This window comes from Colias eurytheme, chromosome 4, assembly GCF_061535395.1.
Source record: "Colias eurytheme isolate Ceu_HAF_F1 chromosome 4, ilColEury1 Martin Lab GWU primary, whole genome shotgun sequence".
NCBI classification, from domain to species: domain Eukaryota; kingdom Metazoa; phylum Arthropoda; class Insecta; order Lepidoptera; family Pieridae; genus Colias; species Colias eurytheme.
The window spans coordinates 3,110,390-3,254,568 of NC_142983.1; the positions used below are offsets into that span (position 1 = coordinate 3,110,390).

The 144,179-nt window shown below is 32.5% G+C and overlaps 5 protein-coding genes across 5 annotated transcripts in view; 3 read left to right on the plus strand and 2 right to left on the minus strand.

The window, feature by feature from the left end:
* Positions 1 to 661: 661 nt before the first annotated feature.
* LOC149908818 (uncharacterized) lies at positions 662 to 53,543 on the minus strand. Its single transcript, XM_090101576.1, has 7 exons — positions 53,477 to 53,543; positions 25,639 to 25,751; positions 22,389 to 22,484; positions 8,386 to 8,521; positions 5,109 to 5,242; positions 1,655 to 1,871; positions 662 to 1,095 (listed from the first exon to the last, which is right to left on the minus strand). The coding sequence occupies exons 1-7, from the start codon at positions 53,541 to 53,543 to the stop codon at positions 947 to 949; spliced, it is 912 nt and encodes a 303-aa protein (XP_089957702.1). The 3' UTR covers positions 662 to 946.
* On the plus strand, positions 28,457 to 32,226 carry LOC149908819 (uncharacterized). Its single transcript, XM_090101482.1, has 3 exons — positions 28,457 to 28,513; positions 31,089 to 31,274; positions 31,362 to 32,226. Exons 1-3 carry the CDS (start codon positions 28,457 to 28,459, stop codon positions 31,446 to 31,448), a joined length of 330 nt encoding a protein of 109 aa, XP_089957608.1. The 3' UTR covers positions 31,449 to 32,226.
* Positions 53,544 to 79,438: 25,895 nt separating the features above from the next.
* On the plus strand, positions 79,439 to 84,810 carry LOC149908820 (uncharacterized). The gene is made up of 8 exons (XM_090120397.1): positions 79,439 to 79,676; positions 79,825 to 79,953; positions 80,918 to 81,143; positions 81,268 to 81,318; positions 82,307 to 82,439; positions 82,786 to 83,010; positions 83,376 to 83,484; positions 84,311 to 84,810. The coding sequence occupies exons 1-8, from the start codon at positions 79,557 to 79,559 to the stop codon at positions 84,788 to 84,790; spliced, it is 1,473 nt and encodes a 490-aa protein (XP_089976523.1). The 5' UTR covers positions 79,439 to 79,556; the 3' UTR covers positions 84,791 to 84,810.
* Positions 84,811 to 100,540: 15,730 nt separating this feature from the next.
* Positions 100,541 to 144,179, plus strand: part of LOC149908821 (uncharacterized) — a 52,732-nt gene continuing 9,093 nt past the window's right edge. The window contains exons 1-2 of the mRNA XM_090120424.1: positions 100,541 to 100,658; positions 125,602 to 125,751. Coding sequence (XP_089976550.1) covers positions 125,697 to 125,751 — 55 coding nt within the window. The 5' untranslated portion in view covers positions 100,541 to 100,658; positions 125,602 to 125,696. The remainder of the gene's footprint in view (positions 100,659 to 125,601; positions 125,752 to 144,179) is intronic.
* On the minus strand, positions 138,777 to 141,831 carry LOC149908822 (uncharacterized). Its single transcript, XM_090120389.1, has one exon. The coding sequence runs from the start codon at positions 140,844 to 140,846 to the stop codon at positions 139,080 to 139,082; it is 1,767 nt and encodes a 588-aa protein (XP_089976515.1). The 5' UTR covers positions 140,847 to 141,831; the 3' UTR covers positions 138,777 to 139,079.

Sequence of the window (144,179 nt, forward strand, 5' to 3'; positions counted from 1 at the left end):
ATTATTATCGATCATATTTTCGTGTAGTTCGGCAGCTATGTTATTGTGAAGCCTTGGACAAAGTAATTCTAGTTTTACAAAACACTATTTACTAGACAAAATATAACAAAGTAAGCTTTCATTAAAAACAAAAGTTAATAAAATCGATGTCACGAAGAGAAAGCAGTCGAACACGACGAGAATTACGACGTGAAATTATATTATAATTAAGGGTTTATTTACATAATGGACAGGGAAAGTTTCTTGCTTTAAAAATAGCGGCAAAACTAGAGCAATATTAGGACAAGCATAATTCTAATTTTTTTACTCAGTCTCATATTTGCGCATACGTAAGTTTGTAAATGTTACAAAAGACTATAAAGAAGCGCTGCACTATTTTTAGTTATTATATATGAAAAATTCAATTTCCCTCTAAGACTTTTATGTTCGCGAATGAAAATATAAATCATGAATTTCGCTGCTTGCTACTTGCATTTTTAAATTGCTATATAATGTTATGCGAGTCATTTTTTGAAATGATTCAACTTGAAAATGTATTCAAAAAGACACTAAAGTAATTGATATATTCTATAGATTAGAAGCATACTTTCACTGTTAATAAGAGTTTGGAAACAATTAAAATACATCACACATTTACCGCTTGTCAAAGTTGAAAGATTTACGACATAATTTACAAACGTTTTAAAACTATTTAAGAAACTCGATAACAATATTATTATCTTACAAAGTTGCTTAAATAAATTATGCTTTACCACGAACTCAAGTATGTATAAACATTGTTAAAAGTCAATTTATCGAGAAGTCTGACTAAAATCATTACGGCACGAATGACTTATGAAATTTATAATCAACAAAAGTTTGTTGAAAATGAACGTTTCGAATTCGGAGTTGTTTTTTCAGTATACAATTTTTATTTATAATACAACAATTTTAGATAGTAGTTACATTAAAATATTGTTAAAAACACATCGTATCCAACAATAATTAGGACAATTAGGGAGTAATGTATTTTGGAGCGTTCGCATTTATTTAGCGTCGAACTCATTATTTTGACCGGGAGTTGAGGCGGCGTCGGCTCCAGGCGAACGACATTTACTGGAACAAAAATAATGTTATTAGTGAATATAAATGGCTTTCGGAACAACTTCGTAACGGATTTATCATTTAACTTTATTATTTAATCCGACGTTTAGAATAGACTACGTCAATCACTTACACTAGTCTAGCAGTAACACGGCTTCAGGCTTGCATGTAATTGCAATGTAATTCAAATCAAATAAAATCTGTGATGGTCAGCGCTCGATAAACTGAAATAGATATTTGTCAGTCCTATTTACATTTTATTTATATTACTTTTGCTCCAATCGTTATCAGTATCGATAGTATACCAAAAATTTACAGTTTCTAGAGTCCTATACCAATCTATCGTGTAAAGGTATGCAAGCACAGTACCGAAGGGCTGGTTTCTTAGTTTGCTTAAAAATGCCTCATAGCCTATTTTTATGATACTTTTTGACGTAGATTTTCATACAATATTTGTGATTTTAACCATTGAATTTAACTGGCAATTACGAACTATGCAGATTATATTATTTAGCTATGTAACCGGCCGTAAATCTCCTAATAACGTCAACTATCACTATAAAAACCTTACCAGTAATCGTTTGATTCTGGACGTCAGCGTAACCTTCTCCAATAGTCGGATAGCTTGGGATGGTACTCAGGCAGGTGATGTCAACCGTCTGGTTCGGGAACAGCTGCAGGCTCGAGAGGGGAAAGCGGAGAGAGGAGTTGGTGAGAGATAGCGGCATCCCGTGGTGGTGACGGTGCACGTTCACCGTGCCGTGCGGGATCGTCAACCTTTCGTCCACCTATAACAAAATCAATATATGAAGACAAAATTTATATAATTACAAATTAGATGCGCTTATAAAGATACAGATTAACATACATAAATGTCGGCGTTTGTCGAATATAGTCTTTACTCTAGGTATAAGTCTAAATATATTGCTATGTAAGATTCGGTGTTGGAAAGCTTCGCGAAAGATGCGTTTTTAAGAAGTAGATCCACCTATTATATTCCTTTAAAAATGATTCAAAAGTTATAGAATAAGTAGGCAGTAGTTAATATCTGTATTATTAAATCATTTTGCATCAGTTATACAGAGTACGTTGCAAGCACCGTCCCTAACCATTACTTATTTGCCCCGATCATTCCTTCAGGACCATCGATCTCGATTAAACCGGGATACTGTAATTCCTTTGAATTAGTTATGACGCATTTGCAATAACTTTCCGATGAATACTAAATATAGCAGCATACTGGTATTAAGATGAATGTACTATTGTTAACGTATTATGGGACCCATGAGTGAACATGTTGATTACAGCTTATTACATCTATTTCTTGGGAAAGCGATAAGTGATAGTATATTATTATTATAAATATTATTTTACTGTACTATTAGGTCGACTTAATAGTATATGACAAGTAGGATATTTATAATATAACAAATATAATTATTTTACTCCACACTGAATTAATTATTCTAGTCGATTGATTTGATAGTCGACGCCTACTCTTTACTAAAATAGAATACGATACCTGACTTCTCAAGATTTGAATAAATCAATATGCATAATTAATTAACAGTAGGTACGTCGTACAATTTGTAGGTCAAAACAAGGAGTAAACTCCCGCTAAATAATTAAAAAAAGGTGTAACCACAAACAATATAATGTTTATAGCATGCTGATATAGCGTGGTTTTGAATCCCCAAGTCTGCGTAAAACGACTGGATATAAAAATTTAATAACTTCCTGCTTTGTTTATGAAAAGGTTCGCCGCAACTGGCGTGTATTAAAGGATTTTATTTAATAAACAGTACAGATTATAATTGGCCAAAGAACGACCTTGATAATGGAATATTGTATAATGAAATTACGAGAAAACATCAGGATTATTTAGTTATTTAAATTAAGCTAGCTCGCTATTCGGTGATTATATTTTAAGATTAGGTATTATTTGTCATAGTTTGAAAGATTTGCGAAATGGGTCTTTCGTTCAGAATGCGAATTTCAGAACCTACTGAATAATAATGAGTTCTTTTCATTAGACAGACAAGCAATTTAAAGTATCTAATAGGGAAAATTAATGTTAGGTATTATTATTATATACTACACGATCATATAACTTTCAATCAAAGTAAGTATGTATATTTTCCCCAGCCACGAATTTATCTAATGGTCTGGTCGTATTCATCTAATCGTGAACAAAATGTATTGTACCCGTCAAAAGACTTTTTCTCGAGAGGATCTTATTTAGCATAACAACATTATTACAACAAGAATACTTATAAAAGCTACGCACAGATTTAAATAAAGATACTACAAAGTATCTAGATTTTGATTAAGTTTCTTTCGATCGCAAGTCAATAATGTCATTAATTCACTTTTACAAGTATATTAAGGTTATATTGAAAGGCATGTTAATGTAAATAAAGACTTAAATATACCTATAAATAACCATCCAGAAGTGGCATAGAAAATACTAAAAAGTATATACCTACCTACATCAAAATATATTATCAGTTTTAAATTTTACTCCTGTGTGTACTCAGTACTTCTAAGTACTAGCCTATCAGTGGTGTCAAAAAGCTGAATACGAAAGGCCAAGTTATATTTTCAACAAATAAATATAAAAAGCATCTTGACTATCAAGATGTTCTAAAACTGGAAGCAAATCAGACCATCTTTGAAAGTAACGATGTCACATATATAAACACGTTACACTTAGAAAAACTTATTTTTAGGTTTTCAAAAAGAGCTGAAGGAGAAGATGACAATCCACGGTTAATTGTATATTTCTTAAAAGATACAGAAAGAGTAGGTACTGTATTATACCACCACCACGACTGCATACCAAAATATATTATCAATATGAAGGATATATCATTGAAAACTTGGGCGTTTTTGACACGATTGGCATACGCTAAACAAGTGCGTTAATTGTAATGTCAGTCACCAGCTCCTTCGATCCCGGACTATTCAATTATGAAGCAAATTCAAATTCCACGTCAAAACAGACGAGCATTATTCAAACATGTATTATGGCACACATCGGTGACGAACTGTAAACGTATCCGAATCAAATGAAAACACGAGCTGTCGTGCGAACTGATTAAACGGCCTAAATCCTAACATAGCTAAAATAGCCGTAACTGAATTTCAAATTCGCATAGTTTATTTATGAACAGTTGACGTAATTGATGGATTGCTTTAATACACCCGGATTATACTGGGATCATATGGTTTTGTTATTCTGATCATTATACAATATGACACATTATAGATGAGGGAGATGACTAATGTGTGGAGTTAAATAGGTTAAGAGCAATTATGGTTGTCAATCAAAGTTCTATTATTCACTCGGCGGGTCCCAACAGAACGCGTAGCCTCGCGAAGCAATTGGCGCGCATAGCAGCTCGGTCTACGTGAACGCGGTAAGAGAATATGGCAAAAGCACACGTTATTTAAGTCGAAATCACTGGTCAGAAAAAAGACTTTTCAACAAAATCGAACCAGATTTGGAAACATTAACTTTTTTATATTTATGAAAGATAAAATTAACTTTTAAACAGCAATAATATCCAAAAGCCAATATTAGTATTTTTTTTAAACCGAGTAGAAAATAATAATGTTTTATGGAAGCCCCAGTTCTATATTACGGAATCGAAATTCATTCCTCGCACAAAATATATAAAATCTATCGAGGTCCAAGGGCCGATTGAAGAGGACTGGCCGACAATCTTGCCCTTACGCTTTAAGAATATCACCTTTCATCCTTCACAGTGGTAACACACTTGTTTTCATAAAAATATGCTTAGAAATTTCGTATTCTGATAAGAATACGTTACACGTTTTCTTAGTATAAAATATAATATTATTATATAAGACTCGTGATAAACGTGAATGTTCATTTATATAAATTTAAAAAACATGAAATATAAATACAAAACAAGACGCTAAACACAAATGGTACTTTTAAACCGAATTATTTTACTTAGAGAATGATGATAATTTATTAGGAATTAATAATAATTTATTACCTTTTCGTTATTGATGAGCCAAGTGAGGTAGGGTGCGGGGTACGCGGGCGCACTGTGGCACGTGGCTTCTAAATCTCCATTTGGTGACAACTTCTGATGTTTTATTTTTATTTTTGGACGGTGTTTCTGGCGAACTAGATTAAAAGAGAAATAATTTATTTAGTTTATAGAAATAGAATTAATATTAAACTTGAAATAACACTGTCTGGCTCACGCAACAACATAAAGACATAGTATTATATTAATTGTGGTGAAACTTTATTTATTATATTAAAAAAAATATTATTAGCACCTACAATAATGAGCATGTTTATTTGTGTAAACAGTACCTTGCGGGTTAAATATTAATGAAAAAATCGCATGTATACAAGGTGTAAAAATATTCCACACGAAAACCCCTCACGGATAGAAATAAGGGAAAGTAACACAAAAATTCTTAACAATCAAAATATCATGTATCCATACCCTTTATATGATAATGGTGTTGGCATATTGATATCTAATATACAGGTATCGAATAACTTGGAATCAAAACTAATACAAAAGGTTCGACGTGAAGTTTTATTAATATTATTATCATGTGTACGTAATGGCGTGTATTTTGTTTCAGTGTGACGTTATTATGTTTCAAGGCAGATAATGTGACTCGTTATACGATATACGCGTTGATATAACCTGGTTGTTGGAAGGTGGAATGGGTAGAAAAGTTCTTTGATTATTCCTTTATTTGTACCTAACCTTTGGAATTAAGATTTTAGTTAATACTAGCTTTCCGCCTGCGGCTTCGCCCGCGTTTAAAAAAAAAACCCGCATGGTTCCCGTTCCCGTGGGATTTCCGGGATAAAACCTAGCCTATGTCACTCAGAAATGATGTAGCTTTCCAACAGTGAAAGAATTTTTCAAATCTGCCAAGTAGTTTCGGAGCCTATTCAATTCATACAAACAAACAAACAAACAAAAAATCAAACCTTTCCTCTTTATAATATTTGTATAGATGTATAGATGTATAGATGTATAGATATTCTCGTATATTAGCATGATAATATGTATATCAAAATAAGGTTCTATCTATTATATTATTTTAAATTTAAGATTATAATATAATATCTCAAGTATGTGTTATTAAAACAAAACATTTTAGGGAACAATAAACACTAAATAGTATTCAGTATACTTTTACTATATTATGCTTATATCGTATTGCACAAATAAAGACATTTCTCTTATATAATTAAAGCCGTATTGATAAAAACAGATTTACCATTAAACCCTAATCTCAAATTTGCATTCAGCCAAGTGTAAGATTCAATACGATTCCTGTCCACAGATAATTGGATTATCGACTGAGAATAACAATGATTGGGCTCTCCTGAATTTGGGGTCGCTTTCATACTATTCTGCCTTATTGATTTATGTACACAATTGTGCCTGATAGAATTATATACGGGACATTATTGGGGCATTATTTACATTGGAACTTTATAAAGAAAATAATTAGATAGTGTAAAAATTCTGAGGGAAAGGATTCTTGTTAGGTGTTAATTAGATTGATGTTTAGAAATTAAAGACTTTTTAACGGATTTTAAACGCGATTTATTCATAATATTATTTTCCCGACGTTTCAAACACTTTACAGGGAGCGTGGTCACGGAGAGACTGTCTCCCCGCGTATAATAAATCGCGTTTAAAATCCGTTAAAAAGTCTTTAATTTCTTAATGTATAATACTTGCGTAAAATCAAACACTAGAAAATACTAGATTGATGTTGTAAATTTCAACTTTACATTCTATACTATTATTTTTTGTTTCAATTAAGTATATAAATAATTAACCAAAGTAACGTTGTCCGTCAAATTTTGACCCTGCTGGAAAATTTAATAAAAAAAAATCATACGATGAAGAACGTCAATTTTTTTTACATTTTCATTTAAACTAAACAAAATTACATACTTCCACGAACACAAAGTTACAAATCCTAGATCGATAAAAGTAAGATATTTAGATTGACGTCATTGCTTGACCTTAATGAGAAACAGAGAATTAAAAGAATAAAACAAGAAGAAAGTTAATCGATAACCGTAAAATGTTAACCTTACAAACTTCAAACCTTTTCATCGACATAGTGTGAGTTCAAATAAATAATGAGGTCGTAACGAATCCTTTTCCCAAATGTTTCAAGTTTATGTTTAAATTATTATATTATAAAGGTAATTCAATATAATTATAGGCTCACCATTATAATAGCTGAGCTTAGGTAATTATAAGATTATTACGAAATTACTGTCTATTAAATTAAATATTAAGTAACAGAAAGTACGATGGATTAGTAAGTTATTACGTTTTATATTTATAGTACTTGGTAATTTCAAGATGTTTCGAACAAACTAATTAACGTAAACAGCTACTTAACTTATTATCTTATTCTATAAAATTAGAATAAATTGCATTATATTTTGTCGCCAAGTATTGAAACTTCGCAGTATGAAAAGTGTTAAAATTGAGTTAGGTTTTATTTTATCATACATCAAGAACAGCAAAAAAACTAAGATTAATACACTAGTGTCTTACTAAATTATAAAAAATCGAAATACTATTTTATTATCTATATTATATCACATATTGTATTACATCAGTAAAGGCTGAAGAAATTATTAATTCTTCGAATGATCTTCCTTTCATCTCTAAGTGATAAAAATCCTGCATTTCTATGTAATATTGATGATAATTTTATACAAAATAATGCAAAAGTCTACTCACAAAGAGAAATTATAAAAGTTAATGTTAAAAGGAATTTTAAATTATATTTTATTCTTGTAGAACGAATAAAAATGGCCGCTAAGATGCAAGGAGCTCTTAGCCGTAAGCGTTGAGTTTTGTTGGCGGATAGAAGGCTTTTTTACTAAAACTTAATCATATTATTTGAAGCAACTAGAGCTCGAAAACCCGTATTTTTTATAGCCCGTATTATATTTTACAACTATGATGGAAATGTTCCCGTTTCATGTAAAACAGATGGGAATTAAAACAACCCTTCAATGTGACTAATAGGGTCCTAATATTTTGTGTTTTTATCAATGATACCTCTTGTTTGTATATATAATATTATTATTGGTTTTTACCCTTTAAATCTTGATGTCATTGTGCTGGTACTCAATTATATAATGAACTTTCATTCAAAGTTTATTTCAACAATAATTTTATTATATACAAGAGCATATTTTATAAGAGGTAGTGTCATTTTAATATGCAATAATCAAGGATGAGAAATAAATCTTACCTATAACGTTCAGCTCGTGTATTTTCGAAGGCTTCGAATACAACGGTATTTCCATAGCAATTTCACACGCGTACGTTCCAGCTGCGCTGAAATCCATTCTGTCCATAGTTATGGAGGTGGGCGTCACTTTTATCAACTGCAATACAAAAAATAACAAGAGCCTATAGGATACAATAACAAAAACTTACAAAAACCATTGTAGGATATTCCTTGTGCCATGGGCACGTATATTAAACGCAAGTATTTTTGGTAGGTGAAACATAAAAATGTGTTGTACATACACACATCGAGTAGAAAAAGTATATAGTATATATTTTTGTGTAGTATATTGAGGCATTCAATGGTATTAATAATTTGTACTACCCATTTTATTACTTGTTGTTTGTAACTTTTATTCCAATATCCTTAAGCCGAGACCAATAACCTACCAAATATATGTAACAAAAAGGCTTTCCTAATGCTCTAAGAAGTAATGGCTCCTTTGATACAAAAACCATAATCCACAAAGCTACCAATATTTATCTTGACCGGGATTTGAGGCTGTTAGAAGTATTAGTCTTATGATTTTTGTAACATGAATTTATCTGGCTTTAAGGTGAGAGGCTAGACGGTGCCTGGAGGGATACCTGCGGGCTAGACGAGGCTTTGAAGACTGAGCTCAACTTATGACCTTGCTAAGTAATTCTAACTTTCTTAGACTTCTTTAAGATATATTGTTACATTATTACAGTATTGGAAATTATTATTATAGTGATTTTATTTATTGTTATATTCATCAATTTTTGAATTTTTACAACAATGCTATATTTTGTAATCTTTCGAAATGACATCATCGGCGCAGGCTTTAACTCTCATGCTTATGAAGTGCTACGCCGTAGCAAATCAAGTTCCCAGTAGATGTACCTTGTATTCTTTATTATATAATTTGTTAGAAAAATAAAATCATATTATGATAAACATTATTTTTTACATCTTAAGGTACTGTTGCCTTTTTTCAATCTTTTTACAAATAATACTAGCTTGTAAACTAAAAATAGTTGTTGCTATAGTGCTACGCCGTAAGATCAATGTATAAAACTGGACTTTAAAGTTCCATTAAAATTTAAATTAAGTATTTAATGATCTTTGTGTTTAATATTTAATCTTTTTCGGTATATCAGCCATTTACCCGCTCGAAAAATAATAACAAAACCCTGTTAGATTATAAAATTAAGGTTTAAAGATTACGGTTACGTTTTTTAAAAAATATTTAATTTAGAACATGCTTTTAAACCTTAAATGGATTGTTATCGTGGTATTTAAAATAGAATGAAACGCTTCACATAAACCAACGGAGTTACGTGATGCACGCGCGAGTAAAAAAAAACGTACGTACGTATTTAGTTTTACTTTAGTACCAACATATAAATAACTGGTCTATAAATATACAGGGTGTAATCGTTAAGTGTGCACAGGCGATTTTTCCGTAAGTATTACAGATAACAAAAAACTTTAAACTGATATCGAAAGTACTTAACCTAATGAGTAAAATGGCCGTAATAAATTTTTAAAAATAAATCGAGAAATATAAAAAAAATTATCTTTAAACCCTCCCATACATTAAGTATGAAATTAATATGAATATCCCATATACATTTAATATTAAACATTTTAGCTTTCTTTTTCTTTTTTGGTTTTCTGCTTTAATTACTTCGCAAATTTGAAGTGGCATTTTCCGGAGATTTTCCAGGCATTTTCCACACATTTCCCAGACATTTTCCGGACATTTCTCAGGCATTTTCCGGGGATCTTCCAGGCATTTTCCGGATATATTCCGGACATTTTCACATTTTCCGGATATTTGGACATTTTCCGGATATTTTCCAGGGATTTTCCACGGTTTTTCCGGAAGTTTCCACGCATTTTCCGGATATTTTCCAGACATTTTCCGAGCGTTTTTCAGGCAGTTTCCGGATATTTTCCGGGAATTTCCCAGGCATTGTCCGGGGATTTTCCGAGCATTTCCCGGGGATTTTCCGGATGTATTCAAGACATTTCCGGATATTTTCCGGACATTTTCACGCATTTTCCGGATATTTTCCAGGGATTTACTAGGGATTTTCCAGGCATTTTCCACGGTTTTTCCGGAAATTTCCACGCATTTTCCGGATATCTTCCAGACTTTTCCGAGCATTTCCCAGGCATTTTCCGGTTATTTTCCGGGAATTTCCCAGGCATTGTCCGGGGATTTTCCGGATGTTTTCCAGACATTTTCCGGACATTTTCCACGCTCCTCCCGGACATTTTCACGCATTTTCCGGATATTTTCCGGACATTTTCACGCATTTTCCGGATATTTTCCAGACATTTTCCGGAAATTTTCACGCATTTTCCGGATATTTTCCGGACATTTTCACGCATTTTCGGGATATTTTCCAGGGATTTTCCAGGGATTTTCCAGGCACTTTCCACGGTTTTTCCGGTCCACGCATTTTTCGGATATTTTCCAGACTTTTCCGAGCATTTCCCAGGCATTTTCCGGGAATTTCCCAGGCATTGTCCGGGGATTTTCCGAGCATTTCCCGGGAATTTTCCGGATGTTTTCCAGACATTTTCCGGACATTTTCCAGGCATTTTCCACGCTTCTCCCGGACATTTTCACGCATTTTCCGGACATTTTCACGCATTTTCCGGATATTTTCCAGGGGTTTTCCGGAAATTTCCACGCATTTTCCAGATATTTTCCAGACATTTCCCAGGCATTTTCCGGGAATTTCCCAGGCATTTTCCGGGGATTTTCCTAGCTTTTCCCGGGGATTTCATTTTTTTACAGGCTATGTCAGAGAAATGTCCGGAAAATGCCTGGAAAATATCTGGAAAATACCCGGAAAATGCGTGAAAATTCCTGGAAAATCCCTGGAAAATGTCCGGAAAATTCTCGGAAAATATCCGGAAAATGCGTGAAAATGTCCGGAAAAACGTGGAAAATGTCACTTCAAATTTGCGAAGTAATTAAAGCAGAAAACCAAAAAAAGAAAAAGAAAGCTAAAATCTTTCATATTAAATGTAAATGGGATATTCATATTTCATACTTAATGTATGGGACGGTTTAAAGATAATTTTTTTGATATTTCTCGATTTATTTTTAAAAATTTATTACGGCCATTTTACTCATTAGGATAAGTACTTTCGATATCAGTTTAAAGTTTTTTGTTATCTGTAATACTTTCGGAAAAATCGCCTGTGCACACTTAACGATTACACCCTGTATATAATTTCTTAATAATTTATTACCGTTTCGCATGTTACATATGTGAATATATTGTTATACTGTTAATAGCGAACTTTCACGTGAATAATTTGTGATTGTACTATATAATAATGAATTAGATAATATTTTTATTGTGCTTCTAAAAAGATAGTAATTTTGAGCTTGTAGTTATTTATATTTTCATATTATAACTAGCGGTCCGCCCCGGCTTCGCCCATGGTACATAATATTTACGTTTTCTCTACATAAAAACCATCCTCGTACTTCAAGGAACATAATAAAAAAAGAATTATCGAAATCGGTTCAGCCATTCTCGAGTTATGCGCTTACCAACACATTTTGCGATTCATTTTTATATATCAGAAGATAAAATATTATGCTACGTGTATGCCATGATAGCATAACACATACAACAAACCTTATCCTGATTTGATCCACCACTGTATTCAAATTCAAAACGATTGCAATTAAAATGTAAAGAACAGAACAAATCTTGCATTCAAAATAACAAATATGAACAAAATAAAACATAAATTCTACAAAGTAACATAAATAAAATCCGCATACCAGATGTATGAGTTTGCATTTTCATAAGTCATATCTACAAGAAATATTATACGACTATATTGCGAGTTACTATCTAATCTTTGATATACCTACAGAGAAATGCACTTCCTATCTTGTTAGTGTTATTCCGTCCAATACAATTCTTCGAACAATGCGTTTCAAGCTTCAAAGGATATGAGGGAACTGTTTATTAATGAAAATCCCGTTATTACTCAGTACAATGGAGTATGTGTTTGTTTTAATAAACCACGTATTCGTCTTGATTTCCAAGATTATTATTTTATTTACCACACAACCTTATAAATAAAAATAAATTTTTAGGTAGGTATTCTAAGTACCTAAATATTATTCCAATCTTAATATATATAAATCTCGTGTCACAATGTTTGTCCTCAATGGACTCTTAAACCACTTAACCTATTATAATAAAATTCGCACACCGTGTGCAGTTCGATCCAACTTGAGAGATAGGATAGTTTAAACATGTAGGTACCACGGGCGAAGCCGGGGTGGACCGCTAGTATTACAGAATAGGTCTTGATAGATAAATGAAAAATATTTCAAGTACCAGTATTGTAAATAAACTTTTGAACATCTTTCGCTCTTTAGTGACTTTTTATAAACTAATCTTGTTTTTTTTCAGGCCACAGAAGATTTCCCGACCATGATGCTTCATACGACATCACGGCGTCTTTCAATGTATTAATAATAAATAATAATAATAATAAATAAATAAAATTCATTTATTTCAGGCCACATAGCCCATATAGTATTAGTAACATCATAACCTAGTGTTAGTATTACAAATTACAATTATCTATTAATTACATACATTTATTCCTACAGCCTAATTTACAAAGCCAATGTTTGCTAATAACATTATCCAAATAGTTTAATACCTTTAAAACAATATTTGTACTTTTACTTATCCGATCTCTAATAGAAAAAATCTTTTTTCTCATTATCGCATAAAAGTCATTTACCCTATATAATGTAAACATCAAGGAGGCACTACAGTAACGCGGCAGACCCATAAACATCCTAAATGCGTTGTTATATTGAACTCTTAGAATGTTTATGGTCCTACGCGTATAATTAACCCAGAGGTTGCTCGAATAAAAAGACTGACAATACGAGGTAAAAAGAAGCTTTTTAACATTTTTACTGCACTGCTTAAATCTTCTTATAATCATGTTAGATCGTACAGCTAAACCTCGCCTTTCTCTCTCTATGTCAGCTTCGTCGCTTAGAGTACTGGTGACAAAGTGACCTAGATATTTAAAATTTTCTACAATTGCTAGTTTCGTTCCGTTCAAATAAATAGGTGGGATGTTATCGGGACCCTTTCCTGAGCGAAATACCAAGACATTACTTTTCTTCTCATTGTACAATAACCCGTGTTCGCTAGCAAAATTTTGACATATATCTACCAGTACTCTAAGACCCTTGATCGAGGGGCTAAGGAGCACCATGTCGTCCGCGTAACTTATGTTATTGACATTAAACCCGCCGATATGACAGCCGACATGGGCTGAACTCAGCTCCTCGATCAGTGCGTTGACATAAAGATTGAATAGGATCGGAGAAGTCAGTCCGCCCTGTCTTACACCACAGTTCAATATGTATGTATCTGAATATGAACGCTGCCACTTTACAACATTCTTTTGGTGCTGATACCAATATTTCAAGATACGAATAATACTATGAGGTACACCCGCGTTAAACATTTTGTCCCATAACTTATTGTACACCACTCTATCATATGCCTTGCTTAAATCTAGAAAACACGCATACACAGAAGTTTTTCTAGATTTATAATAGTTAACACAACTCTTTAATGCAAATATCGCAAGATCCGTAGATAAATTTTGTCTGAAGCCAAATTGACGATCATTAATTTTAACACTCTTCTCTAGGTAGCCCAATAAAATAAATTCAAAAACCTTTGACAACACAGTGGCCACTGATACCGGTCTATAATTACCCATGTCAGAAAGGTCACACAACTTACTTTTTACAATTGGGACAACCGTGGTCATCATTAAAGATTCCGGCAATACGCTATGCTTAATAAAATGGCTAAACAGATAACTTAACAGCTTCACAAAAGTCGGTCCAGCATATAACAGGTGCTCAATGTTCAGACTATCATGACCTGATGATTTTCCTCTTTTGAGATGTTTAAATGATCTTATTACATCTTTTTCTGTGATTTCTATATCAATCAGGTCACCACACTCTGTTTCACATTCTTTGGCGTTCAATAGCGGCTGTACCAGAAAATGGTCTTTAAAACTATTTGCAATTTTTGTGCAATCACTCTCACATCCTATTGTACTAGAAACAACCCTATTCTGATGGCACGTATTTGTAATTTGCCAAAATTTAACAAAATTTTGATTACTGTGATGTTTAGCTAATAAATCAAACTTGACCTGTTCTTCATTTTTTTGACACTTTTTTAAAGCTGCTCTAAATCTATTTCGCGAAGATCGCATTTGTTCGTACACTGAACCACAACGAGGCTTACTACATGAAATCCACATCTTAAAATATATTCTAGCCTTTTTGTGTAACTCTTTGACGTGATCATTCCACCCTAGGATACGTTTTTTATTAATAACCTTATTGTTTATATAACTATAAGCCGCGCCTTCCTTCAAAATGTTGATAATATTATTATACATAGATACTAAATAGTCAGAATGATCTTTTATGAAACAATGTGAGTTGTGGCTTTGACATTTTAAATGCAGGTTTATGGTTTTAAATTTACTTTCACAATATTTACTATATACTTCAATTTGTTTTAACGTTCTATTACCCCAAACTATCTTATTACATTCTATATCCTTACTTGACCCTATAACCTTTGGTGGAATACTCACGTCAAATTTACAAAATATTAACAAGGGATAATGATCTGACCATGTTACGTCGTAAAGAATACTACACTTTTCAATGGTATTTGAGGCGAGCCTAGTACACACGCAATGGTCTAGCCACCTCAAAGTTCCGTGCGCCTCACTTACGAACGTGTAGGATGATTGACTATCTAACATTTCTATATCCGAGCATCGCCAGTCAATCTCCTCACAAAAAGCCAAAAGTTCATGCCCAAACAATGCATCGGGGTGCGCATTATAATCCCCTAACATATACACTAATTGTACACAACTATTCTCGACGATAGCATTCATCGCACTTAATGTACTCGTAAACTCCGGCAAGTTATCGCTACAGTCACAAGGCATGTACACACTCATCACGATAAATGATATGTTTTGCAGATGAAATTCTATTGCCACTATGCGAGAGTTGTCATCTACCACATCAATTATTTTAGTCTGCTGAAATAGATTCTTTCGCCACAGCAAAGCCACACCACCATAAGGTCTGCCACGCAAAATACCCGCGGACATATCAACGGCTGAAATTCCATGGAATGAGAAGTCCTCATGGATCTGACTTAACAATCCAATATCACTTGGCAAAAGCCAAGTTTCCTGAAGTGCAATTATATCGGAACTATAACACAATTCACGAATGTGCTCAGCAGATCTTTTTGCCGATTTACAATTAAAAGATGATAGTTTTAAAGTTACAGCCATATTAATTATTTATATCACGATTATCATTTTCACTAGCATTATTGGGCAATTTATTATATCTTTTATATATATATTTTCTGTACACAATGCCAGGAGGCCAAAAATCCTCATTTAGAAATACATTTAATTTCTGCGCTTCTATAGTAACAACAAACGTATTAAAACTTGTTTGATTCTTATACGACTTCAGGTGCTCAATTTTTATAATATTTTCGCCTTTCTTTTTTATGTATTCTTGTAGTTTATCGGCTGAAATATCCGAGCGTACCCGCGATATATACAGTGCAGATGTACTCGGTACTGCCGGCAATAAGTCGTCAGCGTCCCCCTTCCCTCTCATATTTCGATTTTTTAAATATTTTTTTCTTTTTGTGACAAATTGAAAGCCATCGGCATCTACTAGATTTTTAGATTTTTGCTTATTTATATTTTCTTCCGGAATGGTCACCGCATCACGATACGAGTAACTGTGTGCACTGGCCTTTATGTTAGCATCCACTAAGCCACGCCTCCTTCGTGCCGGTTCATTCATACGTACATCAGACTGAGTCGATTTTATTATTTCCGATGCAGGTAACGGTGAAATTACTTCCTTCGAACTACCTTCAGTATTCTGTACATTTTTTAACGAATCATATGATTGTTGTACAGTACTGCACAAAGGTTTGCGTTGATTAAAGATTTCAGTTTTTATTGTGACCATATCGTTTTGAATTTTAGATATTTCATTTTTTACAACCATGTTCATTTTCATAAACGTAACTTCCGATCTTAGGGAAGTTAGCTCTTTTAAAATTTTGGTGACATCTAAGTGATCGAACGTTACTGGCGGAATTTTGTGTAAATCTTTTGCTACAAAAATCGGTAAGTTATCGGGTTCGGTGTCTTTTAAAATTTTAATAATGTCCTGGACATTTTTGACTGACCTTGTTTCGCCCTTTCTTGTAGTGATTCTTGTTCCCAAATTCTCACAAATAACCGCCTTCGCACTTTCTATTTCTTTTTCCGAAAAACTCGACGTACATATTTGAGTTATTGCTTGTTCATCAATAACATCTATTCGATTACAAATATAACATAGTACTTCATTAATTATAATTTCTTTATCACTCATTTTTAAATAAATATTTCAACTTGATTGGCTAGGTGTACAACATTTTAGACGTCTGTTCAAACCAACTGCCAAACATAATGATCGTAAAGACAAACGTAACAAGTCTGTTTCTTATTCTACGTACATCAGAGGCTTGTATTATGCAAATTGTCTCAGTGTGAAGTCAGAAACGCAATTGTAACCACGTAATGCTGCATACAATTAGATAATTAGAACGTAATTAGTAGTTGAAACGATAATGCCACGAAAATTTAATTTAGCGAGTTACATTTGGTTTGAATGGTGGTTGAAAATAATTAGATATTTGCCATATTACTCGAATTGCAGGCATCAGTGTTAGATTATTATACATTGAAATTATACCTATAATAGCTTGATATAAAATGAAGGTAATAAAAAGTATGTGTGCTGTGTTTTTATGCTTTAGGCAATGGATGGATAACATAACCACACATAACAGTACCACTAGCTACTAGATTATAATATACTAGATTTCCGCCCGCGGCTTCGCCCGCGTTTTCAAAGAAAAACTCGCATAGTTCCCGTTCCCGTGGGTTTTTCGGGATAAAACATATCCTATGTGTTAATCCAAGTTACCCTCTATATGTGTGCTTAATTTCATTGTAATCAATTCAGTAGTTTTTACGTGAAAGAGTAACAAACATCCATACAAACTTTCGCCTTTATAATAGTATTAAGATTCTGTGCTACAGGTGTAGTATATTATCTGTGGCACCACATTATTGTTCAAAGTTGGTATAATATTATATTGTCTGTATTCTGATAGATTCCAATCCATTCTTTATATTAAAAAAAAAGTTATCGATGTAACTAAGAACTAGTTATTTATGTGGTCATAAAATATTTAATTCCTTTTATTAGAACGCATAATTTCTTCATCGAAGCAATTTATTTTTTATTACGACCAAATACCAATACTATGATTACTACAGCACACCGCAAGTATTTTCCTAGGTGTTAAACCACATAAGAATATTCATAGTGCACTTAAATGGTAATATGAGCTGTAGTATATGCAAGAAAAATATTCCTATTTACATTTTTATAAGCTTCAAACTTACAACATCGTTATATTGCCTATTAAAGGCGGCTATTTAAGGCGCGGGTCAAACACAAGCGGCGCGGGCGCGGGCGTGCCATAAGCGCACCTCTTGAATCTGTTTTGCACCACGTCCTTCTTATACATTTTGTATGAAAGAATTTTGGACAGGCGTCGAGACGGCACGCCACCGTTGTGCCAAGGTTGCGCCAAGGTTGCGCCTTTCCAAAATTATTTCATACAAAATGCTAATAGCGCACCCGATGCACGCCGGCAGCGCGCCCGCGGCGCGCCCGCGGCGCGCCGCGCCGCTTGTATATGTCCCGCGCCTAATGTTTCTGGTGCCTTATGTGTATAATTTTCTTCTTTACCCTTTCAATCGAGTAAGTAATAAAATAAATCGTAAACATAAAAATTAAATGAGCTTAAAATCTTTAAAGAAGACGCTTTAAAGGATCAAAGCTGGTTTTTAATTATTATTCTAAATGAATGGACGTGTTATCAGATCGTTGTATCGAGTGTTTACATAATCCTTGAGCGTTGTTCTTTGAAAAGTATTCAACATTCACGTCGCTAATAAATAATTCAACTTGATCAGTACATTTTCGTTTGTCGACTTGGAGCGTGGGTGCTATCTACGTGACGTACTTTCTTTCTCTATTAATCAAAGTGTCAACTAGCAGTGTGAATGTAAACGTTTGTGTCATATACTTGTTGGCATGTTACGTGACATCAGAATATATTTATTTATTTTTGAAACACTTATCGATTTTCGTGGATTGTTGAAAGCTAAAGGTCAAAGGCCACAATGACGGGAAGCCACGTTATTTAAGACTGTTAAAATCCCGTTTCAATATCATAACTTCGGATATTACTGAAAATTTTGATTCATTATAAACTCTAATAAAGTATGAAGGATATTTTTGAGTAGGTACATTCTTAAAGGTCATAAGTTCATTCCGTTCCAATCCACGTGTATCCTCAGCCATACATTTATTCTGCGTATTTAATTATTTATAATATTTCAGCGTGACTAAAAATGGAGACTACATAGACACATAGTCTAGCTATGGAGCGCCGCCTAATGTGACAGCGCGTTAAATTTTGACGTAGTATGATGGAAAGTTTTCGAGTGATAAATTAATCTAGTTTTCATCCCGAAAAATATAAAAAAATCATTCATTTATTTGAAACAAAAAAGAAAAGATTTAGATAATATTTTATTATGTTGAACTCGTAAGCTCTTTTTAATTTTGTTTGCACAAATCGGTTGTGAACATCACAAAAATACTATTAGTATTACCACAGTTGATGTGGTATAACGTATGTTGTTTTTTCTCTTTTTTGCTTTAAAAACTCGTAATATCTTCATAGTGGAGTTATAATTGCGTGTTCGTAATAGCCGCATAACTGCGTGCTACCGAATGTTTAATCATCAACGTCCAAGCGCTATCGATTGTGATACTATCCACAAATAGTTCTTTAAAATTGTAGTAATTATAACTCAAGGTATTCTGTAAACTACCACATAATTTAAAGTTGACACTAATAAAAAGTAAGTTAAAATTCCGTGGAAACTAACTACATTATATTTCTGGAAAGAATTGATAGAGGAAAGTAACCAAATATGGAATACCATTTTGTTTTTGGGATATAAAAGTAAAACTTTGCATAAATTAAATCAGTTTATTGTTTTTACTGGTCAGTCATACATCTTTATGTAATAATTAATAGCATTTAACGAAATATATCAGTAATCAAATTAAAATTTTACACAAAAAACAAAATCCCAAATGAGTAACCAAATATGGAATAGGTACCCATATATGGAATATAAGCATAAATCAACATAACAATAACCAAAATGTAATGAATATCTTTGAGATCAATTAAATGAATGTAACATATTGTGATAAATGGAAGAAGTTACGTAATTACTTGCAAAAGTCACAAATCCAGATCCATCTGGACCAGCACATCATAATGTGTTCAGAGCCCATACATCAAGCATTTAATTCAACTTTCTCCACTTTCATCCATGGAAAAAAGTCTTGAACAGAACCTCCTGATCCTCTGCTGATGCATGTATGTTACATTCTGCATCTGCAGAGTCAGAAGGCACTTGGTCCATCAACTCATCATGTTCCACTACCTTCATCAAACTGGATAGCGTCTAGTTCCTCAGAGTCTTTCTTCTTCACTATCATCCTTATTTTTCTTCGATTGTTTGTTTCTCTTAATAAAGTTGAAGAAGAAATAGAAATATAATGATGAAATAAAGTTGTCCTAGGGACTTGGAGATCCTGTGCCGCTTTCAAATACCCCATTTTCTTTTCTCGGACGAATTTTATAGATTGTGCCGTTTTTTCTTCATCCCAGATTTTTCGTTAGGTTGATTGTGAACCGGACATTCTAAAAACAAACATTACATACAGTTTTAAAAAAAATAATAGCAAGTTTATAGCATTCCATAATTAGACACCGACGACTGTCCATATTTGGATTTTTATACTCGTTCAAACTCTTCTAAATATTTTTTCAATTCACAATATTTTAAAGACAAAAGATCACAAAATGGTGAAATAAACATAATACCGATATACTAAATAGTATAACACTTATGTAAACAAACATAATAGCCGGTAAATACTCATTTATTACTTACCTTAAAAAATTTCTGCATGGCAACAAAACAAAACACCCCTGCTACACGGAAACCGTTCACGCAACTAACTCGATGGTGTTAGTGCGATAATTAGTACACCAAATGAAACAGAAGATGGTCGAATGTTGCGATTCATACTTATAGTATTAGAGAAAAGAAGGAATTCCATATTAGGATACTATTCCATATTTGGTGACTTTCCTCTATTTATTGCTCGACTTGCCTTTTCTAACATCACACATTTTTTTACAAAACATCTCCATTATTTAATTTGATAAATTATTATAGATTCTAAAACGTTCAAAGACACAACAAATACTTGTTAAATTTGTAGTGCTACAATGCAAAAAAAAAACAAGAATCATTTCAAAATTATTTTTGTAATAATTTATTAGAATTATTATTTTAGATTTAAAAAAGTTGCTAGACGTCCATACACCAATTTTCGCGTAACTTAACAAGATGGATACTCTAGAATTTTCTAAGTATTTACCTGGGACAATGCTCTTTATCTTTCCACAAATGCACTAAAGTTTACAACTGTGGTGTGTCTTTCAGGAGAGTACTAAGTTTTCAATTTATGTAACTTTCTTTAGAGATTTCTTAAATTATGTTAGACTACAACGATGTTTATTTTACTATTATGTTTAAACTCAAACATTTATTTTATTCAATTAGACTTCTTTTAGAAGCACTTTCGAATCGTGATTACCATAATGTTAATGGTATTGTCAAGTAAGACCACGTAAGACAATAATTAGTTTTTATTAGTAAATCTGATTAATCTGAGTATGATTCTGTTATTAAGTAATGAATGGTTCACAAGTTTGCATCCATCGTCTCTTTATAAGGAAGCATTTATGAAAACTGTCGTAAACGAACACAGATGATCGAAAAAAAGGACAAATAAAAAAAAAATTGATATATCTATAACACTTTTTGGCATTTTTATACGTTCGTTTTCCGCTACATTTCACCAGACGATGATCACTTAAAAAAAACGCTTCAGCCAAAGAGATGCAGTAATTACAATTTTGATAATACAGTTATTATTTCACTAAAAACATTTCATTAGAACATTCATACTCAAAATCCAAAATTCTATTTAAATAACACATCCTCTACATGAAAATGAAAAATGCTCTTCATGCTTAAGATATAATAAGATTGTCCCGTCTGTAGGTAGCGTGTGCACAATGGGTTACCTTAGATCGGATATTGGGTCGCGGATTACGGCACAGGTTATACATTTCATGACCGAAAATATCCGATACGCTTATCGAAACTTCTAATAGAAACCGTTACTATCTTTTTAAATGGCATTTTATGGTATAGACGCTTTAAAGCATGGCAATCGCTAATATAATATTATGAAAATGAATCATTTTAGGGGAATAAGTACGATAAATTGAAATAGGTAAAGAAAAATAGAATCGCTGATTCAGTCAAAAAGGTAAATAAGATAATGAGCAACCGTGTTAAACGTGTAATTTAAACAATGTAAATATTTCAACCAATTAGCAAGTAGAAGATATAAAATATAAAACAAACTACAACTTACACAAAATGAACAAACACAAGAACTAAATGAAATCCACGAGCGAAAACACCAACATTTACGTACCGTAGCAACAAAGTTGAAACTCGCAGAAAAATTTAATTAAAGTAACCTAAAACTAGATATTTCGCACAGAAGTTCTGCGAATCTTTTCAAGTATTTCCTAGACTTAACTCACGTTAATGTCGGCTCCGGTGAAATTATAAAACTCGTACGGCGGGTCCCTCCCGCGGACGTACTGCATAATTCGCTGGCTATTCTTGAAGAAGACCACCTGTATGGAAAATAAAAATTATTATACGATATGGAGGCGTGAATTTGACACGTGATAGATGTGAAAAATTTTCATGGATAAAGCAGCACTTTTTTGAAGTGAAACTTTTTTAGGCGCGTTGAGAGTAAAATTTCAAGGTCTCGTCATAGCAATACACCGTCCCGTCACTTTGAATCTTGCCAAAGAAATTTCACTTCCGACACATGCTCGGCTCACACGCTCTTTTTAGTATAGAATATTATATATTTTTATCTTATTATTTACCCTCCATATTCAAAGGCAAAGTAATATAATTAACAATATTGAATTTGACATGTTTTTCACATTTTGTAAAAAACCTACGCAAATGAAAAATTAATTTTTAACGTTGCTTTTGAATATAATTATCAGTTAAACATGTTCGATAGTGTAACAGAGTATCCCGCCTTGTAAACAAGAATAAAAGTCATAATGAAAAATAAACATTTGAACAACAACTCTTTTATATTTTGTAAAATTTGTTCAAATCTTATATGAAATATTGAGTGTTTTTAAAGCAAATTAGAACTTTTTTTTAATATGAGTAGTATTACTTCTTATATAATAAATAATAATACTTAGTTTAAAAAAAAACTAAAAAACACGCTTTTTATAGAAAACCGAACTAAAAAATAGAAAATTTTATCAAGTGTATTGTCATCGGTCCTCAATAAATCTACAAAGTTTGAACGAAATCTGGCCGTTTAAAGTGTGTCAAAATCGCGCCCAAAGAAGTCGGTTACAAACAAACATACAGGTGAAGCTAATATAAAGCGTGTAAAAAAGGATAGTAAATTTTGGATATTGAATATTTTAATACTTTAAACAGTTGCATATTAATAATACATATTATTAACTTGATAATCTTAAACAATATACACACTCTTTTCTATGAAGGAAATAATAACATGCAATGGTATTAAAGCAAAAAAAAACCTATTTATTTGAGCCATGGTACTCGTAATTTTCCATAAAATGACTATTTATTATCTGTGGCTGTGCCAGCTTAACTAGGATAGATGCATGGGGATTTTAGTAAGTGTATGAAAAAGATAAACTAAGAAATATAGCTACATATAACATTCAGTTCCTTGTATTTTATTATTCAATCGCTTCTATATTTTCACGGCTTGAAAATAATATCATATTTGTAATAGAATTTCTTACACAATGTGATTGCTATTTTGGACTAAAATTATTTTTAACCCTATTATAGACCATTGTCATCTTCATGTGACCACAAAATTATAATCAGTACTGTGATAACGAAGACTATGCCTCTTACGATGAAACGAAGGAATAGAGGCTGATAAATTATATGAATCTTAATGTAGTTATCTTTTATAACTATTCGCAATTTTTAATAATTTATTTTTAAAACCTATCGTAACATATTGTGCTTCCTATGTGCATCCTAACCTAATACATCGATTCAAAAAGCATTTCTAGAAGCTAAGTTGAAAATAGATTTGAGATTGACTCTCTATATTCTACCTATTCGATTTTATAGAAACGTGAATAACCTAGTACTTAGCCTTTCATGACATTCAATTCAATACAACAAAGTTCTGAACGTATATATGCCATCTAGTAGGTATATTTTTTACTCCATTTAAATAGTGTCTTTTGCACCCCCTAAAAATAATCTAGACGTCCTTGTAAGTCTGCATAATAAAATATTATAGACTAGCTTTCCGCCTGCGGCTTCGCCCGCGTTTTCAAAGAAAAACCCGCATAGTTCCCGTTCCCGTGGGATTTCCGGGATAAAACCTAGCCTATGTTACTCGTGGATAATGTAGCTTTCGAATGGTGAAAGAATTTTTAAAATCGGTCCAGTAGTTTATGAGCCTATTCATTACAATCAAACAAACAAACAAAGTTTTCCTCTTTATAATATTAGTGTAGATGTAGATGTAGATGTAGACAAAGGAATTATTTTTACTGAAAATTTGTAACTTTCATATAACATTTTAGATATTTTTCACAGAAACATAAACTATAGTCAGCTTAATGTCTGTATATAAAACGCCAGCATTTATCTTAATAAATTAAAGCAGTGCATTTCAGAAATAGCAGTACATTTGTAATAATTTATCTCTAAAGCTTAAACAAAACCAGTTAAAACCTTTTATAATGGATTCTTAGCTTTCTTTGATTATGAAAATGCAGTTAAATTGTGTACTTATTAATTCACGGTACAATATAACAGTGTAACTATTGTTTCAATTGCTCTTGCATTGTATACCTTCATTTAAATATAATATTAAGGTATCATAAAATTATATCAATATCTACATAAAAGACAATTTAGTTTTTCTCTTTGAATTATACAAAAGTTCACGAATAAATAATTTGACTGAATCGTAATATTTAAATAAACAAATAAAGCATGATTGTTCTAAATTATACTCACAGTATAATGAATATTATTTTAATGTAAATGAATTTACCGAATAAACATAGTGATGTAGTAGTGAATTAAGTAGATTGCAGGAGGAATGCAAACAATATAGTATGAAACATTCGTAACATTAAGCAAATGTTAAAACGCAAACTAAAATGGAAGCTACATATTCATTGTACGTAACATCGAACACTGAGTAATTTTAGGCGTTTCAAAGTGAAAATCAAATTGGCTTATTGTAGACGAATAGATAGTACAATAGTTCATTAATATCAAAGCTGAATGCATGTAATAGTGTGATTATGAATATGAGATAATAGTTGATATTAATAGATTTACATGTTTATGCATTGAAATTTAAAATTGTACTTATCGATTTTGTTCGGTGTGTGTCAAATAAAAACTGATTGAACTATTACTACCTACAATTATTAGACTATCACAGACAGACTACAATAATTATTGTTAGTTATAACAACCACACAATTTATGTATTTTACTCGTACGTTGTTTAGTAAATCAATAACACAGCGACTGTTCTAACGGTGAAACGAAAGCTGAGAAAACCACATAATTATATTGTAACTAAAAATAACAAAGAAAAATCCTTCAGCAAGAACATATTCCAGTCTAATTATTATCACGCGTTGAATTACGTAAACATAATACCTACTGCAACGCTAAGGAGCTACACATCTTTAAATTACCCAGTTAATTATAGCACAACTTTACCTTGTAAATAGTTCCTGGATCTACATTATGCTCGCAGCGCAGTACTGCACTGTGGCCGTGTACCACGAACCGTGGAGCTCGGAGGTCCACCCACACGTCCGACATGCTTGATACTGCGAAAATAAAAAGAGTTATCGAAATTGATTCATAGACGAAGATATCTGCGAACACACAATAAATAGGATGAAGTTTTAAAATAGTAAAGTAATAAATAAAGTGATGTGTATGGGGATCTGATCAATATTTTTACGGACAATTACATAGGTATGTGAAGTACCTTAACCTTAGGCTTATCCTGCCCCTTGTCAGGTAGGTGATCCCTTACAAAGAATTATTACAAAAAGTATAGTTTAAAGATCTTCCTTTAAAAACAGAATAATATGATGTATCTACTCTATGCACTCTATAAAGTAAGACATTTAGATTTATTATCCAAAAGCAATAAAACCCTTTCCACGCTTTGAATCCATTATTTAATCTTATGAAGAGTAATAAATCGTCTAGCTATATGTTATAGTATCGGGAATTTAGCAAAATATAGTTCAGGTGATTGAATACATAGGTTAAAAGCACATAAGAGCAACTCATACTAACTTATGGCAAAGCAATCTGTGGTTAAACGAATAGTTTGAACATTACCCTACTTCAGTTCCACAGTTTGTGTATCGGCTCACCATAAATTAGAAGTGGTTCGAATTTATGGATTAATTCCGTTAAAACCCGGTTTACTTGCCGTGTACTGAAAGTGTGATTTATGTGATACAGGAAGGATACAGGTGTTATGAATGCTGGTATATTTATTTATTAAACGATTTTACGATTTTTCCCATTTTTATTTTTATGAGCTAAATCATCATAATCGTGGTCATGTTATATCAATATTGTATCAGTATTGAAAATAACGTCAGCATGAAGAATTTAATTGTTTATGTTTATAACAATTGGTTACTTCAGTATTTAATGCTTTTTAACTGATATATTTATCTTAGATGTTATGTTGATACCAGAACCTTTTCAAATTTACAAAAACCACTCAATATATTTAAATATTTAAAGCCCACTCAGAATGAGTTTATACGATTTACTTTGCGTCTTTTTTCCTCATCTCCGTAAGTGTGTTAAAGTGTTTATATATGAAGCTGATAAATAAGACAAAATGTATAACATTTTTACCTCAAATAGTGTAATAAACAACCCATAATATTTCACATCGCGTCGATATAACATATTGAACAAAAACTCTATTTTCAGAACATCCTCTCTATGATTGATTTTGTTTTTTGACTACGCTAGAACTACCTTTATTAGTGCATTTAAAACGATACAATTTGTTATATGTATTATATTCAAATATATTTTGCTATAATAATTAATAGATAGAGAAAAATAATGAACGTTTTACAAACCCCTAAATTCAAGCTTATTTTTTACTAGGAGATTTTCTTTAAGCCTCCTGCTAATAGTATATCAAAATAACTTATTGTGTAGGTAATTCTATTTGATAGGTAACAACAATAAGCCTAGGGTTAAAATCGAATTATAATACACTAGCTGTGCCCCGCGGTTTCACCCGCATTGCTCCGCTCTTGTTGGTCTTAGCGTGATGATATACATTGCATATATCCTTCCTCAATTAATGGGCTATCTAACACCGAAATAATTTTTCAAATCTGGCAAGTAGTTCCTGTGATTAGCGCGTTCAAACAAACAAACTCTTCAGCTTTATAATATTATTATATAGAATATAATAATAATCTTTTCAAAGTGATGAGTTTATACTGAAACAAGATGCGCATTTACAGTAACCGCTTCAATAAGAACTAAGGGTTGTAATAAGTAAGGGAGCATCTAAAAGCTCACGTACACGTTAGCTCGTTACGTATTTACGGCGATTGCTCTTCGGAAGAATTAGAGGAAATTCCATGGGGAATAGGTGCTCTAAATCCGTTGTTAATAATTCATATTTTCTAATGGGAGGTGAATAGGAGTGAAATGTACTTTTGTAGTGTATTTTTGAGGCATTGTAACTGAGCGATATTTTTAAGGCAAATAGGTCATCATGACAATATAATGGACTTACTTTCTATATTGCACGCCTCATAAGCGAAGCGTTGAGGTGGGTACTACTGTCACTTCGCGCAAAACATCTGACTTTTCAAACTTAAAATGTCTTTATGTATCATACATTGCACTTGTAAGATAATACATACACACACATATTAAGAAAAAACACTATTTTTAACGTTCATGATATTTTTGATGTCATTTTTGTTATTTAAACTAGTTAAAAAACAGTTTAAAAAAGTTCTGTCTTGGACGTCCGTGTGTCTGTATGTGCGGATCCTTTTTCTTGTTAACACGATAGCGACCGAAATACTTTACTAATCGAGTCTTTTTTTTTCTCTTACGCTTGAGTATGCTCAGGAATAGAACCCTTTCATTTTTCAGGGTCTGATTCGATGTGGTTTAATTGTTATTAAATAAACAAAAATAATAATTAATAAATATTTATTAAAAAAAAATTATGAGGCGTGCACTTTTGGATTTTCCAAATTATTTTTTCTTACGATCAGTGGATATTCATGTTATAAATTAATTACTACATACTTTAAAATGTTGGTCGACTGAGTGAGTTAATAAAAATTAAACAGTACCTAGGTACTTCAAATGTCTCAAGTTTCTGAAGTAAATTAAAAAGTAAAAAAATATCTCATCATTGGTAACCTTAACTTGTGTACTTGTAAATTGTTTTATTAAAATTGTATACTTAAGCTTTACAATTTTAATAAAACAATTTATCTTTCTTACAAGCATTGTTATGTTCCCAACAACAAAAGCAATAACGCAAAGTAATATCAAAGCAGATACATCCCAGGTTTGCTCCTTACAATTAAATGCTAACAGTCGACAATTGCAACAGCGCAAACAATTTGCCGCTTATTCAACGCACTATTATTTATTCATTGCGCCGTCAAAGTCTACTTTTCTTTAACGAGCCTTTGTTCAGCTCAGATCTAGAACATTCCAGGCGTCTCCCCCTTTCTTGTTATTACAATGAGCTAAGATTTTCAACAGTATTTGCGGGAAATTATTAGGAGCAATTCTGATACTTTAATTATACCATCTTTTGGTTTGAGCGAAAATTTGTACGACTGAAATGAATTTTCGGTGCTTTGTTACCGCGCAATTATCAAATTTATGAAAGACAGTGAAAATGTCTAAAAAAATATCAACAGGTACTTGACTGTTTCACTAAAAGCTACATTGTAACCTAAAAAAACATAGAGCACTTTACTTCGAATTCTGTAATATAAACAAACGACATTATGTCTGTCGATTTTCTGTTTGTCATGGTAACAACTTCCAAATTGCCGCAAAAACTTTTACCCACAATCCACTCCCCACGCTTTCTCTGAATTGTATCTTAAATCTTGGGTCAAGGTTTATATTCTCAATGAAGAAACTATCCTGAGCAACTATTCCAAGAACTAAATCTTTAAAGATTTATGTATTCCACTAAGAAATTCACCTTGACCATCAGTATAATTAAGGAACACCACACATTAAACCGAGGAAAACAATTTAAGTAAAGACATAAACGATAAATGGTGTACACTTAGCAGAATAAGAAGGGATGAGACAAGGCCCTAATGGTTTAGGGTTGCCATAAATTGAGAGATAAGACACATATTACAGTCCCTAAACAAGCAAAGGATAATAAAGTCCCGATTTCAAATAACCCAATACGCATGGATTAATTAAATTATCCGGAAAACGAAATCTTTTGTATGAAATTTATTATGACACATTTATGTGAATTCAATATTACATTTAATTTCTTTGATGTTTTAACAACATAGATATAATACCAAAAAGGACTCTACGCATATAAATATTTATGAAAGGTACTTTCTCTCTCAATCATGTATTGATTACTGATAAAATATTATGAGTATTTAATATTTGAATACGCCGTATAATAGGTACAAAGTTTTTATTATTTTTCATCATGAATATTTTTTTAATAACTTAACAAGGATTTACTTATTTAAAGAATTGGTGTACAGCATTCTTCAGTAGAATAAATAATATTGTTGTTTATTTATTTTCCGTAGGACGTAAGTAGGTGTGTTGTATTTATCGTAAAGTCCTTGTTTATCGAAAATATTTGCCATTTTATTGGTCTGTTGTTCTTTCGCCTATTATTTGTTTAGGTTTTAACGTACATAGGTATTACCAGAATATCTAATGAGGGACTATAAAAACGATTGTTATAGTAATTATTGAATGATAATATGTACTGATAATGATATATACGAAAGAATGAAGTAATTTTTCAAGACGTTAGCCTAATCCATTTTTTATGTATTCTATAATATTATTATTCGTCAGTTAAAAGAGAGTTTTATCGTAGATATTTAAAGTTTTTAAGTATTTGTATATGATTTTTAGGGCTACAACATCAACTATAAACTTCCCTTGTCATTCAGTTTGAAAGGTAAGGATCTGATTTCCGATAGCGATGGGTTCCTTTAACCTTTAGGCCCTTCGCTCATGGAGCTACTCAAAAATGACTGAACTAATCAGTAATTACGATTACAAACCTGTTACAAATTGTATCTCGCATACAACGCTACTCAAGTTATAAGGTTTCAGTCACTTCTGTTATTTGCTCGTTCATTTTTATCATAAAAAACAAAGAAACTCGGGAAACCAGTAGCGTGGAGACCGACACGACGCGTCGCGCGTGATTTGTTGCTAACGCATTACTCACCAGTTAGTAACTAGTCGCGTCGTGTGCGAATCTCCATAGAACATGTATGGGCTGTGACGCTCAGGCAACTCGTTACACTGAGAAAATTTTGCTTTAGCAAAGTACCAATTTAGCTCGGTTAAAAATTATTCTGCTGCATTCAATCAAGACATATTTAAAATGTGCATTAAAGCTTTGCTAGTATTATACAAGCAAGTATTGCTAAATATTCTTAGCTATTATTAAAAAAGTACTTATTTATTTCAAAATTAACGACTCGGTCAATATTACCTTTACCGAATTAGGTTCAAAATAGACAAGCTTACGTTATTATTTAATGATAAGTAAGTTATTTATTTTTAGACATAATATTATTTGGCTAAAATTAAATCACTTGCTATGAAGCATATAACCGTGTTTCTTACTTAAAAACAAACAAGTAACTTATCTATTGGTACATAAGCACAGCTCGGCAATTAACAATGGAGCGAATACTATTTTTGACCGAGTAACTTGATAAAAATTAAACAAGGAATTGGCTGCGTAGCCTGCAAAGTCGGCCATTTCTATCAAATCATAGTCGAGTGACGAACGTGTCTGTTGAAGCGCCGCCTCAGCACCTACAAGGCAGATTCAAATTTACATTAAAAACAATAATTTTTCATCATCATTTTGAATTTTAATCAAACTATTATAGAAGCTGCAAGATGCAGAAGACAAACTATTATGGCTCAAAAACTCCTCTGAGCCATGGACAGCCGTAGAACTAAAGTGGCAAGAAACTACAGAGACGAGGCTAATTGCTGCAAAAGAGTTAACCATAGCTCCAATACCTCAATACAATGAATATGCTGCTCTTAAAAAACCCAAAGGATATCTTCTGGTGAGTTAAGTTTTTTAGAATTTTTTGTCTGCTTTAGTTTAATTACTTTTGTATACTTACTTACGTTTTTTTTTTATTTGTTTACAGCTAGAAAAAGATATGAAAAGCAAAGGACAATATACCGAAATCACTGAAAGCTTCCCCACAGTCAAACCAAAAATAAATTTGAATTAGTAAGTTACTTCTGATCAAGCATCATATTGTCATATACCTATTACTTTAATATGTAAATTACATAAGGTAGGTACGATATAGTTCCGATATGATATCTGCATATCTACACATCAAATTTGTAACGAGGTTCAACCAGAATATTTTATAATAGAAAACGAACAATATGTAAAGAGCTTATTGTACTTAAATTTTTTTTGGTGCAAAAAATGTTTAAGTTTTAGCATTTATGAAGACGAATGTGAATAATGTTTCAATGAGAATAAATTCAAATGTTTAAAAAAATGACGGATTTACTTGTTGGGTTGTAATAAAATTACATATTAGATCAAAAAGATTACTTATTCTCCTAGCTTATTCTATGGTTTTTGTCTAAACTTTTAACTTATCAAATACATTTATAAGTACAATAATTAAGGTGTATTAACTTGATTACATTACCATAATGGTTGTTTGTTTTTATGTAAACAAACCTAAACCACTTTCATTAGAGAACAAACACCAACATCGCGAAATAAAATCAGCTGTTCCGTAGATTTTGGCAGAGTAGATAATTCCACTTTTGTATATTATGAAACAGCTGATATTTCTTTTACGATGTTGGATTTGGTCCTATACCTAATTAAAGTTGTTCAGGTTAATCTGAGTCATTCCTTAAAAGTTTGCTCATGATTTATATTTCACCCTGTTATTGTGAAAATTAAAACACAGAACTCCAGTATCGTTTCTTGACATTGTGAATTGTGTACTATTTTTAAAAGTAGTAGTATTTAAGTGTAAGTAGTAGATATTATGTTACTTGAAATGATTGTATCATGTACTGAATAAAGCTAATTTCATTAATTTGCATAATTTTCTTTCAGTTTCTTCGAAGTTTTTGGTGTGTCGGCAAAATTAGTGTTGTTTTCCTACATGAAAGTTTCATTGGCTTTTTTTCCGACATGCCAAAATTTTTCCCACTGCATTAATAATGGTACAAATGACAACATATCGAACTAGATAAATATTTTCAGTATGAGCTGACCTCACATTGTATACAGGGTGTAACAGAAAGGGGGTACACATCTAAGAAGGGCGTGATGTACTGATGAAACTGAACAGTACATCACGCCCTGTTCGTTTCCTTTCAGTTTCTTCGAAGTTTTTGGTGTGTCGGCAAAATTAGTGTTGTTTTCCTACATGAAAGTTTCATTGGCTTTTTTTCCGACATGCCAAAATTTTTCCCACTGCATTAATAATGGTACAAATGACAACATATCGAACTAGATAAATATTTTCAGTATGAGCTGACCTCACATTGTATACAGGGTGTAACAGAAAGGGGGTACACATCTAAGAAGGGCGTGATGTACTGATGAAACTGAACAGTACATCACGCCCTGTTCGGATGTGTATATCCCCTTACACCTTGTATAGGTTTTACGAACATTCACAGGTCAGCTTATACTGAAAATATATTATAGCTTAATATGTGTCGTTTGAATTATTACTTGCAACAAAGTATTTTAGCTATGGTTACCTAATAAACCCGCCTAAGAATTCAAAGTAACTTGGCTAAATATACCAATCTTAATTGACTAGAAAGAACAGAGTATATTTAGTTATAGTTACCCAATGAACACGATTGACAGTACCCAGTAACTTGGCTACGTATACAAATTTTTAATTGAGTAGAAGTAACAAAGTAGATTGGCTGTCCCTACCCAATAAATATGATTAACATTACTGTGTTACTTAGCTAGTTTTACAAAACAACATATTTGAAATCACTGAATTACTTTGCTAAAAACAACAGAGCACGTTGGGTATTGTTAACAGAGTAACACGATTGACTATAGTAAATAGGTTTGTTAAGTTTACTGAGTGAATAGGTTAAAAGCAACAAACCCTTAATACGTATTTTTTGACCACCTTAGTGGGCTTATATTACCAACATACGTTAACAAAGTTGACTTGTATAATTTTAGCAACAAACTTTGCAGGCTCCCTCCGAAGCAAGTTACTCGGTTGTAAATAGCTGCAACTTGATTATTTATAGCCGTTACGTTTTCTCAGTGTAGTAATTTGAGTTTGTGACTAGTTCTTTTTGAGTAGCTCCATGAGCGAAGGGCCTTACAGTTTCCTAGAAACCTCTAGAAAACAAACAATTCGCAACATATTCAGAACTCCAGTAGTACTTACTTTGACTTTTATCTTAAGTCTGAACATGACGTTCACGTGTTTCCAACTTACCTTATAATTAAAACTTCACTTCCTTACGGCTTACATCAACTTACATTTCAGGATTGAGTCTTACAAAATTTAGTCAACTTTCAACTTTCATCAAACTTGTATTAATCAAGAGTTTTTGGTATTACTTACCATATTAATGTTATATACTGTTTAGCTCATTAGAAAAACTTTTATTCATCGTTTTTAACTCTAAGAACATTGTTTATCTGTATATTTTTGTCTTGTGAAAGAGAAGTGATCTTCTTGAATGTTCATAAATGAATAGGTGTGAGTTGAATTCACCATTTAAAATAATTTTAGTATATGCAAAGCCAAATTTACAAGGAAAATTTAATAAGCTTAATACGTTTTACCGCTAAAGGTAAAGGAAGCAAGCACGTATTTAATTTATGACCAAATTAATTAAGGCAAATCCGAAACAGACACGTTGAGCCGCGACAAACCTCAATGCAGGAGTTAATCGCAGCAAATGTAATTTCACGTATACGTTGTTATTATATTTTACTATACTTGGAAGCTTTCTTTAGAAAGTCTTTAGATAATAATATGACAATTTGACTTGAAGTGAAAGTAGAATTCCCATGTAGGTATGTGTTGTATAAGCATGTGTCCTTTTTAGGGTTCCGTACCTCAAAAGGAAAAAACGGAACCCTTATAGGATCACTTTGTTGTCCGTCTGTCCGTCCGTCCGTCCGTCCGTCTGTCAAGACCCTTTTTCTCAGGAACGCGTGGAGGTATGAAGCTGAAATTTATATCAATTACTCAGGTCTACTGTCCCCCGAAGCTGTGAAAAAATCAAACTTCTAAGCCAACGCAATCAAAAGATACAGCCGTTTATGCCGCAAATTTTCGACACTTGCAAGGGAATCAAAACCTACAGGGTGCTTCCCTTGAACTCAGTATCTTGAAATTTGGTACGAAGCAACGTCTTATAGCATAGATAAAGGAAAAATTACGAAAACTATAAATTTTTAGTTACATCACATAATATATTTTTTTTAATAATTTTAAACTTACTACCACGGAACCCACGGTGCGTGAGTCCGACTCGCACTTGGCCGGTTTTTTTTTAGAACATTATGTACAACATAACACAAATACACCTTTGTTCAAATTGCAGATTTTGACGAGACAACGTCTTATAATTCGATAGAGCCGGCTGCACGCACGAAAAAACATGACTCATGCGGCGTTACCTCGCTCTGAGGCGTTCCATGTAAGGCTTGAAGTGCAAGCGAGAGCGCGGAACGAGCGACAAAGAAGCACAATCGGACGATGTCACGTTCAACTATAGTCAGTAAACCGACTTTACAGACAACCAATTTTTTTTATTTCATGTCAGTCATTGTTGTGTTTGGTAGATAATGGACAAGGGATACTCTACATAATTGCTATGCAATTACAACAAATCTTATGGAGTTGAATCTATTTGAAGGTACCTATTACTCAGGATAATATAACTCCGTAAATTCTCGAAGTTAAAAACAACGTTATACAAGTAAAATGAAAAAGAATAAGGAAAAGTTTCTGCAAAATATATGAGCAAGGGAAGTGAAGAATAGCGTTGACATGGCAAGAATTAAGACAAGCTTCAGCTGGTCTAGACCGTCTCATATCACCTCAAAGTTATTACAACCGCGAAGATTACTTCATAAAGCAACTACTGCCGTCTCGAGTGACTCAGGATAAATATTAACATTGTCCCGGCTAATAGCTTTGACAAGTTTATGTGAGAAACTTACATATGGAACATGGAATAAAATTTTAGTCAGATTCGAGAATATCTTTTTCTGGAGAGATATTAGTAGAGTCTGTAGTAACCGGTAAATATAATCTGTATTTTAGTAATCTATCTATACTAATATTATAAAGCAGAAGAGTTTGTTTGTTTGTTTGAACGCGTTAATCTGAGGAACTACTGGTCCGATTTGAAACATTTTTTCGGTGTTAGATAACCCATTTATAGAGGAAGGCTATAGGCTATAATATCATCACGCTAAGACCAACAGGAGCGAAGCAATGCGAGTGAAACCGCGGAGCACAGCTAGTCTTTAATAAAAAAGGATTGTCTTTGCCCTCTTAATGTCTCTTAGTTTTGGTGCAATATCGTGCATAATTTAGCTGACTCTAAAATATCAAATAAAGAGTTTCTATTCATATCCACAAGTTATATTTTAATAAACACCAACTATTTCACCAGTCTTTTGATGATCCATTATGATTTGTCAAACATTAATTATTGAATAAGCAAGGATAAAACGATTCAAATAAACGTCGCTCAAGAAATTACCAAAAGCTGATTCCAAGCGGATAATTGAACAAATGTAAAACGTCTTTTACATACAGTTTTAATTAAGTCTCTGAGTTGATCTCAAATTGAATATATTAATTCCTGTCAAGAGCCCTTCAAGGCGATATTCCGGAACGGAATTTGTATCATTTTATTTACAAGAATCAAGTAAAAATATATTGTACTGTGATATTGTATATTCAATAATGCAGGATTTTTTCTGTTTTTAATTTAGCTTATTTTGTATACGATATTTGTGTTTGTAGTAGATAAGTGGGGCTTTAAATCTTAATCTTATCTTAATCTTAATCTTAATACTATTATAAAGGCGAAAGTTTGTATGGATGTATGGATGTGTGGATGTATGGATGTATGGATGTATGGATGTTTGTTACTCTTTCACGTAAAAACTACTGAACCGATTACAATGAAATTTAGCACACATATAGAGGGTAACGTGGATTAACACATAGGATAGGTTTTATCCCGGAAATCCCACGGGAACGGGAACTATGCGGGTTTTCCTTTGAAAACGCGGGCGAAGCCGCGGGCGGAAATCTAGTAATTCATAAAATTTACTTGGCTTCAAGTTACAGTATACTTTTTTTCATTCGCTTCCATTCACATAATTTTTATGTACAGAAATGTTATTTAAAACTGATAATAAAAATGAATCGCAAAATGTTTTGGTAAGCGCATAACTCGAGAACGGCTGAACCGATGTCGATAATTCTTTTTTTATTATATTCCTTGAAGTACGAGGATGGTTCTTATGTAGAGAAAACGTAAACATGTACCACGGGCGAAGCCGGGGCGGACCGCTAGTTAATAATAATACTTATCTGAGGTTTTAATTTAGTGATGTTGGTGTTTCAATTATTATACTACCTACTTTATTTTTCACAATATACATATTACAATATTCAATTCATTAATCAATCCACTTTCAAATCTAGACCATTCTAGAAATTAATACTTATTTAATGTCGTTATTTTAAATTGAAAACAAAACGTTTACTGGACTTTTCCAAGACGTGACTTCATTCGTTCAATTTTATGTTATCTTATAAACAAGACAAGTATTACGTAGACCACGTTACTAGAATTTATTTTAAAATGAGTCCATTTTAAATTCCCAACGTTAAAAATAAACTACGGTTGTCCTGAAGCAATTTCCGTTTCCGTGAGTCGGATCTGATTCTTATCTGTTTATCAGATTTGTACTTGTGCTATTGGGGCCCCATTCAATAACAAATAATATTTTATAATATTACATTGTATGGAAGGTTGTATTTTGAATGTCTCATATGGTCTAAGCATATATTTGTACTATTCAGATTTGAAAAGTTGAAATAAATTTAAAATACTCGCGTGGATACATTTTCTTATTTGCGATATCTGTAGGTATTATTTTAATTTATCATATCTTATTGTCATTGATATAATTATTACTAACAATATGACATTACAACTTGGTGCAAGTAAATTTCATACACATTAACAATAAAGAAACTTCTTAAGAAAATATACTATTGGCAACATTTTCCTTAACATTTTTAAAACGGGGCCCTAATAACAAATACAGCCCTGTATTCAAAGTAAGGACGAAGCGGAGCATGGTCGGTTCGAATTTACATCTCTATCGGTTTACTTCTTCTTTCTCCTTAAACAAACACTATATGCACTAATAGCGTACTCCAACGTAACCAAATCAATAGAAGAAAGGAAGGAAATATTAAAAAAATAAAAAATCTTTCCTTAAAATCAATAGAACCCAGTCTTTAATATAGAATTTCAAACCTCCTGAGACATCGCTTCAGTAAGCTTCGCTGGTTCAATGTTCGTGAAAACTTTTTACATGAGGGTACTTAAACCTTTTTCAAGAACTCTGAGTTCACACATCGCTCTTATACTCGTAACATTTTACCTCAATTTTATAGGTAATGCTTTCGTTTTTATAATTTAAGTTTTTGAACACGATTCAATCAATTCTCAGATTGAGTATAGCCTGAAGCTAATTTGTGAGTGATGTAAAGTTTAATAAAATGCAATTATATGGTGGATTAGAAAATGAGTCAGATTATATCATTTTATGTCTATAGAACTTGTAAAATATATTTTAAAGGCTAGAGCGTCTTGTGCGGCTTACACACAATCATAATATGATTTTGAGAAAAATTTTAGGATAAAGTTATTTTTATACAGATCATTAAAAAAAATCTTTATTAAATGCTATCTTACCTCTCTTTATTAATATGTGTTATGTTCCTAGATATTTTGTAATACAATCTAATATAATATATTATAAAGGCGAAAGTTTGTATGGATGTTTGTTACTCTTTCACGTAAAAACTACTGAATGGATTTGAATGAAACTTTACCACAATATAGCTTATACTTCAGAATAACACATAGGATAGGTTTTATCCCGGAAATCCTACAAGCCGCGGGCGGAAATCTAGTCTCATATAATTTGACAATACACCCCAAATTATTACTAGAAGAAAAAAATCCAATCAAGGTAATCGCGGCAATAAAATATTTCTCCGGCTAACAGAATATCATTGTACTTTTATGAAAGCCATAATAAAAAGAGCAAATAGATGGAAAAAGAAAATGAGATTGAGGAAATGAGGTTGGCTGGAACGACAGGTAATATCGAGTGTCGGTGCCAATTGCAGCGTTTTTTTTAAATCTTAGAATGCAATCTTCATAAAATATACGTGAAATATGTATTTACTGCTAAAAATAAAGGCGCCGGATTAAATTCTCGTATGAGACGAAATGATTCGAGTGTTACAAATGAAATAATTTTTGTAAAAGGATTGTCAATCTTCTATTCATGCCGATGAAGGAAGGCGAAGATTATACGTATTGGTAATTCGTCTAATTTTGGTATTATGTATTCTCTTGTAAAAATAAGATGATCGTATGGTTTTCAAAATCTGTAGGTATCAAATTTAGTAAACATAAATATCAAACGGTATCAATTATATTCAAGCTAGGGGTTAAAACAAATAAAAATGTAATTAAGATTGTGTCAATTCAGATTTAATAACTTTTAAATATTGATCTTCTAATGGGATTTGTTGAAAAGTATGTCTCATAAAGGCAGGTTTAATGAATATATCAATCAATCATCGTCGCTTCTGAGTCTAAACCTAACTGACTAACTTTGCAGACAAAATAAAGTTTGAAATGTATACGTTCTAAACATTATTACGTATAAAATTAAATGAATTGTTACAAAACACACGCGCTCAGTAATAAGATGTTATGTATCTTACTAATAAATTCGCAGGTACGAATAAAATGCGCTGTTTGTAAACATTTCTAAGAACAACAACAATAAAACTAACTGGAGTTGTCTGTTCAGTGTGTTACTTTGAATTAGGTAACAGCAAGCGATTATAGCGCTTATCGAAAATTCGTTATGGTCTATTTTTGTTCACCGATATTTGTACGAGTAAGTACGTATAGCTATTTATTGCGTGTGCGGTGTACATTACGCTGCCGTAACATGCTGTTGAATGGGTGATATGAAATCTTATCAGTATTTAAGGCCTTCGACTTGGGCTTTATGTAAATTTAATATGCGTTATACTTCATGTTTAAGCGCTTATGGAGCTGGGAGCGTTTTCGAGGAAATAAAAAGCTGATATAAGGTTGATGCTTCTTTATGTACGACAAATATCTCGGAATGTGAATTCATATATTTATTTGGAATGAAGTCAAAATAATTAAAAACGAATAATCAAGAGTTGTTTCTCATTGTAAAATAAATGATGATATTTCATTAATTCAAGCATGTAATGAGAATCAAAGATGAATATAAAAGTAAATTTACGTTTAATTTATAATTCAATGTAAAATAATTTTCCTCGAGTTCAGCGTATTTTAATGATTTTAAATTTTCAGTGTAATCGAATAATTTTCGATCCTATTAATTTAATGGGAACTCATTCGATATCTTCACACTGATTTTGCACACACGACATTATCATAAAATAATTTTCAGCCCGTACATTTTCAGTGACGTCAACCGCTTTAAAAATATTCTCCACTAATTTACTCCGGCAAGTTTTGTCAGTGTCCTTTCGGTTTAATTTATAAAAAAACTTCAAAGGCAGTAAAAGTAAGCCTGAAATGTAATTACAAGCGGTAATCTCCACAAAGGAAGGGCTCCAAGTATGAGCGTCAATTAAAAGGCCAAGGGCTGTTCTAACTACTTATAGGATATTTAAGATTTTTTCGTCTAATTTAGCTTGAACAACTCTGAAAATAGCCTTTTGTTTTAGACTTATGTTACTTATATTAATTGTATTCGTATTTGATTACAAATTTACCTTGTTGATTTCAAATGTAAGAATTATTTTGAAAACTATATATAGGTATAGTTATATACTATTCTTTGATGCATTTGTTTTCTTTGTGTATTATTATATACTTCATTAATTAAGCTATTGCATAGCTTCTATCGCGGGCCTTGAGCGCGGGGACCGAATCCAGAAATTCCGTAACGAAAAAACCTCACGCTCCCCACTCCGACGGACACGTAGGCGTGGCTTGAAGGCATGCTATGCAATAGCTTTACCGCGGCAGTCTTCGAGTGCCACACGTCTTTTTTTCTATTAATTATTCTATCTCAATAAAGATAGAATTCGACAAACATCAAGCTTGCACATTGACACAGTTTTTCAGTTCTTCACAAGGACAAAGAAAAACTAGAGTTCTATCTCCTAACCAACATCTGTCTTACTTTATACCTAACAATAAACAAATCCTATCGGGAATACAATAACAACACTAAATCACGTCCCAGATAACTCGGAATAATGCTCTGTCATTTTGAAACGATACAGAGAGTAAATAAATAATTCCGTAGTAAAATGCAAAGTGACTTCAGGTAAAATGTCTTAAAGCAGTATTATTTCCAGTGTGGGAAAGTGATGGCGCTAGACGACGTGTATAGCGCTGTCTCTTTTTAAGACGTGGTACGAGCAGGGATTGTTCTAGAAATGCGCTTGACGTTTACGTGAGCAGTGAATAAAGTGTTTCCACAATTGACATTTCATTTGATCTTATAGGTACTACAAGCGAGATAATAGTTCGTGATGTAAGTAGTACGGCACTCTTATACTATGTGGTTGTTATTGGATTACCTATGTAATGTGTTTAATATGTTGAAACTCAAACATTTATTGAATTAGACTTCTTTTAGAAGCACTTTTGAATCGTCGTAGCGAAGCTGTACCATTCACGTTGCTCTTTTTATAGTATGCCAATCTAACATAATCTGTTTATCATGATGTTCAGAATTAAACCTTGAAAACAGTTCATTTCCATACGATATAATATAATATATAAATATAAAAAAAATCCAGGACAAAAACAGTTGCGCAATATTTTCAAATAACCTTACTACACATTGTTTTTCATCATGTATATTAAAAGAAAAGAAACATAAATACATCCTTTTAAGCCATAAATATGATTAACAACAACAAACCATAACTAACCATTATCAGTAAACTAAACGTGTTTATTAATTTCGCGAGTCTGCACGCAAATTTTAGAGAGCTGTAATTAAAATTTACAACATAAAAAGCCCAGAGTTAATGACTGACATGAAATATATATTCATAACCGTCCGTTGAAACTGCAAACTAGTAGCAAGGCTTAGCTTCGCATGGGTATGTATGCTAATTCATGGTGTAAACTATTTATGTACATACAAAATTTTGTCGAAATCCATCTAGACCGTATGTATACCTTTTTTTAACGTTGGGAAATGCATTTACGCATCCCCCTCTGCAGTTTTTCTGCGTGAGGGGGTATGTGGGACTCGTGAGAAGCCATACCCGCTAAAACCCAACGGTGGCCACTGTTCACAACAGAATCTATATCCACTGTTCACCTTCGGCGGCAGGGGTTAACGGCCAGGATTTTTAATCTACACCGTATACCTATACTATAAAGTAGTAATAATGATAGGCAGATAGGCATCTAACTTCTGCATTTATAATTTTATAACATTCTTAATACGATATCTATTTCCTAGAAAAAAATATTACCTAAGTGGTACCCTATCTATAGGTACATATAATAAATCTGTAGAAGGGTCAATTCTGTACATTGAAAATATTGAAAAAATAAATAGCAGGGGGTGTTAATGGATCGATGTCTGTCTGTCTGTATGTGAAGACATCACGTGAAAACTAACGGTTCGATTTCGATGAATCTTGGTATAATTATACCTTATTATCCTGGGCGTAAAATAGGATACTTTTTATCCTAGAAAAATACGTAGAAAAAAAAATAATCTTAATTTTTCAGTTTTATCCATAGACGTTGTTCTGTAGAACCGCGAACACACGTTGTGTATTATATTATTAGCCTAGCCGTATTTGGGTCCAATAGATATTTATAAGATGTTATTGTCAGAGTAACTCAAAATGGAGAAATATACCATCCACGCGAAGACCGACATCCGCGCGGACGGAGTCGCGGGCGGAAGCTAGTATTGAATATTTAATTTGAAACAGTCTGCTATTTTTTTTCTTCTGTTTGATGAATATAATTTTTCCGTCATTTCACATTTCATTGAAAGTAATCTGTATGTCTTTGTAAAATTATATATTTCAGCGGGAGAATATTTTTTTTATCAGGGACAGGAAAATTCCTTGAGTTGCAAGTTCTGTGAAGTTTTCTCTTGATTGTGGTAATTCTATTTATATTTGGGTTGAAACCCTCTTTTATACGGGGCACATTTACGGATCCAGAACATTCTACAGTTAACTTACTGAACAACATATCAACTGGTATATTATTAATTATTATTATACATACTTTCTAGTTCAATATAATTAATATTTAAAATGCGAAAATGAGTTTGTTTGATATTCAATGAGAATCTCTCCATACTAAAATTATTTAGGTACCTAATATTGATATTTAACCCGTTTAAATGTCTAAGAATATATTATTATACGTATATAGCTTAGATTTACAGTAGACATTTTTCATATACCTATATGGTACAAACTACAAAGCAAGCAATAGATATTATGTATATTATTTATTTAAATATTATTGACTTAAATTATTATAAAAATAATATGTACAAATATAATTCACATGAACCGAATATAAAGCGGACCAATTAAATGTAGTCTCTCGTAGCTTTCAATAACACTTTTTAGAGAGCCGTATAATTGAAGAGTTCAAAAGCGTTTCGGTGAATAACTATTTCAACTTAAATTGCATATAAATTGTCATCATAATTGTAATAATATCAATAGTATTTTTACCCAAAAGTTGTTTCTTTTGTACGTAGCTACTTAATATACATTTACCAAAAGAATTGTGTTTATTAATATATGAAATAACTAGATTTCCGCCCGCGGCTTCGCCCGCGTTTGCAAAGGAAAACCCGCATAGTTCCCGTTCCCGTGGGATTTCCGGGATAAAAACTATCCTATGTGTTAATCCAAGTTACCCTCTATATGTGTGCGAAATTTCATTGTAATCGGTTCAGTAGTTTTTACGTGAAAGAGTAACAAACATCCATACATCCATACATCCATACATCCTTACAAACTTTCGCCTTTATAATATATATTAGATTAAATGAATACATAATAAGGGAAAAATGCTATGAACCCTATTCATTTACATTATGTTCAAAGTTAGATAAAAAAGAAAGAATAAAAGAACCTAAGACCAAAAATTAGTTTATTATTAATTTAAATTTCAACTTGCATTTTATTAGCATTAAGCTTTCAAATTATCTTTTCAGTAAATAGCTTAGGTTAATAGATAAGTTTAACAGATATACAAATGAACCTACTGATTTACATTTAAATGATATATGTATTCAATTATGTTTAGTATCGGCGGCATTGTTGTAGAACTACGCGATTGAATTGTATATAATATGGCTATGTTATGTGTATATATATACTATCTGAACATATATAAATAAATAAAAAAAATAACTGACAGAAATATAATATCTGATGTAGAGATAATGATATTGTTCTTGATTCTCTATTTATAAAATACAGAATATTTTAAAATATTCATCCATTTAATTATTATATCTATGGTCCAATCAATTTTACTGTAAGCATAGAAATCTAAAAATGTAGAATATCAACTCGCCAAACTTTTATCAGATATTTAGTAACACTATTGAAAACAAATTCTCTAAATATTCCTTTCAGATAAAAGCTCAACGCGTAGGTATACAAAAATCCTTAAATAATCGCCATAGCCATAAAGTGTAATATAATTTTAATGATAAATAAAATAAGAAAAGAGTATATCTAGCAAGAGTCTACATAAAATATAAAAGAGATATGGGAAATTTGTCGATGTTATTAGAAAAAACATACCAAAGTCGTTCAGCGGTAAATCGAACAGATAACAGGAAAGTTGAGAAAATGTAGTAATAAAAATATTTACGTTCTTGAAAGCATCTCGTATGCTTTCTGAATTCCGGATAATCCAGTTTATAATGTTAAAACTTAACATTATGTACGATAATTTACGCATATTATTCCTTATTAATAAAATATTCGAAATCTTTTGAGATAAAAGTTGTATTCAATTAACTAAACTACTGATTATTTGCTTACCGACGATGGTAAAAATAGTTACAATGAATATTCGCGGTCGCTTTTAAAAGAAGATTAGTTGAGTAAATAATGTTTTTGATGTGATTCTGATTACCTATGAACCTGTGAATTTCTAATCCAAATACTAAGTCACAATAAAGTACCCAACAGTTGAATATAACGACATTATTTCAGTGATAATCGTTCATGTAACTGTACTATCTAGGTCAATATGAATATTTACATAAACTAGATCGCTTCGTTCTGGAAATTTGACCTTTCCGCTCTAACGATTCTAACTTGCGTTCACAGAAAGTTGTAACATACATTCGGTGATAAATCTGATATGTGGTAGGAATACTACAACTTACGTATGTGATGTAAATGATAATTTTCAATAATCGGTCCGAATGAATAAATGATTGTTTCTTGCACTTCTTTCTGAATGTATCATTCAACTTATTCTTTCTTTCGAATATTATGTAAAACAGTTGAATGAAATAATCAACCATTCACACGCGAATTTAATTACCAATAAGTGTAGCGATATCAGATTCACACAAGTATAACATTGGCATATTGTTCAATAAAACCTCAACACCGATATTTTACCACGATGTAAACAACATTGCTATTATTCGCAGATTACGACGGCCGGCTTAACCAAAGGAGCATGTAAATAGGCTGATATCCAACGTTAACTATCGCTCACACAACATGCTATAATCAAGGTTCATTTATCATTCCCAACCTGAAAGGATACGTCGACCCTTTGCGGACAAAGCGATGAGAAAGTTCGCAAAACATCGCGTTAGTACGTGCCTCCTGTAATGCTATTCATCTAAATTTCCGTATCATTGTTGTTACAAATAATATGTCTTCCGTCTAATCGAAATGTAATAGATCGTAATAATGGGTAATTTCTGGTTGTATTTGTATATAGATGTGATTGAAATTCGAAATGTAACGTGGTATAATTACATATTAAAGTAATTTTAGATTAAAGCTATTTGTTCTAAGAATTATAACATGTGTTAACACATGAGTTTTATGGCAAGGTATAACTTACGAAGTTTTATGTTGTATTCAAACGATTAGGTATTTTATGACGATTCACAACCCTTTTAAAGGAAATAAGATTAAAAAAAGTCACTTTAAATTGTAGTAGTTTTTGTGTTCAAGTTTATATCAGGCAATTAAGCATGCAACTAGACATCAACATAATGAAGCATTTGAAAAGCACCTCGATCATAAAGTATTACTTGATTACCTTTTTACGTGTATGTGTGTTGACTATGTTGACTATTGGTAAAATATTTATACCTACACCATGTTTGTGTTCAAGACAATGTCGCATAAGGGCGCGTTCCCACCGTGTCGTGACGACAGATAATCGTGTAGTTTTAAGTGTCGTGGCTTATATGTTTAAATGGAGGTGTTCACATTTAGAACGACACAATTTACTGTCGTCTACGACAGTTTTTGCAGTGACGACACTTTGTCGTGACAGTGGGAACGGCAAGCACGACAGTCGTAAAACGATAAAAAATCGTGGACGGCAACTCTATAACGTCCATTGAACTCAGGAGAGTAAACGCACTCGTAATCACCAAGCGAACGCAGAGGCGACTAGATTTGTAACTTGCTGATGATGTGTAAACGACAAAGCGACTCCCAGGAAACGATAAAATGTGGTCGCGATCCAATGGGAACAGCTAGATACGACAGTCGCTAAACGATAAAAAATGTTGACGACAAACAATCGTTATAATGGGAACAGGTAGAGACGACAGTCGTCGAACGATAAATTAGTCGTTACGACATAGTGGGAACGCGCCCTAAATTGTACTAAATTATAAATATTATTAACAAATCCTTAATGCCTAAATATATAGCAGATTTGGTAAATGTAAAATATTGCCTTAAGTAGCGTCTAATGTATTCAATCAGTTCTATTTAAGGTAAAGAATGATTCAAGTACAATCTTGAAAGGTGGCCGGTGTAGCAAACGGCCAACCAGGGAAATAAATTGAGAGTAATTTTATCACCGAACCTTTCCGTGAAAAACTTTGAGTGGGCGGGTGTGGGGAGATGTTTGCATGCTGAGGAACGCTAGGTTTATTGTTTCTTGTAATAAAACGGGTGAAGCCGAGTTGTTTTCGAGTGAAATTCCCTTTTTATGTGTGCTCAGGTGTAAAGTGCTCGTGTGACGAATAGATAGCGATATACAGGAACGACAGATACTTTGTTGGATTATTTTTATAGGGCCGTCTACTTATTCGATATACTTAGATATGAGAGAAATTGTTGAAAGTTCGTCAGTCTTAACTGTATAAAATATGGACAGAAATTTATAACTATCGATGAAACTTCCAGTATAAAAGCAACAGTGTGTAGTTCGTAGTACCTATCTATTACATAATATTATAGTATTCAAATACTGTATTAACAGTTCGGTTAATATTAAAATTGTTTACATTAATTCCCTTACCTTTATAAATGAATCTGTCTATATACTTCGGTAATCCAACCCGTTGTCAGTTTTCATCAAGTTGCCCAAAAGCTTTTGGATTGATGCTACAACTGCTGTCTAAACATTTTCAGAGCTGACATTAGATTTGGTTTTCATAGCAGGGAAAAGAAAATAAACCTAAGCGATCACCGATCAATATACTGACCGCTCTTGGGATCTTTTACTCGTATTAAAATTTTGTAGCAACCAGTGGGTTCAATTTATGGAAAACGTTTCTAATAATTTACATGGTATTCTTCTTCAATCTAAGTTTTGTTTTTTCATAAAATTAAAATTTTTAAATTACCTATTAAAATTATACCTATTAGATAGATTTTTAGGTAGGTAGATAAGATAGATTTTTATATAGGTTTATAATGTAATGATAATATATTACCATAAAAAAGTTTTAAAGACAGGCCAAGTAAAACTTAGTTAAGAAAATTATTCAAATCAAAATATTAATGACATAAATAATTTTTTTGTTAACGTTGGTAGAAACATGGCGGAAAATATCTTAAAGGATGTAAACGTAAAAGTAGATGACCCACAGTGTACTAATAACTCACAAACGCCCCGCTGTTCTATGGGTCTAAGGGAGACCGACATATATGAATTAAGTGATATATTAAATAGCTTAAAAACAGAATGTGCTACAGGCTATGATAACATACCGTCTAAAATCTTCAAACTTTGCAAAGAATCTCTTATGCCAGTCCTTGTTCATATATGTAATCTCTCCTTGCGTTCTGGAGTTTTTCCAGAATTATTCAAAATCGCCCTTATTCATCCGATTCATAAAGCTGGAGACTTAGATCGAATTGACAATTACCGCCCAATATCTATCTTACCAACAATGTCAAAAATCTTAGAAAAAATTATTTTTACTCGGCTTTCCAGTTTTCTTCACAAAACTAAATTCTTCTCAAACCAACAATATGGTTTTCTTAGGGGTAAGTCAACAAATGATGCTGTAAATGACTTAACTAGCCACATTATCGGTAATCTTGATAACAAAAAATACTGTATTGGTATATTTTTGGACTTGGCTAAGGCCTTTGACACCGTGTCCATACCGATACTCCTGAAGAAACTGGAAAGTGCTGGTATCAGAGGATTGGCACTACAACTATTAAAAAGTTACCTTACGAACAGAAAGCAGGTTGTCAAAATTGGAAATATAACTAGTTCTGAATGTGCGATTACATATGGTGTTCCCCAGGGTAGCGTACTAGGCCCTACTTTATTTTTAGTGTATATTAATGATCTCTGCAATATATCTCTGTCTAATGGTCGTGTGGTGACTTTCGCTGACGATACGGCCCTCGTTTTTAGTGGCAGTGACTGGACGAAAGCTAAACAATCAGCTGAAACTGGCCTTTCAAAAGTAATGGCATGGCTGAATAAAAATGTTCTAACATTAAACTTAGAAAAAACCAAATTTATAACGTTTTCCTTATACAAGTCTTCTCAGCCAAAGGATCTCACCATCACAGCACATACGTGTAACACCTACGAAAACATAGCATGTACATGCAGACAATTAACACGCACTGTCACTATTAAATATCTAGGTGTACATTTGGACAATCAGCTCAACTGGAAGCACCATATTCAACTAATGTCGTCTCGTATTCGTAAACTTATGATCATATTTAAAAAGCTGCGCTCAATTGCTGATCAAGATGTTTTAAAAAAAGTTTACTATGCGATATGCCAATCGGTACTTTCTTATTGCATTCAATCGTGGGGTGGGGCAACTAAAACACAAATGCTGAAAGTTGAAAGAGCACAGAGAGCTGTATTGAAGGTAATGATGTCAAAACCTATATATTATCCCACCTCAACTCTTTATAACGAGTGCAAAGTTCTCTCCATCAGGAAGCTTTATATTTTGAACTGTCTTGTTGCCACTCACTCGCAGACGAACTGGATGGAATTGAAAATTGTAAAGAGGCGCAAGGACAGAGTTCTTAACTTGCCGTTTGTACACACCGCAGCTGCTAAACGTTTCCACGGTTACTTAGGTCCACTTCTTTACAACAAATTCAATAAAATCTTAAACATTCGCAATTTGACAATATATGATCTGAAAAACAAACTAACAAACTTATTACTTACCTTCTCTTACGGGGAGACTGAAGAAATTCTGAAAGCGCAACTATAACACTTTAAAATAACCATATAATTATCTAAATTTTATAATTAATTAATTGTTAGTTTTATAATTAAACGCCAATTTAATCACACACATATGCATACACACACACATACACACACATACACACGCGAAGACACACACATTCACATACTCGCACTCACACTCGACTACTGATACACACACTTTGCATGCCTATTTTGTTTTCCTTTTTTAATTTTTTTTTTGTGTTTTTGTACATTTTCTCAATAATTAATAATGTAATAATTTAATTTTGTATAAGTACAATACTATATGGCTAAGACTAATGTGGAAGGCGTCGGTCGTCTCTAGCACAGGTTTATACCTAGTTGAGGCGATCGTCGAGTTTGTATAATTTATGTCAATGTATTGTTACTCAATAAATGATTTTTATTTATTTTATTTTGTTTATTTATTTTAAAAAATCACTGTCCATAATCGTTCATTAATTCAAAGAATTTAAGACAAGACCAACTAGAAATTGTCTTGATCAACTTTGGATACAAAAATAACATTCTTCGCATATTTAGTAGGCATTTCTTAGAAGCAATTTTTCCTTGAAGCCCATTTGAAGCCTGACAAATTTTCACATCGATTAGTCTCAATATATTTTCTCTCTTTAAACAAACAGGATACTTAAGTGATGCACTTGAGCGAGCAGTTTTTCTTAGTACTTATCTATGAGGAGGGAAAATGTTCCTTATTTACTATTCTCGCAAAAGAATTTCGAAGTTTACTGATCATTTAAAAATATTATCAATTCGAAGGATAAAAGTTTATTCAAGACGAATTGAAATAAAAAAAAAATGCACTACATTAAACGTTTAGTGTATGTAATTTTTTGTATGGCTGCTAATGTAATAAGAAGTTAAAGCAATATCATACTTGAAGAAGATACACGGAATCTTCACATTATAATGCGCATCACACACGGTGAAGATACTATAATATTTTATGTTAAGATTCTCTAATATAAAATATTACAGTATCTTAAGGTATCCGGTATCAGCGTTCTGACCATCATTTTTCTTTTTGTCATTGCGTACTAAGACCCCTGTAGAACCGCCATCCTGTTACAAATGACCCGAAATTTTGTTGGAAATTTCGGGTATTTTCGGGTAAGTAATTAAAAAAAAAATATTATAGTATCTTCACCGTGTGTGATGCGCTTAAGACTATTGCAAATCTCGTAGATAAATATAACAAGTATGGGTTTGCCTTAACCAATTCGATATGAACGCAGGTAAATCTGTAATTGCCAGTAACCGTCAGTACTAAACCAATTCTGAGCTAGATACCGCTTACGTAATCAAGCAATTTTCCCAAAACACGGTCGGCAACATATTACATGCGTTCGCGATATTTGAAGCAGAAACTTATTCACATTCGTTTGTAAACTGCTGAATAGTAAACAAACGCTTTTCAATCGACCTAAATGCAAATAGAACGCGAGTTTTTGTACTGTTATTTTTTTACAAACTAACACGTCATATTGGCAGAGTGCTATACACATTATCTTTAAAATAGTATTTTAATTTACTATTTTCAATAAATCAACTTTAAAAATATCAAAAATGTAAGCATATTTTCCAATTCCAAGCGAAATCCTTATTACATAAAAATAAACGATAAATTATAAATATGACGAATATAAAAATACCATCTCAAAACCTAGATCATAATATCATACAGCAATAACAAAAATACTTACTCCAGGCTTCCAAGGAACAATCAATTTGCAAAATGTATACAATAATCCGGGCTTTAAAAAAGCATTCAAAGAGATTATCCTTCGCAGAATACACCGGTTAAACGCGTTCTTTCAACGTTCACATAATGAATTAAAAACAACAACGATATAACTATTGAGCAGCTTACTGAATAACTGATTTATTTTCCGTCTATTTTTATGGAAAATATTTTACGAGTTATCTTTTATCGATATTTTAAAGAGGAACTTTAACTTTATCTGCAACCTTTATTCACCAATCACCTTCCTATACTGTATATCTACCTACGTACAGAAAATCAATCCAAAAAGATACATAAATACTTGAAAAGAGGCTTTAGGGCTTACAAATAGGATTTCATTATTTCCTAAATATATTACAAGACTAAAGGGAATTTGGAAAAACATGTACAAATTGCATTTGGAGACTCCTAACTCTCCACTCACGTATACAAAGTTTTCTTTGGGACTAACGAAATTTGTTAGTACCTACGTTCCAACCATTATTATCCTCTGAACTCAACAAGTTACTTCTCCCTTAATCTACCTAATTGCTACTCTTATACAATACAACATAATTTTATAATACCGTGGTAATGGAATGAAGCAACTCAAAAGCCAAGTCAATAAAGATTGGTACTTCAAAACAAATTGAATATATTTTTCTTCTACCAGATGAAAGCATTTAATCACTGGGAACATTGATTTTAGTAAAAGTGATAAAGTGGGAATTAGAGCAGTTTCACGATAAATACGATAAATTAATTGATATAGATGAGCTTTATGTAGTTCTATTTCAGGCGTCACGTTTTATTCGAAATAATTACAGACTGGACTAAAAGGTTTAGGACAAATCTCTCCGAATACTTTTTTTATATCTGGATCTATAGGTATTAAAGGATTGTATAATTTTTGATTCGATTTACATAACTAGTAAAAGAAAAGAACTGAACTAAAAGAACTGTACAAAATTGACAACACAAGAAGACTCTTCCACCTCCGTCACACCTTTCGTTTTAGCAAGAATCGCAAGATGCCGATATATCATGTCATTTATAAACAGGTAATATTCACATTTTTCGCAAATTAATTTTTCAATAATAATTGAATACTCAACCTTAATTACAATAGATTTAATGCGCCACATCATCCACTTGATAGAATCCATTACGCTAATGAGCGGCATAATAGGCTTCTAACAGATTTGTTGACAGTGACGTAGATTGTGACGTATATCGGAATAATGACTATAGGCAATTATAATGTATTTAGGACCTAATATAGTCACCTGAGGACCGCTTAGAAAACTATTTTTTTTTACATAAAAGAAATGACTTTTATTCTGCTAAAATTTGTATATACAGTTTGAAATAAATACAGATTATGCTGATCATTGTTAAAGTACGAAGCAAATAATAATATATGAAAAAAAAATGATGAGGTTTTATATTTGACTATTTATCAACCAGGAAACTATGTTTATGAATTATATTACGTTAAACCTAAACTTAAATTATATGCTTATGGGATTACCTCTGAATCTTAAAATGCTCAAGGGTGCTACAATTCGTCGTGAAAAGCGGTTCATATAAAAATGTATATGTCAACTTGAGTTCAGGGGTTACGGTTGCGTTAAAATTAGAATGCCAGAGTTCGATCCATGTCATCCGCAGCCGAAATCATTATTGAAATGCATCCACCCCTTACCTACATCCAGTTTCACAAAGGGACCCGGGACAATTACTTTACCTGAAAATTCATCAACAATTTCTAGACAGTATGAGACGTAACTCCATTTCAAAATTTATATCATACCTATTTTTCACAAAGAAAATCCGAAACAAAATAATAACAAAATTGTAAGTAAGTTACGACTTTCAGTTTTCTCTTTATTAAGTTATCATATTATTGGGTTGAAGATTTAAATTTTCGTCGAATGATTCACCAAGGTTAATTTCAACGTTAAATTAAATCAACTGATTTTTCACTAAAATAACCAAAGACTGGGAAATATTAAATCAAGTTCTCTCTGTTTTATACTCTGTAAGTATTCCGTTGTGTAAACGCAAATTCGAGAACGTTCTTTGTGAAGCTCACAGAAAAATATTTCCTCTTTTACCGCAAGTTTCTTGGTTCCCTTGCCTTATTGTTTAGTGATAAATAAAGTATATAGGAGTAAACGGATGCTTGTCAATTTTTACATTGTATTTTATTATGGTGTTCATATTGGATTCATGCATGTAAAAGTTATAATTTTATATAGTTAAAGGTAGATCTTTAATATTAAAGTTAAAATTAAATCTCACAAAAAAATGCAGCTTACCTATCTACAGTCTACACACTAACATTAAGTATTTTAGTAACTTAATAAATTAGATCAAATTTTCTTGTATAAGTACATAAGTGTTTGTCTATTTAGTTTCAATAATATTTATCGTATTAAACTATTATGAAATAAATAAAGTACATACCTGATATAATACCACATAAGAGCAGCAACCATTTCACAACACTTGAGCACATTTTGGACGTTTTCATTCACAGGCGGTGGCAGTCAAATATTATCACTATTATACTGAAGAAGCACATCGCGATCTGAAACAATAATAATAATATAAATTTGTTTAAATTCTTGATTTATACGAGGCTTGAGTTAAAGTTTTAAAGTGTTTTTCAATTAAAAAATCACACTGGGTCACTCCTGAATATCCATAAATATTTAAGAGGTATAAAAACAAATGTGAAATCCAAATCCTAATCAAAAGGCTATTTATCTGTTATGCAATTAAAATGGAAAAAGTTAAACCTTATAAAAATTTAATAAGTACAATACAATCAAAATGCAAAAAAGCAAGAATTAAAAATTCTAATTACTACGAAGAATATCGAACGATAAAAAATTACGTCTCGAAAGATCGTGACTTTTTTTCATTATCGGAAAATCATTACTGAAAAGGGTATCAATGAGTCATTAACCGCCTTAAAAATTGTTAAGTGGCGTTCTTCCCTTCTTCATAATGGCAACATTATTATATTTTAATTGTTATTTTATCAGATCGTCGGCTTTATCAATTTGCATATTATTAGAGGTCTGTATTCCGTGAAATCATATTTCCATTATGTTTCAGTCACGTTTTATGATGCTGGATTATTAACATTTTTCCCTACGTGTTTCCAATATTTAATTACGTAAAGGTGAACATGTTAAATATAATGTTATGACATGTGTTATGTGTATGATTAAATTGTAGGATTGTTAATTATTATAATATGATGATTATTTCCGTAATTAGTGTACATATTGATTTTAGAATTATTCAGGAGATGACGTAAGTATTTAATTCAGTGTTTTCATATAAATGCCTATCGAGCGCTTGTAATTTATTTTATTTTAAATGGATAAAAGTAAATTTCCTTATCTCTTTGGCTTAGTTACAGATATATTTCTCAATCTGTTTCATTAATAGATTTTGGGTTATTTAATAAATTCAAATACTGACAGCCTTGTTATAGAGATGATAATCAAGTTGAGTGAATTTATGTTTATAATATGGTTCTATAAAATTTTGGCAATTTTAGAACGAAAAATTGCACACTTTGAAACTTCGTTAAAACATTCAACGTGTCGAGCATGGAAAAGTTTCGTCAGTGCAAAATGGAAACTAATTCGAGAATTACTAAATTTCCGATTCCTTAAATCGTATAAAAGTCGGTAAGAACGAAGTGGCTAGTGGATTTTAATTAATTGAACGTCGATTCTATCTATTAGATGCACTCACTAGAATGAGGCTTGAGCTCTTAGGCGCTGTTATGTAAGTGCTTTGATATAATATGTCTTAGAACCGATTTATTTAATTAGCTGCTGTACTTGAAGATGTCGCGTTAGTTAATTGATAAGCACACAGGTATAGATATTATGTTACTACAATGTTGATTAGAGATACTTTCATCCTGATGAAAGTAAATTATATAGTTGGAACGATGTATGTTTATCCAAATGAGCTGTTGAATTGACTACTTACATCTTAAATAATTTTATTCATTACCAGAATTAGTACCTAAACAAGCGTTTCAAAACAAAAAGTAATTGATTTGCATTTTAACGTGCGGTCCATTCAAATCGTGTCATCATAAAATACTATAATATTAGAAAACTTATATTCTAAAAATCAGGGATGTTAATGCAATAACGACTACATTGATATAAATCTTAATTAACTACTAGGTGTATCCCAATCTACATCAATACCATATCAATAAATTTCTATTAGAGGGCGCCCGCCGCCCGCCGCCCGGTCCCACTTATCTATTAGGGATGCAGTTGCAGGATTGCGGTCACAGGCTGCTAGCGAGCATTGTTATGCTAATGGACTGAGCTTTATCATCCCACTCAGAAAGACCTCAAGCCACTATCACGTGTTTTGCTTTTAATCTCTAATAAAATTTTCAAGCGAGCAAAGGTTAAAGGAGCTCCAGAAAATTCGCCATCATAATTTCTGCGCACGAAATTTCAGAAATATTTTCCGCGGGTTTAAAGTTAAGCTTGACAATTTTCGATTTCAAATTGTTTTTTGGCGGCGCATTGAAATATCTGCATTGTTTGGACACCGAATTTTTCAAATGTGCTCTTTTTGCAGCGGTGTAGGTACAATGTGAAAAATTATTGTATTGTTTTACTTTTTATTCGTCAGTCGAACAAAATTTTGTTTCATTCGATTCGATTTATGTGATGTTAAAATGTAAATTTTACAACCGACAACTTATAAGTCGATTAGTACAATAAAAAGATTAACGTTGGAACGGAAAATAAAAATTATTTTTTGATTATGCAGGTCTATCTGTACTGCATGAAAAAAGATGCAATCCGTTTCATATAACTTTTGTTAATTATTCTCATTTTAAAAGTTATTGTTTTAAAATAGAAGCTTGGAACAATACGCATACGTATTTTTAGTCATGCATATTTTCATAACAATTCTTCACCGTTATAATACACTGGTTTTATAGTTCTTGTAAAAAATGGGACACTTTTTGTGTCTTATCAACAACAGATTAATATTTTCGGAGATTTTTCACATAATATTATGATAATTGATGATGTTTTATTACACTTTACTCGTTTAACCAACGGTCTTAGCGTGATAATATTATAGCCTATAAGCCAGAACATGAAGACATAAAAGTAAGTAGGTGTTATGCTTAATTACTACGCGATCTTTTACTGACAATAGCAGACACCCTATACCTATCTCACTGTCGTATGAAATGAAATAATACTACATAGTTATAACGAGAAACAATTTTCGCAATGCCTATAGGCTAGGGCTATGAAAATGTATGTTATGAGAATCGTGATGAGGCAGTAATCCCACGTAATCATGGATGCAGTTGCATTGGAATTTAATATTTGCATTCCTGGATATTGCTCGTGTTAATACATATATTTGAGCTTAATATTGTTATATAGAACGGCTTACTCGTGGCCTAGGTATAAGGAACAAATTTCAGGTTTCATCGTATATCTAAAAAGTATATAATATTACTATCACAAAATTATAATTTACAAGCAACGTCTAATAAGCAGGAACATGATTATCACCAAGAGACTACAAGAAATACGAAGCCAATGATGAAATAAATTCATTACCTATGGATTGCTCGAAAAAAAAACGACATATTATAACATAATATAACAACTCATCAATTTTGATGTTAACGAAAAAAATACACCAGAGGATTAATAAGATGCCAAAAATTGCTCCTCCAGGCATCGCATTCAAATTTAAAATATGTACAATACGTATATGTACGTGGAATTCTGAACATGTTTATCTACTGATCGTAAAAAAAATAATTATGAAAGAGAGCATCAACAATAACTAATTAGTTATAATTTTGCTCTTACCTTAAATTAGGTAAGTATATTAAATAACCAAAGAAGAGCAAAAGGTACCAAGGTAACAACATCAAATATTTCATAGTCATTCATTTGAGCATTTAAATTTTTGAAAGCAACAATTCAATTCACAGAAAATGAATGAATATTTCACAAGAAATATCTGCGAAGTTTTATATACCAGTGATATTAAAATTGCCTTAGCGCAAAGTTGACTTTATTAAGGGTAAATCTTGGAAGGGATTTTCGAAATCCTCAATCAAAGATAAGCCTATTGCCGCCGCCAATTTCTTTATAACTATGAATAAAAACAGGATTATATTAACAAGTTATAAAATCTTATTAGTATTTAAATTCTAACTTGGTATTGTTACTTCTTGATTGAAGTAAATTTTAGGTTACTGTCTACCTGAATTATTAAAGAAAACTTAAATAAGGACCGGTTTCAACGTAAAAATTAGGTATCTGGATTAAAGTCGTAAAATAATAAATTTTTATTTTGTCACTAATGTGAAAAAGCATTCTAATTCGAATCACTTCTTGTATGTGATTTTGATTACCTAACAAAATTGCCACACCTTTTATTTTTAGAAGTAATTAGGTACATTCGAATAGAACTTACCAACTCTACTTAATCACGATTCAAAAGCTCACAGTAAAATTAATAGTACGAGTATGTAACTTAAGAGGAAATAACAATTTATTAACGTCATAACTGAATACAAGAACTGTAATATAATCCCCTTAATTGCACCCACAAGCTGTATCTAACTGCGGAATATGATTTATACGAACCAATATATCCAAACTAATTTAATAACAATAGAATTTTTGAGCTAAATTCTTGAAAATTAATTTGAAGAAAGTCGCATAGTTTTAATTAAAGCTTGCAGCGCCGTCGCGAGGGCAATTTGTCACCGTGCTTTAGTAAATCTTCATAAATGTGCCCCAGATATTGTGTTAAGCCGTTGAAAGCTATAATAGATTGTTTAACTTGAGGTTAGCTGTGCATAACAATATTATTAACGTAATACTTGAGACTGCACACCGTACGAAGTATCTTCGAAGAAGACGTAATCAATAATAGCACAGTATTACAATGTGATAATAATGTGTTGGTACCGCGTAGTTAAGTATGTTTTATATTTTATGAAATGATAGAGAGAAAATAGACTTTAGACAAATAAAAGCAAAGATGAATGAGGAATTGAAAACATCTTATGTTTTATTTCGTCGGTTATCCGAGAATTCAAATAACATAGCTTTTAAAACTTTACATTTAAGTTTACTAAATGCTATCAATAAAAGGCATTAACGACGAAATTGCACTAAGTTTCCATATTCTGATATAAAGAGATCAGAGCCTCCTATTTCTATACCTATAATAGTAATATTTTTATAAACATACAAATGATAATATTGGTTAAGATAGATAATAATTACTTTCAAAAGATGTATGTTATTATAATATTATTAGAAATATGTGGTTAGAGTCGAAAGAAATGTTTTTCTTCGGTCATGATGAAATATCTTTATATAAGTAAGTAATTTGGATTTTACTGAAACCTAACCTAACCGAAATTGAATTTTCCTGCGGCTTCTCGAGCCTGATTACATTTGTTTATTAGCTATACAATATACATAATAAACAGTTCTTTTTACCGCCTTAAGTAACACAGTATTTTTCGTACCTATTCTATATTATTATCCCAAAAATATTTGTTATGTTAGCAGTTCACTTCTATAGAAAATTGGATTGCTACTTCGTGTTTAAATATAAGGATTTTTAAGTAGTATAGTAAAATTAAAACCTCATTGAAGAAATAAATACCCTTATAAAACTTTGATGATCCGGTATCGGTTGTATCTTTGATTATAGCAAGGGTCAAAGGCTATATTTGATATTTCCGACTACATTAAGGTAAGCCTGGAGACTGACAGCTGCTTGTCATTCATATAAATAGTAATGTTTAAACCAAAGGAACAGTAATATGGATCTAATTTATTGTTCTTGAAATAATAATTGTTTATACGGCGTTTGTCCTCAGGGGACAATTTGATATGAACATTTAGGTCTATTTATTGTCAGAATATAATTTGTCATTCTGAATTGCTTTAGCGAAATATTATTATAATGTCTGATTCAAGAGCAATCCAAAAACATAGATGTTTTTCGCGGCTTCTGTACCAGACTGAATCATATTTTTAAGAGGAAATATCTATAGTTCTAAGTTATATCTATTTCAACATGCGAGAGCTAACCTACAAAGAGAATCCCTTAAAAATTCCAGCTCAATTAAATTTAAACGTAACAAAAACCTTTCAATATTATGACAAAATATTGCCACTTTTATACTCGAATAGAATCGTTCGAAACTTTAAAAAGCCTTCTAAGAGGGTGAGCTTTAAACCAGTTGCAAAGTAATCAAAGTTTAAAACAGTGTGAAATAAAAACAAGGCGCGCGGGCAGTGTGCTCCCGTCAGTACTAACACTACTAACCAATATTGATGCACCCAGCGTTCAACGTTCAACTTAAGAGTTCGTGACAAATTATTTCATCTAGAACATTCTACACGTTTCGTTCCAATAACTCTTTGAATTGGTCATTTGTTAACCGAGGTTCCACGCGCAGCACGTTAACGGTGGAGAATGACATTTTATACGAATTTATCATTTTTAATAGAAGTTTGCAGTGCGAGAACAATTTTATTAAGTGCGCATTTAATAAAGATTTTATGAAACTGTTAGTATGATAAAATTAAATAAATAAATAAAATAAAAAACACTTTATTTGCACACACAAAACATAACAAAATCAAACAATAATAATATACACTGGAGCGGTAAAAATAGGCGGCCTTATCGCTAAAAAGCGATATCTTCCAGGCAACCTTGGGATATAGGAAAAGTTAGAAGAAAATGAACAATTGGATAGTAGAAGGAGCATAGCGAAGCGAAAATTACCTTTACAATTTGTGTATAAATAATTATATAAAATATGATGTTCTTTCAACCATTGGGTTCCGACTCTAATCGAACTCAGCTTCCAAACTTTCTTATGTAAAACAGCTACTGAATAAAAATAATGCAAGAACATTTAAGCGGGGCTCATAACAATATACTTGTTTATATAATAACAATAAAAAAAATTCTTTACAATATTTCTTAATTACTGTCACTGAAATTACCTTCTCAATTTACAACGTCGATAGCCTATGATGGGCAATGGAGAGTTTTGTAAACAATATCAACGTAATGAAGCTAATGTTGCCTGTTGGGCCAATATTCCGTGTCAACGTTTCAGGGTGTGGGCCGATGTAGGTCGAGCAACAAGTTGATGACATACTACTTTTGTTTCTCGGAGGAAATAATGGGGTTGAATAAAATGTTGATCCTTAATACGCTACAAAAGAAATTCAACAAAGAGCTCTTGTACAAGGGAAATGAGAATGTACAATTGGTTGTTGTTTAATCAAATCTTAATGCGAAACAACATTGTATAACCGTGGTGATGGTAATTTTTGTGACTTAAGGAAATGACTAGAGATGCACGTTTCAAGAAAACGGAAAACAACTTCATAACTAAATTGTAGGATAATGGTAAAATAATAACCAGTATTCAAAATTCTGAAAAAGTTGACGTAGCGACAAGAATTTTTAAAAGTATACTAACTTTGACGTTAAAAATTAACCGTAATTAGTATTACTTGCAAACTTTTACTTCAGAAACGGGTAAGAAAATATTTAATAAGTAGCGATCCTTGCATAGTAACATCCTACTAATAATATAAATGCGAAAGTTTGTGAGGATGTGTGTGTGTGTGTTTGTTACTCTTTCACGCAAATACTACTGAACCGATTACAATGAAATTTAGCACACATATAGAGGGTAACTTGGATTAACACTTAGGATAGGTTTTATTCTGGAAATCCCACGGGAACGGGAACTATGACGGTTTTCCTTTGAAAACGCGGGCGAAGCAGCGGGCGGAAATCTAGTTATACATATTTAGCTAGTATAAACTACTTAGGGATATTCGAATTATTTATTTTTAGTGTAATATAATATCTAAATAAGATTGTAATATTAACATAGTAGACATTAAAATCTGTAAAAAATGTATTAAAATTCATTTCGCGTTCTAAAAGTTAGATTGCAAGCAACTTTGTTTCATATATCTACTACTAGCTTTCCACCCGCAGCTTCGCCCGCGCAGTCAAAGAAAAACCCGCATAGTTCCCGTTCCCGTGGGATTTCCGGGATAAAACCTATCCTATTTCCCGAGGTAAAAAGTAGCCTATGTCCTTTCTCGGGTATCAAAATATCTCTATACCAAATTTTATGCAAATTGGTTCAGTAGTTAAGGCGTGATTGAGTAACAGACAGACAGACAGAGTTACTTTCGCATTTATATAATATTAGTATAGATTTGGAAGACTAGTTTTTTAACATTATTTCGTATGAATAATAGATTTAGAGTTGGTTTTCGAATGCGGCGTATAACAAAAGGGAACCACGAGAACAAAAAGTAGTCCATAAGCTACAAGTGTGAAATCTGTGACCTCGTTTCTTTTAATCAAAAGGTCTGATTAGTCCGCCTTTGTCGCGTTTAGTATTGAAGCATCTAGACTGTTATTCCTATCACTATATTAAGGGATATAGTGTTCAATAATGCATCATATAATGACAAAGAAAATGCAAAAAATGATAAACAATAAAAATAAATTCGATTCCAAGGAAATTATAAAAACCAGACCAAAATAATCAGCTAAACTCATACCAGTTCCAATCGAGATACGAAGGTTGTCGGTCGTAATAACCATAATAATTAGGAAGTTGTATTAGATTAGCATCTTTATGTATTAATGGTATTGCCACAGTTATGAATAGTTATTTACTATCCAAACAAAATATTCATAAATTCACACCGTTATCACGGCCAAAAACCAATGCACAGTAGTCAGTAAACAATCTGGCAAAAAATGAAGAGAAATTTAGAAGCGGTAGTCTCGTTGTAAACACTGGTTAAGCACACAATTTAAACTTTTTTGTAACCTGAATTTTTGGTTATATTGATAACATTAAATATTAATTAATAGAGAAATATAAGAAAGCTAGAAGAAGCTCAATTTGTCACCATACACTCTCGAGTAAATAATTGCTAAGTCACGTCTTCCCGAACTAACTGTGACCTTACATGCTCAAAGTTGCATCATATAAAACAGATTTCTTGAACTCACATCGTGGCTTTAACACGGAGCAACTTGTACTCTTAAGTTACATACAAACTTGAACTGTTTTCAGTGGAGGCAACTAAGAAATTAGTGGATACAAAAGTTTTAATAACACGAGCGTTATACGAGCTTTGTAATTGCATGTTATTAATAGCTCGTTGGTTACCGAATAATGTTGATTGCTGAAATATTTTTGTTTATATTGAATTCACTTTCGTTATTACGTACATATTTTAATAAACTACAGCCAGTTTTGAATAACATACATAGTTCACATGTTTTAACAAAACTAAATTTTCGCCCACTTTATTTTTGTATTTAAACTTCGAGTTTTGTTAAATAGTCGGTACAAAATATATAGTTATAACTATATATTAGTACGTTAAGTTGTTAGGAATCAAAGCTCCTTGTATTAATTGCGTGGTTGCATCTAATAACTTGAGTTGCTAATTTAATAACATTGTATTTCCTTGGAAATTAATAATTGGACAAAGCTGTATGCTCAAATGATGCTCAACGTACATTCGACTTTATTTGCTGTATTTATTTACATTATTTTCTTCGTGAAAACAGTACATAATATAAAAATGTTTTAAAGATATGCCTACTTATTATCATTATTTATTTTAGAAGCTTTGATTATTAATAACTACCTACTTAAGAGAGTTAATCGATAAGACATTTGTCGCGTTAAAAATATTGAAAAATACGATTCTAGTAAAAAAAAAATACTAAACTATTACAGCTACTTTTCATAACTTTAATTTCCAATAAAACATTTTACACATAAAAACATATATCACTCAAAAATGGTTTTCAAATTCCGCGTTACACGCCACAGTCTCGAGAGGCAGACACCCGTGCCCAAGTGGCCATTGAGGCCTCTTCCGTGCGTTTGTTGAACCTAAGTCTAGCTCATAGTTGAATAGATTTTCAGTTAGGTATTTGTTCGTACATCCCTTGAATGCGTTTTTATCGCGAAAAAGACTGGTGTTTAAATATTTTGTGCCCAGATATGATTTTAAATTTTATCATTACGTATTATAAAACTAAAACCTGTGCCACGTCTGTCTGTCTGCACGTTCTTGAGAAATGAAAAATGCTACACCGATTTTGTTCTGTTTTCACCAATGGATAGTGGTTCTAATCTAAGTAAGTAATTTTTTAATTTTTTGATAATGCAGGCGAAGCCGCCGACTGAAAGCTAGTTGGAGATATTTATCTCATTGTTTTGGAATTTAATTTGGCTTTTGTTTAACTTTGTGAAGGTTTAATGGTCTTAACTAGTTATTCAGAGTAGTTAATAACTATACACTCTCGGAAAGAAAAAGAGCATTAAGTTATCGGATTTTTATTTATTTTAAAAGCTTCATTGTGATGCAAGAAAAGTTATTATAAAAGCAATCAACGCTGAAACGATTTCACTGTGTTCGTACGACTAATAATATTTATAGGATAAAACTATCAAACTCATCTCGCTTATAAGATAATGCTAAACTTAAGAAGGTGAAGTCCCATGTCCCCAAGTGGGGTAAGGGGCAGATGAATTATACATCTGTTTCACTGATCGATTTTCTTTAGGGGCAAGTAGGTGATCAGCCTTCTGTGTCCTACCAGACCAAGACATTTTTTTTCTTCGTCTCCACCGGGAATCGAACCCAGGACCCCTCGGTGCTACGCTTACGCATCAACCCCTGTACCAAGGAGGCGGTCAAAGTAGGTAATGATAAAGTTAAATTATACAATTACCTCTATTTTTGTGTCTAATACAAGTCCTTTATTTTGATTTTAGTATTAAATGCATCAGCCACTGAATCAACTATCTTCAGGATTGCAGTTTATAATTTTATTGGAAGCATACATAACTTGCACACTTATTAGCTATAAAGTATAAACATTATGTCAAATTAATTACTATTCAATTATTAAAAAATTAGGTTCATTTTATAATTCTTAATACAAATTTTCATCACGGACAAAACATCACAAATATGTTTAAATGAGCGCAAAATTCCTTGGAATCATGGAGAATTTTCATACATTATTAAGTCAGCGCATGTCTATTTATGCAGGAAAGTTATTAACTCTAAAAACAGTAAATCATTACAAACTTCGACTCATACGCTTATTATTCATAACAGTCTCAACTTTCATAGCCAAAGTTTGTAATCATCCAAGTTTTCATAGTATGTGACACACATTCGACTTTTACGCAGATGCTACGAACTCAAGTCACAATAAAACAATAAGACAATCTACATTTATTATGGAATCAATGATTCTCCGTAGATTTTTGTTACTATGGGGATTAAAGCTTTTAGTAAAACACTGAAAGTGAATATAATTAACAGCGGAAAAATTCATAGTTTTCCGGAAAATTTGATTGTTTCTGATTGTTCTAATTCTGTAAAGAACAGTAATGTTATTTCTAAGGAATTGTCAATTACTTAAACGACATATTATTTCTTGAAGATTGTATTGATTTGAATGTAATCAATCTCTGATCTTGATCATAATCTCCATAAAAAATATTAACGAGAAAAGTGCCTACTTCGTTTGAACTTGTTATAGGTTATTATTATACATCAATAAATAATTTATTTATTTAAACTGGTGAATATAATATGAATTTGATATAAAATATTCTTAATAAAGTTTCAACAAATGCTATTTTATTTAAATTTTATATCATAAATGTAATTTAAAAGGCAGCTACACCCGCTGCTCCAGCAATAAGGAAGCCTCAAAATGACAGGTCGCAGATGGTGACCTATTTGCCCTGAACATCGATCTGAAACAGTGGTGAATGCATCTGTCCTACAATTTGTGTTAAACAAATACACTGTGATAACGTTTCATTCAAATCCAATTACAAGAACCACTTATTCCTGAGTAAATCATTGACAAGATTGACGTTGGTTAGCTGGTTTATTGCTCTATTGTGAACGATTAACTACTAATGGAAAAGTATTTTGCGGTGAAAATGTGTCTTCTAGTGCTTAGGCCTTTATGTTATGGGCACAAAAATATTGAAGTAGGTAATAGGAACATAGTTTTATCAAAAAATGGGAAAGTTTTCTTTCTTGTAAACAGTATTGAAAATCTGTCTCAAACATAAACAATCAAGTCTTCGAAGCGAATGTATATATTTAAACAGGTATAAAGGCAAACCTAGCTATGTATCTTTTTTTTCTATAAAACAGCTTTTATTTGTTCCTAGATACGAGTGAAAGTAAACATATTATCTTCAAGAATTCATCCTACAGCCCAATGAATAGTTAATACAGCGTAGTGAGTAGTGACGAAGTTGTCAACGGAATTAGTGTTGATAATAATTCTTGTTCGTCATAATAAATGACATATTCGTTTTCACGAACACGAATATGATATATCACGACGTGTTAATGAAAAAACATAGTAGGCTCATATTATTCTGAAGGTACAGAACTATTATTCGAAGAAATTTTTTACGACATAAGTAAGTATATAGGTAATAATATACCTACTGAACGTAGAAGGTGCGCTAGAGAACTTATTATACGACGAAAATAATTGATAAGATATAAATACAATACTGAACAGAATAATTGATGACAAAATATTGAATAGAGCAGTTTAAAAAAAAACCACTGAAATCTTATCGAAAATGGTCAACGGTTAATGTTTAATAACAAAAATAGAACTTAATTTTTCGCTGAAACTCTACACAATATAAATTATTTATCTTTAGAAAGCAAAAAAAGTATTGTTCGGGTTTAGTTAGAAAATTAAAAAATGTTGAAATTAAAAACAAATAATATTCATTGGGCTGCTAATTATTAATGTAGAGAATCATTATTTATTATTATTACCTATACTAATAACTAGATACCTGTTGACAAATATTGATATAAATTATAACAATAATTACGATAATAATATCCGAATAATATCCTTAAAAATCCTTAACGTTCGGCATCTTTCATAATAATAATTTAGAGGTATTGTTTCTTCAGTGGAAGATTGCGTGACTCTGGGAAACGAATCGCGACAGGAGACTGATTATTTCTGACAACTCAATTACCTGGTCCTCGATATAATTTTTAATTAAAGTGTCATTCCGATGTAATTAATTGCTTTGGCTAATTTAATTTACTTAACACTATTAAAGCTCCTCCTTTAGCACATTTTGTTTAGAAAACGATATAAAGGTCATCTGTTTTGTTATTCTGTTTTGGGTACCTACTTTAAATGTTGAATATTTCAGCTAATTTAATATTAATTTATTCATTTTCCATATTATTGCTTGAAATCTCTACTGCCTCGTATACGTTACACGCTTAAATAATAATACAAATATAGCTGTTTACGAAACAATTAATGATAACATTATTCATAACAAGGTATGAAAACAAAAATGATAAGAAAATTTGAACTCACTTGTTTTAACTGTTACATCACTAGCGTAAAGTTTCGCTCACACATCAGTGATACATCGTCTCTGAAAAGTTATAACCTCGTTGTAAAGTGAAAATAATAAAACTCACAGCGAGCGATAAAATAAAGTAAAACTGAAGTGTGAATTATTTCACGGTATCACCATTTAGTGGAAATAACAATAACGACCTGTTGAAAGCTCGCTAGTGCTGTCTCGCTTTATCGCATGGGTGAGTATATAACTATCTCGCTTTTCCCTCGTGGAGGGTAGTACAGGCGTCCGCCCGAGCCGGCACGTCGGTTCGAACTGATCGCGCGCCCTGCGATCTATAAGGGTGTTCGCGACTCCCGCCCAGTGTACGAGTCCTGAATAAGTAGGACGGTAAATAGTCGCGGTCACCTGCCACGGTGACGTATGTATAAACATTACATTGTTTGTTCTCGATGCAATTTGTGCAATGTTTTGACGGAACCACGCCTTACGTACACTTTCCGATAAGTATAAAATAATTTATGTAGCGAGCGCTTGAATTTTATGCTTACGCAACGCTTTCTCGACAACTTTTTATAGTAACCCCTGAAATATACCCTCATAAAGATTTTATGTTTGGTTATAGTGAGAGCTTTTGGTAGATTTTATGAAAAAGAGTAAAATAGATACTATTGTTGGACCTAAATTTTAATTACGTCGTATTTTTAGGGCGATAAACTAGCTTTGCAAAAAAAGAAACCTGTTTAACCGTACCTACTAACTACATATTAACTACATAATATTTTCATTCCCTTCATCATCATCATCATCATTAACAGCCTATGTTTGTCCACTGCTGGACATAGGCCTCAGTCATGGCACGCCATTGAGCCCGGTCATTCGCTCGTTGACGCCAGTTATGCCCAGCAACCCTGCGGATGTCGTCACTCCACCTTGTAGCAGGGCGTCCTACACTACGTTTGCCGAGCCGCGGTCTCCACTCTAGTACATGTGTGCCCCAGCGGTTGTCCGTTCTGCGGCACATATGACCGGCCCACTGCCACTTCAGCATGCTAATCCGTTGAGCTATGTCGGTAACTTTCGTTCTCTGGCGAATTACTTCGTTCCGGACTTGGTCCCTCAGAGAAATACCGAGCATAGCTCTCTCCATAGCACGCTGAGCGACTTTAAGTTGGTGGACCAGTCGTACTGTCAGTGTCCACGTCTCGGCTCCGTAGGTCATGACTGGTAGGACGCACTGATTAAATACTTTTGTCTTGAGGCATTGTGGTAGTGACGACGCGAAGACTCGACGGAGTTTTCCAAAAGCCGCCCAACCCAGCCGAATCCGCCTGTTGATCTCACCGTCGAAATTGTTCTTACCTAGTTGGAGCATTTGCCCTAGGTATACATACTCTTGAACAATTTCTAGGGAGACTCCATTTATTATGATCGGCTCCGGTAAAACATGATTGTTGACCATGATCTTCGTTTTGTCTGAGTTCATGCGGAGACCAATGCGTAAGGAGGATTCGGCTAGTTCGTTCAGCATCTGCTTGAGTTCCTGCAGCGATTTAGCCATAATGACTATGTCGTCAGCAAATCGCAAGTGTGAGATGTACTGGCCGTTGATATTGATGCCTCGTCCTTTCCAATTCAGCGCCCGAAACATATCCTCTAACGCGTTGGTGAACAATTTCGGTGAGATAACGTCACCTTGTCTCACCCCTCGCCGTAGTTGGATACGCTTGGTACGCTGGTTTTGGATGTGGACGGACATGGTTGCGGCATCGTACAGAGATCTCAACACTTCGATATATCTCCAGTCAACCTGGCAGCGCTGCAAGGAATCCAGAACAGACCAAGTCTCGATGCAGTCGAAGGCTTTCTCGTAGTCCACAAAAGCAATGCACAGGGGCTGATTGTACTCTTCTGTTTTCTGCACAATCTGCCGCACAGTGTGGATGTGGTCTACGGTACTGTAACCGCTGCGAAACCCAGCCTGTTCCGGAGGTTGAAACTCATCGAGTCTTCGTGCAAGACGGTTAGTGATGACCCTTGAGAACAGCTTGTAGGTGTGGCTCAAAAGCGATATGGGCCTATAGTTCTTTAAGAGGGTTTTGTCCCCCTTTTTAAAGAACAGCACCACGACACTTTCGCTCCACGCCTTTGGAGTTCTCCCAGTGAAGAGGACAGAATTAAACAGGTCTCTTAGTTGTTTTAGGACAGGAGCTCCACCTGCCTTGATGAGCTCCGTAGTTACTCCGTCATCTCCAGGGGCTTTTCCGTTTTTAAGTTGCCTCAGGGCCAACTCCAATTCGTCTAGGCTGATTTCGGGAAGCTCATCGGTGTAATGGCGAGTTAAGGTAGCTCTGGGGTCTTTACTGGATGGTACTGGCTTAGGTTTGTGTGAAGTGTACAAGCGGCTGTAAAAGTCTTCAACCTCCGCAAGAATCTCCGGCCTCGATGTCAAGACGCTCCCCGTAAATGTTGTCAGCTTTGTCAGTGAAGATCTATCTAGGTTTTGCGCGAACACTTTCGTTCCGCGATTTTGCTCAATTGCTTTTTGAACTGCAAGAGTATTATAGGATCTAAGGTCGCGCCGAACCATCGTGGATATCCTTTTGTTTAATAGCCTTTGGGCTGGCAAAGCTGATTGTGGGTTTTCGCGTCGGTCGTCCATCAAAGCCAGGGTCTCCCGCGAAAGTTTAGACCTTTTACCGGTAGATTTTATTTTGAACAACCCTTTACCTTCATCCCTGAGAATATCAATGACTTGTTGGAGTTTTTGATCAACGTCATTTGTGGGTTCTAAGGAGGCGAATCTATTGTGTAATTTTAACTGAAAAGTTTCAGATTCAAGAGCGGTTTGAAGTAAACTGGGCCGGAGTATTGACCTTATCAATCGGTTTCGTTCTAACTTGCAATTGATATTCAGAGTGCCTCTAAGATAACGGTGATCACTGCCCGTATTAAACCTTGTGATCACTGAGACATCTCTGAATATGCGTTTTTTGTCCGTAATGATAAAGTCAATCTCGTTACGGGTCCTACCATCGGGGCTTTGCCAGGTCCACTTCCTTTGGGGCTGTTTCTTGAAGAAAGAGTTCATCAAATACAGTCCCTCTTTTTCGAGGAAGTTGACCAGCATATGACCCCTCTGGTTTCTGACTCCAAAACCGTGCGGTCCTATCGCCGATTCGCTGCAACTTTGCATTCCCACTTTAGCGTTGAAGTCCCCCATCACAACATTGTAGTGTGCCTTTTTGGTGTAATGTAAGGCTTTAGATATATCTTCGTATAGTTTTTCTACATCTTCGTCAGAGTGTGCCGAAGTTGGTGCGTAAACCTGGATCACCTTAAGGCTATACCTCTTAGAGATCTTAAGTATGAGGTACGCAACCCTGGGCGACACACTTGCGACTTCTACAATGTTGGAACAGAGGACTTTGTTGACCAGAAACCCAACACCACCTTCAGAAAGGCGGTCTCCTTCTCTAAAGTACATGATATGTCCCGATTCAAGAGTTATGGTGTCCTCTCCCTCTCTTCGGACTTCGCATTCCCTTGCAGTCCACAATTTCTTCTGGAGTCGACAACATAATAATAGTATGCATGAATTTGCCTTCCTTCTACGAGTAACGAGACACTTCATATATGTATGATATTGTAACGTTATATTTTTATCGTTACGTGAATATTTCGACAAATTATAGTTAGGCAATTATTTCAAGTTATGTTACAAAAGCTCGATATTTATTCTTTTTTTATTATATTACAATATTGTGCATTTGAAATTTCATAAATTAGCAATTTATATCAATATATTACATTTATCACGTTCCAAGTCAAGTGTGTGAACGAAAATATTCAACTTCCATAAGCAAGGTTAATCTTCATAAGTCAAGAGGTTGATCTTTCTTAAGTTAAGAGGAAAAAGTAAGGAAAAACAGAAGATATAACAGTATTTTTTTTTTGATGCTGATGTTTGATAATATTATTATATTATTTATTTCGTCTGTCTATAGAAGTCTTTTAAAAAGTCGAATAAATCGATAGATAATATTGTATCTCTAAAGTGGTGGGCTATCCAAAGAAAGAGATTAATTTTCAAGAGTCAGAGCCTCTTGTTCTTTTTCTTTTTAGTCCATGTATATAAATTTACGTCAAAATGTGTCAAATAAACTATCAGCAATATAACGAGCGAGCACTGAAATCGATACTTTTTGTTAAATAAGTTTACAATAATAATCGTCAGTTTTCTGTACCCACCTGTGAAGTCATTGACGCTAGAGACTAGACATATTACTCTAACAGGTGTAATGACTTTAGAAGTCAATGTTCTTTTATGTGCTCTTGAAGTTAAACACATTTATTCACATTACCCCACCTCCTTGATGGTGGGATAAAATATGTATTAGAGATACATATTTTACTTTCCAATGTACAAACTTTATAGGTAGGTAACACTGAGGATTTTCGGGCGAAAACTACGATTGACCTACGACGAAATAGTCTAATTGAATAAATAAATGTTTGAGTTTGAGTTTTGAGTTTGAAATTACATTAAAAATATAGTAAAGCTTACTCTATAGTTTTGACTTCAGTTATGACGAGATGTGCTACACAGATACCTACCAGAGTCTTGTTGATCCAGCCGATCCCGCTATGAGCCGAGCTGAAAATTGGACCATAATATAATTTTTCATTACTACACAATATTATAATTTTTATTACAAATTGAAAATATAGTTTAACTAATTTGCATTTTAATCATTAATTTATTTGTATCCAAGACAACTAAGGCGTTATGAAAGTTAACCTACGTAGATATTACTATATAGATAGATATTATTATTGATGCAATATGAGATAAAGCAAAGTTACTTAATTAATTATAAAACTTTTCCACAAATAGGTAGACTGTTCGGACCAAACTTCTGACGGAAACAAAAGTAGAGCAAAATGACATCGTAATAAACTAATGAAAATCATTTTTAACTGATATACATAACGATTTATATTACTTTTTATATTTATTTAGGACCTTCAACATTTTGTGATGTCTCTGGTAACTGATTTGACACTTTTTTATAATCTAAACATAACAAGAATACCCATAAGTCTAAAGAATTTGGGTATGATAATGTTATCGCCCCGGCGTGGTACATAATTATGAAAAATAGATGTTGGCCGATTCTCAGACTTACCCAATATGCACAGAAAATTTCATGAGAATCGGTCCACCCGTTTCGGAGGAGTATGCAGACTAACATTGTGACACGAGAATTTTATATATAAGATTTGTCTATGAAACAAACTTCGAACAATATCTAGGTATTATCTAATAAACTTTCTTGGTCACATTAGAATGTTATTAGTGGAATTACTTTTTGTACGCCAGAATTTTATCGATAACTAATTAATTAAGGCATAATTGCATAAATAATAACCAAATAAATATTTATTTGATTATTTGAAAAAAAAAAAAACATATGAAATGAAAAATTATACATTTTCCAGAATTGCTAATGAGGTTAACGAACTTACACACAAACTAGAATGTACTAGAATGTTCGGGAAAAGGTTCAAGCAACAAGTAAGCTCGGACAGCTTCTAGAGCGAGCCCATTGGGAATTGACGTTCAGTAATGGCACTGCCCATCCGGCAATTACCCTCTCGAAATTACAGCTGAATGGCCGCTTTAAATCACGCGTTTTAGTGTTTTATAATCTTTGTAATGTATGTTTATAATATATGAATTATGTATATTGATGTGGTTTTAGGAAGTGCGGGGTGCTTTTTCGAGGTGATGAAGCGTGAGCATTAGTTGATTGGTGCTCTATCAAGTTATTATATTGTTATCTGCTGGATCATTTATAATTTATGTACTTATTTAAATATAAAAAAGTCTTTAAAATGAAAGTGATCCATAATTGTTTTGCCTACGCGTTTTATGGATCGCAGAGAAAATCCATTTGAGCACAAATTGCATCTATTTTTAGACGTTTTAAGCGTTAATATTTAATTAGTACTATAGCATCCTCCGCTAATGGGCTTTTAATAAATGCCTTCGTTATTGGTATAAATTTAGTATTTTTATCTATTAAATTATATTAGCGTAGTAGTTAGTCGTTGGTAAATTAAATCCATACGCTTTAATACTGCCATTTTTTTACTTTGTTGTACCTACATAGATACTCTAAAAAGGTCTCCCCTCAGTAAAGGTATAATGCAGACTGACGATATTTGCAAGACACGTATTGTTGTAAACATCAGCTGCTCTCAAACATTCGGAGGGTAGAAATATAATAACAATTCGTGACATTAGTTTCTCACTTACATATTCTAAAATGATAATTTTTGATATTATCAAGAAATAATAATTTTTAAGATATATAAAATTGTTAATCGTATAAAATTAATGTAGTATTCCTAATACCTTCGCTATTCTGCTATACTACCTTCCAGGTAATACTTGTGCTGTTTCAACCTTGTGTAAAATTAATAGAGATTGAGTATTGCACGCCTCATAAGCGAAGCGTTGAGGTGGGTACTACTGTCACTTCGCGCAAAACATCTGATTTTTCAAACTTAAAATGTCTTTATGTATCATACATTGCACTTGTAAGATAATACATACACACACATATTAAGAAAAAACACTATTTTTAACGTTCATGATATTTTTGATGTCATTTTTGTTATTTAAACTAGTTAAAAAACAGTTTAAAAAAGTTCTGTCTTGGACGTCCGTGTGTCTGTATGTGCGGATCCTTTTTCTTGTTAACACGATAGCGACCGAAATACTTTACTAATCGAGTCGTTTTTTTTCTCTTACGCTTGAGTATGCTCAGGAATAGAACCCTTTCATTTTTCAGGGTCTGATTCGATGTGGTTTAATTGTTATTAAATAAACAAAAATAATAATTAATAAATATTTATTAAAAAAAAATTATGAGGCGTGCACTTTTGGATTTTCCAAATTATTTTTTATTATTTACATGCTTTTATTAGCTTCACCTGCCACGCTTTTTTCACAAATATACTATGTATTGGTTATAATTGCTTTATTCCTAGATTAAGAATTATTTTCCACTTTTTAGTTGTAATATCTATCTTGATAGCGTGTTTTTTAGTTTTTCAAACTATATTTATTTGGCGTATTACCCGTGGTCCCCCCGCTATGTCCCACTGTGGGTCTACGGGTAATAATTTTTCCCCGTGGACCCACTGCTATAGTTTAAACTAGAATATCTTTGAATTGTCATTTTCAGTGGGACCACGGGTAATTAACCTCATAATTTCTTTCCCCGTAGTCCCAATGTAGAAGTATACACCAGTTAAGTATTTAAAAGCATTTTTATCCCCATTTTGCCATTTATTACACATATTTGGAGCTACGAGGAGCTATTGTTTTACCTGATATAAAATTGAATATAAATCTATAAATTACTCATTAATTTTTAATTTTTAAACTATTTTTTAAACCCTGAATGCATTTTCTAAAGGACTGGCCTTTTTTGTTTGAAAATTGGATAAATATATTAATATTGTAACTAATCAATGTGACTATAAATAATAATTAATTAGAAATAAAACCAAATTTTTATATAAGTATTTTATTTTAATTTATTTTTATACCGACGCGGACGGTATCCGAACAAACGGATATTCCAAAATAAAAAATCACATATTCGTAACCATTATTGAACTCGATATAATTTTGTTGATTTTATTAGAGCAATGAAAAAACATATTTTAGCCCTTCAATTGTATACATTCAAACTCAAAACATTTTCAAACTCAAACTCAAACATTTATTTATTCAATTAGACTTCTTCGAGAAGCACTTATGAAACGTCATATTTTTACATATTTTTAACATTTACCACCGATTCGGAAAGCAGTATCTATGGAGAAGAACCGACCCGCCCCGGCTTCGCACGGGTGCAATGGCGGCCGGCCGGTACCGCCACAAACGCTACGTCCCGCAATTTTTAAATCTGTAATATTATCTTCGAAAATATTTACTTAAATCATACGGTGTAAAGGGCCATATATATCTATATTAAATGAACAATGTATTCAAGGTATTTAATTGGTTAAGGATTAATGCTGTATTGGTTAAAATCGCTTCGAAAATTAGCCATTATTTGTCGTAAAAAGTAAATGACAAAAAAAAGTTATTGTGGGTTATCCATAAGAGATAGACATATACCATCACGGACTTTTCTGTAGACCTTTTCAATGTGTACAATACTTAGTACATTATTTTGATAAAACTCGTAGGGTTCTGCCTGCGTTTGCAATGTAAGCGGAAAAAATGTAATTTTTTACATCACATTAGAAACCTCAAAAATAACAGTACTTCTCCACTATTTAATGAATGTTATGTTATTATACATATAAACCTTTCTCTTGAATCACTCTATCTATTAAAAAAAACCGCATCAAAATCCGTTGCGTAGTTTCAAAGATTTAAGCATACAAAGGGACATAGGGGCATAGGGACAGAGAAAGCGACTTTGTTTTATACTATGTATATAGTGATATGCATTAAATTATTCGAAACCACTTTCACATCCAGGGCAACAAAATCATTGTTGACCAGCGTTATCAGATAATTATTTAGACAGTGAAGGTTGACGTTAAAACACAGGACGATCAACCGGCCAATATAAAAAAAATAATCATCGTGCAAAGAGATTCTTATAATAATCCAACCTCTATAATGTTCAAAGCATGACAGCGGGGGACCACGGGTAAAAAATTCTTTTATTTCATTTACCCGTCGTCCCATTCTATAGCAGTGGGTCCACGGGGAAAAATTATTACCCGTAGACCCACAGTGGGACATAGCGGGGGGACCACGGGTAATACGCCATTTATTTATTATATCCCGCGATTACTTATAAAATTATTCTACATTCCACAAATTCACAGGTCAAAATTCGATCTTATTTGTTCGAATAAATCGAGTGAGCAACTGGAAAAATTTTAGAAATGTATCAAATGTCTCAAATTCGAGAATCGGGATAATGTTTTATTCAATGAATAAAGTTGAATTTATCACAGAATTGAAACGATTATAAACTTTCAGTTGTATGAATATTTGATTTGATTTCATGCGTTCTCCGATAGAAGCAAGCAATGAAAACGATATTTTTCATCAAATAGTCAGACTTTTACGCGTGGTTTAAATAAAATTCGTGAGTATTTTGCAGACGACGGTATTGATAAATGTTAAAGCTTTAAATTCAACATTTTTAAAGTAATAAATCACATATTTTAATAGCTTCCCCAATAGCTGCACTTTTACGTATGTATTGGTAAGAAAAATCGTAGTAAATCAACATTTTTAAAGTGATTAATCACATATTTTAATAGCTTTACCAAGTCTGCAATTTTTCGAATGTGTAGGTATGAAAATCGTAATGTAGGTATTTATTCATTACGATTTTTCTATAGGTAATTTAATTTACCTAAGTTTTTCCTCCTTTGTTTTACGTAATTCTCAATTCTATAGTAAAATGTGGCTTCTAAAAAAATATATGTATAAAAAAGCCGTAATTTTTGATAAAATATAAAATATCGTATAATTAACTCCAATATCGTATCATAAACAAAATATTATTTTATGTAGGTAAAAGACGAACTCTACTGCAATTTCAAGAGAGGTGTGGTTATTTTTTAACAAGTCATTCAGGAGTGTAGAGTTTGTGAGATAGTGTAACGATCCTGAACTATCCTGAACTATGTTGCTATAAACACCTATACCTAAATTTAGCAACGTAGGAGTCTAGAACACATACCGTAACTTTCAACCGTGAATATAATTTAATATTTGTGTAGTGTACTGCACTTCAAGCAGTATCTACGGTTCGAAGAAAATTTTATAGGTAAACGCTTATTTCAAGGATAGAAATGATAATGTAGGTGTTGGGGGTTATAAAAATGCCCACTTATACCATACGCACATGGTAACATAATCAATGTTTAAAATAATACGCATGGTAGGCACGTAGGTACCTAATAATTTACCTATGTTCAAAAAGATAATACTTACCTACATAATATTACTACGCTACGCTTGGCTATAATATAAATATCTCTACACGAGTGAAGTAATTAGTAGGAAACCTAATTGGCGTATTAGAAAATCTTATGGAGGATTAATAATTATTATAATTATTATCTGTTTATCGTAACTTACCTACAGATAGATATAATTATTATTTTTATGGGGTATTTATTTTGTTTTTTTATACCTAACGAGAAAGGTAGCTTCTTCTGACATTTTGAAATTGCAAAAAGTTAGCTCCATGTTAATAGGTGAGGTTTATAGGTGACGACAGTTAATCAACGGCCATAGGTACTTTGTCCTTTGATCGTCCACCGTGAGTTAAAATTAACTTCTCGCTTGATCAACGCCACAAGGGTATCGTTTATTTGGTTTGATAGTCATTAACCGAACATAATAGCCGCTATATTGTGATAAGAAATGAACCAATCTCAAGTTGTATTTTGGTCTTAAGAAATCCTGATCTGAAACGGTTTTGAAGAAAGAAATTCATCTGAAAACAAAATTAACCGAACCGCAAGGGACTGGAACATGCTTTGTGAATCTGTGGTATTTTGAATTAAAGGTTATCTATTGCTTAAATGGGGTGGTTTAAAAATCAGTTTATTTAAAATAATCGATCAACCAAACAGTCTTCTCCAAAAAACACGCAAATCACGTATTTTTATAGCAGGAAATCCTTAGAATGAATTTGAATATCCGACGATTTGGCTTTAAAAGGAATAAACGTTTAGAAGATAATGCTCTTAATTTTATTGAAATGTGTGATGCGCCACATACACACAAACACAAAGCTCCCGCGAACGCCTCAGGCAGGCAGATTATGAATTCTTTATGACTTTTACGAGCGATGAAGCAGACATCATTGTTTAGAACTTCCCGTACTTTGCCGCAAGTTGTTCTAATAAAAATGTTAACAAAATATACGTATAACGTCACATAAATAATTGTACAAATGTGAAGTGCAGTAGAAATTAAATATTAAAGTCACGCAACTTTAAATTCTGGGTTTTGGGCAATATTTTCGCGTGGTCCTCCTCATCCTCGCTATTCATAACATAAGACCTGATTTTAATAATTAATTATAAATTCCATCTTTTATAAATTCCTTTTCATTCTATTTAATAACATAAAATAACAACAGTGGTGGGTTTTGTGAAACTTAATATCGACGAAATATCAAGTTTTAGGTTCAACAAAAAACTTCGGACTCATTTTATCAACGAAAAGCTTATGTGAAAATATTGATTTTTGCTATAAAAAAATATATTTTACTCCGAACCACTTGGATATTTGACCTACCCATAACCCACATAAGTACATCTACTGATACTTGGTTGGTTAATAGGATTGCACCTAGTTCAAATGTACTTTGTGTGATTTGAGATCTATAAGGAAATATAATAAATATTTTCTTCCTCTAGTTAGTTTCTCGATTCAATGACTCAGTGTATTTTAACACCCTGAAGTTAGTTTTATGGTTTGGTCTAGAAGTTTCGCACTGTGTGGGTTATACTTTAAGTTGACTGCAGGAAGTGTGGAACTGAACTTTTTAGATATTATTTTATATTAAGGAACTTTTAATAGATCAGATACATGATACATCAACCAGTGTCAGCTCTATACCTACAGCGCCTTTCCAAATAATTTAATGCAGTTCACTACATAATATTATCTCTATGATGCATATATGATAATATGAAAAGTGTTATTTTTTACTGTTATAACATTACATTATCAGTATACATCATAGTGTGAAGAAATAGTTATATATATATAGTATATAGTTCACGAAGAAGCAAGTTAAGCACGTATTACTAGACACTTCATACGTGTTGAGAATTTTTTCCTTACCATTATGCGTATGACGTCACGTTCGTTCTAGGAAATATTTTACGACAGCTAAGCTTTTTAGTATCCTGTACACAGAGATCAAAGGATATGATCTAGACTCTAGAATAAGATATATAATTTATAGAATTTTACAGTCTACGAAATCTAGAAGGCTTTTTGACCACCTTAATTAGTATTATTATTTTTTATTAACTACATTACATTTTATTATATTAATCATAATTTTATTGAAAAGTATCACCCTATTTTATAACCGATTAAATTTTCGCTGCAATTTACTCTGTCAAAAAGCTCAGGAAGGCTTTATTAGGTATATGTATCAAATTACATAGTTCATGGTAATAAGTAAAATGTGCCGTGGGCGCACTTTTTTTTATATTATTTTTCACTAGATACGGTCTATATAATATCGATTAAGAGCCATTATAATCAACAAGTCTGGAATTTTCATTCCACAATCCTTGTAAGAGACCACGACGTAAGCAATCAAAGTATGCTGGAACAATCGCAATAACAAATCAATAATTCTTTCAAAAAAATAAAATTATTAATTACTAAAAGGTTTTGATTATATTATATTTATCGAGCCTAGTTTCCGCCCTGTGTTTCCGCCAGCATCGTACGACGTGTACGTAGAAGCCCTCCTGCGCTACAGTGACACCGCCCTCGCCGACACTACCTACACAAAAAAAAATCGACTTATGTACACCTGGATAAAAGCAAGCGCTTAATTTGAACAGCAATTCCTAATGTATTAAATACATAATAAAGGCACTAGGTTACATAAAATTTTTATTTATATTGCTGATGTATTTTGAAGACGTGTAAAATGTACGAGAGTGTACGACTGTAAAATTAGTAAGCTAAAAGTATTCAAATGGATGTGCGCCCTAATAAGGTGAATATTGGCATTCGGATCTGTATTCTGTAGCAAGTGACAGTTGACAGTTGACATTAATTTGTTTGAAATGTTTGTTTGTATCGTGAGATTTATTTTGGAAATAAATATTATGAACTTAAAAAATTAACAGTATTGAGTATATACCACGTTAAGTATAGCTTAACATCCTCATTTATTCACTTAATTGTGTGTTATGATGCCGAATAATTTGCAGTCTTGTAGAATTTGTTTAATCGAAAATTGTGTGGGTGGGAAATCATTTGACGAAGATGTAAATTTATTACAAGTGTTTGAATTTTGTAGTGGTCTTAATGTGAGTATATAATTTTAATAAATTCAACCCAAAACACTTCATATAATTTCTTTGAAATATACAATTAAACTAACAAATAACTTGAAAAATTGAGAGAAACAGAATTTGTCACTATACTTTAATGTTTTAACATTATTAATTTCAATAGATTGGAAGAAGTTCTCCCAGATTATTGTGTGAAATGTGTTTAGAGGAATTACAAAGGTTTGCAAAATTCAAGAGGAAATGTGCCGAGTCTGAATTGTTTTGGGAATCGCTAAGAAACTGCGATACAGTAGTAAGTACATAGAATACCTAAACCAGATTTGTAAAGTATTGTTTTTATGTTTATGATAATGAGGAGGGTAAATTTATATGTTTGCTATTGATTTAAATACTTGTATGTCATATCTTTAACCAATGTATAAATATTTTAGTTGTTAACAGAAATCATAGTTCTTTACATGCTTAATTATATATGTATTTATTAAATTAAGTGGATTATAATATGTTGTACTATTTCCTTTTTAACACATAATAAGTTTTCATATAAATTAAAATGTTATATAATAATTGTACTGAAATGTAAGTTTCTCTCGACGGGTAGGTATCATAATCATAATCTATACTAATATTATAAAGCTGAAGAGTTTGTTTGTTTGTTTGAACGCGCTAATCTCGGGAACTACTGGTCCGATTTGAAAAATTCTTTCGGTGTTAGATAGCCCATTTATCGAGGAAGGTTATAGGCTATATATCATCACGCTACGACCAACAGGGGTGGAGCCACGGGGGTGAAACCGCGCGGAGCAGCTAGTTTATAATATAAAAATGAATCCCAAAATGTTTTGGTAAGTGCATAACTCGAGAACGGCTGAACCAATTTCGATAATTCTTTTTTTATTATATTCCTTGAAGTACGAGGATGGTTCTTATGTAGAGAAAACTTAAATATGTACCACGGGCGAAGCCCGGGTGGTCCGCTAGTTCTATATAAAGTGAGAAATCAACTAGTGTTGCATGTGTAAAGCTTAATCAATCTTCTTTGAACAATATTTTTAGCTGTTAATATGAACATAGCTGAATGAATAAGCTCTTATGATGGTCCTTAGATAAAAATATCTTTACTAAAAAGTCTGCGCTCACTTATTTAATAATGTTCTACCTTTATCCTAATTTAATATTCATAAACTTGCAATAACTTTCTATCAATAATCAATGTTTAATTATTTGCTGTGGCTGTAATTTATTTTAAATTTCAGAAAAATGAACATCAAAATAATAGTATTAAAACAGAAGAGAATTTATTTGAAAAATGTGATTTGAAAATAGAATCTGTTCTTTATGAGCCATGTGATAATGGAAATGATTCAGATGCAGATAATAAATTCACTGAGCCTATTACAGATTATAATCAGTCAAAAGTTGCTATAGTTAAAAATAAATTTAGGAAAAAGCATTTGGGCAAATTAAAAATCAATAAGAAAAGTGAGTTATAATAAAAAAATTTTTTTCAAAAATTTATCCAAAAATTATATTCCAAAATTTTTTTTACTAAATATTTTTAATCATATATGTACTTACTTAATTTGTTTGTTATTTTTCATTTTAGCTTTATTAAAAACAGTGCCGTTAAAGGAACAAGAAAGAAATACGTCCTGTGGTAATTCAAATGCTTTTAAATCAATACGTTAAATTATTTTTTAATAGTATAATATACATGGGTTGATCCAAAAGTAATGATAATCAATATTAAACAAGGTCATTACAGTTAAAATTATTATTTATTCCTCTAGATAGTCTTCTAACTAGATAATTATATACTTCAATATTTTTTTCTTAAACTTAAAAAAAACAAACCTTTTACTTCATCCACAAAAACCCCTCTACTGCGGCCATCACTTCGCTGTCGTCTTAAAATTTCTTGCCTCGAAGGTGTTTCTTGTGCCGAGGAGAGAGTTAGAAATAACTAGGAGCTAGATCTAACAAACAGGGTGGGTGTTCAAGCATTTGGAATGCCGATTTTTGAATGGCAGCCATTGCAACTGACGCTTTGTGATCTGGTGCGGTGTCTGGGTGAAACAACATTCAAGCCCGCATTTTGCCATGTCTCTTTTCTGTACTAACCTACCCCAATCTTTTAATTTGGTCTGTGTAGTAAGAGTCCATTATAGTGGCTACCTTCTTAAAATATCCCACCATAATTATTCCTTCAGCGTACCAACAAAATAACGCTTTAATCAATCCCACTAATTTTCCCTTTGAATTTCTTCATCGTCACTTTGGAAGCTCGCATCCATTCCATTGATTGTTTCTTGGTTTCAGCATAAACATGGTGAACCCGGGTAACGTCCATGATCACAAATCGTGACAAAAAATTATCCTGGTCTCATAAAAAATTTGGAAATTCACCCTCTAAATGTCGAATCGTTGTTTCTTCTTTTCGTCGGGAAACATTCTGGCACCCACGGTTCACAGTTAAATTAATTTAAATACTTGGAAACGTGGCCTGTTGATATGATTTTTTTGTGATAACTTAGTGAGTACATGAGTAAACAAAAAACATTTATTTTGTATTTTTATGTGCACAGGAAATACCCAATTATCATTACTTTTGGATCAACCTAGTAGTTTTTATTGCTTCATTGTAGGTTTATGTGATATTTCATGTTCAAATTCTGAAGATTTAAATACTCATTTAAGCGAACACATGGTTGAAGGTAATGTAAAATGTCAAATATGTGATTATTTAGGACAGGATTTTGCTGATCTGGTAACACATAGGTGAGTATTTACATAATATTTAAACTGATAAATACAAACTCTGTTGGTACAAGCTAATCTTCAACAATTATTATTACATTTTTTATTTACTGATTCACCTGACTAGTAAAAAAAAACTTTAAAAATGAAATGACTACTGTTATTTTTATTAAGTAACAATATTTGCTTAATCAATTACAGTTTATGGTTTTACCCTTAACAAACAAACACAAATAAAATAAAATATTTCCTCTGTATAATATTAACATTGGTTTAATTTTCAAGTACAGATATGTAGATATACTTAAAATTGTTTTGAACATTAAACCAATCTGTAGATATATAGATATACTTAAAATTGTTTTAGGTACAAACACCAGCCAAGCAAAGTATTTTCTTGTTTCCTTTGCAAAGTGAGGAAAGGCAGCGTCCTCTCTCTAGAGTTCCATTTTAGGCACACACATTTAAATAAGGCTGGTGGGTGGTGCAGGGAGTGTGGGAGGTCCTTTGAGATTTTTCTCACTTGGCGACGACATATGCTAGCACATAAACCAATTAAGACACTGTTAGTGTGCGATTATTGTGGAAAAAGGTACTTACTTCTATTGTTTTACTACTTTTCTTACTAAAATTTCAAGGTCGCGTCATGGCAATACCGTCACGTCTTGGAGTAAGGCGACGAATTTTGCATCTTTGAATATTTGAAAAAAGTTTCAAATATTCGCCAATATATTTGCTAAAGAAGTTTCACTTCTGACTCTTGTGCTCGAGATACACGCTCTTTTTTGAAGTGAAACTTTAGGACCGTTGAGAGTAAAATATTAAGGTCTATATGAATAATTAGTTGAATATTGTGCAGTTTAAAATTATAACGACTCGTCTTTTTTGCTAAGTGTATTTTTATTACCTTTTTATGTACTTATTATAAAATCAAGACTGATGGATAAAATATTACAGGTTCTTATATAAATACCAAATAGAAGAGCACATAATACACCATTTACGGAAAAGTCAATATGTTTGTGAAACTTGCGGAAAAGGTTTTCGTAAGAAGTTTAATTTAAAGGTGAGTTTAATATTTAACATTTTTCAAACTACTTTTTTCAGTGTATAATATGGCAGAAATTATATAGTAAAAAATCGCTATGAAAAAAAATGGTAGGTAATCAAAGAAAAATGCAAACGTGAAATATATATTCATTTCAGCTAATAATATAAAGGAATACTTATCATTAGCATACACACTTGTTTGAAGCATTAATACGAAAATAAGTTGGTATTTTTAATTTAGCATTAACAGGGTGTAAGTTTGGCGCCACAACAACTCTCATTTATTGAATATTTCGCTAGCTTTGTTTTCAAACGCTGACTGAGTTTTGTTTTACCAATTTCAGTGTGTGCATAAAATATTCCAATTACACTTGAATTTCTCTTCTATAAAGTTTACTTTGCTCAACTTTTTAATGAAAATTGCGAGACGTATTTACATTAAGTGTTGCAAGCTCCCATTCATTATGCAAAGTGGTTTTAATGTACTTGATGTTTATGTTCTGCTGGATGATTTTTTAGTTCTTTCAGATTAAAAAAAATAATAAAAAAGTACTATTTTCACATTTGGTGTGGGTGTTGATCTTCTTCTTCTTTTTTGTTTATGGCTTTCCCGATCCCAGTAGAGACGGATTGTGCCAGTGTCATGTATGCACAAATCAAAATTGATCTTTTATTTCAATGACTACGGTTATAAATTGTAATGTAGGGGTGTTGATCTAAAATAGAAGTGAGGTTACGTTTCTTTTCAATTTTAATAAAATTTAATTCAATCACGTTGCTTAGGTACATGTGTCAGCTTGGGAATATTTTATATTTCTATTTATGTATTATTAATATTTTAGAGCCATCAAAATAACATACACCGTTCAAGCGTGCCCGTAAAATGTGACCACTGTGATAAAACATACAAGAATCAAGAGAGCTTGGATGTCCACATGAAAGAAGTGACAAGGGACAAACCGTACATTTGCGAAATATGCTCCAAGCGTTTCAGTCTACCCTCAAGTTTGAAAAATCATTTATTCTTTCACACGGGAGAGAAACCGTTCGAGTGTGATGTCTGTGGTTTGAAGTATAAAACGAAAAGCAGTTTGAATAGCCATAAATTGAAGCATTTGGGAATTTATAGGTTCAAGTGTTCGAAGTGTATTCGGTCTTTTACGACGTCAGTACAACTAAGACGGCATTCAACTATACACACAGGTGTGAGGAAGTTTAAATGTTCGCATTGTGATAAGAGCTTTAACGAACGGTATAGATTGGAAGCGCATGCTGCGAAACATACAGAGTTGCAGGTTAAGACGGAGGGGTTGGGGAGTTGAGAATAAAATGTTGAAGTATTTGGTGTTGTTTTAATTGGTAAATGCAACCTTTTTGGTATCAACATACAAGTCTAATATAATTTTTTAATTTTTTATGAAAAAAATTGAATTAAATAATTATAATATAGTTAGTCGATATGATATTGATAGTCCAAAAAGGTCTAACACCTATAGTAATCACATTTTATGCAGAATTTGTCAAGTTTCGATATCCGCTCGACTGAAAATACAAATTTTCCATCAGTCTTAGTTATAGTCCGGGATACATCGCCCATTTTTGCAAGTGATTACTATCAAGCTAATTTTTCGTGAGTAGCTTTATTTTGATGAGATGCCCAATAATTTCATGTACGAAACTCTCGATTATGGTAGCTTACAGAGGTATCAAGGATAAAAAATTTTGATTTGGCGGTTCTCAAATATTTATTACGCAATTTGTAGGACAATAATATGTCTGTTGAATTATATAAGTATTAAATATAAGTGAAAATAAAAAAATCAGCTGGTTAGTAATCATTTATGATGACTTCGTTATCGATACACATTGGAAAGGGGGACTCTTTGATCAAACCATAGATTTTGTAGAACAAATATTTTTTCGAATAATTTAGATAATTATCTTGAGATTGAACAAAAAAAAACATTTAGTTAGTAATTAATATTTGAGAACCATCAAATCAAAATATTTTATCCTTGTTTCCTCTGGTAGCTACCACAATCGAGAGTTTCGTACATGAAATTATTGGGCATCTCATCAAAATAAAGCTACTCACGAAAAATTAGCTTGATAGTAATCACTTGCAAAAATGGGCGATGGATCCCGGACTATTAAGCGTTGTTTCTTAAATTCGGTAACAGGAAGTATCCATCAACGTTTCAGCGGTTTGGAGCATTTTTTCTCTTTTCTGTTGTCCTTATGTTTATGCGCGGGAAAAATGCTAATCCATCACCGTCGGTAGCAGCATGTCTCGTTAGCATAATGAATTAGCCCTTCTTGGCGGCTCGATCATTTCTTTAACTTTTCGGATTATTTGGAGAAGGCTTAAAATTTTTTTTTATTTTTATTAATTAGATTGTATGTTAATGGTATTGGTATGGTGGTGTGGCACTTGGAGTTTGGGTTAGTTCATTGAGAAATTATCTAAGCTTAACCTGAGTATCTAGATAATAATAATTAATGTCTTGCATTTGTATTTTTATTGCGTTTACACATTCAAATATATACGCAGAACTAAGTATATACAGCTACAAACTATAGGTATAGAGCTTTTTGTTTCTCCACGTGTAGGAGACACGTGCCAAACTTCTTTGTAGTCGTCCTGTAGGTAGCAGGTAGGCGTTTTAAATTAGTAGTCACGGAGGATTGTTTTTTTTATAACTACCCCAGGGAAATATGCTTATTTTGAAGATGTATTAGGTATTTGCTTACAAGAAAATGAGGCAATTTATTATCTATATTTTGTTCATTTAATTTAAATTTATGCCGTTGAAAATCTGAAATCCGATATTGCCTGACATAACGTATCGTCGAAGCAAATGTTACATCAATAGAACAAATGAAAAATTTAGTATTTAGTCTGATGCCGAAACGAGGTTGATGAAAAATTCATTGCTGAAAGTGCTCGTATTTTTAAGCCTTCGTCAGACGCAAGTCAAGCCTCCCAATGTTTATATAAGAGCTATCCATATATTTTAGCCTTTTCAATTCCCTTTATGCTTAGTTCTTTGTGCAAAAAGATTAAGCGGTGACGTACAATGTGTAGGTATATTTGAGATTGTATTGTTTAGATGTGCTTCCAGATTCATTTCGATGTATTAAGTACCTATAATATATGTAGCATTAAAGCTTTGTTCAAAATGTCCCTTTAATACAGACATAATACTTAGTATAATCCTTTGTCTATTGTTTACTGTAAGAAGGTATATTTTCCTTAGCGAATCATTAGTATTTACAAATTTATATTTATAAATTTATATGAATCATTAGTATTCATAAATACCTACCAAACAAACAGTTATGTTCCGGAAAATTCTAGAAGTCTTTAGAAGCTCAGTGTTTACCAAGATTAACGATGACAAAAACTGGTAAACAACTACTCGGAAAATCCTTTATCGTTCGTCTATTTAAACTGCAGTTAAAGCATTTGAGGGAGGTGTAAAGAAAAACGTGGACCATTGCTCCCAGATGCTGGGTTTTTCAGAAGGAGCTTAAATAACTGGAGCTTAGGGATTTGTTCAAACAGTTTACTTGTTTTATTTCATATTTTCAAGCCGTTTGTTATGGTAAACAATACTGAATAAATTGCAAACACTTCAGCGAAGTCACCTAGCTTTGTATTTACAAATTACTCGTTCTAAGAACAACTCTGTATATTTACGCGAAATGTAAACAATCCATATTATTAACACCCTTAAAATATTCCCTATTATCTATATATATAAAAATGAAACCCGTTTTCCTTGGTCACGGCATCACGCGTGAACGGGTGGACAGATTTCGATAATTCTTTTTTTATTACATTCCTTGTAGTACGAGGATGGTTTTTATGTAGAGAAAACGTAAATATGTACCACGGGTGAAGCCGTAGCGGGCCGCTAGTATATTATGATTTCCAGCAAAGAATACAGCAAATGCGTTGGCGCCTATTTAATTTGGAATTTTTACGCTTGAAAGATTATTAGGTATAATGCAGAATCAAGAGAAGCAAGGCTATCTGAGGCTAGAAATCAATTATGTTCCCAAAGCTTCGATGCAGCTTATCTAAGTTCCTATCATATTGCTTATTAAGACGTATGCGATGTATTATACGACTATAGCATTACCACGTAATTAACGCTACTAGCAACACAAATTAGGCACCTATAGTATTTAATGTAACTAGGTTCGTTTTAATTAATCTGCTATCAAGACTCATAGAAAGAGGTAAGATAAGTAAGATTTCTGTATTTCTACCTTTAATCGCAGATCCAATCGAAAATGAACACATTTAGATGCATTAAGTCTATTGGGCTTTTTATTTGAGTCGGACGTGCTTTGAATCGATAAGTGGCATATATCTATAACTTTCAGTTATGGTCGCTGAATCGTAGGTGTTTAACTCTTCTATATTATTGAAATATCAGTATGTTTTATTAGGGAATATATTTTGATGATTGCGATCGTGTTAGTAACAGCATCTATAAAAAATAAAATATCTATGAAGCTTATTGAAAATATGCATCTATTTGTGATAAAATTTTACCTACTTACTGAAGTGTGTTTTTTATTTTCTTTCATATGTAGGTAGGTATATTCTTATAAAAATGTGATTCGTTTTGACTAAACCTTCCTATTTACTTGCCCACATAATATTATAGGTATGTGCATTTACATTGTATCTCGTGTGTGCTTAGTCCCCTATAGGATTAATTGCTGTGGCCGCAATCTGGCCAGGAGGACATTAAATTGAAGTAATTGAAGACAATGCACGTGATTTATCTCAGTGCAGGTACCCACGGACTATCCATCAAGACAATACCTATAATATCTAGTCTTACTTTCTGTCAATAAAACTCAGTTGTAGATAGATACCTTAGATGCTTTTGTGGAAACTAAAAGATTTCTATTTCTAAAACTAAACTATCGCTAAAAGCAACTAAGCCAGATTATTATTAGATAAAACAAATAATTGGACCGTTTCTGCAACAGTAGTTGTAACAAAGCGAAATTTCGTGATATCGCAGAATTGCAGAGAAAGCGCTTTCCAAAGCCGGTCTTATATCCAATAGCAGTGTTTACTCCAGAATCCGGGCTACTTATGGTCCCATTGTTCTGAATGTAATTGGATATGTACTTGCATTTAAACATCTTTAACAGTATGATAATATGGTAATCTGATCTGTTTAGTTCAGTGAGTTTTAAATCGTTTATAAAAAGAGAAATAAGGTGCAATTTTGGTGACCCTTAAGTGCGATTTGCGCCCAGGGTGGCACAGGTGTATTGTTCAAATCTTGATGACGTCTTTAGGCTGCTGCTGACACCTACATCTCTGAAATGTGATAACATGCCCGCACGTACAGATATAATTATCCTACAGATACGTATAAATATAAAGTTGTTGCTCTGTAACTACTTAACTACTAAACATTTTTAGGAAAGACAATAATATTAACACATTTTGTAAATCAGTATAAAACCATTACCCTAGGAAATGCCATTCGACGATCATGAGAAATGTCCTTCCTATAAGTTATTTCACTTATTATAAAGTATTATTGTAGTCGGTTTAATAACATACCTACTCTATGTCGCAATCAACAGCACGAACATAGAGTTTTTTCGAAAATGTATTCTGACCCTAATGTGTTATATAATGGCTTTCATAGAATCAGCACATCTACCTATCTACAGACGACATTTTTTAATTATCATTATAATAATATGAGCCACCCTAACCACCTTAAATACCTCGAGTCATTTATTAAGGAAGCACCGAGTTGGAAACTAAAGTCCCATACGTAAAATTGAAATAGGTAGTCTTAATTAAATACTGAGAATAAGGCGTACCGTGATCTTCAATCAAGTCAAGCTTTAATCTACGCGACCCACTTGAACATAGTCTGTTTACATTTGGAAATACAACCACGATCTAGTGAATTTCTAAGGCCAACTAAATATTTGCTGTTTAGTATTGAATTTAAAATTGACTTTTCAGTTAGTGGGTTGTGGGATAGAATATTTAATTAAATGAGTGTAATTTTTATAAATTTATTTAGTCCCTTTTAATATATGTACCATTAAATAGATATTTTAATGTAGGTAAATGCATATGCATATAAAAAACGATAGGTAGGTATTATAAAAACACTGGCATAGATTTTATAATTAAATTTAATAACTAGTAAGTAATTACCTCAAGAATTCCGACCCCAAAATGAAATAAAAGTCTTCGGAAGAAATCTATATGAAGGCTGTTATCCTCGCTCATGATTGCTAGTAAGGAGCCTATCGCACTAAAGACGATATTGCCTCCAACCTCCTTGGAATAAATTACCTCCGTAATATCGATTCACGCAACTGCTGATGTTCACAATTTTCCGATATGAAAGTGAACCCGAACTAAAAGACACGTCTACCTTCATCAAAATAATGTCAGAGTTAAAACCAATATTTTTATCAATTTGACAAACACTTGTGGGGTACAAAATTTTCGGAAACTTTCAGTAGCGATTATACACAATCACGTGTTGAAATTTAAATCTATGTTATTAATTATTAAATCAAGCACCACACACCTGCCTAAACCGATACGTAGGTATATAGTAGAGAAGTTATAAAACCTTTACAAATTTAGAAACCATCTTAGCTACATATAGATAGGTAGGTATTATTTGAACGGATTGACATTACCTGTTGAACAGCTGTTTCCTTGCATCTACAATGTTGTTCGAGGAATTAGCGTAGGTACAAAGTTGTAAATGTGTTATCAACTTCAAATGGGATTACGGATTATAGGGCGGGCAGAGTTCGTAACCGTATTGAACTCTGTAGGATAGTGTGGGTTGTTTGTGCATATTTGGCTTTATCCAATCGGTGAAGCTAAATATTGTAATGAAGATGGTAAAACTAAAGTGTTTGAGGACTTGTGTTATTAAAAACTAGCTTTCCGCCCGCGGTTTCGCCCGCGTTTTCAAAGAAATACCCGTTCCCGTAGGATTTCCGGGATAAAACCTATCCTATGTCCTTTCTCGGGTATCAAAATATCTCTATACCAAATTTCATGCAAATTGGTTCAGTAGTTAAGGCGTGATTGAGTAACAGACAGACAGACAGAGTTACTTTCGCATTTATCATTTATAATATTAGTATGGATATAGGACTTGGTGAATTAAGGAATTCACTATTTGCTCCTGCAGAGAGAACTATAGACTCTATAATTAGGTACTATAGGAGAGAACTAATGATGATTGTTTGCACATGGCTTAGGTATATATAGATTATAGTAGGTAAGTCTGCTAATTTAAGCAGTGTAAAGAAAGCTTAATTTATATTTGGTTATTGCAATGTACAGAAACATTTTCATTCCAATTCAATTTTAATATTTTTCCTCATTTAACTAGTTATCATTGTATATTTCTCTTACATTTAAATAAAAACTTATCACTTAATTATTCATAACGCTTAATAAATCATAATGAGTTTTTATTACAGTTATAATTATTATGGCTACTAACGCGCATTTTATCGCGATAGTAAAAATTATTAAAGGAAATGAATAATTATTATTAAATGAAGTTCGAACGATTATTATAAAGAGTTTTATTTTTTCTGGACTATTTAGGTACTTTCATGTACTATAGGTACTTATATTTACATGTAGGTACCTTCCTTTTTCATAAACGTAATAACCTACAGCAATATTCATAATGACAGTCTGATCTTAATAATTTTCAAAGTCGAGTTATGTTACTATACGATATAATTGAATGAATTCAAAACCAATCAAAGTTAAATCTGCCGAAGAAAGCAATTAATACTTATTAGGTTAAATCAAAAAGTAATAGCAAATAACTTTGCAGTAGCAAGATGATGTCTCTACAAAGTTTTATTACTTCTAAACTCGGATCTTGTAAATGATGTCTGAAATATAAGAACTTGTAAAAATGTTAGCTGAAGTTAACTACTTAGAAGGTAGGTACAACACTCAACAGCTACGCTTAAATATTATAATGTTATTAAAGTGAAACTTTTATTACATCGTCTCAAACTTTTTGGTCTGTGTAGCGCATGTCGCGTGTATCGCGGCTGCCGAGTAGGTATACCTACTCGGCAGAGCCGACCGTCACGCGACATGCGCTACACAAAGCAGTGTTCGGAACACAGACATGTATATTTAAGTAGACAACGCAAGTACCGCGATCTGTATGAAAACCAAGCGTGTCATATTTTTTGTACTGACCTTGACGCGTTATGACGTCACGAGCGCTTTTTAGTGATGTTAATTTCATTTTACGCTAAATCGATTAGGCCGCCACTCGCGCGGCGATTCTAGTATCGTCCTATCCCATCGAAGTAAATCGAAAGAAATCAGATCAAACTAGATCTATGTCTAAGAGGTAGTCAAATAAATGAATCGTAATCGATTACTAAATCGATTCAAGACAGAAAAATGATAATTACCATAGACAGAGGGATGATAAAATAAAGTTATAAACCTTTTAATATTCTAACAAGTAAACTAATGTGTTTTAGCTTTTTCTTACATATGCCCATTGAGTTACCATGTACTACGTACTAGAGAGGCCATCGAAAGAAAGTAATGAAACTGTCAATCAATCAATCTTTATGTCCCGTTGCATCGATCCATTTTCCTTTTATGTTCGGGTTACTTGGAAAACTGAAAAAACAAACATAGTCTAAGCAATAAGGAGTTTTCTTAAAAAACTCCCAAGATGACACTTTAACTAATGGCGTCCATGTCGTAATATTTATTTTTAGTACCTTTGTATTAAAATACTTAAAAGTTCTAGGTCAAGTCGTATTAAATGACAAAAAAAATCTATGCCTTTTTTTCTGAAAAATTGCTCCTACAAATTATCATTTTTCTGTTCGATTATAAAATCGATTAGAATCGAGAACTGTTGCATCAAATGAACATCACTAACCACAAAATTGGACAGAAAAATGAGAACAGAAAAATGAGAAGACGCTATTCATTGCTTGTTATCATACGACGCGATCTTTACCGTGCCAAGTAAAAGCCGCAATGTATTCCGAATCATTTCGTATGATTTGGTATCCGTGTTTGTCACGATCGTTTTCCACAAATATTCTTTATTTGATTTTAAAATAAATAGTGCATATTCTGATTAGAAAATTACTTACCGGTGGAAGGAAACATCTCTGCTAACTTGGCCACTCACAGCTGTGGAGTTTCTACAGTTTATAACGGCGCAATTCGGCATTTTACTTTATTCAGCTTCACGTCTTTCCTTGGCGAACTGCAAGCGCGGACTGAGTGTAGGCCAGCGTCAAGTAAGTTTCAATAACGTAGTTTGGACACGGGAAGTACATACACTCGCTTAGTCTATCTTGATACATGTCCGTGGTTCGGAACCGTTCGAACAGTTTCACTTTTACCGTGGTTTCATAAAACCACACAATATTTTTTATTATTATTGCCAATGTTCACACAACCATAATATTTGCTTAATTTGGATTTGGATAAACTATATATAATTTTTATGTGTAACCTTTTCATTTTTCATTTTCAACTAAGTAGGTAGGTATATAATCGTTACAGACCATAATCTGCATAGTAAACTTCCGCCGAAAGTAACTTAAAGCTAATATACCAAAAAGATAAACATTTATCTACCTCTTGCAGCACTTAACAAATGTTAGGGATCTATCATTGCCAAAACAAAGTATTGAGTAAGCCGCTTACTCTAAAATGGATTGGGGAAATAGATCGATCGGAGTAGGCTTTATTGCAAGTTGCAGTCGAATTCCCCTAGCCATATACTATTGGACATTGAACAAAGGTGACGTGTAACATGTGCGTGAATAATTACTATGGAACACATATTTTATTAAAATATAGCTTTGGGCCGAAGTTACACCCGCATTTTTCATTGTTGCTCCGCTTCTGTTTGTTGTAGCGTAATGTTATAGAACGTATCTAGTAGGTACCTAGGTTACTATTTAGTAATCTATGCTATAAAATCAATAAATGGTCATACAACACAAAAATATAATTTCAATCCGTTCCTGAGATTAGCAAGATCACAGAAATAAAAACAGATTTTTAATATTACTAGCTTTCCGCCCGTGGCTTCGCTCGCTTTGTCTAAAATCTCATTATTATATACTATGGGACTCTTGAATCACTCTATCTATTAAAAAAAATCACATCATAATCCGTTGCGTAGTTTTAAAGATACATAGGGACATACATAGGGATACATGGGGACAGATAAAGCGACTTTGTAGATATAGTAGAGATGATGGAAATATAAACAAACCTTTGAAGAGCAAATAGCAAAGAAAATATATAATTATAATCTGCCTTTTCATCATTTATTTTTAGGCAGTTTTTGTAAAATAACTTTTTTCTTGATTGCTTTATTTGATTGGATTTATTTCTTTAGGGCAAATTTTATGTTATTATTAATATGAATAGCAATTTTATACTGTGTTTTTTGGGAATAACAAAATGGGATTTTAAGTAAGCACCTACTAAGTTATTATATTTCTATAATAATAACTATCTACTTTCTACAAAAATAAATAAAGCAGCTAAAACTTCTTGTAAAAATTAGTAGTTTTTCCGACAGACACGCCCTGATGGTTGTAATTCACAGAATATTAATTGTGGCAGTGACATAGACTAAAGAAATAAACAATTATTTAATAGTTAGGTACCTTTTCCCGTAATCCATAATGCACTTGTTTTTAAATCGAATTTAATTCGATTTAATCGAAAAGTCGATGGGGGAAATCAAAGTAGAATTTCCAATGATCAATTCGAGCCCACTAAATCCGTTTGGGACTACTTAGTACTTATATTTACGACTGTCGACTTAAATGCTTCTCGTAAAAGGCGAAAGTTTGCCCATTGTTCCGATAAATACCTACATCCAATCATATAGCATGCACAACTGGAAACCTTATTGTTGAACGAACTACGTACTTACAGAAAGTATGAAACTTCATACTTCATAGTTGTTTTAGTTTCGAGAAATTCTATTGGTTATTTATTGTTTTATTATATGTGAGCTTTTATTGTGCGCAAGTATTTTCCGCTTTGAGCGTATTGGAAGCCTTATTGATTAAACATCGATTAGGGAAATGTTTCCCGACGTTTGTTACAAACGGGTAAATAATAATCATCTCTAATGAGATAAAAATTTAAAGCAAGCTTACTTCTAGGATCTTTTATATAAGTAGGAAAGTTTTTCATTTATTTCCTACTAATTAAAAAGAACAAGCTTTTTACTGGCGGAATTTTTATAGGTGCTCATTTAATTCGTTATTTATTCAAGTACACATATTATGATGTAATAAGTATCTATTCCACCAACTCAGAAATTGGCAAAATCTCTATCAAAAATTAGGTACGTACCTACATAATAATAACTAAAAGCTTTTAACCATGTTTAGTATAAAATCTGCATCAATATTATCATGTAGATGTACAGTAGGTATGTATATCTCTATATGTACAGATATGAATGAACGGGCAATTACGCAAAACGTTCGGAGGTGAGCTAAGGTTCAGGCAATTTCTATGATAGCTGGTTAATTGAATGTACGGCGTATTGAATAGTCTGCTGCAATTTTCAGCGAAAATTTGCGATCGTTATTTTAAAATTACTTTCATAATCTTCATTTTCAAAACATAATGTTATGTATTCAACTTTTTTTTAGGACAACTGTTAGGTAATGTATTATCAAGATTAGAAAACAAAGTTATAAGTAAGTACTAGGTACTTGATTTGGTTATGAAATAGTTTACTTTTAAATTTTAGCTTTAGAAAAGCTCCATTGCAATAAATTGCGTAGGTACACAATATACAAGCATACGTAAAAATTATTTTTTTTAATCGTTCGCAATTTTCTTAACTATTGTAATTATCTAATTCATAAATTATTCCTTTGATAGCTATTTTGAATCTGCCAACCAGAAATATTTTACTAAAATTTCAGCACGCAAAATTGCTAAAAGTTTAAAAACACTAGTTTCATATAATATTTGGTATCAAAAAGCACAAGGGCTAGTGACCTGTCTGCTACACAAAGGTTCGACACCCGATCATAAAATATATTTTACGTTAACCTTAGTTTTACTGTGAATATTTACAAAGTATTTCCAACATAATATAATATATTTGTAAGCAGAAAATAAAATATGATCTAGACAGAATAAAAATATAGCTTTTCTAAGCAACGATCGTTTTAAAATGATTTTAAGTCTAGTCTGTCTAGAGATCGTCGATCGAAACACGAATGTAATAAGAAGGTATTATCATTTATCGGTTCTAAAATTATGTTAATTTTCACGCGTATAGCTTAGGGCTTGGGAACAAAAAATGTAATTATCATGAATTTTTTAAATCGTCTATTTATTGAAATTGGTAAAAAATTAGGTATAATACAATTTTGGAGAGCTCTAATTTATTTTTGAGATAAACAATATATTAGATATGGATACCTATCAACAACTTAAATTACAGGCTTAATCTTTGTTATTATTATTCTGGAAATCATCGAAAAACTACAATTTTGAAAGATTGTCATGAGATATAAATCTGTCCTGTAATATCTAAGTATGCGACATATCACATAATATAGCTACGTAGCCACTGAGTGGTTGGATTCATCGAAAACCTTATTCCCTGTGTTCCGTGCTGTTTCTTTTGTGCTACGGTTGTGTAAGTTCTTACCTACAGAACTTCATAAAAAGAAAATAATTGTTTGGAATTTTAATAAAATTAATGTTTGTACACAGTTGTAGTTACATGAAAGTAAAACCATTATAAAAAAATGTATTATGTATGTTTCTCAGAAACGTTCCTCGTATTTGGTTATTACATAATAATATAAATAATTATGCCTCGCACAACGCTTCCATACTTCATCGTATTATTTGAACAACAATTTCGTTTTGAAACATTAAATTACTATAATAAATTGAGTCTTCGCGAGCTACCACGTGTAAAATTGTATGTCCTCTGAAAAGCGTGTATTTTGCGCGTTCGTCAGATTACATTGCTTCATGTATACCAAGTTAGAATATAGATAATCATAACAAGCGAGCAGTGTATATAAAACACTAGTGAAAATCGTAAAATTCGGGAATAAAATATCGCAAGTGATAGGCAGTTTATTAGATGTGGTAGCGTCTAGAATCTTCGTTATTTTAACATCGATTTACATACATGAGCTCAAATAACATCACCCACACGTATTTACGTCGATTTCTGCTTTGATAGCGTTTGAATTTGTTTATCGTGTATCCAGTTTCAAATAATTTATGGCTTGGCGTTAATCACTATATCGAATCCATGTTATAATTAACAGTTTAATACTTGTAAGTGTTGGGTATTTAATTAATAATGTTATAATAACGAATGTTTTTAACGCTGCGACATCCAATAATAGGTACTTTGGTACTACATATATCAATTAAGTAGATATTCTTTCAAATTTTTTAGGATATAGGTACTTTTGCAATTATTTTACTGGCCGATTCGTCTCGGTAGAAGTGACCTTAAGCATAGTATTAAGAAAACCCTTAAGTTTCCCTTAATCTCGTTTAGTGGTTCATTTTTAAAAACGTAATAAATAAATTTACAGACATACGGTCTATCATTACATGTATATCTCTTATATATAAAATTCTCGTGTCACAATGTTAGTCTGCATACTCCTCCGAAACGGGTGGACCGATTCTCATGAAATTTTCTGTGCATATCGGGTAAGTCTGAGAATCGGCCAACATCTATTTTTCATATGTACCACGGGCGAAGCCGGGGCGGATCGCTAGTAAGTAGATAATTATGGATGACATGTAAACCAAATACAAGCAAAATAACCCTTCTTTTTCATCTTATTCAATACTATTGAATGTTGCCTTTGATTAACTTACTGCTGATATTTAATAAATAGGTACATAAGCCTGAATAAACCTAAATCCACTGACCTTTATATTGAAATGTAGTAATATGGTATTGAACCCTCGCTTTAGGCACAAGAAACTCCTAAGTATTCTGTATATTAAATACGAGGATTCGAAAATGTATGGAAATTGGAAACTTAATCACACTAATACGATTACACTATTTGGCAAGAGGTTTATTAATTCGCGCTTGTAAATTGTATAACTAAATTATTAGGATACGGGGAAATTATAAAATGGCTTATAAAGTTAATGATCATTCCTAATTTGTAATTAATAATTCAGCAAATAACTAAAACTACCCTGTATTATCTAAAAATCTAAAATCATGATACTTATGTTCTATTTAATATTAACGCAACTAAAAATTAAGAAGTTAACCATTATTTTTGATAAAATCACTTTTCATTCTTTTGTAACAATAATTAATCGTATAATTTAAAATGTTCACTGCTTTATTAGCCGGACTTAAACCTGTCAAACTTGTCAAAAGTTGTGCTTTGACAAAATGGTGAGATTTTTCGTTCTCAAATCGCATTTTGTAATTACTCCACTAAGGCTTGTAGAGATTAAGTATTAAAACAACAAGAGGCTAGAGCACTCCATATAATTAGAGATAATTGGGGGAAGTTTTGGTAATCGGACCGTTTTGTCCATACTTGAGCAACTGTTGCTTCACACCGATCTATCAGTGTCATCCCTCTTTGTAGTTTGTGCCTTTACCCCAGAGCTTAGGGGCTGTGTTATTTTAGCTAAAAAACGTATAACATTAATGTGAAAATCTCATTTAGGATATAATTTATGTGATTAATATTCTTAGGTAGGTATAGATTGAGATTTTAGTATGGTGAACGTTTTAATAATGTAGAATATTATGTTTATTTCTTGTTTCACGTTATAGAGCGAAGGCCTTGATATAATTTGATGAGACGTGTCGTTGGATTCGTCTTAGTTGTGAAAATAATATGCAGAATATTAATTTTATGAAACAAATATTTTTCACAAAATACGGCAAATATTTAACATCAAAATCTTTATAATCTGGAAAAAGTATATTATTTTGAAAGGTACAAAGATTTTTTTTAAATTGTTATATTATAGATAATTGGAAGAACTTTTTATTCCCAACAATATCTAGTCACTCGTTTATTTTAAATAACATGATTACGTAATACAATTAAATGTTATCCTGTAACTTATAATCGTCTCAATTTGGATACCATTAAACATTGTTCGAAACATTTGAAGCAAGAACAAGGTAATGTTTAACATCATGTTGCTATAATCGCCAATGTAGAGCAATCAGTCTTGTGTTTGACGTAATGTGGATCAAAGGTGTATGTATTGAAATAGTTTTAATTGGATTGCGATTAAATCTTACAATAGTTCTCAAATTGGTTCGAAACTTTAAGTTCTATCTTGGACGATAGACTTTGTAAGAAAAGGAGGTCTTTTACATTCTTATGTTCATATTATGTTAAAGTTAACAAGTCAATAACTGCGTTAAAAACAACCGACTTCAAACTTGCACTTGCAACATTTACAAATACAGACAAAAATGCTCATAAAATAAAAACTACTGGGTCTATCCGAATAAAATTTTTATGGGACCAATTCGACACCATCCCGCATCGAACAAAAAAAGAATCACGTAAATCGGTTCAGAAACAACGGAGTAATCGGTGTACATACATAAAAAAAAAAAAACAAAACATATCGGCCGAATTGATAACCTCCTCCTTTTTTTGAAGTCGGTTAAAAATACCTACTCATGAGGCCAAAAGTTAATATTAAAGAAAAATAATAAATAAAGAATTTATCAATTTTCCGGCACATTATTAACCCCCGCCCGCCCTTATAATACTTACTTAAAAACTCGTCTCAGATATATATTATTATAGATCGTTTTCTTGAAGAGCCAGGCAGAAACCATATAAATTTTCAATGCTTTGGTTGTTTAAAAAAACATTTATGACGTTGCTACATCGATCGATACATAATAACAGATATTTCCATTGGAGTTTAATCGATCTTCAACTGGCCTACAATAGTGTGGTATTTTTCTATTTCATCCTTGTCCATAATAGTTTCTAATCAAGACTTTCAGACTACTGTTCTCATCATTATTTATGTATAATAATGACTGGGATCTTCAGAGTGCCTACATGCGAACATGTGTAGATGGTATCTATATAAACAGTATTTTTTTTAACTTATCTGTATAAGTAGATAACTATATTACCTATATTAAATTAAAAAGATCCAAGCAATTTTGAGCTTTTGTAAAACCGTTACTAACTTCAACGGTTTAAAGATCCAAAGCGGATCAAAAAAGATAAAGCCTTTGAATGCCAATAAAACTAAATATTAAATTTTCTCTTTTTTATTTTTATCCAATCTAAACTTTAAATTTATAATTACAGTCACCTTAATAGATATTGTAACGCCTACCTATATCGTTTGTCGCCTATAAGCGACCACTACCGCCTGTAAGCGACCACTACCGCCCATGAAAGAAGTCAAGTCATGCTTGACTCCTATATAATCATATATAATTTCTTAAAATCTAAATAAGCCCTTGGAAAATTATAATTTACTTTTAAAATTCAATAAAACTTTCAACGTAGTATATAGTTAGCAATGACCTGCCTCGATACATCATAAGACTAATTACAAAGTGATTAAACTCGCTTAGTTTCTAACTTTATTAATGTTCCTTCTAATATTAATTACTTTTCCATATCGTTGAGTTACTATGAAAATTACTCAAAACAAAAGTGAAAAGCCAAATAAACCCAAAGGTTTTATAAGAAAATCCACAAGAAATAAACGTAATGTTTACGATATTGTTATAATTTACAAATCTTACAGTTAAAATAATAAAGAGAGCAAACAATTTTCATACAACAATATAATAATTATTATTGAAAAATGCGATTATCTAATTTTTAATTAAAGTATCAGAAGACGTAAAACTTACGAAATTGGGCAAAGATTATTAAAAAGACTGTAAACGCATTCAGTAGGGTGCGGGTGCACGGTCGATGCGAGGCGCGCGGGGCGGGCTCGCCGCTCAGTACATCCGTGGAACTCTCGCAAAGCGCTCGTTCCAAGCCTTCCCGAGCCGTGTAGTATGTAGCATCGCTTGCTCTACAGGTGCCGGTTCTGTATATCGCATGATATATGACAGTGATTACGTCGGTGGCACGGTAGGAAACGTTTAATTAACTTTATGTATTGTTTTGTAAATTTAGCCGTTTGTCATTTTTTATTGTTTGTTGTTGTGTGTTATTTAGTTTTGAATTGCGCTGTTAACTTTGCTTAATTAATTTTCGAGTAACGTAGCGAAAAAGTTTTCGAAAACTTTATTTCGTAAGGGCGAAAATCGCGTGTGCGCGTACTGCGCATGATCTGCGCAAGAGGAACTTTATCTTTCAAGGTACATATGTTACCTATACCTTATACAAGATTGAACTAAAATTTCCTGTGACCTAAATTTTATTTTGCGAAGCGGAGCAACTAGGAGGCGTCATATATCACAAGTAGAGGCAAAGTTTCAATGAGTTTGCGGCATATCTCGATATTTTGATATTGAAAATTGGGCGGAGTGTTTTACTGTTACGGTGTACCTCCTTATGAAGATTTATGGGCTTTCGCATTTAGGGGCGAATCGAGAACTTTCTCTTTGATGCTCAAATATAGGTACCGAATATTATCTGTAGGCCTTTTCGAAATTGAGGGATTTTACTATTTTTTGTTCATTTCGATTTAAGTTTTGGAGGAAATTGATTAGGCTTATTCATGTCTCAATATTATTCGTTTGAAATTGTAAAGCCCATAATTAATTACTATTGTATAAGATAGCCGTGTGTTATAAAACCGATTATCACATTCGTGTTTCAAAAGATTACATCAATCCTTTTGTGAGGTACAGGCAAAACAAAGGCATTATCAGCTGCTTCTAAAAGTAGTTCAATTTTAATGTTTACATCTATTACACCACCTTAATGTCAGAGAGGTACAGATAGACAGATATTGTCAATACAAATGCTTATCAAGAAACCCATATAATTAAAATAATGATTGACAATGATCTGTTCCTTACTTCTTTTGACCAACTTATGTAACGGCCTGCACTTTGTGTGATAATTTAATTCCCTTAGAAGTCATAACGAATTATTTTATTGTAAATGAATCTAACCATTTTAAACTCAGAACCGTGATGATCTGTTTTATACAGCTGCCTGTAAACTTCTGAACGATTATCGAAGAACGATTATAATAAAATTATATAAAAGATTTCGTAACAATCTTAAAATAGCTTAGTGCTTAAGCTGTGAATTTGCAGTCTGACCCAATTAAAGAGCCAAAATTGATTTAATAACGGGTCCACCCCGTTGCTTTCGTGATCGGCATTTAGGTCAGGTTTTAGCAAAATTTATATTTAATAAATTCTAATAATTTCCCTTCATATTATATTGTAAAGGTATCTGGGCGTTACTGCTTCCTTCCATTTCTTTTAGGGAAGATTTTTCAATCTTGTATTAAACAACTATTTATAAATGCCCTAATTGCCTCTGACATGTCTCTTGACATTTCATAGGTAGTATTTTTTATTATTATGTAATAGGTACTTCACGAATAGGTTTACCAAGGATTGAAAAATCAGCCTTAATGCCTAACCCAATCGTACGCCTTTCGTCTTGAATTAGAACTTTATCGTTTTTCTCTTAGTACCCAGTCATTAGGGACCTTTTACGAAACAAGGCCAGGCGTTACATTTCTCACAATTAATGTCCTTTGTACGCAAGTTTCCTTTGACCAGATTGAGATTTCATGTATATCTCCGAGGATAAAACCCGGGATTTCTGTTGTGCCCTATCAGGTATATTTTCTTATTTATTTACAAATGTTTAGAGCTATATAATATATTTAAAGATATAGCTTTTCTATAGGCGGGCGGGTCACGACGTCCGAATAAAGTAAGAATGCTTAACAATCGGAAAGACCTGCATGAGTACTCGTAAATAACTGTAGACTTTATAAATTCAGGTTGTATACCAACCTATAATAATTTGTCCCACACAATCATTTACAAAATTACTGTCTTGTTGTTGTAGCAGCAAAAACCCGCAATGTTCCCGTTCCCGTGGGATTTCCAGGATAAAACCTAGCCTATGTGTTAATTCAAGTTACCCTCTATATGTGTGCTAAATTTCATTGAAATCGGTCCAATAGTTTATGCGTGAAAATCATACATACATATATGTATGTATGTATGGTTTATTATGTATGTACATAATTACAAACCTTTCCTAATTATAATATTAGTATAGATATGTTAATCATTTACATCTTTTCTAGTCCTCATCTGATTCATATTATTTTCTAATAAGTAAGTCTACATTCCGTAGAGGAACTCTACATACATGAATACCTAAATACTTACCTACAACAAAGTTATGTTTCCTATCTACTATATTATATTCCTATATATTATATTATTGCTTTTATTTTATTTATTATTTTATATTTTTTTTGTCATAATATGTACACTGCCACTGTCAGGATGTCAATGTGGTGTCCACTGAAAATCAGTGGAGAATCTAAGTGTCTTGTCCTTAGATTCTCAAACCACTGAGTGGATATTATCCATTTTGTGCCGTTGTAACTAGTTATAAGTTAATTTTATTTTATTTTTTTTTTATGTATTAATGTGCATCGGTACAAATAAATGTATTTTCTTTCTTTCTTTTTCTTTCTTTCTTTCTTTCTTTCTTTCAAAGTCCGAAGCAATGTCTGCATAAAAAGACTGATGAAAGCCTTGTAACTTCTTTTATATCAGCTATAGTTTTCGTAACTGAATAAAACAATTCTTCAAATTTCAATAAATAGCTCATTATGGTTGATTTTCGTGCAATACCTTTTATATTGAGTTCCATTCGTGTTATCATTAATTTCACTATCATTTAATTTATCTGAGTAGATAAATTAACGTGATTACTTCGTTTAAATTAATGGATTTAAGCGCTGTGCCGGAGAGTGGTTTTGTTAAGTATTGGAATATTTCAAGCACGTTTGCTATGTTTGGAAATGCTCAGAATAGTCATATTTTGTTGCAGATTTTCCCCAAATAGATTGGTATTTGTGGTGAGGTTAAAAAATACCATACAATTTATTATTGTTTAAATTAGAACTATATTATGTTATTGATAGAGTCAACAAAAATAATATGTAATGCCATGCCATGGACTGGAATGCATTCATATTTAATGTATCCGATCTCCGTAGACATCTGTGTAAGAGTGTGTGTGCCGAGCACACGTGTCAGAAGTGAAACTTCTTTGACAAGATTCTAAAATACCTACCAAAATCGCCGCCTTACTCCATGACGTGACGGTATTGCCATGATGCGACCTTGTAATTTTATTTTCAGCGTGACTAGTGAAGTTTCACTTCCCAAATAATAATAAAAATAATGCTAAAAACTTGAAGTATAGCTCTTATCCACCGACCATGTACTCCAGAATACCGAAGTCCTGTGTCACCGCAACATCGCTAGTGTGTCCCAAACCTATCATTGGACATTGTTTCCTACCAATTATTCAGTAATAATGTAGTTACATGCTTGTGGATGTAATTCTATCATTGATTAAACTATAGTATGATCAAATCGACTTAATATAGTATTTTCTCAATTGATAGTATGATAAAGTCGACTTATTATAATATTATTCTAAATATTTATATACGGTAGGTAACTATATTTTTTTAGATAACAATATGTCACTCCGCTCCGCTCGGGCTGACCCGAAAAAATAAAAATACAATAGAGATATGTTATTCAAAAACAATTTAGCTTTTGATTGATTATTATATTAATATTTTTTAAATAGTAGTTATGAAGTTATTCGTAAGAAATATGCAAAGTTTTTATTTATTTACAAAATATATTCTATCGTTTTTTAAAATACTTTGTCCTATTGTTCATTTATTTGTCAACAAGAACAAAAATTTGCTGATAAATTACTCAGTTGATATTTGATTCGTTTAACAGTAAGTAAAGTTAAACATAAATTGTAAATCCATACTAATATTATAAATGCGAAAGTAACTCTGTCTGTCTGTCTGTTACTCGATCACGCCTAAACTACTAAACCAATTTGCATGAAATTTGGTATGGAGATATTTTGATACCCGAGAAGGACATAGGCTACCTTTTATTGCGAAATATGTACCACGGGCGAAGCCGGGGCGGACCTCTATTAGGCTATAATACTATATTATCCCGCGCTAAATAAATACGTCCATTTCACACCATGACTGATCCAAAACAAGCAAACTTTGTATTGGTAATTGGATCATTGATAAACATTCATACCTTTATGGACCGAATATATAAGAGATAATTTCATTAGGGTTTTTTTCTTTAGAATTAGTTGAAATAATACCCTCCTTACCTTATACTGGGAAGATAAAAGAAAATTTATTGTAATAAGTTCTAGAAGTTTTTAAAAAATTTAACAGAAACTTGACATTGAGAAAGGTATTAAGTATCATTATTTCAATAGTAAAGGAATGGAACTGGTAAGGTTCGTATTATGCAATCTCCTTTGAAAGAGAAAACCGGTGCTATTTGATATTATCTACCTTATTGAAATCAACTAGTTGAATCAATCCGAGCTATCCTCTCCTTAGGGTATTAAGTTTAAGAGCTAACTTTATTTATCACTAGCGGTCCGCCCCGGCTTCGCCCGTGGTACATAATTATTTCGCAATAAAAGCCTATGTTCTTTCTCAGGGTCTAAAGATTATCAGTGCCAAATTTCATCAAAATCGGTCCAGTAGTTTATGCGTGAAAACCATACATACATACATACATACAAACTTTTCCTCTTTATAATATTAGTATAGATAACTATGTATTCTCATCTTATATATAAAATTATTGTATGGTCACCGATCCTTGATAAGTGTACAAAGATTGAATTAAATCTGTCTGTTTAAAGGATCAAAATCGACTTTAAAGGAGTCGGTTACAAACATAAAAGAGTACAAACATTCAAACATTCAGGAGAAGCCAATATAAGTATAGTAATAGTGTTAATTGATAAGATTATAATATATTAGTATTTCGTTATAAATTCAAAATATAAAATGAACTTATACTGCCAATCTTATTATTCTCCGAAAATATCATGCAAACCAAGAATTTGGTATGTATTGAATAATTATGTAACGAAATAAGAAAAACCAGAGGAGTATGTACCCTTTTATCCGCTTAAATTTACATAATATGTATGTACACGCTGGTATACTATTTGAATATTTTGCTTGTGGACCGCAAAAGTTTCGCTTTCAAAGAAAATTATGTGCACGATGTTATTTTTATGAAATATGGTGTATAACAATTTATTATTTATCATAGACAAATATTCTTATATATCATTACTCTATGCTACGTATATTTTGCATATTTAATGTGTGTAAAACGTGTGTTATATACATATAACACGCATTATTTATAAGAAGATGCATAAGGCCACCCAGTAAGGACTTGTACCCAGTAACGATTGCGACATCGCGCACACCCACAGTATTACCATCCTACAGTATGGCGACGAATGTACTTGTGCAGAGAAACGGAGGGGAACTGGCGGGGGGTCGGGCGACGCGGGCCGCTTAATGCAATCACGCTGAGTTTGCATTAACTACCGCGAAAGGACGACGCAGTCGTATTTTTTGTGTAATAATTTTATTATACATAGGTACTTACATATTCTATTATGACGCGCAAAAACTGTTCCGTTTACGGATGTAAATCTACATTGAAATCCCAGAAGGAAACAATATTTCAGAAAGATTGTATTAATTGTATCTGTTGAATTAAAATCAAAGCTATGTATATGTTGTCCTCATTATTTTCTAATCAGATTGTACATCCCAATGCGAATGCATTACTTAGTTAAATGGTATAATATACAATTAAGAACATCCAAAAATAAAGTGTCCACGTAAATAATATTTAGCAGTGCAATATCTGTAATTATATATTTATGAACAAATAATTACATCAGATTTAATAATCGCAATTATTTTGAATGTACATATGAATAAATGATTTCATCATAATATTAATAATCAAAATTGTTTTATTTCCCATTTGTTGCAACCCTAGCGTATTTTCGTGTGGCAGCGTAAGTACCTACGCTGGCGGCGGCATCGCGCGACATCAAAGGCGATTCCTTACTGTAGGAAATAATATTGTAATACTGTGCGCACACCTGCGATTCAAGAAAGTATAACGGCAATCACCACCACCGCGACGCTGCCCCGCCGAAGTCGATGGACACTCTTGGTTCCAACATTGAACCGGAGGGACGTAGTTTAAGTTAGATATAATTTAAAATGTAATTTTTTTATTACAATAAATTATTATTAAGTAAATTTCGTTTTTTTGCGCCTTCGCGGGTCGGTCAATATAATTCGTGCAATATAAATCCAAGTGACAGATTATAATCTGTATACAAACATAAACATTATGATTTTTAATAAATATATTTTCATATTTTTTTTCATTTTCATAATTTCTTAAATTACATTTAGGTATATTTCCAACCAACACACTTAGTAATAAATAATATTTAAATCTAACAATAATCAAATACCTGTCTTTTAACATTATATTATATCAGTCTCTTTTATATCTATTTTGAAATATTCTCTCCGTATATCGTTATTTGTAGATCTCTTCGTACATATTTGTCGAATAAACGTTTCATCGTAAATGCAAATCCAGATGGGAGTCGTTAGAGTGAAGAGGTCGAATTTATACCACCTGGGTGATCCTGGCTTATGTAATAAAATAAATTATTCTATAAATCGTCATCCCATTTTTCAAAATGTTAACTACCCAAATAAATATAATACTTTACTTACTTATTAGTTATCTATATGTACATATTAAAATGTGTATGTATTGTATGTCGCTTAATTCTACTCACTATGCTTTATTGCACGCCTCATAAGCGAAGCGTTGAGGTGGGTACTACTGTCACTTCGCGCAAAACATCTGATTTTTCAAACTTAAAATGTCTTTATGTATCATACATTGCACTTGTAAGATAATACATACACACACATATTAAGAAAAAATACTATTTTTAACGTTCATGATATTTTTGATGTCATTTTTGTTATTTAAACTAGTTAAAAAACAGTTTAAAAAAGTTCTGTCTTGGACGTCCGTGTGTCTGTATGTGCGGATCCTTTTTCTTGTTAACACGATAGCGACCGAAATACTTTACTAATCGAGTCTTTTTTTTTCTCTTACGCTTGAGTATGCTCAGGAATAGAACCCTTTCATTTTTCAGGGTCTGATTCGATGTGGTTTAATTGTTATTAAATAAACAAAAATAATAATTAATAAATATTTATTAAATTAAAAAAAAAATTATGAGGCGTGCACTTTTGGATTTTCCAAATTATTTTCTCTTACGCTTGAGTATGCTCAGGAATAGAACCCTTTCATTTTTCAGGGTCTGATTCGATGTGGTTTAATTGTTATTAAATAAACAAAAATAATAATTATTAAAAAAAATATGAGGCGTGCACTTTTGGATTTTCCAAATTATTTGATCATACTGTGATGATCTACAATAAAGTGTTGTGACCAAGAAGATTTCTGAGTTTGTACGACCAACTTCACAGGGTACCACAGTCAAAGCTGGGGTGCACAGCTAGTCAACTCATAATTAATAACAACTTGCTACCATACCTCACACTTGAAGTGTAAACGATCTACAGTGCTACGACAATAGCGGTTACGGCGTAGCAACACGTAGTGCTGATATGCACGCATACGTCGCGGTCGAAGTTAAAAATATATATTACTAGCGGTCCGCCCCAGCTTCGCCCGTGATACATATGAAAAATAGATGTTGGCCGATTCTCACCCGATACTCACTTACCCGATATGCACAGAAAATTTCATGAGAATCGGTCCACCCGTTTCGGAGGAGTATGCAGACTAACATTGTGACACGAGAATTTTATATATAAGACTAGCGGCCCGCCCCGGCTTCGCCCGTGGTACATATGAAAAATAGATGTTGGCCGATTCTCAGACTTACCCGATATGCACAGAAAATTTCATGAGAATCGGTCCACCCGTTTCGGAGGAGTATGCAGACTAACATTGTGACACGAGAATTTTATATATAAGATGAGGATGTTTGATAGCCATGGAACTGAACTGTAAAAAAAATAGTTTATTTCGTTTCTAAATTTTACACAATATGGAGTAGTATTGTATAATATATTTTAACTGTATACTTAATATTATATTTTTCATTATAATTTTAATTTGATGAAATTGTAAACGCTAACTGGCCGCAGTACCCATAACCTATATTAAACAAGCAGATAGTTATGTAAAAGTTGATCATCCTGCCTTCATAATATTGTTATCACTCTCATTTATTTTAATGTCAAATTTTCCGTCTATAGTGCATAATTGTTATGGTGGCAGTACACATTGGGCCAACGTGTTGGGCCAACGGGTTGGGCCAACGTGTAGAGAGCTACTTGGCGGTATGTTGGCTTCATTAGCCTAGTTGGCGCCAATATTGGCAGGCCAACCGAATGTTGTCGGTTTTTTGTGCACACATCAAAGGATCTTGGCGCGCTCCACAAACAGCGTTCACACGTTGGTGTCTTGTTCAGTTTGTTGTTACTCGTCAGCGGAGACAGTATCGTTGCGCGTCAATGAAATTTACGTTTAACCATGTTCCGATAGCGATGGCGGCGCCGAGGTTTTACAATTCGTAGATTTGTATCGACATGAAGGAATAATTTGGAATCCACGGCATGAACTACACAAAAATAAAACCATATGACTCAATAAATTAGATGTTCTATTTTCTATTTATTATATTATTCTAGATGTTTTTCTTATCTAACTTTCATACAATGCGATAAAAAAATGAATATATTTATAAAATGAGTAAAATAGTATTAAAAAGTTACTTGTTCTTAAAAATTAAATAACAATATACAATGAGCATTATTTTGATCAAATTGTGCTTTATTACATAAATAATATTATCATTTAATAAAATAATATCTAAAATCTAATCTTTAAAGTTTCGTTTTATAGGTAAGTAGTTAAAATTAAATTAAATGTAAAATGTACACATTTTAAACATTTGAAAAAATCTAAACATAATAATGTTTTATTTATACAGTTATAAAAAAAGGACAATAGAGATTGGAAAATGGTATCATCGCAGACGGCAGAGTACACTCATTGTTATTGATGCACATGTACGTAATAATTAAACGCACTGTATTATGTATATAATTAAATTGCCGCGGCTGCAAGAACTTCTACGGACTACGTCCATCCTTGAAGCGCCAATGCAGAATGATCTGTACGCCAATGTGTGAACAGGAATCTTGATATTCTTCATTTTTTCCCAACACGTTGGCCCAACGCCTTGGCCCCATGTGTACTGCCGCTATTAGAGCCATGTTTTAAAAATCTAAATTTATGGATAAATACGTAGGTGAATATTGTATACTTAAATGTTACTTTATTTTACAAAAAATCTCTCTTATCCCTAGAAGAAGTTACTCGACAAACAAGCCATGAAATAAGATTAAACGCAATAGTGCACTATTGATTGCACCAAAGAAAACACTCCTATATAAAACCACGTAGACGACTCGACTGTTGCAACAAAGTATTAGTCTAGCGACAATGTTATTATGTTTTTTCGCAAACACAACACGTACGATGTACTACAGACTTCTTCACCTGACGTATTTACAAAGAGCGTCCTTTTTGTTCCCCCATTAGGAATGGCACTTGGATAAAACGGGAATATAAAGGATGCTTACACTATTGTTTTAGTTGTACCCAAACTTGGCATAGATATATAGGCTGTATTAAAGGTATTAATAGATATAACATTTATATTAGGGAACGCATCACAAAGGAAATTTACATAATAGAAACAAGACAAAATTGAATACAAGTATTAAAAGATCTTGAGATATAGATATGTTATAAAAGTTATGTCATTATTATTACAATTAAAATAACAGAAGTGCATATTAGTACGAATAATAATATGTACCAAAAATTTCAACTGTTATAATGAATTGGCGATCGTATTTTAGTATAAAAGATTGATAACTAAGACTTTTATGTCAACCATCTAACTAAAAATTTATCATGCTGTTTTAAATAAATTTATACAAACAAATGTAACAATTAAACTACGATTACTTTCACAACGGAAGGACATTTCCCGGTCCTTTTGTTTCACGCCGTCATCTCAGGCTTTATAAAGCATCCTGGCTGTCACGCGTCTCAGTTCAGGCCTAAGGAACCGTGCAAATCCAACGAAAAATGTTCTAGCTATTGCACAAGTATGTTGGATGAACTTTTAAGCGCGCAAAGAGCTTGCTTTGTATCTTTGATATTATAGCGGGTTTAATGTAGAATTTTATCTTTTTGAGCTATTTATACCAAGTATTATTAATGTGCTATTTATAAATCGGTTAGATTTTATTTTGTATGGATGTACTGAAATAGAAAATAATGTTCCTTCTTACGTAAGTATTCTCTTTAAACTGTTTAAACGTTACGTTTACGCTAACGTTATCATCGCATAGTTATAATTATACCAAACGGTCGAGCCAATGTAATGAAACTATTCAATGTCAAAAGTACCGCCTGAAAGAAAATTACAAGGCAGCCTTCACAAAATTCAAACCATTGACATAAATTTAACTGCATTTTAAATAAGTCCCATAGTAAACTGTCAAATAACACAAAGTTACAACTGTACCACAAAGTTCAAATTGAAAAACGTAACACGGCTGTAAACAGGGCTATTCGAGAGGCCCTAATGACTCCCTACGCACTCCACGCCAATTTACATCCAAAGAGAATGGCTTTGGTTTTAATTCTCATTTCCTCTAGCATTCGGTTACGGTACCTTAATTATATTGTCAAGTTATTTAACGTTAGTCGAATTAACTATGAGACTTATTAGTTACTAGCTTTCCGCCCGCGGCTTCGCCCGCTTTGTCTAACGCCTAATAAATTATATACTAAAACCTTCCTCTTGAATCACTCTATCTATTAAAAAAAACCGCATCAGAATCCGTTGCGTAGTTTTAAAGATTTAAGCATACAAAGGGACATAGGGACAGAGAAAGCGACTTTGTTTTATACTATGTAGTGAAACTGTTGGTTGGTAATGTTAATGTTTAATTAGTTATGCAGTTTTCAACATGCCTAAATATTTGATTATTGAACAGCGTCAGCTAGATTCAAAAGAAATTATATTGAGGAGAGCTTTTCAAGAAATATCTATAGGTATTAGTACCTATTACCTACCGTTTTTATTATACTTACATTCGTTAACTTGGAAATGCCTTATGTTTAAAAGCAACGTTACAAAATGTATATTTATTTAATTATACGTCTTTATGAATATCTTTTCATATAATATGTATACTGAACTCGACTTAATTTACCATAGGTTATTGTATCTTATATATTTTAAACGTTTATTAATATAACATAAATGCCAAATACATAAATAGAATTGTCATTAATCGGGCGTATAAATAGAACCTCTAGCCATTTAACCGAGTGAAATGGAACCAACAATATATTTATACAATAGTCCAAAACTTCGACAAGATTTCAGTCGGATAACTCTTATTTCATTCTAATTGAATTCATTTATATCTGGAAATTATTATTCAATCAGAATCGGTAAAGTTTACCATTCAATAGCAAAGTTGGCTCAAACGTTCCTCGTTGATTTGAATAGCTTTAAGTAATATTAAAGTTGTTACAACATTTCAAAAGCACATGAATACAAATGAATACGTTCTGTTACTAGCTGAAATAATATGAATAAATTTAGTTTTACGATAGGTTTATTACACTAGCTTTCCGCCCGTGACTTGACCCGCGTCAAAGAAAAACTCGTATAATTCCCGTTCCTGTGTTATCTCCGGTATAAAACCTATCCTGTATCATTTCTCTTCTTTTAGTTCTTAACCCATTGACCACCGAGCGGCCCGATCGGGCCGAGACACAATAGATTTTCTATTGTGTGTGTGATCCGAGGACTGACGGATTAAATTATCTTTGTAGCAAATTTAATCCGAATCGGTTCAGAATTTTAGGTATGAAGAAGAAACAGACAGAGTTACTTTCAAATCTATAATATTACGAGGTACTATTATTATTCAACAATATTCCACTTGGTTATGAACGTAAAGTTATATTGAATTAATTAAAGAGTTACGATAAATGGACTTCCATAAGTCCTGTGGCCAAAGTTTAAAAACCCAGAATAATTTATTTTTCACTATCAAACCCAGTAAATGTAAAATGCTCGATTTATGCTCACAGTCTGGTGCGATAATGTTAATGACATTGCAGTTGGAATTTGTGTAAATTTAGGATTTATTTTACGAGATTTAACTATTTAGTTGATATCTTTAGATTTATAATAAGCACTTCTTTTTGTCAATTATTTTGTATAACCGTTTTATTCTAATATTAAATAGTATATTATGAGTTATGACATTAAATATACCTAATGTAGAGTTTGCTCTACCATTAGGTACTTTTTTTACTATACAATTTTATTTGAAAAAACTTAAATAGCTTTCTTTTATTATAATTATTGTTTAGCGTGTTCTACCAAATCGCAAAATCTTTAATAAGTGCTAATAAATCATGCTGTAATAAGACTTCAGTTTGTTACGTCCAGTTAAAGTACTAAATAAGTATTTAACACCTATTTAAGATGCTAATGGTAATTGGCAGTCAAATCCTAACTTATGTTTTAAAAATGAAAGTTACTCTGTCTGTCTGTGTCCTCTTCACGCCTCAACCACAGAATCGATTTGGATGAAATTAGGTACAAATAGAGTTTGAAAAAGGCATAGGATATTCAAGACAAAGTCTTCAATCTGGAAATTACACGGATACGTGAATAATGAGGGATTTCTTTTTACAACGCGAAGGGCGAAGCCACAGGATGAAAGCTAGTATACATAAAAAGATTTTAACAAAAAGCTCGAATCACATGGAAAGCTAAATGTAACTAAAAGCTCAAATCACATGGAAAGCTCAATTTAACAAAAAGCTCAAATCACATGGAAAGCTCAATTTAACAAAAAGCTCAAATCACATGGAAAGCTCAAATCACATGGAAAGCTCGATTTTACAAAAAGCTCAAATCATATGGAAAGTTAAATTTAACAAAAAGCTCAAATCACATGGAAAGCTCGATTTTACAGAAAGCTCAAATCATATGGAAAGTTAAATTTAACAAAAAGCTCAAATCACATGGAAAGCTCGATTTTACAAAAAAGCTCAAATCAAATGGAAAGCTCGATTTTACAACAAAACTCAAATCACATGGAAAGCTCGATTTTACAACAAAACTCAAATCACATGGAAAGCTCGATTTTACAAAAAAGCTCAAATCACATGGAAAGCTCGATTTTACAAAAAAGCTCAAATCACTAGGAAAGCTAGATTTTACAAAAAGCTCAAATCACATGGAAAGCTTAATTTTACAAAAAGCTCAAATCACATGGAAATCCTTATTTATCAAAAAGCTTATTCAATCACTTTTATCAATTACGTAAGATATAAATGATATATAAAGATAATTTACCCGCCAATTTTTCGTGGGTTACTCAGGTGTGCAATCCCAAAATTATCCCATTTGACCGTTTCCTGTATATAATTAACATTTCACAATTGGACCCCTTTGCGTACCATTCAAAATACTCAACATATTAAAATTTTAAGTAAAAATCTCATACAATTAGAACAATTCCGGCAACGAATTCGCTGCTATATTTAGTGCGGCTTTGACGAGAATACGTGCATAATGACGTCATTGTTAGCACTTCTGTCTTTCATTACAATGAAAGCATGACAGTTTCATTTCCGCACCTAGCCTGAGTCGCATATATCTGGTTTACCGCACCCCGTTATTTGAAATGTATCGGCGAGTGACACATTGACGTCATAGTTTACTTTAGCTAGATTTATTCAGATTCTTAGCACTTTGAAATTTACCCGGTGTAGTTTCTTCGTGATAAACGGGATGGTATAGAAACGCACCGTGTCTAATTTTCTGTTTATTTTGATTTTCGCTACTTCAATTAGCCTAACGAACTATTGAGTGATCCATCAAATCATTTAGTAGATTCGTTTAGATTTATTATATCTACAGATAAATGCATGCAATGCTTTTCATTTCAGATTGATTCAATGTAGTTTTGTCTAGATAAATATCTGAGTGTTAAGCAAATTTCATTGACTTTTTTTATTGGTATTATTAGTAATTAAATTATTGCTACAGTAAAAAAAAAACCGGCCAAGTGCGAGTCGGGCTCGCGCACAAAGGGTTCCGTAGCAGCAAATATAATAAATTACAGTTAAATCAACCTATCTCAAAAACTATAAGAGATACTTTGATCAAACCAAAAATCGTTGAAAGAGTTAATTAGCATGCATCACCTCTATTTTTTTTAGAATTTTATACCCCGTAGTTATAAAAATAGAGGGGGGGGGACATACTTTTTACGACTTTGAGAGCTGATATCTCAAAAACCGTTCACTTTAAGAAAAATGTTTTTTAGAAAACTTTATATCATTTTAAAAGACCTTTCCATTGATACCCCACACGGGTATGTACATCGAAAAAAAAAATTTCATCCCTCAGTTACATGTATGGGGGGCCCCACCCCCAATTCTTTTTTTTACTATTTAGTGTCATATTTTTGTAGCGGTTCATACAACACATATTCCCATCAAATTTCATCACTGTAGTACTTATAGTTTCCGAGTAAATCGGCTGTGACAGACGGACAGACGGACAGACGGACAGACGGACATGACGAAACTATAAGGGTTCCGTTTTTGCCATTTTGGCTACGGAACCCTAAAAAAACACTATACCTACCTATTGGCAAGTTCATTCATTTATTACTCTCAACAAATAAATGTTCTTCAAATGCTATTTCGCTAATGTCCACGTAAGCTTTCTTAATCCCAAAGCGGCTTTGAAATTGATTGCTAAAAGTATTGCACGGCGATCTCTCAACTCATCGAAGTTATATTATGAAACGATGTATGTCAAGGTAATATAAACCTATATTGTAGTATTTAATTGTACTATAAAATAATCTTGTTGAAGAAAACGCAGTTCACATTTAGCTATGAATTCAAAAAAAAATACTTGAGAGGAAAATAAGCTTTTTATAGAAAACTTGATAAAAATAGGATAACTCGATATGCCTTCTAATGGTGAGTTCAATCATCTATATTTCAAACTAAATAGTAGATAACAACTTCCTGGTGCTGTATCAAACTTTACATAATACATAACCAGCATAATACTTATTTTATTGTAAATATTATACATTTTTTGTAGCTGTTTCGTAAAAGTTTTATTCACTTAATCAAAGTTGTTGTTTACTCATTGTTTCCAGAATCTGATCAAAGATTTTTCAAGCCTAGTTAGATTAATATTATCTTCTTATAGCCTGTCTTAAGCATCTAAGACTTCATGTAAATTCCCAACTCCAATGTATAGGGTTGTAAATTACACCGTCGCGAAGGTCACAAACGTACCATAATATTGTAGCAGTCGCTCATTAATTAAGAAGATATTCTCCAGGGAAATGTTAATTATGTAACGACATGATTAAGTAAAATCTCTATTACTTTCCTTCTCTTTTAGTCGATTCATTTAGTAAATTGTCCCGACCTCTTAGTGTATAATTGTTTTCTTGAACTCTTTTGTGTATTATGGAGTTGCTAGAATTAATCCATCCATTTGCTTTGTGTTTCAGGTAGTTGTACTAGGGATACTATTTATCAGATCTGTGTCAGAACGGGGTACCACTTTAGTTGAACTCCAAAAATTCTATGATATTTTTTACGTACTCTTTTAACGCGACTGTTTAATATTAAATATTTTATTAAGTCTTACCAATATATGACGTTTAGAATATACATACATTTATACAGATTCATACAGTAAAAAGGTTCTAAAAATGTTTCCACAAGCTCGATAATACATACCATCCCGCTATTCTTAGCTTCATTATGGAATAATTTATTACATTCTAGAGGACGGATAAAAATTAAAGGTCACGATTAGACAAAAAAGTGTCAAAACAAGTAGTGTGTAAAAATAAACACGACAAAAATAACTGCCTTTTTTCCTGAAAAAATGTAACTAATCTACAGATAAGCTAGCTGAAAATGAAAAAGACCAAATCTACCTCAGATGTTCGAACCGTGAACGTGAAATGCGCCGTCAAAGAACTTTATTAGACACTTAACCCATTGACCACCGAGCGGCCCGATCGGGCCGCGACACAATAGATTTTCTATTGTGTCTGTGATCCGGGGACTGAGGGATTAATATCGTTCATCCGAAATTCACCCTTGTGTACACGATACAGGTGCTTAATTACCATGCACGAACTAAGGTAATGGATAGACAGGCGTGTTTAATGGTCTGCCGTGTGGACAAATGAGTTAGGTCGGTTATTAGTTAAAAACACTCGGCGAAGTGGCTCACTATGGGTCGTGTGATCTCGCAATTTTTCATGATACGACCTGCACTTAATCATAGATTTACCTGTGGGCTACATGGATGTAAATTTAAGGTATACGATCTCATTTTCCGGGATTTTTCAACACATTATATATGATTGTATACATAATGTTGATATTGTTGGTTTTATATTTTATTACTATAAAGCGTATCTTTATCTAGCGAATCATCTTTATCTACGATGCCTTTGCCTTTGATTTTAGATTTACATACAAGTTCTTGGAATGAAATATCATTTCATATTATAATAAATGGAGAATAAACTTTAGAATCTCATACGTATCTTGAAAATTTTATAATGTGTTTAGAAATATGCTCACAGATTCAATATGTTTGGTCGCAAATGCGTGAAGAATGGCCTTATTCATGCCCTGCTTCTTTCATGCATCTGTTGTAAGCAGGGAAATCTTGTATCATATTTTGCACTGTTTAAAATATTACTCTTAATATTACGTCGAAGATGTTTTTATTAATATTATAACTTGTCTTGTTTACAAAGGTTATATATTTGTACCAATATAGTAGATTAACACCATGAGACTTAACTAAAAAAAAATGCCAAAACCAAAAACTTTTTCAATAGTTAACTATAAAACTGTTTGAATACACAAAATAATAAATCAAATTCTCTATATTGTTGTTCATGTTAAGTATTCAAAGAAATACAACACAAATGCTCCACAAGTTGGCAATATCTTAACTTCATCTCAGCGGCTGAATACTTAAGCGCAAATGAGATTATTTCGGTAGAAGGATGCAAACATTTCTTATACGTAATATTATGTTACAAGATTAATTTATTAACATGTCTAATTAATGGAATCAGATTTATCTTGGAATATAATTATAATATTACAAGCAGGATTTAATATTATCTTAATCCAAAACAAAACGTCCAGGGTAACAGATTTTCACAGCGCTCTCTTATAAAAAATGTCCTTAGTTAATAAATATTATGAAATTTTATAACGAGAAAATATAGCGCAAGATTTATATGCTTTTATATCGTTCTAATCTCTAGGAAGCATCAATGTCATTAACTTCTAACAGTTTTGGATCCGATTATTTGCAAATACCAATAGTTCATTCTTAGATGATAAGTTATAAATTATAACATTTTTGAAGACACTTATGAAATAGACAAGACCCTTATAAAGGAAAATCTCATTAGTATATACTAGGTAATATAAAATATACTGATTACATATGATAATGATTACGAGAGTTCGACTGCTAGCTAATGTGACGTCATTTCTTTCTCATTACCATGAATTTTATTCCTTAATATGCCGACAAGCGAGGGTCGACGAATGTTATTATTTATGGAAGATACCGCTGAATACTAAGGGTTTGAGAAACGTTATATAATATGCTATTCTTATTTACTTTACTTTTCTATATGAATACAGTAAAACTACACCTAAATATCTAAAAAAAAGCTTTTAAATATACTTTTAAAAAAGGCCTTTTTATATGGAGATAATATTATGTATTTAGTCTCGCTTATTGCAGAGTTTTCTATTCTAATGTATGTCCCTATGTCTAGACTCTAGCCTTCAAGATAATTGATATTTTCGTGTGTTCAAATAAAATGTTTATTTAATTAACAAACTCAAAACAAAAGCTCAATACACGAAGGATAACCAACATCAGCCTTTGTGGAGAACATTTGCTGTTTTAATTATAATTGTTCGTTTTAGATAACGTGAACAAGTGTGACTAAAACCACGCCACAATAATTACATAATTTTAATATAAAAGGAGAATCGATTATATGTACCTATAACACGTATGAAGAACCTCAATTTTAAGAATTTTACAAACATGTCATACTATTTTTTCTTCCGCAGCTTCGCATAGTTCTTGTCGCATGTGATAGGTATAATATTATGCGAGGCTGATGCGTGGTCCCTGTGCTGAAAGCGAAGAAAAGACCCTAAAGCCTGAATGCGCGTGAAAGAACTAAACTTATAGTATCTATAATCAAAATATTTACAGAATAATCTGTAGTGTCCCAGCACATGAAATGGACGATTTCCCACTTGAAAAGGTACCACACCTCTTACAGAAAATCAGCGTGAAATAATAGCATGTCACTGAAAAAGCTGTGTTTCACGGGTTCAGTAACGTAACCTACTGAATGATCCTATCTAATATCTAAAGATAATATTATTATGAGTTATGACCAATTGAATAACCGCATATCCACCTTCCATCATTAACTAACAATGAGCTTAACGCATTGCGAAATACAAACCTAACTCGATTAGCAGTAAAGCAACAGGCGATAATGCTCTTATTGAATTTGGCTTTAAACTGAAGTCTATCTTGGAAATAATTACGCGGCAGTCTCAAGTGTTTAGCTTAACAGAAGTTAATTAGTTTCTGGAACAGATGCGACGGAGTTTCACTTACAATGTATAGAAAACCTAGCTGTGTGAAGCTTTAAATCAAGCGTGTTTTAATTAAAAGGGTTCGGTTTTTATTTTATTTAGGAACTTGTGAGGTTATATTATTATGTGGACATTAATGCATTCATCGCTCATTCGAAACGAAAGAGATAGCATTCGTTTAATAAAACTTGAATAAAATATCATTTAGAATATAATTATGGTTAGTATAAGGCATTTAATAACTAGGTAGTGAAATGGTTCGTTCTGCATTTAATTAATGGTCAATGTGCTTTAAAAACTGACGACTAGTTAAAGTACATAACACTCTAACTTTAACGTTTTCATCTAGACTTATAATTAGGAGCGCTATTGAATCGTAATAATACATACAATACTTATATATTATCATATGTATTAAATAAAACTTTTTAGTGGCTCTGAAGCAACAAACTTCCATAAATATCCATTTTCCCCACGTAGATATACAGTAAACTTTCTGACTCGATATTTCGTAGGCACTATAGTTATATGTCACGAGGAAACACTCTTTGAGGAACCATTTTGTACAGAATAGTGACACAAGTACTGAAAAGTTAAGACTGTTTGTCTTTCGCCATTTGCACTTATATGCTCTAGTCTCTATCTATGACTTCTAGTAGTAAAAATAATAAAATGAAAGTTATGCATGTCGCCGCACACAATCTCATACGAGGCATGAAGGATACTATAAAATTTAAGACTCCTTTTAAGCTCGTACAAAAGGAAGTAAAAATGTGAGGATTTATCCCGTAGTTTTATTGTCAGCGACTCAGCGGTATATCTTGAAATTCTTTTATTACGTTCAATTAATTTCAAAATAAAACTGTTAACAAAATCTTAACTATAGATATTTCTGGGAATTTATTATAAATAGCTTAAGCACCTCCATCAATTCTTAAATGTGGACGCATTTTCCGAATTTTGTTGTCCCTTCCTTTCGAATTGTGTTATTTATGAATAGTGTAGTCACGAAGCATTCAATGGAGAATGCGTGGGTTTTGTTCTCTCTTGTTTGTTTTATAATGTTTATATAATTGGAATAGAGAATTAAGTGTATTCATTGTCTCAAAGAATCTTAGAGGTATGATGCAAACAATAGATTTTGTGGCATACATACGTTATTTGATTTTTGATACCAGGTTTTATATAACAAATCCCAAAAAAAAATATTTTCAATCATATTTGTTAATGGTTAGGCTGTGTAGGTGTCAATATAACTTAACGAAAAATAAACACAGCGATAAAAACATACACACCTTAATCGTAGAAAAGGTACGATCTAGCTTTTCCAGGTAAAAAACCTTATAAATGTTAAAAGTAATGTATTCTTGAATGGTGTGTTTATGTCAGGAACATACGAGCCTAAGTACCTACGTCCCTCCGAGCTCCGGTCTGATGTTTTACGAAAAATGCACAGAATTTTGATTAAAATAAACATAGCCAACCTTTTAAACGTACTCGCAGACCTTTTACACCAATTTAAACTACGTTTAAAGCTACTACGAGGATATAATAAGCTTTAAATGAGCATGACCACAAGCTTATACGAACTCGCTCCACTGAAATAGTGTAGAATGAAGTTATTTTTAATTTTAAACAGATTAAACCATTTAGGACTTTCAGGTTATTACATTAAAATTTATTTTAGCACGAAACGTAACTGTGTTATAATTAAAATTACAGGAAGAGAGTTTTACATTTATAAAGCGTTCAAAGAAATTATTTAATAAACGTGTTTGAAATATGTACATTGTTTTTGCAAATAATATTATATTCAACACAATTATAATAACAACGCAAATATTTAGAGAAATTCGCACAACCTGTGTTATTCATCGAACGAAAAATATGTATTTTCAGGAAGGTTTTGTAAGAACCACATTGAATTTAGTACTTATCTACTTTCACAATAAATTGTCGGTTATTTTTAAATGGTTTGCATCCTACGTGGAAAAGAATTACTATTAGGTAAGCCATAACGGTTCATAATATTTTTTGGTATACAATTTATTAGTTTTAGACATAAATTATAAAAAATTAATAGTTATACAGGTACTTTGCAAGATAGTTGAAGGTATACGCCTACAGGATATCAGATGACAGGACGATAATACATAGATATATGTTTTTATAACAATATATTCCGTAAGCAAACAGCTTCCCTCGAGACTTCCGTGTGTTTTTCTCTGAATACACATTTGTTTAGTAGATACGTACGATACGTCTGGTACGTATTTTTCTATATTGTACTCTTCTCTTTTTATTTTCAGTTTACTTTTATCTTCCTTGTTATAACCTAACGGGATTATAATATGTAAGAACACATTTATCAGTGTTGAATTTTGTATCTATCGTGTAAAATTACGCGTGTAATATGGCATGCTTCGAGTAAGGTAGTGCCTAATTTTAGTAGTAAGTATTACCTACCCAAAGTTAAATAATAATAATTCATAGGAAACTATTTAGGAATTCGTTTTAGAAAGATGTAAAATCGAATAATAGTAAAATATTTTCCATTTGTATGTATCCAACAATTTTATTCCAAGGAAATTAAGAAAGAGAGCCTACCTAACACACGCTTGTAAAAACTCTAGTACTTTTGAAATAAAAACATAAAAAAATGCTCAAAAATAAATATATTTATATCGCTTTTAGTTTTTGTACTAAATCAAGTTTTAATGTAGACCAATGCAACTCTACATTTTTCACTTGAAACTATGTTTTTCATAAAACATTCATGGATTAAACTTAAAATTAAGTTTGGACTAAATAAAGAACAAGTAAGTATAAAGTTTTATAACACTTATCGCAGAGAATAAACTTCTTTTTAATTGTTGTAAAAGTGGTTATTTCTCAATGTTCTTTAATATTTTATTTTAGTTCATCTATTGTACTTAATGTACGGAACAATTGAGACTAGAGAGAGAAGAATATTTAATCCGAAAACTTCCTTTTAAAATAAGATAATATTTTATTTTTTTAATTCGTCTAACCAACCTTCGTTTGCCTGTAAATTATACAAATATTATGATATCAGAAGCTTTTTAAAAATTAACAACATTGTAAATGATAACACCAAAGTGTTGTTTAACTTCGAAAAAATATCTTTACAGACCTTTCTTCCGTCGATATTTATCAAACATGGTACACAGACTGTCAACTGACATGACATAATTATAAATCAAAAGAATATTATAAAAAACTCCAACCGTCTTGCGCTAGTAGCGCGAAAAACTAGATTCGAAAAATTCAACGCTATAAATCAACCATCCCGTTTCTGACATTAAATTCCAATCACACGTTTGTCCACGGTCAAAATCCGCCACGATTGTTACGTCAGGAAATGAAAATCTGTTACAATACGTCCCAAAAGATACGGCCAAGTGGAAGATAATATATCGACGGTTCATTGAATAAAACGTCACATCGTTGGGTTCGAACAGCTATCACATTACACGGGATGGATGGGATAAGAAAGTTTTAACGTATCGCATTTTGAATATCGTTTATCCTGCTTAAATTATATGGAAAATAGTGATAGGAAAAGGAAGCGGAATGATTGGATACAGTCATGTTACATTCGATAGTGAAATAAGTCGGTGTATGCAAGAGCGTAATATATTCATTAATAAACGAAGGTAGGGCAGGCAGTATACAACATGATTTAGAGGAATCATAGTGTATAACCGTATTTGTACTTGTCCGCGAAGAACTGATCAATCAAACAGATGGGGAACGCAATGGTGATTGAAATAGTTGGTGAAGTTTCCCTATAGAATAGTCATACTCAATCATTACTCAATCCTATACGGGAATACAAACACCTATGTTTTTACTCCAATGTATCTCTACAAATATCTTTTTATTCTAGTTCATACATCCCCATTTTACCATAGCACAATATTGTCACCGTACAATATACAAAACGAACTACAAATGAATTTTGCATACAATTTGAGTTTTGTACGACGCGAAATACAAAATTTTATTCATATTGATATTAGTTTCACACGTTACCGCCCGAGGCGCTGTATTAAAATGTTTTAAAATGAAATTCTCTCTCGCAAGAGAGTAGGTGAAAAATCTCATGCTTAGTCCTCAGGTGTTGTGAGTGTCAATAGGAATACATAATTAAATTCAGTTGTATAGAAACATAATATTATCTTGTGGAATTTTTTTATTTCAGTGTGGATTGTTTTTATATTTTCCTTTTCAAGTGTTGAATTTTGAGTTGTTACTAGGTATGTGTTGTAGAGTAGGCACGAGTAGGTACAATGTTCATTTGGATTTAGTTATGCGGTTTTTTTTTTTTTTTTTTTTTGGTAACGGGGAGGAAATCTTCAAAAGATACTCCCTTTTGGGGGAAAAAGAGAGCATGTGGGATTCTTACCCACTAAAACCTCCTCGACGGCCAAACCCAAAGCATGATAGCGGGGACTCCGGGATCTCTCGCAGAACGCACCAGAGCTCCCGCAGCTATATGCCAGACTACGTGGCTTCCCTGCCTCATTATCGACTACCCAGAGTAGGTAGGACAGTCACAGGACCGGGAAGGTGTTATAGGTGGCTCAATACCCCCTTGAACCACCCTCGGTCCTAAACTACCAGTGTAGTTAAGTGTATAGATGCGAGTAAGTAGGTAGGTTATGAAAATTTTCTGTACTTCTTAACCTTATTATAATTATTACATGTCTACATGGTTAGTACTTGTGACCTATGTCGTAGTGATTTTTTCCGTGTAATTTGTAAACAACTTTCCATCAATGCTTAATTTGCTCCTGTAGATAATATTATAGGTATAGGTAATCGAACACAGCAAATATTTTTTTGTAATACGAACTAGTTTTTAATAGGCTTTACCTTACTGAGCATGCTAACCTGAAAGACCGCATCTTCGCTTACCATCAGGTGAGATGGCGGTCAAATGCCTGAGCAGCGTGTTTTAAAAAAAAAAAAAAAAAAAAATATTAATTAAACTGTTTATGAACCAACAATAAAATGATATTATTTCGCTAGTACAACTTTTTGCTTAATGGCAATTAGGGTGTAATTTAATCCATGTCTCGTTTAGATACTGAATATAATAACTGAACCATCAATTAACGAAGGTTCGAGCTAATTAGTGCTAGTCATTATAATAATATCATCATCGTAAAGGAATTATGGTTTGATTATTTATTTATTACTGTGATACTAATAACGCTGTTTTATTGAAGGTTGAAATGCTTGGTAATTTAATTTTTTCCATGCTTTCTGATTGGAAATTAAGTCATAGGTTGTACACGAAAATTTATTTACTTATTTAGGTTAGGTTAATAATTATTTTAATTATAAGTGTTTTGAGTATAAATTTAGCCTATGTTCTTTCTCAGGGTCTAAAGATTGCTTTAGCCTATGTTCTTTCTCAGGGTCTAAAGATTGATTTAGTGCCAAATTTCATCAAAATCGGTCCAGTAGTTTATGCGTGAAAACCATACATACATACATACATACAAACCTTTCCTCTTTATAATATTAGTATAGATTACAAGATTTAACTCTAAAAGCAATTGAAACCAAAATACCTAATTAATTCTAGGGATTAATCAAGATAAGAGTTTATGGTTGAAACCTGTAGTTATATTTTAGTCTCTTAATTTTAATATAGATATCTATCATACTAATCATTTAAACTATGAATACCTAATGTGTATTAGTAATTAGTATACCTAATGCCCGCTTCGTCACAGTATAGAAAAATATAAATTCTATCTTTAACTAGCTGCTCCGCGCGGTTTCGCCCCCGTAGCTCCACCCCTATTGGTCGTAGCGTGATGATATATAGCCTATAACCTTCCTCGATAAATGGGCTAACTAACATCGAAAGAATTTTTCAAATCGGACCAGTAGTTCCTGAGATTAGCGCGTTCAAACAAACAAACAAACAAACAAACAAACAAACAAACAAACAAACAAACAAACTCTACAGCTATATAATATTAGTATAGATAGAATACATTCAAGCCACAGATAATAATCATACCATCTTGTTACAGATCTATTGAGATGTGGTGATCAAAGGCAAACCAACAATAACCAGTCTCAACTTTTGAATGTCATGTGAGTGCAGCAGGAAGATATCGAAGGGGCGATGCCGCCTTTCCGCTTTTGGTCTCTACTTCTTCTACTGTTTATTTTTGAAAAGGGTAAGCAATTTGGTATTTTATTAGAAAAATTAAAAATTCCGTATTTATTGTATTAGCTTTAGCACCGAGTACAACGGACAAATTGTTGTGTGATTTTAATGATTATATTAAACTTTAATAACGAAAATTAAAAAGACAAAGCTACCACAAGTATACGGAACTATGAGTTCTTGTCCCAAAATAAATATCAATATTACATTACCATTTATAATCACAATCAATGAGAATTATTCAAAGCCACGAGGCAATTATCGTTTACATTGATGTTGAATGGAACTATATTATATAGATAGTATAAAATGTCTATTTTCAGATTTCAAAAGCATGTAGATAAAATCTTTAATACCTACGTCGCATGTGGGAAGATGTTGATTGTGTTTAACATCTTTTGCTGTATTTTTCCAGCTTCAAGTATATAACTCACGGGCATTTAGCCCACGCGCATTTCAAACATTAACACAAAGAAGCCTATTTTTGGTTTTCATTGATAAAGGCGGCAAATGTTTTGTTATGTTTCATGAATGGTTCATTTCGAAAAATCTGCGCTGGGTGTTTACTGTTTATTCCTTTTAATAGAAGGCGGATAAACCTACGTTTTACACCAACATTTTATTGATGGTAATTTGTACCAGGGGAAACTTAATATTGTGATATAGCCAAGCCAATTTGAGTAAAATCAGTCTTAGTTGGGATAAATATATTTTTATGCAAATTGTTACCAACTTCAACTCTTCAATGAAAATTAAATAATTTGATTATTGTTCATATTGTCATTATTGTTCCTCATTATACGTTGATTCAGACTTAACTTTTATAAGAATGCTACAAAATTTTTATTCATAGGTAGTAATAATCAGATATGAAAATGAATACTTCGACTTCTGCTGCTATATACAGAAGGAATGAATTGAAAACGCGGACATTTTAAAGTAGAAAATAGGAAACGAGAGGTAAATCCTAATCTCGATGTATTCGTCGTTTCGAATAGCCGCGTATATATTAGAGTAGCTACATACATACGGATCTCTTCAAATGCTAGCTTGAATTAGAGCACGCAAATTGACGGATAAATATTTATGAGAATTGCAGCAAGGCTGCGGGGAAATACTAGTAAATAATGGAATTTAATTATGCATATTGGCGATACGTTTCCAAATGTGTAAAATTTTATTCATTCAATTCGACATTGTTTGGTAAATACTTCGTGTGTGTTTAATTCGAATGGATTTCATTGAGCCGAATAGCACGAATCTGACCGCAAAAGTGTTATCGTTTATTTAAAATTATAGTTGTTATTTGTTATATTTTTCGTGAGAGATATTTAATACGTTGTATTAAATTATTGAAATGACAACGTGAGGCAATTATATGATAATTTCTGTTCAATTCATGATTATTGCTTTTAAGTTGAGTAATGCCACTAGCATAATATAATACACATATATATATATGGGTGATTATACAAAAATGGGGTAACTTTTGAGGATATTTTGTTTACTATATTTTTTATATCAGATTGTTACAAATTAGGGTGTATATGATAGCTAATCTAATGAATATATTGTTCCGAATCGGGCCAACCAGTTTTTTAAGTAGATTGTGAGATATTTTAAATTTTCTGAAATTGGCCTCCAGGGGACTGACGAGGCTAACATGGTACTGATAAAAAACACAATTTTGTAATATTCTTAAAGAAATTGAATGAAAATTACTACAAATCTCTCAGTTTTAATAATGGCACATGTCTTTTAAGTATTAAAATCACTTAGTTACGTTTAAAAATGATAATTAATAATATGTGATACTGGGAAAAAACAATGTCTCAAGTTTCAAAACAGCCTTCTGACATTTAACGCTACGTGAATATTCTTACTCTCTTACTTAACTTTTTCTACTTTGACTTAGTTTTAATTGATATTTCAAGTAATTCACAAACAATAGAAACAAAAAACGGCCAAGTGCGAGTTGGAGTCCTAAAAAACCTATTTTTTATTATGTTTGTAACTAAAAATTTACACTTTTAGCAATTTTTCCTTATCTGTGTTATAAAGACGTTGCTATTTTCCAAGTAGAAGTAAACTATATAGCAGTTTATAGTAGACTGTATACACTGCAAGCATCCTGTGTGTTTTTTTATTCCCTTGCGAATATTTAATTATGCGGAAATTTGCAGTATTAACGGATGTAGGTATCTTTTGATTGCGTTGCGTTATAAGTTTGATTTTTTTACAGCCCCAAGGGTTCTTAATCTTGAGTATCCAATATAAATTTCAGATTGATACCTCCACGCGTTCCAAAAAAAACGTCTTAACAGACAAACGGTCAACAAAGTGATCCTATAAAGGTTCTGTTTTTTCCTTTTGAGGTTCGGAGCCCTAAAAATCTACCAATATTTATGTTAAAAGTACTAATTATAGTAAAATTAAAAACCAAAGTCTCGAATGAAAGTCTCATCTGAGTTTTCATAAGAGCCCCTTGACATTTTTATAATGTTATTAAGTATATTAATTAACTTTTATGTTATTATGAGGTAATTTTACTTCACAGTAATATACGTATACGTATTTATCTGATAAATATAAAAAGCTATGCCCTGAAAGCATCAAAATCAATAATTAAAATAAAATAAGATCTTTTTTAATAAAATTATTAGTAGTTTGTTTCAATAGCTCTTTTCTTTGCTACTTTTTCTTAAATGTTTCTTCCCTAGTCAAATTCAGGTTCTTTTAGAGTGGCGCATGATGTTTTAAACTGAAATATAAAATAGAAATGCTTATACCAATAGCAATCAAGATAAAAGTTCTCAAAAACGACAGAATCATCAGTACTATGGGGTCGCGTCAGTCCTCTGGCACGATATCTGACAAAGGACTGATGCCAGCGGATTGATGAAAAGGGACTTAATATGAGGTTATAATCACAAATTATGTTTTTTTGCCTAATTTCTAATATCAACAAACTATATTTTTACAAATCATAGTTAACCATTTATAAATGAAAATAAAAATCGGATTAACAATAAAATAACGACTCACCATAGGACTGAAATGTTGACTGGCGCAACAAGATTTTAGAGGACAAACACAACCCTAGCGCTGGTACAGTTATGACGGCCGTCAAAATATGCGGTGCACAAGTAACTTCATTACCAACATTAATACTTAGACAGGGATTTGACCTCGACTTGGTGATATTTAGCGAGAATTTCGAATTTAAAAAACACACAACGGACTGACTAGTGAAAACGATGACAAAGTTTAATTTTATTTTTTAAATAAAATGGAAAACATTGCGTTATGAAATTTGTAGTATATAATACTATGTACATCAAAGATTGTAGTGTTTTTGTAAGTTTTCTTAAATCGATGATAATGTTTAAACGATACTCACTTGATTGTTGGTTTTCGGAGTTGTGACATGCCAAAGTACTGACATTTGAGGTATTAATTTATTTTTTTTATTCATTTGTATTTTAAATAAAGAAGTGAAATTGAATGACCAAATAAAGGACGCTTCATTGTTTTAAAATAGATTGTTATTTGAATAAAATATAATAAGACTTTGTTTAAATTGGCTGATGACATCGAGTTACCCCATTTTTGTATAATCACCCATATATATATAATACATAATACAATACAATTGTATTATATAATATATATTGTATCTATAGCTAAGAGTCAGTGTTATATTATATTACTGTTGAATATTGCACACCAATATTTTACGAATTCTAGCAGAACTGATCTTTTATTTATCACTACTTGCTTTGAACAAGAGTTCAAATTAAAAAAAAAATAGTTCAATTATTTATTTTCTGTGACAAAAGATTAAACTTTCGATCGTACAAAATATTAAACAGAATCAATAATGCCACTATTAGGAGGCATGTCGGTTAAAATAAAGATAACGCGGGCTATTCACATACCTGCAGCAGGGGCAGTATTGGAACTGCACCCTTAATTGTGATGTGTACAGGCAAGCAGGGGCAATTTAGTGAACAGCCGAAATTGCTCCGACCGCCGTGCAACCGATATTGCCCCTGCGGCAGGTGGGTGAGTAGCTGGCTTAAATAAAGCGCGTGTTGGCGATATACAAATATTATTTCAAGATATAAAAACAGGAAATAAATGGTTAACTTTGTATTTTATGGGATGAAATAAAATGTATAGTTAAGTCTTTATCATGCAATGTATTATTATTATGTATTTTCTGACTATACTGAATTATTATGATATGAATTAATTATAATTTATTAAAATTAAATGCGTCTATTTCCTTTATTTCTCTCAATACAAGTGCTTCGCAGTCGAAATCGTGTTTTTTTGCTAATAAGATTTTTTTTAAACGTCAAAGAAGAAGTTAGCATTTGTTCTATGCACGTACCCTTGGGATTGAAAAGTTAGTTGGGATACAAATTTTAAATTGGATTTGTATATTTGATGGGATCTCAGGCTCGGGAAGCTTTCTAGATAATTTATGTATAGAATAACTATTTCCTTAATTATTCGCATACGTAGATACATGTGATACAAATAGTTACGAAGTATCCAGAAACGGCTGTTTGGATAATATATTTTTTTGAAGTGAAACTTATTTAGGCGCGTTTAGAGTAATATTTCAAGGTCGCGTCAATGGCAATACTGTCACGTCATGGAGCAAGGCCACAATTATGGTAACTTTGAATCTTGCCAAAGAAGTCCCCTTATGACACGTAAACTTGGCAATTTAAAAAAATTATGAAGCCTTTCCAAATAGTACTGAAGAAGATATTCTCTTTTCATTAGAATATTGTAGATAGAGTTTACAAGATTTGTGATATTTACATAAAATATAACCTCTTCAATTCTCTTGAAACGCCCTCAATTAAATATTATAATGCCAGGAGCCAACCATTATAATAATAATATTATGTGTGGGCTGATCATTTTAAGTAGGTATGTCTCCAAGGAGAAGGTATGTTTCTTAGAATATTTGAATACGAAATTGAGAACTTTCTTACGATAGTTTTATGCATATTACATATTTTATTGAAAAGCCCTTAATGGCCACTGAGACTTGTCTGGAAAGCTCCCTTTTGCTCCTGTATACAATCCACGTTAATATTTAAGATTATTATTTATTCCAAAGTACTATATGTTATCATATAAATTGTAATTTTCCGTTGTTTGATTTCTACAATATAAACTTGTACCAATTTAAGAGATTGAATAATTTAGATACAAGTTATAATTTCCATGCATGTTATTGCTTTTTTTTTACAAAATCCAAGCAAATTACTATCTATAAGCGGAGTTTCTCCTTTAAGTGATATTGAGAACACCCTTACAAGGTTCATTTGTTTCAATGGAAATAAAACGGACGTTCAAATCGGAAGACTTCAAACTCGAAGTGAAGGTAAAGGCGGTGAAGGTACCTACCACGCCCTAATCGTTCTACAAGTCATTATTTTAAATGCTATCGTGTCAATGGTAAAATACCTGAATAACAAAAAAGAAGTAATAGATGTGTATTTAATATAATTTTAATTGTTACTGTGTCGATGGCGAAATATCTGCCTTTAAAGTAAAAAGACAGACGGATCTTTTATATTTTAAATATTCTTTTATATATAATATCTTTTATATTAATTGTTAACAATGATAAACTAAGGAATTGAAAGTAAATAAGTAAAAGACTAAAGCTTATACTTCTGACCGTATTTGTGACCGTAAAGCCCGTTCCCCGATCAGATAGTTAAGCTTCAGACGCAGGTGTATTTGCGAAGCTAAATCACTTGGTAGAAATGAAAAGGCCTATGAAGAGGAAATTGTTATCTTTCTTTATAACAAAAGATATATTTTATATCATTAATTACCGCAGCACACAAAAGTAAACACGTTTCTTTAAGTTTATAAAGTACCGATATTATGTTACGTCTGTGTTTAAAATATGATTTATTTAATAGATATTTTTAAATTTGTATTCTGCTTAATTATTCAATCAATTTACACATTACAGCCTTGTTACCGCCATTATTAATAAGACATATTATAGGCTATAAATATTCCTATCATAAATAGTACAAAACAGAAGAAAGACAGACATTCAATATTTCCCAAAATAACATCTGACCATTTAAAACACAAACCATGTTTTTCCAAAGACTTTAATTCAATAGAAATCTATTAAGCAGGTAATTGAATCCCGAAATAGATATCAGCAATCGACGCCAGTAAAAGTGGATAGATCTTTAGATGTCACTTGCATAAGCTCCAGTGTGCCGGAAACCATATCGTGAAAACTAATCGAGCGGTACGAAAAAATGTGCCACGCTTCAATTTATTACCAATTGTTGTGTATGCCGTTGTAGTTTTTTGATATATCGGTGTTTTTTTTAATGCAATGTAAGGAATTATGTTAAACATACAACATTTATTATGTATCAGGGAGTAGGTCTAAATAGATGTAGAGTTAGAACAATTACGTAAAAATAATTTATAGATATGACGGAAGAAGAGGCCCAAAGGCTATTTTTAAAAGGAGTGACGTCAGCAATTCTGACGTCACCATCATCAGAGCAGGCGCTCACACTCGAAGTAGAACGCCTGTGGGTATTTTTACTGCCTTTTTAATCTACGTGGAAATTATAGAGAGAGCTCCGAACGCTCCGACGGCCGGCGAGTGAATGTGCTCTGTGCCGTCGGTCGCTCGTATTTAAAGCAAACAATGACTCACAAGAATTAGTTTGAGTGTTGCCACTCGAATTTTTACAATGAATTTTCATCAGTTTTAACAAACATTAATTATTTCGTGAATTTAATTATTTCATTAGTGGTTGATTAATGAATCAACCACTTATTTAAAAAGATCAAAGTAAACTTTAGCTAGTTATAATTATTTAGTAGTTTGAGGGTAGTCGTTTATCGTCGTTGCGCCGACACGGCCATACTGACAGGCGGTGCGCGCTCTGCACCAGCCTCGTTGTAAATGTCTCGTTGTAAAAGCAGGTCACTAATGCGCTGGACTGACCAAGTGAAATCTGCTATAGGAATTTGTGTATCAGACTGCACCAGACAGTCTAGTAATAGGAAGACATGGCGGGAGATCGTGCGGAAAGCTGTGTCCGCCTCCACTACCAATGTGGATGTCTCAACGTGAGCACGACCACTCTGCCAAGAGTGAATCGACAAAGAAGAAGAGAACGATTCTCGGCGTATTTTGTGTCGGTTCTCGGAGAGTCTCGAAGGTTCTCGTAGATTTCTCGGAGGTTCTCGTAGATTTTAAGTCTAACACGGCCATACTGACAATCGTACGTCCTCGTACGCCTTTTCTCGTATTACAACACTACGGTAGTTCATCTCGGGATTTCAAAAACACACTGCCTCGGCCACACTGACCTTTCAGAATACTGAACACTCCACATGACAGACACAGTCCGTTCGCGTATCATGTGATCAACACCTACTCATTTGTGATATAGGCAGATTCTCGAAGGTTCTCGTAGATTTCTCGGAGGTTCTCGTAGATTTATGCTTATCACAAAGAGAGGCGCAGCTCAGATAACACACACAATTCCTTCGATGAACTACACTCCCGTTACAATTATCCACGTAACAAACTTTTACTTTACACAACGCACGAAAAAACACAAACGCCAGTATGCCGTTACAAAACTACGTAAACGTTAACATTTAAAAATAGAGAGCTTGAATTCTATCCAACTTCTGATGACGGAAGAAGAGGCCCAAAGGCTATTTTTAAAAGGAGTGACGTCAGCAATTCTGACGTCACCATCATCAGAGCAGGCGCTCACACTCGAAGTAGAACGCCTGTGGGTATTTTTACTGCCTTTTTAATCTACGTGGAAATTATAGAGAGAGCTCCGAACGCTCCGACGGCCGGCGAGTGAATGTGCTCTGTGCCGTCGGTCGCTCGTATTTAAAGCAAACAATGACTCACAAGAATTAGTTTGAGTGTTGCCACTCGAATTTTTACAATGAATTTTCATCAGTTTTAACAAACATTAATTATTTCGTGAATTTAATTATTTCATTAGTGGTTGATTAATGAATCAACCACTTATTTAAAAAGATCAAAGTAAACTTTAGCTAGTTATAATTATTTAGTAGTTTGAGGGTAGTCGTTTATCGTCGTTGCGCCGACAGATATTATAGAGATAATAGCTTAATATAAGTTTATTTATTATAAAGAGATTGTATCAATGATATTATGCCTTTTGAGCAAATGAAAATGAGCTATAAATATAATGAAATAGAATCGCTAAGAAAAAATTATAAGTTTGAAATTAGCATTGGTACCTTATAATTTTCTTTGTTCCCTCTGCCAGGGACACATGTGGGTTTAATAATCCATCATTCTAATAACCAAGTTTGGTAGATGAGACATGTCTTCAAGTTTCTGTTTTTATAACGATAATATGTTACTGTCATCTCGATATTCTGTTTGGAACAATGAGTAGGTAAATTTTGAATTTCAATATATTAAATTTTTGACTTGATTTAAATCGGTTTCAACCACATTTTTATGTTCACATTTTTGAGTTATGGCTACCAAATAACCGCATTTTTATATTCAAATCATGCTTCAAAACTCTTAAATATTTCCATGCATTCTCTAACAGATCCTAGTACATAGTCAATATGAACTACATGAAAGTTTAATAAAAATGTTTAGTGTTCCCGGCATTTCCATTACAAGCAGTGCTGCCGTCGGTATGTTCGCTATCAACACAAATATTTCATATATGGTCAGTGGAAAGTAATGAAAAGTTGTATTGTCGTTAGACGATACAATATACAGGGGAAAATGAAACATCTTTACACTATTAGAATGATATATTACATGATATGAGTATGATAGATAGAGACACAAGATATTGAGAATCATTATAATAGTATTAAGCTATTGCATAGCTTCTATCGCGGGCCTTGAGCGCGGGGACCGCATCGAGAAATTCCGTAACGAAAAAACCTCACGCTCCCCACTCCGACGGACACGGAGGTGTGGCTTGAAGGCATGCTATGTAATAGCTTTACCGCGGCAGTCCCCGAGTGCCACACGTCTTTTTTAAGAGTTATACAATCATTCAAATAGGTACCCTGTGTAATAATAATACAACTTGTGTTATACAATCTTCTTATACGGGGCATTTCACGCCAAGCGGACACAGATTTCAGGGTCAGGTTTCAGATTTCGGTTATATTTTAGTATGTTACACCTGTATATATCCTCGGTATGTATACGAAAAAATTTTGCATTTAGAAGCTTAGTTTTCAAAATACAGGTCTTTGAAGATGTCAGTAAGCGCGAGGTATGGGGGACTTTGAATGTAATTATCAGTTCAAGAAAAGTAATTTTTAAATAAATTGATGGCTGAATAATATACCCCATGAAATAAACTTTTTATGCTCATATTTCGAATTTCGAATTTATATTAAAATTCGTTAGAAAAATAAAAAAATATTTTTCTTTGTCATTTTTTACAAACTTTGCGTATTTTTAATTTTTTTAAAGATCATTAAATAAATAGCTTATATTATGCTTAAACTTCATGCAAAGTTCTAGAGTGGTCATCGCAGAAGTTTAGAAGCTACATGTATTATAATGTCGAAGCGCGGCAATATCCCCATACTAGCGCTTAGTTGGTTAGCGCACCGTACTGCAGTATTTATCTCATTATAGTTAGCTCGACATCGTTTTTTTTCGGTATTTTCAAACAAAGCACCAGTTTATTAATAAGTTTCAATACAATCGTTTTCTGTAGCTATATTCTTATCAATTATTTAAACAACTTCATAATAATATACACATTCAACAAAAGTACGTACTTTTGATTTACCATTACTTACTTACTTAATTTACCATGACGTGTTTTGATGGAATGCAATTCAATGAAAGCAGTTTCCCGGAAAGCTGTTAGTTTTTGAAACGAATACATAATTAATTTTCCTGGATAAAGCTGCAGTGAGACTAATTCGTATCCATCTGTTTCAAAGGTGAATAACAATAAATTATATTACTTATTAAGAACACGACACAAAATTGCTTTCACACAAATGGAAAGAATATTCAGGTCAGAAGTAAGTGAGGCAAGAGAAATTGATATTCATGGGAAATAATGTTATTGAGTCGCGGAATTGCTTTTTATACAATTTCCCTAGAGATTGCTGCTGGCAATAATTTAGTTTAGTCATTTTTCAGTCTTGAAAGTTTGTCGAGCAAGCTTCGATGGAATAGTTACATGACTTCCGATATCCCGAGGGAAGGGAAGATGTCAACTAATAAATTTATGTTTTCATAGCTAAATATTTACACACAAATGATGACTATTGAAACGTTTGCGAAACAATAACCAAAGTACTATATGGAGGGCTGGTTCTATCGGCTGCTACGTTCGTTTGCAGTGTACCTGCTCGAATAAAAACTAGCCTATAGTATTTTGTCGCTATGAATACCTAATCTACATACACAAAAAAAAAATAGTTTTGGGACTGATATACATATACTTCGATACTTTAAGCACGTCAAGACATTGGAGGACCATTATTTAGAAATGGATCATTTTGATGGAATTTTGAAAATTGGACGCGTATAAGGAAAAAGCCAATTTAATAAATCTTTCTTTAATCGTATCTGTCTTCGTCGTCATCCCCATTATTTTCAGGAAAAGTTAAAATCTTGCCCGAATCTCATGGGGAAGATGAAGTTGGACAAGATCTATAAAATATATAAAACCTGTAAAATATATGAAACAACTAGATTTCCGCCCGCGGCTTCGCCCGCGTTTGCAAAGGAAAACCCGCATAGTCCCCGTTCCCGTGGGATTTCCGGGATAAAAACTATCCTATGTGTTAATCCAAGTTACCCCCTATATGTGTGCTAAATTTCATTGTAATCGGTTCAGTAGTTTTTACGTGAAAGAGTAACAAACATCCATACATCCTTACAAACTTTCGCCTTTATAATATAATATATTAGATATCGTCTATAGTAGGGCCTTGGGTAAGGATAGACGGACGGATAAAGCTACAACCTTATTTAAACTGGTACCTAATGCATATATTTTTATATAGCCTACTAGACTGTAAGTACTAAGGCATTTCTATGAAACCAACTAAAGAAAAGCGAAAGTTTGTGAGGATCGATGTCTGTTACTACTTGATCTTGCTGAACTTTGGCGCAGAGACTGACTATTGTCACTGTATTACAGCAATGGTTACTTTTTATGTGAGTGACAACTTCAAAGGTGGATCTGGAGGTATTAGTTGGTTATTTAAAATAAATTAGTCTTCATTGAATATTACTAGTTTTTCTATTTGTGACTTCTAATTACGCAAGAAATTATGAATAAGGAGATGCATTGCATTTCTCAGATTATATAGATAATTTGAACAGAAATTACCATTGTTTTGCGTTATGAAAATTCCGGTGTAAAATACTATGATAATCTCTTTTTGAATTTATTCAAATTTAAATCACAAACCATCGACGATAAAAAAGCATACAACAATAAGCAATAAATGCAAGCTTGTTTTTAATTTTAAATCCGCGTCAACTCAGTCAGCGACAATGAAAGCAAACATCAGAGCATTTCCAAAATAATTACACGTCGCATATTCCTCGGTGACCTCTGAAATTGCGGTCTGCTCTGATTCCCTTGCATTTGTAGTGCTGATGCAATCGTTACAATGATAATTAGAAATAACATCTACTATAAGCCTACCTTTTTAGTAATACATGGTTTAAACTACTACTACATAAGGTAATTACTACAGATAATAAAATACTGTTAATACTTACTACTTATACTTACCTTATACTACGTAAAGATGGCTTACGACTGAATGTTTCGTTCTTTTTTTTTAATTTTACAGCATTTTTATTTAGCAGATGTTTTTTATTTTGTAAACGAGCAGTTTATCGATAAATTATTTCCTTCAGATTTGCACTTCAAATTTGCAATCAGAATATGTAAAATGTATAAATAGATGACATAATATGTAGAGTTATTGATCATAATAAGAGTAGCATACGTTGTTTACTACATTATGGGAGTATATGAAGAAAATTACCTACAGCAGTCTTCAAGTTTACAACTTACCATCTAAAATACAAGTAAACAAATATTACATTGAATAAATATAAATCAGAGACTGAGCAAGCTATTTAATGAATTTAAAGATATCAATCTTTGGAAGAACAACAGATTTTATTAGATATTACGGTTTTATGACTGACAGGGACTTGTGATAAGCCACTACCAACAGAAGATACTAAAATTGACTCGATTCGGGTCTTTTATTTATTGTTAACTAACTGACTCATGTTACTCTGCCTGCTTTCAAGAGTAATGTTTTCTTTTTCTATTTTTTCTATATATTTAGTAAAAATTAACTAAACACGCATTAAATACGTTAATTTATTTTTCCTTGTTCTTTATAACAATATTTTATCTTTATATAATATATTATTTGTGCATGTATTTTAATTTTTAAGTTCATACATAAAATCGTGAAATGTTCATACATAAAAACGTGTAAACTTTAATCATAAATGAACTGAAAAATATTTCAGTTCATTTATGATTAAAGTTTACTGTCATAAATTAAAACGTATTTTCCTTAATTTATACCAAGTATTAAAAGTTTAAAACTAACTTCGTGTTAAATTATTAATCCAACTATGCGCAATTCTGTGAAACTATTCGAAGCAGCAATTTCACACGCTCACTGGTAAACCGTGGCTTGCTGTGACAAAAACCCATGTGCAGGATTATAGATGTAGTTATTTGAAATTTTATAGTTTAATTTATCTTTAAATAGTGAAGCATTTTATTTTGTTTTCGTATATTATCTAATTAAATTACCCTGTAGATCTCTTGAAATAATCAACTATTTGTTAGGCGTAATAAGAAATGTTAAAGAATATATTTTAATCGCATCAAGTATAAATTGTTTATCACATAATATTGTTTGTGTCTGTATTATATGTGTGATGTAATTATATTGACCGACCCGCGAAGGCGCAAAAAAAAACCGAAATTTACTTATTAATAATTTATTGTAAAAAAATTACATGATAAATTATTCCTAACTTAAACTATGTCCCTCCCGTTCGATGTTGGAACAAAGAGTGCTCGTCGTCCACGGCGGAGCAGCTACAGCGTCGCGGTGGCGATGATTGCCGCAACACTCTCTGGAATCGCAGGTGTGCGCGATGTCGCAATTGCTAACAGGTGCAAGTCCTTCTTGGGTGGCCCCATGCATCCTCTAATGGTTAAGGCGTGTATATACAGTACATAACACCTCCCTCCTGAAGTTCAGCGATTATTGGCGGGCAAGGCTCGTTAATATCGCTGAAATTTCACACTCCGCCGATTGATGTTCTATTTCTTCTCTTTGATTACCATGAACACTCGTAGTAATAGGCTTTGATGTACGCACTCTCCGTACGACGTACCATGTCACTAGGGCAACTGCACTCGTTATTAATATAACATATATCGGTATGATGGAAGGCTGCATATAGAGAATCTCGTATCCGTTGTTAGTACTGATAGGCATTTCCATTGATATAGCTCTGTTACTAGCGTGTAATTTATCCAAATTTATCGAATTCAACTTCAGAACTTCTTCATCTGTATTATATTGGCTGGAATCTGGCAGGTTTGCAATTTTCATTATCTGTCCTTTGATATGGTCTTCTCGATTGACTATCTTGAAAGCCTCCGTTTGAAGAATGCAGTTTTTGGGTATTGTGGCTAAGTAGCTTCCTTTAATGACGTCATATTGATCTTGCGAGCATGATAGGTGAATTTTTGATGGCTTGGGGAAACTGATGACGTAGTGGGCGTCGTCTAATTTTTCTAGTGCGGGTGCTCCGAGCTCCACAGGCGTGAAGAGACAAGATGCGACGACTCGTTGCGTGGTAATAAGGTGATACACGCAGTCATTTTTGGATCGATGATGGTTCAGCTTGTCCTCACATAGATACCCTAGGCCATACTTCGGGCATTCTGCCTCCATGTACATAAAATCCTCGTCGTGAATTGCCACAAAAGGATAGGGTGGAATTAGGACTTTACTATCTTTATTAGGAACTATGGATAATTTAAATAATTCAAAGGTAGCAGGAAGGACAACCGGGAACATAAAAACTATAACTATATTTCTATTACTATAATAATAGCCTAGTTTAACTAAATCAAAATATTCTCTATAATTAACTTGAGGGATTTGATCTTTGCCATAAAATTTGTTTAACTTATTTAACATTTCTTTTAGTGAATTTGAATTGAACATAAGATGATGCGTACTTTTCGCACGAATAAAACCTAATAAATTTTCTAATCTATGTAATTCCTCAGATATATCATCAATGTTATCTGATAAAATTGTTACGCGTTGAATTAAATCGATGTATATAGTAATGTTTAAATTATTGGCCTTTAAATTATTTATAGCTATTTCAATTTTTTCCTGATTTTTAATTAAGTTGTTTAAAATGTCAGATTGTTGGTTTATCCAATCTTTACTGAGGCTTATATGATTATTCATTTCTGTGACCAATCTATTTTCTTTATTTTGTAATAATTTAATTGCGGTATCATATTTAATTGCATCCGTATAGTCTAGGTTACCAGAAATACTTTTTATTACTGAACCTAAACCATCTATGAGACCTCTCTTTTTGCGATTGGGTTCAAAAGTTTCTAACTGATTTGATAATTTAATAATCTTATAATGCAGGTGTTCGATATGTGAATTATAAAGCGAAAATAATCTATCGTGCAAATTAGGTGTTAATGAATTTAATTGATCCTTTACTATGGTTATACTATCGCGAATATCTTTTAAATTAATAATTTGCAAAAATGAATGATAATGAGTGACAATTCTTGCAGTTCCAATATTAAATGGTAGTATACCGGGTCCATCATCCAAGCTACTCAGGGTGGGATCCTCCGCTTGAATCAGGCACAGGATCAGAGGAAGGATTCTGTAACAATTTAGGTACCCTCTTAAACCTAAATTTAGCAACAGTGCCATATTTCTTCTTAGTATAGATATGAATAGGTAAATCAGCCGGTACATCTGTTATAGGGATATCTAGAATTGGGTTCTCCGCGTCAGTATGAACTGTGACGGTGTCGGAATTTGCTTTAAGAGTATCTGATTTCGAATGTGCAGTAATCTTAATTGAATTGGAATGACCAGTAATTGTATCTGAACTTCTTTTTATTAATGAAGGTGTTGTCTCTGTTGGATTAACCGCTAAAGAATCTGTTTCCTCATTATTAATTTGAATTCGCGATAAAGCATCGGCGTTACAATTTTGTTTTCCCTGCTTATAAATTACGGTGTAATCGTATTCGCTAAGTTTGAGCCTCCAACGTGTGAGACGGGAATTAGGTTCCTTTAAATTCATGACCCATTGAAGGGGTCTATGATCAGTTATAATTTTAAACTTTCGACCAAAAAGATAAGGGCGGAAATATTTCGTTGCCCAGACAATTGCTAGTAGCTCCTTTTCAATCGTACTATAATTAATTTCGCTACTATTAAGTGTACGTGAAGCGTACGCAATTGGTTTATCGGAACCAACGGGGCCTTGAGAGAGTACAGCACCGATAGCTAAATTCGACGCGTCAGTCGTAAGAATAAATTCTTTATTGAAATCAGGATACTGAAGAATTGGATCGTTCATTAATAATGTTTTACACCTATTGAAACATTCAATGTAATCTTTAGAAAATGTTATCTTTGAACCTTTTTTTAAGCATTGTGTCATGGGTTTCGTGATTTTAGCGAAATCTGGTATGAATTTCCTATAATAACCTAATAGACCTAGAAATCGTTTAATATCGGTTGGAGTTTTCGGAAGAGGATACTTTTGGATGGCAGATATCTTATCTGGGTTAGGCTTTATCCCATCTTTGCTAATAATGTGACCTAGATACGCGGTTTCGAGTTTAAGAAATTCCGATTTATCCATCTGTATTTTAAAGTTGGATTCACGCAATCTCTGAAACACTTTCCCAAGATTAACGATATGCTCCTGTAAAGAAGTGCTAAACACTATTATTTCATCCAGGTAGACAAATAGAATTTTGCAATTCTCTCAGTACATTATCCATAACTCTTTGAAAAGTAGACGGACTGTTCTTTAGACCCATGGGCATTCTTAAGAATTCAAAATGACCATGTTCTACACTAAAAGCAGTTTTTGGAATGTCAGCCGGGTTCATTTCCACTTGATAAAACCCACTTGCTAAATCTAACGTTGTGAAGTATTGACAGTTACCCAATTTACGTAAGACATCTGTAATATTAGGAATCGGATATTTTTCATCCAAAGTTTTCTCGTTTAACTTTCTAAAATCAACAACTAAACGCCATTTAACTTTGCCGGATGCATCTGCCTTTTTAGGTACCACCCAAATAGGAGAGCTCCATGCTGAATCTGATGGTCTAATAATACCCTGTTCTAACATTTTACTTATCTGATTCTGTACTTCCTGCCTATGAATAAATGGATAGCGGTAACTTTTCGTATAAACCGGTATTTCATCCTTAGTTCTAATAGAATGCTTAATTTTATTCGTAAATGTTGAGTTTTCTCCTTCTATATAAAATACATCCGCATACTGTGTACATAATGACTCTAAATTTAAACGTTCCTCATTATTTAAGTGATCAGTACGCAAGCGAGATAATACCTGTTTCACACGGTCGGACGAACGTTTGGTGCGCGTGCACTCGTTATTATAAACCTCGGCACATACCGGTCGATCCATTGAAAAAATTACATCATTACGGGTTGGATTAGAAATTTCCACGATAGCGCGATTGCTTTTCGCCTTCGTTAAACATTCAGAAATATGACAATTACATATAATTTGTTCCGGTATAATAGCGTCTCCATTCTCAACATCTACGGGCAATCTAACTAATTTACTACTTCCTGCGGGTATGACGTCCTCATAAAGATTAGCGTTCCGTGAGTCATATACTAATAACCGATTCGTAGCATAGCAAGTATTTAAAGTTTTAGTTTTATAATTAATGGATGCTTCCCATTTATCTAACAAATCTGAACCTATTAAGCCGTCGAAATAATTGTGAAATTTATAAACGAAAAATGTGATATCGTCAGGGTCATTAAATTCAGGAAAACTAGGTAATGTTATAGAATAATTATTACGTGTTACAGCATGAACATTACTTACTTCAAAGGGATCATAATTAAGAGTAACGTCAGGAAAATATCTCTGTACTGCATCAGGGCTAAGAAAAGATTGGTTAGCTCCAGTATCAATTAACAATTTAAGTGGAGGATTATGAATTTGAATATAAGGAAGTTGACGTTGCGTGTGTAGATTTAATTCTATTTTGGTTTTTCTAACTTTTGGTGGATTCGGAAAATCCTGATCGTGTTCTGAACGTACGTCACACGTTTCATCAGAATTTTCAGGTGCGTCTGTCTGTTCGTAATGTACATAAGGTTCATATTCCGTACAGTAATATTCATTATTATAATAATCATCTTCATAAGGATATAAATCGGTACAGTAATAATCTTCGTCACCTATATATTCATTATGATTCATCTCCCTAGTCTTAAAGTAATTACTCGGGGGTGAATTGCCAAATTTTGACCAATCATGAGCGCGTGCAAAAGGTGTCGGTGGTAAAGTCTTTGTCACGTAATGGCTAACGCCACTCATAGGATGCGGTTTCGGTTGCGCGGGATGTTTAGGCTGTAATCTGAACGTATTGCTCTGCGGGTTATAGTTAGGGGGTGCAGCGCGGAAAATTTGCATAGTACGAGTTGGACGTGCTGGTCCGTATGGTTGAATAAAATTTGATGGCTTAAATTGCGGTCTAAACGAATGTATAGGCTGTAGTTTAGAAGATATAGGTTCACTAAAATCATTATCATTATGTCTATAAAACGGTTCATGCGAGTACGGCATTCTAAAAGGTACGTGGGGTTTCCTATCAAAAGTTTCATTACGTTGTTGAAGGTATAAAGTGCTTTGTTCTTCATTAACGTATTCTAATGCCTTTTCAATGGTTGCGGGGCGCATGCAACGTATGCGTGAGCCTAACGGATCTCTTAAACCACGTAGGAAAGCCTGTAGTGTTAATTTTTGATACAGGTCCCTTTTTGCCTCACGAGTAGTAACGACTGTTTCATGTAATGCTATATACGTCATTATGGTACTAAAAAGATGCTGACATCTTTCATAGAACTCTTGAGGAGAGCTACGACCTTGCGTTAATAAGGCTAAATCGTTATAAAGGGCGGTCTCATCTCTATGGTCAGAAAAGTTATTAACTAATACGCTTCTAATACCGTGCCAAGTAGTAGGTATACCATTTGCATTAATAACTCGGGCTGCGGGCCCAGTAACTTTATTTAAA

What these genes read in the sequence shown, in the direction of transcription:
- LOC149908820 (XM_090120397.1), top strand. Translation starts at nt 79,557, where the DNA reads ATGATGCCGAATAATTTGCAGTCTTGTAGAATTTGTTTAATCGAAAAT. An exon ending in AATTTTGTAGTGGTCTTAAT is followed by an intron (nt 79,677 to 79,824) that starts GTGAGTATATAA and finishes TAATTTCAATAG; the next exon opens with ATTGGAAGAAGTTCTCCCAG. An exon ending in TAAGAAACTGCGATACAGTA is followed by an intron (nt 79,954 to 80,917) that starts GTAAGTACATAG and finishes TTTAAATTTCAG; the next exon opens with AAAAATGAACATCAAAATAA.
- LOC149908818 (XM_090101576.1), bottom strand. Translation starts at nt 53,543, where the DNA reads ATGAAAACGTCCAAAATGTGCTCAAGTGTTGTGAAATGGTTGCTGCTC. An exon ending in TCACCGGAGCCGACATTAAC is followed by an intron (nt 8,522 to 22,388) that starts GTGAGTTAAGTC and finishes TTTGTATTGCAG; the next exon opens with TTGATAAAAGTGACGCCCAC. An exon ending in ACACGAGCTGAACGTTATAG is followed by an intron (nt 5,243 to 8,385) that starts GTAAGATTTATT and finishes CTTTTAATCTAG; the next exon opens with TTCGCCAGAAACACCGTCCA.
- LOC149908819 (XM_090101482.1), top strand. Translation starts at nt 28,457, where the DNA reads ATGTTCCCAACAACAAAAGCAATAACGCAAAGTAATATCAAAGCAGAT. An exon ending in TCAAAGCAGATACATCCCAG is followed by an intron (nt 28,514 to 31,088) that starts GTTTGCTCCTTA and finishes AAACTATTATAG; the next exon opens with AAGCTGCAAGATGCAGAAGA. An exon ending in AACCCAAAGGATATCTTCTG is followed by an intron (nt 31,275 to 31,361) that starts GTGAGTTAAGTT and finishes ATTTGTTTACAG; the next exon opens with CTAGAAAAAGATATGAAAAG.
- LOC149908822 (XM_090120389.1), bottom strand. Translation starts at nt 140,846, where the DNA reads ATGTACCGGCTGATTTACCTATTCATATCTATACTAAGAAGAAATATG.